Source organism: Lacerta agilis, chromosome 6, assembly GCF_009819535.1.
Source record: "Lacerta agilis isolate rLacAgi1 chromosome 6, rLacAgi1.pri, whole genome shotgun sequence".
Lineage (NCBI taxonomy): Eukaryota > Metazoa > Chordata > Lepidosauria > Squamata > Lacertidae > Lacerta > Lacerta agilis.
In genome coordinates this window covers 48863297-48981756 of record NC_046317.1, presented here as the reverse complement: position 1 = coordinate 48981756, position 118460 = coordinate 48863297, and the positions used below count along the sequence as shown (strand labels likewise).

Sequence of the window (118460 nt, the reverse complement as noted above, 5' to 3'; positions counted from 1 at the left end):
TCTTTGACTTTCTTAATCAATATTAATTCTGGAATGCAAGATATACAGACTTTAGCAAAGAAGGCAGGAATACAAAAGACTGTAGCAAACAAGGAAACTGATAAAGTGATTAATCTGCACATGTGTACTGATTTTCAAGAAAGGAGTCTATATATTTCTAACAAGAATGTTATGGACAGTTGATATACTTGTCCTGCTGCAGCTTATTCATATTCAGGAGAAGGAGGAGTGATGTGTTTACCTGCGGTCAATGATACAGCTGTAATTTGGAAGCACTACAAAGCAGCCTGCACATTTTTCTAACCACAGCCCTAAGTTTCCTAACACAGTGACTTGCTCGGTGTTCTGTACTAATTTCCCCCAGCTTCGTGGTTAGCAGCTTCCTGTGCGCCCACTCAACCACATTTGTTGCTAAAGAAGACTGACACAGGCTGGGGAAATTCCTTGCAGTGTCTAAAGAGAAAGGTGACTTCTTTCTGGTTTGCGGAGGCCAATGCACACACATCTCATTATATATATATATATATATATATATATATATATATATATATATATATATATATATTGTTTACTAACCACGGAGAAAGAGCTATTTCCTTCTTGCTTCTGCACACAGAAAGGATGATAAAACAGTAGTCAGGTGTAATTTCTGCTAATGAAGTTTCTTTCAAGTGCTTTGCATATCTTCAGGCATGCATTGCATGGAGAAAGTTTTCTTTCATTGAAATCAGTCACCTTTCCTTGCCTAGAATGCTGACTTGTTAGCACCAGGGCATTAATTTATTTATTTATTTTACTTAATGCAGCTGTGAAGTCAGTGGGCAGTCAATCTGACCAAGGAAGTGTTGTTTTGGTGCAGGTGTTTAATCCATCTGCCCCATGTTTTCCTGATTGAACTTTCCCTCCCCAAGATGTCTATTTGCTGTGTGTGTGTGTGTGTGTGTGTGTGTGTGATACAGGAACTTGTATCATGCCAGTGTTTTTCTATGAATGGAACAAATAGCAATTCTTTGTGTGTGTCCATGCAGATATACACACGTCTGTGTGAGAGCAATTTAGATCAGGAAAACAGTGCAGGGATAAGAAGTCAAAAATATTCACCTCTGTGCTTCTTCCCTAATCAAATTAGCACTCACATATTCCATGGCTGCATTTAGTTAAACATTGCAGCTCTCATGTAATAGAAGGTGGTGAACTCTCATTAGTTAAAGGTTTTTAAACAGAAGCTGGATAGTTACCTATCAGTGGTGTTGTGGCAGTGGATTTCCTGCTCTGTTTGTGAGTCCTTCCATCTCTAAGATACATTTTTTCCTAATATATGTTTCATCTTGTACAAACATCTTTATGCTCAGTGTTAACAGCTGAGCTGTACAAAGACTCTGGGATGGAAAGCTATGTCAACTACAGAGTTTGTTACATTTTTGTTAGTCCTTAGAATGCTTTTACCCAACTGTGGATTTTGGAATAGTTATTGTGAACCAACATGACTCCCTTTGCTTTTTTCACAGATCTCCAGAGTTGCCCCACATGAACCAAAAAAGGGGGAGGTTGGTTGGTGGCATCATAGCACTCAGCCAGAACAAACCCAGTGTGATTTCTCATGGTATGGCAAAGAAAACATCAGGCACATGTCCTCTTCCTGGATTACTTGGATAAATATATGAAATAAATAATTTGATTTTAGTGTAAAAAATTCCCCCACATGAGATGCACAGGCCTCTCCCCAGAGAGGACATGCAGGAGTTACACATTACCCTGGGGTGTATGGGGTGATGGGGGGGGGTTAGTATGCCATGAGGTAGGGGGACACGTAATGCTCCTTCTAGGGTAGCTTGTCCACCTTTGGTCCTCACCCTGCACTCAGCTCTTATCTGTGACTCCTAGAAGCTGTCAGCATGCAACAGTGGCCAGACACCAGGAAACGGCTTCAACTGGCCGGCTAAACCAGGTGAGGGTAGCTGATGGGTCTCAAACCCTCTGTGAGTTAGGGATTTCCCCTGCATGTGACGAAAGGCTTCAGTGGATTGAGTGGACGAAAACCAATAGTGGGTCCAACAGTCAAGAAGGCAGTTTCTGCATGTGCTGTAGGGTGAAGTGAGGTGCAGGTGGGATTCGTCAACGAGGGAAGGTAGCCCAACTGGGAGAAGGAAGACTCTGATCTTAAACCTCTGCTGCCTTGTGGGATATCTTTGGAAGAAGACAAGACTAAGGAGTAAACCCTACACAGATCTGGAGTGGAGTTCCTAAGGCGTTTGGATGGCGCCTTGTACTTTCCGAAAATTCCTGCAGCCAAGCTGGTGCCAAACATATTGCTCTGCTTTCCTTTGGACCACATAAGCAAGGTGCTGTGTGTGTGTGTGTGTGGTCTTCTGGGCATCCCAGGATCTCCATACACACTGCCCAGGCTTGCACCCCAAAGAGGTCACATTAGTGCTGCTAATGTAGTGGTTTGACCTCGCCCCTAGAGGTGCACTCCATTGTCCCTTGAGACAAACGAATACCAACCCTGGACACGCACACATACAGAGAAAGTGCATTTCACTGACACTTCCTGATTACATGCAAATGTTTGCACAGTTTGTCAGGCATGCTGCTTGTCATGGGAACCACTTTTACAAATCTCCAGTGTGTCACATGGTTATTCCCTCAAAATGAGGGGGAAGGGGAGGATTATTACATCATTCATTCCTGCCTTCCTTCCCACTTCCTCTGTGCTCCATCTTCCAGACATGAAATACACAGGGGTCTGGCAACCCAATGAGTTCCTCTCTTTCAATCATTTTCTTCTGGCAAGAGTTATGCTTTGGCTATGGTTGGGGAGGAGGATTTGAATATATAACATTGAAAAGTGCTCTGTGCTGCAAGATGTACTCAGAAGTGCGCCCAATGGTGTTTATTGCTGGGAAAGTATGCATGAGGGTACAGGCTAACCCTAGAAGCAACCCAAAAAAATAGATTTTTTTTAAAAATGCTAACTGTTACATTTCAAACGTTTGGGATTAATAAGCCTATGCTGACATCAACCAGAACTGGAAGCTTTTATTTAGACAGTGAACACAAAGAACAAACCAAGACTATAATCCCTCCCCATGTATGATTAAGGCCTCCTCATTCCCCAGTGGGAGTTATATAAGGAAGGAAACTGTCTGGGTACATTTGACTTGTAAATTATACAGGGGGGTGGGTATGGAGGGAACCAACAGTGCCAAGTATTAGTAAACAGGATATAAGCCAGGAGACTCACTATCTAAGGAAATCTTTGAGGGCTGTTTCAATGCCCTCTCCTTTCAGTCCTTGAAATTTAAAGATTAACTATCTTCTGACACTTGCAATTTGAAAGCATACGTCTCACATTTTGAACACTTGGTGATCCAGACCCCAACTGCCATGCAATAAATTTCTCTGACTGTGGGGAGAAACACCCACCAAAATTTTGAAACACATTTGTGAAACGAGCTACCTTGTTAGTGAAAACACACAATGGAAGTTACCTTAAAGACAAAGAAATATTTTACGGCATAAATTTTTGTGAAGATTTCAGTAAAGCTTTAGTTACACAGGTAGGTAGCTACAGGTAGGTAGCCGTGTTGGTCTGCCATAGTCAAAACAAAATAAAAAAATTCCTTCCAGTAGCACCTTAGAGACCAACTAAGTTTGTTATTGGTATGAGCTTTCGTGTGCATGCACAATTCTTCAGATACACTGAAACAGAAGTCACCAGAGGGTGGGGAGGGGTATTACTCAGAAGATTGGTAGGAAGGGTGATTGGCTGATAGGTGTGGCAAACCTGTTGACTGTTAACGACTGCAATTAGTCTTACAGGAAAAAGCAAGGGGTCTGAATAGAGACATTGGATCCTTATCTCATTATACACAATATAGCTATTTTTAGCCATCTCACCCCTTGTTTTCCTCAAGACTTTGAATCATGACAAACTATATGCTGCCCAGGCTTAATCAGTAACTGTCTTTGCCAGTTTGAACAGCATAGACTGTTTCCCAAGGTTTCAACTCAGGGAAATATTTGAGATACACCCAAAAAATTTCCTTGAAAGATATCTGGTTGCATTTAACGAAGTCATCCCGTTAGCGCAAGGAACTCCTGCTATGCAATAGGGTTTCTTGTCCCACTCCACTCCCTGTGCAACCCACCCCACCACTGCAAAAAAAGATCTGTTTATTGGGGTACAGGAGTTGCATAAGGAGAGAAGAGGAAGAGGTGGAAATTCTTGCACTAACTTTGTTGACTACATCCCATCCCTGGACCCCAAGATCACCATCTGAGGTCCTTCTTCATGTGCCTCCTCCACAAGGTTGCAACACAAGAACCAGCCTTTTCTGCAGTGGCTCCCTTTTTGTGGAATGCTCTCCCCAGGGAGGTTCGTCTGGCGCTTTCATTATACACCTTCAGGCGCCACGTGAAAACGTTCCTCTTCAACCAGGCCTTGGGCTGATTAACACCCGATATACTTTCAAATGTATCTTGATGTATATTGTATATTGGTTTGTTTGTTTTTTATCTTATTTTTTATATGTATCTTGCATTTTTTATATTGTGGTTTTGTGGAGTGAACTGCCCTGAGATCCACGGATGCAGGGTTGTGTATACAAATTTCATGAATCATAACAATAACATTTGACAAAATATATAAAGACTTTTTGAAAAGCACAATGCAAGCAAAATACGCTGGGTTGAAATATGTCTGTAGTTTTCTTGTATGAATGAACTTCAAGACCATTAACAATGGTGATCATATGGTGAACCTCTGAGGCCCAAACTACAGAGCTGTTAAGTCAATTAACCACATATACCACAGGGCAGGATAACCTACATGAGCAGGCTGTCCACCTGATCAGGAACCCCTAACACACTTAATTCATCTACAGGTATGCATGCTTATGCTTTTCTTTCCTACAGTCCACTGTAGGTGTAGCTATCAGGAGGCAACAACAGTCCTGCTCTCCATGCATATACCATAGGCTGAATAATATTATGATGTTATTAAATTTACCGTACTCAGATGAAGTGGAGTGACAGTAATCATATGATCATCACAGCATGCAACATTGTGCTGAAGCAAAAGCCTTGGGCAGTGCTAAGAACATCTCAGATTCCATTCCCCCACCCACCCTTGTGCCAATAGCACTGATACAGAAAAACCTGCTTTAGAGATGAAGGCAGAGATCAAGGGAGACACTCAAGAACATTAACCAATTGCACCTTGGAATTATTTATGTAATATCCTAAGCAACCAGCTGGTTCCTTAACCAATGAGGAAATGCTTGTGCCCTCAGACAGGCAAGCTCAGCATAGCTTGTTTAAAGGCTCTGCAGCACTGACAAGCATCAAGCAAGTGTAGAGGGAGGCCTGGAGATACCATTTGTGTCTATCAGATTCTGTCTCTATTCAATATACAGTGGTATCTCTGGTTACGAACTTAATTCGTTCCAGAGGTCCGTTATTAACCTGAGGTACCACTTCAGCTAATGGGGCCTCCTGCTGCTGCCACGCCGCTGGCACACGATTTCTGTTCTCATCCTGGGGCAAAGTTCTTAACTCGAGGTACTACTTCCAGGTTAGCGGAGTCAGTAACCCGAAGTGTTTGTAACCCAAGGTACCACTGTATTCCAAAGAGACTCAACTGGAGCAATAGACTGCAGCAGCAGCAGCAGCAATCTGACCTGAAAACGATCTGTTTGTCAATACTGCACACATAAGCAGGAAGACACAAAGAGCACTGCGGATATTTGCCTTCATTGTGCCTCCATCCTGCAACCGCTGTTGGATAGGACTGTCTAAAAGCCCCAGGCAACCTGTGTGTGGCTTGATTTCCAGGGCTGCCAAACACACACATTTGTTTTGAACTTCTGCGTACTAAATACCTGTGAAAGTCACACCCCTATTCCGAGATCCTTCCAAATATTTTGAAACTTCATGGTCACTCCTATGCCCCACACACCCACATCCTTGTGCTTTGCAATAACCACTCTGATGGAAAAGAACTGCCAACCCCCAGACTGCATACTCACAACCCTCTCTTCACCCACTAGCATGCACTGCACAGGGGAGGAACAAGCCCTGACACTAGACTCCTCAGCCTCTGTAGGTGTAAGTTCAATGAGAAGATTAAAGGAGTAAGTGATCCGTGCTAAGTGATCTTGAGTAATTGCTCCCAGACAGGAAGAGAGGATTGAAGCAATGACCTTCGACATCCCAAACCACTGCCTTAACCAAAGAAATAACCTATCTTTTCAAAAGCACGCAACATCATTACACACAAACAAAATCCCTTCCCCAATGCAGTGCAGGATCGAAAGAAGCTATACAGAGAAATAAACAGACTGTGCACCTCTCAACTACTACACATTTCATCAGAGAACCTGCATATCAAGAGTGATTACACAACTGGCATGATTACACACCGTTGTGTGACTCACATTTACAACCGACTTAAAAAAAACAAAAAAAACACAGCACACAACTAAGATGCAGACTGGGCTATCTTCCATTTCGGCAGCCTTACAAAAAGCTAACTTCAGTCCAGTTCGAAAGTCATTTCTCCTTTAGCCAGCCCTAACCTGCTTTTATTTTTGTGCAATTAGTGCAGAACATTGTGGGAGAGGGATAAGAGGCTGTGTACACACCATACATTTAAAGCACATTATTTCCCCCAAAGAATTCTAAGAACTTTACGCCTCACACAGCTATCAGTCCCAGTACCCATTTCAAACTACAGTTCCCAGAACACTATGGGGGGAACAATCTGCTTCAAATGCACTGGGTGAACAGAGTTTAAGATAAAAGGTTACAGAGTCTGAGGCAATACCAGTTCTGAGTACCAGTAATCAGCTTCTTTTGAACCAAGTGCTCAATTCTAGGAAGCTACGTGCCCATAGAATAGATGTCAAGAGGGTTTTTTCTGGTGAATGGATATAATGATGCCAAGGCTTATTTACAATGGAATCCTTTTGATGCTCATAAAGTATCATAAAGTGTTGAATAATCCAGAGGGCAGAGAAACATCTTTTTTTAAAAAAAAAACATTTAGCACCCATTGCTCACTCTAGGATTGCTGGTGCAACCATAGTCTAGATAGGGAACCTGTGGCCCTTGCAGAGTTGCTGGACTCCAACTTTCAGCAGCCCCAGCCAACATGGACAACATGGACAGGAGTTGTCATTCATCAACATCTGGAGGACCACAGGTTCCTCATCCCTGCTTTACGGGGGAACGCAACCCACTCTGGAGTGGGGTGAAGACCACTTTCCAGGGCAGAAGAAACCACCAACAGGACCTAGACTGAGCTTCAGTTTAGCTACCATTTCTTCACCAAACCTATCCAGAGCTTGATTTTAGTTTTGCAAAAACAAACATCCAAATCCTCCTCTCTGTTATTGCTCAAAAATTCACTACCGAAACTTGTTTACCAGCCTGCCTGAGCTTTATTCCCCATCTAGCAGATTACAAACTTGTTCTGGGACTGTATTACCAAACATTTCATTTTTAGTTGACCCACGTTACGAAGCAGCATAGATCTTGCACATTAAAAATCAGGTCCTCACTCTAATGCAGTGTTTTTCAACCACTGTTCCGTGGCACACTAGTGTGCCGCGAGATGTTGCCTGGTGTGCCGTGGGAAAAATTCCAGCCAGAATATCAGCTTTGTGTTCAGCCAAACAGGCCCTGGTTGCGCACTGAATAAAGTATTTTATAATTTTTCATATTTCTGTTTACTTACTATTTCATAATAAAGTAATTATAAAATACTTTCATTGTGTTTATTTGATTCCTATTCAAGAGAATTACTTTATATATAGTCAATATAGGCACAGAGTTAATTTTTTTAACATTTTCTAATGGTGGTGTGCCTCGTGATTTTTTTCATGAAACAAGTGTGCCTTTGCCCAAAAAAGGTTGAAAAACACTGCTCCAGAGCACATTCTCTTTGCCACTGTGCTGTATCAGCTCTCCAAAGAAAACAACAAGAGTCCTTTTAATAAAAGAACTTCAAGATCTCAATACAGTTAAGTTGGCATAGCTCAGGCCCAGAAGCCAAACGCAATCTGGTCCTCAGGATTCTCCACAGGCCAGACCCCCTCCTTAGTCACATCCCTCATGAGCCCTGCTTCCCACTCTCCTTGAGTGTTTTTGCCTGGCTGGAATGTGTCCTTGAACTCTGAAAAACACCTTTTACCTGGATGGAGCATCATGAGGGGTGTGCAAGTGTTTGCAGAAATTAGCCTTCTGTACAAAGGTAAAATGTATAGCAATTGCTCTGCCCACTTTTGCAGTGTCATGTGGCCCCCAAGAAAGTTGGTTAGAAGGGAAATTGACTCTAGGGCTAAATGGGATTGCTCATGCCTACGCTAAATCTTTAAATCAACCTACAGTGTGAATCTCAGGTCTACACTGGCAAAAAGACACATTTGTAGAAGAGCCCACAGTCATTTGCCTTATGTTCACCACCTAGACTGGTGACTGACCTGATGGACAGCTCCTAATTTCTCTGCTGCGCCCATCGCCCGTTCAACCGCTCCTTCTAAGATGGCAAGACTGCTTTGTAAATGTTCTACCAATTCCTTGTGCCTGGGGTCCAGGCAGGCCTGATCCAGCTTCTGGAGAGATAAAACACAAGATGGAAAATATTGGATTAACTGGACTATCAGCCTAACTCCTAACTTGGGTTCTTCACCATACCTGATAAAAAAGGCAATCTCAAGCAATGGATCATTACTTACACATTAGACATATTCACCAGCAGTTTAATCAGGTATGGTTTAGACAATTGCTTGGATCCACAGTTCCCATAAGCAGAACTCTGTTCAGCTGGAGGAAGCAGAGAGAGGTGATTTTTGCTGATTCCTCCTCTCCGTTGTTGCTCCCCTGGGAAAAAAAACGGCTCTGGAGGATTGGGGGACCTCCAAAATGGTGTGGAGAGGTGGCCATAAGGTCTTCAGGGAGAAGAAGGAATCTGTCAAAATCACCTCCCCCTTTTCCTCCAGCAGGACCTCATATTCTGTGAATATCTGTGATATTCTGTGAACAACTGGATCGAAATGAAGATAGTTGAAATTAGGCCCAATCATAAATCCATGGGATCAAGTTAATCATTACTCAAAGTCTCATTTATTTAAATGGCAACTAAGCACAATTAACTTAGGCTGTGTGCTTACCGACAGCTATCACCCAACCATATTCAGAAGTAACTTTGCAGTTTTCAGATTTCTCCAATTGCACCATGGTGGAATAGTGCAAGTAACATAATTTTTAAATGACACACTAAATGGGGTGCAAAAATGATGGTGAGGGACACCCACTTAAAAATGTTGAGAAAAGAGGTATATGGTGACCATGAGAATCAGTAAAGGGGAGGAGACAGCATCACTCACTGGAATATGTCTTGTGTACTGTGTAGATGCAAGACAGCACGACATATGCAACAAAAAGCACCACCCCCCTAAAGTGTTTACAGTGAACAGTGATCCTGTTTGTACCTTGCAGCAGACTAGTGGCCTCATACCCGGCATTGCTTGAGAATTCTAAGAAACAAAAATAATCAGTGCAGCTTTGAAAGGTTCAGTCCGCCATCTTGATTCAAAATGGCACCCAACTGCATCAAAACACCAAGATCTCAGGAACCTCCGCGCCAAATTTAGTTGCAATGCTTTAAGAGGAATGCAGCAAACCAATGGTCCAAATGGCCAAGGGTTCTTGCGACATGGCTTCACTGACCTGCAGCATCGTTCGGCATTCCCCAAGCTCATGCTGAATATTCTCCTCGGCTGTGTTCCTTGCTCGCTCTTCCACCTGCACTCGCCGCCTCAGCGTGAACACGTCACAGCGGAAGGCAAGAGCCAAGTGTGCAAAAGCTGCCTGCCAAGAAAGGGGGCAGGTCAAAACATAGCAAACGACTCTCAGGAACAGGTATCTGAAGAAGTGTGCATGCACATGAAGGTTCATACCAATAATAAACTTAGTTGGTCTCTAAGGTGCTACTGGAAGGATTTTTTAAAATTTTGTTTCAACTCTCAGGAAACTCAGCTGGCATTCAAATGCAAGCATGGGTTTAAAAAAGGAAAAAGGAAAGGAAACTCACCAGCACCATTGCAAAATCAAAACATTTTAGGGGAAATGTTTATGGCCTGGCTTGTGAGAAAAGGAAGGCCAGTTCCAGAAACAAGCATCTATATTTTGCTTAAATATTTTAATAATTGTATGCAAATGTATTCCTGAAGTTTTCAGGCTCTTGTCAGTTTCACCTCGACAGCCAATCGGGGGTTGGGGGGGGAGGAATGAAGGGCAAATCAGGCTGCCAGTTGTGTATACACCTCTGTGTGTGAGTTAAACTGATAAGAAGCACTTCAAGGCTGTGCCTGGAGACTGGTCAGTCAACTCCGGCTGGAGCGCCATGTTTCTAGTCTAATATGTCTACACATTCAGGCTGGGCACTGGGTGGAGATAGTAAGACTTTGGGAGGCCCATCGTTATTGGTGTCATCATGACCATCAAGCAGGTGCCTGTGGAGCCTTGCAAATCCATCTTCTAGCCACATCTCAAAGTCATAATTGTTCTAGACATGGCCTGATAGCTGAAGAAAGCATTGCACCTTCCCAGCAATAATACATTGTGATTTAACTATTGGGAAAATGTGACTTAACTATGTATTGGGAACGGTGCATTTTCCCATGCTATACTTTCGAGAAAGGCCCTTGGAATGTGCTGCAAATGGATTGGGAATGATCAGCAGTTGTGGATGTAGAGATTTGCCAACTGTGTGCAATGAGCTGCTGATCAACTTAACACTTGTTCTATGGACAACTTTAGATGAGTGTGGGATGTTCCCCGCCAAGGGCAGCAGGTGGTTAGTCAGAGCATCAGGCATACTGAAAACATTGTGCATTATATAATATTTGTATACCGCTTATTACTGAAATCAGTCTCTAAGTGATTTACAAAACAATAAATATGATATATATAGCAAACAATGAAATAGAGAAACTGCAATGCAATGCAATAAAACAATAAAGTCACTAAAACTAAAGACATTTAAAAACATCTTTAGAGTCAGGGATCCCTTCCGTCTCCAGCCTGCCTCTTACCAAGGCACACCCTGACTTGCAAAATACCACATGTGAGACTCAAATTCTACCTTACATCTGCACAGATCATAAATACCTATTACTCATTCAGTATCACTTGTCCCATTTGGCTCCCACCAATACACACAAACACATCATCCACCCAATCACTCCAATGTCTCGCATTCAGTCACCAACCGCTAAGACCAGTCACTCCTTCCACTCAACAAATATGAATAGAGAAAACCAAGGAGACAATGAAGCCATTCATGGACAGAACAATGTAAATAACAATACAAACAGCCACCCATCAGTCACACAGATGTACTGTTCCTCCAAGAAATCTGGCTCTCACCCAACTTGCTGTGCTCCACCAAGACTCTCACCCAAGGATGGGTGGAACTGCACACACACCCCTCACCTACCAACAGATTTATCTGTTGTTGTTTTATTATATATATTTATTTGATTTAAAAAATATATAAACATAAAACAAACAACAAAATTCAAGCTCTAACTATCAAAATTACTCTGAATCTCCTGATTCCCCCCCCCCCCCAATCTCTTCTATGGGTCCTAATGGTAATATTTACAACCGCATATCAACACTTATCCAAATTTTTATCCTTCCAAATTATCCATACTTTTCATTACTTTACAAGTGTGTTTACAATCCTCCTAATGTTTTAACCTGCTTACAATGGTTTCGTAAATAAATTATGAACTTTTCCCATTCTTTTTTAAAAAGTTCTTCTTGATTTCTGAGCTTCCCAGTTAATTTTGCCATTTCGGCATAGTCCATCAATTTGGTTCCAACCGATTTCTCTGTTCATTCCAGAATTGTTAAGAAGGTAAATTAAATGATTTCAAAATTAGAAGGCGTCTGACCAATGCAGACAAACTTGTTGTTTATAGTTTAGCAATATAAAACAGTGAAAATTGCCAAGGGAATTTTGAAAGCTAAATTATTTGGGTAAATTTAAAGTTTTGACAATTTGCAGTTCTACGAATGGATGTTTTAACTCACTCTCGGATTGTCTTGTTTGTTTGTTTTGCGATTTAATATTGTTATGGTCACGGGGCTACGAACAATAGCAACCCGACTTACTGAATAATCAGAGCATCACAAGGGCCGGAGCCACTGCCTAACTACCAGCTGGAAAGCAAGGCCCCCAAATCAACTGTGAGATTGAATCCGATTGCTATGATTATTTGCTGTTCTGACGATGGTCTCGCTAAGCCTCAGAATATTTCATTCCAAGTGGCACACAAAAGTGATACTAGACCTCAAGACAACAGCACTCAACTCACCTCCACATCCTGCTCTGTCAAAGCTACCCTGCGAAGGAAGAGAAAGCAGAGCCATAAGAGATTTGGCAAGGCATAGGCAGCTCAGCAGGTTGGAGGTCCTGTGGTTTCCAACCAGGATAGCCTTTGTCTAAATCTGAAACTGTACAAAAAGCTAAATGCTCACTAACTGAGGGGTGGGGAGGGGAATCCACTGTCACTTTGCATTTCTTAGTGCAGAAAGTATTGATCTGATGTGCAGAGATCTTTCCTATTCTACTTAATTCAAGAGGGTTCTGGAAGCTTCTGGAAACTCCTCTGTGTGAAAGAAACAAGCAGAAGGTTCATGATGTTTGGGTTATTCCTTCAGAGAAGCTGAGTATAGCCGGCTTAAACTGGTTCTCTTATCTCTTTCTGTCAAGGTTATGCTGACTATTAAAGTAAGGCCAGAAGGAGCCTGGGTTGCATTTTCTTTTTCTATATATTTTCCTTCTGGTGTGGTGCTCTGTACATAGTATGCTTGGTGTTAAGGTTTAGACTTATTATAAGTTAAGTCTGCTGCAACTGGATTTCTTATGGACAGTGCCAATCCTGCATGTATTGGATTTGTGAACATTATGCTCATTAGCCTTCAGTAGCAGTAAAGCTCTGCAGGATGAAATATTAATTGTCTCTGGTCTGTTTTTATTTTTTTAATCCTGCAACATGTTTAAGTTTTTACTCTGTTAACTGTACATTGGAATCTGCTCTGGATCAATATTGAGTAGAATTTCATGACATCCACAACATGTTGCATTCTTGAGCTTCTTATTTACAAAAAGTCGGAGCAAAGAGATCCAAACGGGAATACTTGTGTTCAGGAAGAAGGGCAAAGGGATTGCAGTGGCAATATTAGCCCAAGGTACAGTTTACAAGGGAACCGGTCGGGAAATAATATGGTAAGATTCCCCATGGCTTCACAATGTCCTGCGAGATTGTCTACTTGGGTTGACATGATCCCAAATGCAGCAGTTTGCTTCTGTCTGACTGCAAGATCATTTTCGTGCCGCCTTCTTGGAATAGGTGACATGCTTCCTGCTCACAAGAAACAGGTATGTGGAAGGTTCCTACCTATGCAGGCCTAGCCTTTGCAGCACAGAAAGTTCCATTGCGGAGGTAGTCAGCACATCTTCAGAGGGATCTGGGTCTAGGTAACAAAAGATCAGCCTTGAAACAGAGTCAAACCAGCGCCAGACAAGCAGGGTCGTCTTAAGCATATGCGGCACCGGGGTGCAAAGATCCGCCCCCCCCAGGTTGCCCAGTCCCAGGCGCGCAGGAGGGCGGAGCCGGCTGGCTGCCTCAGTATCTCGCTGGCTCGGTCACCCCCAAACTTGCGGTGCAGAGCCGCCCGCAGCAGAAGAGCCCGCCAAGGCACTCCGACTGAAGGGCGGGCTCTTCCCTGGACTCAACTCTCGGGCCCCAGACTCAGCCTGGCACCCCTGAGAGCCCGGCGCCCCGCACCCCTAGCACCTATGGGTAAGACGACCTTGCAGACGAGGAAAATCAAGGCACAATGGGAGCACCATGACATCATTCTGTTTCTGAGTAGAAAACACCAAGCTATGGCAAGTTAGTACGTAGTTACAGGGAACCAGGCAGAGGGCCTTCTTGGTAGTGGCACCCGCCCTGTGGAACACCTTCCCAGCAGAGGTCAAAGAGATAGGTAACTATCTGACATTCAGAAAATACCTGAAGGCAGTCCTGTTTAGGGAAGTTTTTAACCTGTGATATTTTAATGTATTTTCATATCTGTTGGAGGCTGCCCAGAGTGGCTGGGGGGACCCAGCCAGATGGGCGGGGTACAAATAATAAATTATTATTATTGCTGTTGTTGTTGTTGTTGTTGGAGGTTGGGCAAAAGCACTTGATTTACAGGTCACCCACAAATTAGATTTACAAGATACCAGCTACTGCCAGGCCTTTATAGTCAATATCTTTCTAGCCTATATCAAAGCCAGTTGCAATGTAGACTTTTGCCACTCACGATAGAGGCAAACCATCCACCCATTGCTCTTCAGCGATGAAACAAGCAAACAGAATGACATAGCTAAAATAAAGCAGAAAATAAAACAGTGGGGAATTAGGACCCGGGAGTCCACGGTTCAAATCCCCGCTTAGCTATGGTGTTCCCTGGGCTAACTTGCGCCAATCATTGCCTCTCACAGTCTAGCCTACCGTACAGGATTCTTGTGACAATAAAATTAGGAGGGAGAGCAGCAAGTACACTTTTTTATTAATGGTGCAGTTCCAAAATGCAGATTATTATTGCTCAGTTTTAAACAAAAAATAAGAATATAGGGGAAATGATGGAGAGGGCCACCTGAACCTGGAAGTCAAGCAAGATATGCTAACTTTTGCAAAACAGTGTACATTGTCTCATAACCCTGGATTCAGCACACAACAAAGGTAGGCTCTAGCTGCTTACAGCCTGTCACTTTTAGCAGGAAGCACCAAACAAGGAAGTTTAAGAATTCAAAGGCAAGCAGCTGAGGGTGAAGAAAGACAAGGGAGGGAGGAACTGTTTCACCAGGGCAGCTAGGAAGGGCAGGACAAGACCTGTGTGGAACACACCAAGGGGAGTTCCTGGTGACCTACCCCGGAAGAAACTCCTCCAGGTAATCTCCTTGGGGCTTAGAAAGGAATGTGTTGATCCTTTATGGATGGAGGCAGAAACAGAACTGAGAGGCAGTGTGGCGTAGTGGTTACAGTGTCAGACTAGGACCTGGGATACCCTTGTCCTACTTGGCCGTGAAGCTCACTGGGTGATCTTGGGCCAGTCACAGTCTCTCAGCCTAACCTACCTCACAGGGTTGTTGTGATGATAAAATGGAGGGGGCGGGGAGAACTATGTATGCCAACCTTGAGATCTCTGGAGGATGTAATAAATAAATAAATCAAGTGGAAACCCAAGGAGAGAAAGAGAGAAGCAAAACAAAAGAGAATGAATGGCGGAAAAGGAAGTGGATGGGAGAATCTGGAAAACGTAAATAAATAACATTAAAAGGAGGAAGGAAAGCTAAAGAGAGGGAGAGGGGAGAAGGGAAGGGGGCACTCCCAGAGGAGTAGAGCAAATGAGGAAAGCAATGGCACTCACCAACCTTCATCACTCTCACCACTATCTTCAAAGTGCACCGTTGGTTCCCTGCCCCTCGTGCTCTCCTTGCATCCTTGCTCTTGGAGTCTCCTAGCACAACGCTGCAAAGGGGAAAGAGCAGCAGGCAGGTGTAAAGGAGGACACACAGCCCTGCGGTGATGGATTAGGCTCTCCTAGAAGGGGAGGGAGTGACAATGGGTGGGAACCCCAGTGATGCTAAGCTCACGCAGTGGAGACAGTTGGAGTGAGGAGCAGAGGCAGAAGAAAATGTCTCCTTCCATGTAGAGCACGCTGGAACATCTTTTTAAGGGAAAGACTTGCAAGGGTGGAACAAAGCAGGTTCCAGTTGTTAAATGGATTATGAGAATGGGGACACCCCCCCCCCATAGTGCTATTTATGAAACCAAGCAGTTCTCGGGCTGATCAACACCTAAGATAGACACTACTTGGGAACTTCCTGTTAAGAATAAGTCAACTAAAAGTAAAGTGGTCCCCTTAGTGCTGCTCACCTTGTTTGTGCTATCAGAGCTATGCCTTCTCTCATCCATCACCCTTTCTGATTCACCTTCTGAACTGGCCATTGTTCCTAGAGAATGGAGGGCAAAAGGTCAGACTTGTGCTCATCTCAGCTTCTAATGTGCTGGGTCAGCGAAGTCAGCATGGAATATTTCCTGGTCAACTCCAAACCAGAAGCCAGCAGCAGAGCCAGACATAACGTACACCTCCCCGTCCCTTGAACAACAAGGGTGGAACAAGATAGCTAGCGGCTCCCGAGGACACTATACCTTTAAAGCACATTCAATACACACACACACACACACACACACACACACACACCAAATTCTGGGCACTGTAGTTTGTTAAGGGTTGTTTGGGATTGTGACTGTGAGGGGTTGGGATGGAAAGAGAGAGAACAGAAACTGGGGCCTGCAATCATAGAATTACTGAGTTGGAAAGTACACCCAAGGGTCATCTAGTCCAACCCCCTGCAATGCAGGAACCTCAGCTAAAGCATCCATGATAGCCATCCAACCTCTGCTTAAAAGCCTCCAAGGAAGGACAGTCCTACACAGTCAAACAGCTCTTACTATCATATGTTTTGTAAGAATCTCCTTTCTTGTGACTTGAAGCCATTGGTTCCAAAGCAGGAGAAAACAAACTTGCTCCATCTTCCATGTGAAAACCCTTTTAGATATCTGAAGATGGCTATCCTATCTCGTCTCAGTCTCTTTTCCATGCTAAACACACTCAGCACCTTCAACTGTTCCTCATAAGGCTTGGTTTCCAGACCCTTGATCATCTTGGTTGCCCCTCTTGGTTGCCCCTCTCTGCACACGGTCCAGCTTATTAATATCCTCCTTAAATTGTGGCACCCAGATCTGGATGCCGTTCTGTGAGTTTCCGTTGTCTTCTCAACTGGCCAATAGGAGCCAGAGGTGCTCATGGATCACTGAACCAGTACCTGACGTCAGAGATGCTGTTCAAAATCAAGTCAATAAACCATGCAAGAAGAAAGCATTGCTTTGGGGGTAGCCTGTGCAAGAGGTCGGCTGTCAGAGGGCTGCCTCCTAGAAGTGCAGCTAACCCCACCATCCTGTTGGGTTGTGAGCCTTTAAGTCAGCTGCTCAGCAATGAAGCCCCTGCCAGATTCCAGGATTTGGAGCAGTGCTTACAAACCACATCAGGCTACTGCCTTGTGAGAGTGAGTGGGGGGGGGGGGGGGGGGGGGGGGGGGGGGGGGGAGAGAGAGAGAGAGAGAGAGAGAGAGAGAGAGAGAGAGAGAGAGAGAGAGCGTCTCCTCCTACCCAGGGAAATCGATTCCTCCTTCCATCCCCAGGCTTTCTCTGTTTCCTTACCTGAATCCAAAGACAGCCTACTTCCATCCAGCTCTGCCCGATTCTGCATCAGCGGCTCTTTGCTGAAAGATAAACAGGCTTGATTAACAACCACAGAGGAAGGTGCAATCCAAGCAGGCAAGTAACTCTTCTCTCTGCCCACCCCGCCACAGGCTTTCAAGATCCTGTGAGTTTTGCCACTCCAGAAGGGAGACCCTGGGAGCAATTGCCAGTATTGTGTCAAAGGGAAAGTTTCATGGTGCTGGGTGGGTCACCTTCTGCAGTGTGATCTGGCTCAATGATGTGCTACTGCTGCTGCTGCTGCAGGCACAGCTTCCCAACCATCCCACTCTCTTCTGAGCATCCCCTACTCCACGGATCCTGGCTGGCATGGACTCAGCATCTTTACCTCTGCAGCACCGCTCCACTCGCCATCCTGGACCAGGTGGCTGGCAGCCAAGACTGCAGAATCCTCGTTGTGACCTCTCCCTCCCTGGTAAACTGGACAAAGCAGCTCCCTGTAAAGGCATTTTCGGGGGAGGGGGAGCTATGAGTCACAAACCTCTGGCAAAGGTTTTGTGTTCATCACATTTCAACTACATTGACAAATGGGCCTTGCAGTCTCCAGGCTGCTACTGTTAAGTAACTATCTACTGTAATCCAGGAGGTATGGAAATTTGTTCCAGGATGGAGAAAGCAGGCCATCTGCTGGGAAGGCTTAGTATTTCAGTCTCAAGTACAGTACCTCCGAAGAACGCTCACTCCAGGAGTTGTTCTAAGTAAAAGCCATTGTTTTCTTTTCTGGTCTTATGGACAGGCAGCAAATCTGTAGCTGTGCCAGTCCCACCCACCCAACAACAACAAAACACTGCAAAGCAGGTGGAAAACGAACAGTTTAGTTGGGCGCATTACCATGCTGTTTTGCAGTAAACAGGAGAAGTGAGGAAACACATTAGAAGAGACAAGGAAGTACACAGAAAGACAAGTTGTGATCATGAAAATTAGGTATATATGTTTGCTATACTCTTCCAAGTGGTGAAATGTAAATTGGTCAAATATTAGATCTAGCAGCACCCGTACACTGATGGTCACATGTATTCAGTGTAGCAGACACTGAAGACTAGCTGTCAGGTAAATCAAATTCAGTTCAGTGCTGATGCGTAGACAAGCTTTTAGGGCATGTTGTTGTTGTTCAGTCGTTCAGTCGTGTCCGACTCTTCGTGACCCCATGGACCAGAGCACGCCAGGCACGCCTATCCTTCACTGCCTCTCGCAGTTTGGCAAAACTCATGTTAGTAGCTTCGAGAACACTGTCCAACCATCTCATCCTCTGTTGTCCCCTTCTCCTTGTGCCCTCCATCTTTCCCAACATCAGGGTCTTTTCCAGGGAGTCTTCTCTTCTCATGAGGTGGCCAAAGTACTGGAGCTTCAACTTCAGGATCTGTCCTTCTAGTGAGCACTCAGGGCTGATTTCTTTAAGAATGGATAGGTTTGATCTTCTTGCAGTCCATGGGACTCTCAAGAGTCTCCTCCAGCACCATAATTCAAAAGCATCAATTCTTCGGCGATCAGCCTTCTTTATGGTCCAGCTCTCACTTCCGTACATTACTACTGGGAAAACCATAGCTTTAACTTTAGGGCATATACACACAAAATTGCCATCACATGGGAGGCTGCCCAAGTTGCTCACCATAATAGCTGCTGCACGCACACACTTTGGGAGGTTTGCGAATGTGAGAGAAACATTGCAACAGCCTTTAAGCTGAGGGTTTTGTGAAAAGGCTGGCCTTACAGATGAACGCAGAAGACACGTGAAAGAATGCCCAGGTAAAAAAAAGACAGACTGGAAGTTGAAAAAGGGAATGTCCAAAAGAGATGGTCAATAAGTACATATCACAGTTGAAAGGCAACAAGACTGCCTTGTGGTGGAAGTATTATCTTGGTTTGTAAAGGAGGATTCCACCCTTCATTGTTATTCTCATTTCACACTTCCTTAAAACTGCATGGTTTAATAGCTCATAAAATACAAGGCAATAGAGCCAAACAGCATCTTAATCCTCTCCCTGCCCCCAGACCAGAGAGATAATAAAGTGAATGTACAATCAGAGCTGTACCTATGACATATACAGTCAAACATGTATTCCTCCCCCCACCCCCCAGATGTACTACTAATATGTAATGGAAACCAGCAGGGCTGAATGCCTAGACAGAGCTGGGTTTCAAAAAAGCCTCTCTCAGCCATGCATTCACCAACGGAGCGGCCATATAAGAGCAATTACACACTGCAACTAATCCACCATATAAACACGCTCATGAAATATACATGCCTCAGCGTTTTGTGAGAGATTTTTGGTTGAAGCCAGTCTCCGGGATCACTACAAACAGTTTTGACTCTTTTCGAGACTCCTGTTCTAACAACAATTCTATGTGCGCAAAGAGGGAGAGCTGTTGCCTCATCTCACCTTGGGGCCCTTCTTCCTTTTGGAGATCCCAAGTTGGCTTTAAAGCAGCGGCTGTCAGCAAGGTGAGAGGGAGAGGGAGGGAGCCATGCAGGGGGTTTCACGGCCGCTGCTGCTGCCGTTGCACCAGCACCTTCACTGCCATGCCCAGTGGGACATTCTTCTCCCCTGAGAGCACCTGTCTATGATGGATCTTTTCTCGCAGCCTGTTTATCCTCCCTGTAAAACACAGGTGCTATTGGGAGCTCCCGCTGCGAAGCTTTTCCCACAGAAAGCAACTCTAATCCAGGCCAAGGGCACAGAGCCGGGAGCCCAGGACCAAAGCAGTAAGCAGGAAGGGATTGCTTGACTTAACGCTTTTAGCTCTTTTCCATCTAAGGATCCTTAGCCACATCGAACATTAAAGCTTCCAAACTCATAAGACAACAGAGAAGGGATAAGTAGGAAGTCAGATATTTGCCATTTCCACCATCAGATTGTTCGCTTCAAAACAGGTATCTCCCTGTATACTAGTAAACATGTTCAATGTGTCGGCTCCCCACCTCTAAATCAGATGGACACAGGCTGTATTGATATTGTTATTCTCCACAAACTTAACAGGTGCTTCCCCCCCTTTTTTTCTTTTGCAAAGCTGGCTGGATTTGGCCATGGGAATCTACTCTTAAGGGCCACATGCTGAGACTTCAGGAGAGCTGGGAGCAGAGGCTTATCATTTACAATAATTTGACCGCATGGTCCCCAATGTGTTGTACAACTTAAAGCAATACTACATAAGATAAACACAATAATTAAAATGAGAGGGGCGTGTAAACTATTAGAGCACATAAGAAATAGGAGGAAAATAAAGCATGAGAACAGGGCAACATATACAGGTATTTGACATTCAGTCCTGGTTTGGAGGATAAAAGAACCAGATGTCAGATATCTACAGTAAGTTAGACAAAAGTTATCCTTAGAAATTCACTCTTCTCATTGCCACAACTATAACACAGAGATCTCTTGCCCCCACCCCCACCCAGTGTTGTTGGACTCCAACTCCCATCAGCCTGTCAACATGGTCAATGGTCAGGGATGATGGGAACCAGATTCCAGCAACATCTGGAGCATCACAGGTTATCCCCAACCCTGATCCACCCAATTGTTTTTCTTGTTTAGGAATTTCTCTTCATCCAGACAGCTGGGTGTGTCTGGGCTCACTCAGCTGGCCTCCTAGATCACATCCAGGTCTACTAAAGTGTCTGAAAGCAGCCACAGTCTGGGGGATGACAGCTTTGGTCAAAACATCCAGAGGGCACCAGGTTGGGCAAGGATATTTTCATTAAAACTGCATGCATCATGCCCTTCCGACGGAGTGATGCTTTTTAAAAATTTCTTCTCTCCCACATCTCATCTCAAAGCTCACTTAAGCACATGATCTACTGTTAAATTAAGGGATCCGGGACACGGGCAGATTAAGAGTGTGTGCAGCCCTGTCATGAAATGGCCACAAGTGCTCTCTGACCCTTTCCCCCTTTGTGCTCGTTCCCTCGCCTGTGCAGCAAATATATAAGGACAATGGACCTACCTGGACACAGGGATGCAAGGACTGTCAAGTGCTGAGCCGCAAAGTCTGAGCATGAGCACCAAAGGAAATCCCTTTGAAGAGGGTGCTCCTCCCCTACGTTGATGAATGCAGTGCAAGAGCCTAAGCTGGACAGAGACAGGAACAGGCTGCCCCTAAACAAATCTGCCCACGAAGGAAGACCAGGCTGCAGTGCTTCTCCTCCTTCAAAGCAGACTTCCTCTTGCCAAGCTTGCAGTCTTTGGAATGCACTTTTGCTGCTGCTGCTGGTGGTTGGAGAAGCCCCTTGTTTATAAGCCGGATGGCTGCCGCCTTGTAAACACTGCGTGCTTGTCATGGTTTCAGCTCTTTCTAGCCATATGTTAGAGCAGCTTACAGACTGACAAGGAGACTGTCTCAGATCCAGCGTCTCAGCTTGGAAAGGGAGTAGGTCCTTCCTGGGTAAACTTACTACCAAATGTGGCCAGCCAGCCCTGCTGTGTTTGGGGCCCTCCTGTTCATTCTGCTAAGGGCGACCCTGGATTTCTGCAAAATCCTGCCCCAATGCCATACTGCAGTTGGAGAACAAATTGTACAAGAACTGCAAAAGTCTCTCAGATTCAGATACTAACCTAACTGGGAGGGCCCAGAAGTCTACTGTTGCCTCCAGAAAGGGTATCATTTCAGAAACTGCATCAGCATAATTCAAGACATTTAAACTGTAGCTGTGTCCACAGTAAGCCCAGTCAAGGTTTATCCAAGTAATGATGAAGCCTCAACAGAAGTTGCATCCAGAATTCGACATTCCATCACTGAACTGTAGAACGTGTGTGTGACTGACTAATCAATTCAATTAAGATAAAACCAGTTTAAAATGTGCCCAATTAAATGGGCAGGTTTTTAAGAGAAAAGTTTAAATTATTTTCAATACAGAATTGCTAAAAACTCAATTGCAAGCATCACATTTTAACGTAGCTAGCAAGCTAGTTTTGACCCCTGTCAACTCGTTTCCTCAGGCAACCAAGTGGCTAAGGGCAAGCCTTGCTTTCTGGCTAATTTCCACCCTCCACCTCCAGCACTGAACTACACATAGCTGCTCTTGGCCAACTAGCCTCATCCGTCCCCCAGTCATTCTCAAAGCAGCTTTGTTGCTTTTGATCAGACTTAAGCTACAGTGATGCCTGTGCATAAGGATAAGGCAGAGATTGTTTGAACTGGCCAGAAAGGAGCTTCACGGGCTCCTTGATGTCACATGCTCAAGACCATTACAAATCAGAAGCGAAGGGTGCCCTGCTGAAGCAGTTCAGCAAACAGGGCTGCTGGGTTGCCCTGAAACTTCTGCATCTTGCTCCCTTTTATGCCTGCAAAGCAAGCACACATGAATGTGTGGAGTTTTGACATTACTCGAATAAGAAATAAGATGTTTCTAATAGTCATCTCCAGATTCTGCACCTTCCCTATCGGCACAGCTCCCCAAATTTATTTCTACATGTAGGCCACAGCAAAACAAATATATAATGGAAATGTATACAACTGAGAAGGTTTTCCCTCTCTCATAGCACTAGAACTCGAGGGCATCCAATGAAGCTGAAATGTTGGAAGATTCAGAACAGATAAAAGGAAGTACCGGTACTTTTCCACACAGTGCATTGTTGAAGTATGGAACTTGCTCCTGCAGGAGGCAGTAAAGGCCAGCAACTTGGGATGACTCTAAAAGAGGATTAGACACATTGATGGAGGGCTATTGATGGCTGCTAGCCATGGTGGCTACCGGGTATATGCTCTGCCTTCACAGTTGCAGCAGTGCTTCTGAATGCCATTTGCTGAAAACCACAGGAGGGGAGAGGGCTCTTGTGCTTGAATCCTGCTTGTGGGTTTCCCACAGGCACCTGGGGGGGTGGCCTCTATGAGAACAGGATGCTGGACTAGGGTGGGCCATTGCCCTGATCCAGCAGGCTATTCTTATGTCTTTTTGTTCGCCGTAACAAGACTGTCATACAATTAGGGTCAAATTAAGAACAGATTGAACTGAACATCCTAATCACACAACTGAATATGATTTGCATTTTGGATCAATGTCAAGTACATGGATATGGGCAACTGTAATTTTTTGTTCTGACATCATTCAATGCAAAAATTGTCGTTTGTTGGTGAACTTCCTGGACGCTATTTGAAAACAGATTATTAAATTTCAGCATATTATCCCAAGCTCCATCCCCAGTTGAAGGATGAATCTGTTCTTGATGATCTGTTTCAGTACTGGAAAACAAAACATTATAAATCTTCCATTTCCCATTCTATACAGTGCCCAATTGTATGAAATATGACTACCCAGTAATTATTTAATCCAAAATGACAAAATAGTATTAACTGAAACCTCAAAAGTGTATAAGCTTTCCTCATAGGTACTCTATTTAAGGTGATGGAATAGATTTCCATGCTCTGTTGATACTTAAACTAGATTGTCCTCAGCATCAATTCTAAATGAAGCCATAGATGATAAAAAAAAACAGTGTAGGTTTCTGCCAGCCTGTTCTTGAAATCTAATTTGGCAATAGACCTCTTGACTCCATAGACATAACTTATTGAAAACCCACGAGTTGTCTCACTTATTCTTTGATGCAAAGTATCAAATTTGATCATACGGATTGCATTTTCAAAGGTAGACCTTGGGTAATCTCCCTTCTGACATAGGCACGAATCTGAACACAAACTACAAAGGTGCATTGAGCTCATATTTCTATCTGCAATGTCAGTTTGAATTCTAAGAAAAACCTGACAGCATTGTGAAATATATTCACAGTATTTTATAATAGAAATGACTAAGATTTGATAATATCATCAAATCTGTTATGTAAAAGTTAAGGATGTATTTATGACTCAATAATTTTATGAATTTGTAGAATCTGCATTCCCCAAACAACCACCAGATTTTCAGTTTCTTGCTGAGGTCTGCTAAACTCTTTTTTTTTGCAGTACTGTACAAATACATTTTCATCTGTTCCATAGTATGGAACAAAGTCGGGACTTTTGAGCAAATAACCTCAAGCCACATAAAGCAAGGCCGACTTGACACACAGGCCCAATATACACAATTTTCATGTATACACAGAACCATTGGAGCCGGAAACACCCCCCCCACTTTACTACGAATTTGATTTTTTTGTGATGTGATTGCACTGTACTACAAATTTGTGTAAAAATTTAGCAGAAAAATATCTTGCTGGGTCATTGTAACTCTGCAAAGCAGTATTTCTTTGCAGAGATCTTGTTGTTTTGTTGTGTCCGACTCTTCATGACCCCATGGACCAGAGCACGCCAGGCACTCCTGTCTTCCACTGCCTCCCGCAGTTTGGTCACTCATGTTAGTTGCTTCGAGAACATTGTCCAACCATCTTGTCCTCTGTCGTCCCCGTCTCCTTGTGCCCTCACTCTTTCCCAACATCAAGGTCTTTTCCAGGGAGTCTTCTCTTCTCATGAGGTGGCCAAAGTAGAGATCTAGCCAATTTTAAACCCTAAACTGATTCTGAAGACTATTTTTTCTTCTACAAAGTGAAAGGTGTTAAGTTGCTCCAAAGCCACAGGAGTGCTGGCACACAGCGGGACCCTTTGTGAAAGACAAGTGAGCGGGCTGCCCTAAGTGAAAAATTAGGCCGGAACTGTTGCCAAGCCCACTGGTGGCCTCATATTTGAATGTCCTGAATTTGCTTTTTACCTATTTAAAAATTATGAATTTTTTTTTGTCTTTGTAGTTTTGCTTATCTGATGACAGAAGTGTTAGTTTATTGAACCAGTCAGTATGATTTTGTAATATTTGTATATTTCAATGGGTCTACTCAGAGTATAACTCAGCCAGTTATCACCTACTGTACAGTTCACTGGTCAGGCTGCATGTCCTCTTCTGGAAAAATTTTAAGGATATTGAACAATTGGAGTGTGTCCAGATGAAAGCAACCAAGACAATTAGGAATCTGGAAACCAAATTTTAGGAGTAAGTTGTAAGTGTATCATACTGATCATGGTAAGATGAAACAAAATACTCTATGCTCCATAGAGGTGGAGATAGTGGCACACTAAGAAAAGGTTCAGCCCACAAAATTGAGTGCCTTCAGCTCAGATGAGTGGCTACTGGAAGGTAACAAACTATAGGACATCCCATCCCAATCTCTGCTCTTCTTGAAAGAACATTCTTCATCCTCTGAAATCCTGGCGCCACTGCCAATCAGTAAATACATTACTGAGCTAGATGGGCTATTGGTCTGACTCTGTATAGGGCCGCAGCTTCCTTTCCCACCCTCAGCCTCCCAATGGCTCAGGGCCTCAATACCTCAAGGACCACCTCTACCCATATAGATCGACCCACTCTGCATTCATCATCCAAGGTCCTTCTTTGTGTGCCTCCTTCACAGTAGAGGCATAGAGGGTGGCAACCCAAGAATGGGCCTTTTATGCAGCAGCTCCCTGAAACGCTATCCCCAGGGAGGTTTGTCTGGTGCCTTCATTATGTATCTTTAGGTGCCAGACAAAAATGTTCCTCTTCTATCACACATTTAGCTAATTAACATTTTACAGCCTTTTAAATGTGTTTTTTTTTTGGGGGGGGGTTCTTATTTTGTTGTTTTGGTTTTAACTATTTGCGCTTTTATATTGCATTTTTATCCTGTGAACCACCCTGAGATCTTGTAAGGGCAGAATATAAATCAAATAACAAACAATTGCTCAATGTTTTGATGGAGTCCCCAATAAAAAAGCTACAAGAGTTCAAAGTGAATTGAATTGTCATCTCAATTCACTTCTATTATTTTGTTCCTATACCTGAATTGCATAGGTCTGAACTACTAGGCACTATCAAATCCTTCTCAAGTACAGAATTACAACTCTGTGACCACTGACCTATCATTCAACAACTGTTCAAGTGGGGTACTATTAATTTTTGGTGCCTTGTTGTTTCTCTGTGCAGCCCTGCACCTCCACAAATATTTCTCATGTTTAAGGCAATTATATTTGGCCCCTTCTCCTATGCTTTTTTATAGAACAATCTGTGATGCCTCAGCCCCATTAGGCTGAAAGTTTTGTCAACCTGCTCTCTTAACTTTATCTCCAAACCCCTTGACATTTCTCATGCTGCAAAGGACCTGTGTGCTACCAGTCCTTGGCCTTTTCAAGTGTTCTGTGCATTCCCTTAACCCAACACTGTTAGCATGCAGGGGAATCTCTGCTTAACAGAAAAAGACAACTATTCAGAGATTCCAGGTACTAGGACTTTTATAAAGCCAAAATCCACACGTTAAGGTAGTCAAAAATAATTATATTTTCATTAATAAAGGCGCTGGGGTTTCCCCATGGTACTCTTGATGTACAAGGCCCGCACATTCTGCCAATTTTTCTTCAGCAAAGAGACCAAGAAGTTGATGGCCAGATGAATGTTGTACACTAACTCATCCTCAGTCATCTTCACATGCCCAACAGCCACAGCCAGACAGAGCACCTGAGGGGACACAGTAAAGTATTTACTCATTCGTCTCAATAAAAGCGGTTAGGTCTTAGGAAAACACAAGCATACAAAAAATCCATTCAAGTCGTTATCCCAAATGTCACAAGTGAGCAGAATATTGGGGGTGGGGGTCCAAATACAGTGGTACCTTGGCACTCAAACGGCTTGGCTCCCGGACGCCACAAAACCAGAAGTGAGTGCGAATGTTTTTCGGAACCTGAACATCCGACGCAGCTTCCGATTGAATGCAGGAAGCTCCTGCAGCCAATCAAGAAGCCGTGCCACGGTTTTTGAACCGTTTTGGGAGTCGAACAGACTCCCAGAATGGGTTAAGTAGAGAACCAAGGTACCACTGTACTTACCCTGTTCTGTTATACAGCAAACTACAATGGCTCACACAGGCTGAATTCCTAAATAGTTACTAGGGAATAAACTCTAGAGAACACTGTGGGCCAGTCACAAAATGGCTGCCACAGGGGCACAAACAACACAAATGGTTGCTACATCTAAAAGAGCAGAGTAAGCTCACAAAATGACAAAGGCATAACCACCACCAATCACCTGCCTCATTGAGCAGGAAAAGGAACCTGCATCAGCTACCACTGAATTTGATGACAGAGAGAAGTTATTTGACCACTTTAAGGAGGGGTGCCATTTTGTGAAGTGCTCTGAGATCTTTTGAGAGAAGGGCGGTATATAAATCTAATCAACAAGAAGAGTGAATGAGTCAGTGCAATCAGGAACTGAGCTGGAAGAAGTCTCCTTCTGTATTGTTTATTTTTGAAGGGATATTAACTGAGTGTTTTTGTGGGCCTTATAGGAGTACAATAGTACTCTAAATTCAGCCGTTCATAAGCCAGATTTGTGTATCTTGTAAATAAACCTTACCCAGGGAAATGCAACCAAATTAAGGAAAGATGACTATCAAGTTCTTTAGCTTCAGTACTACATCAGAAAATGGAAATATTTGTACAATTAAAGAAAATTACCTTTTTCATTTGAAACTTTATTGTGGATTTGACCTCATCAATCTTTGCCACCATGTTCTCATTGTGAGTGAGGAGAGAAGGAAACTTGCCAGCTTTGTTCAGTCCTGGCCCCAGTATTCGAGGAATCTGCTTGATCAGGGACTCGGAGGCCAAGAACGCATCATACTTCTTAGCTGTAAAAAACAACAGAAGGATGAACATATGGCATCAAGACCATCTGAGGCTCACCTCAAAAGTTTGCAAGCAGACATCTTCAAAAACCACCAATGAGATACTTTCCTTGTATACACCTACTTTTTAAGGGAAATTCAAACCAGAGATTAAATAAAACCTGAAACAAAGAAAACAAGAACTAACCTACTGTAACCATATCCAACAGGATCCAAAGAGAAGCAGTTTGGGTTCCATATTCTTTAGTTCATTTTCAACTGTATGGCAAAGTTTAATTTACAGATCATGAAAACAAAGCCTTTAATCCAAAGGCTTATGTAAGGAGTTTTTGTTTCTGCACAACAAGACGTCTGAGCATTCTTGCTGCACCAGTTAGATAAGATGCTCAGAAATCACAAGTTACCCCAACATAGCAGCCATATCTGCACATAATGCTAGCTGCAAACTGTAGTGAGGCAAGTTGGCATGTGTGTTAAGAGCTGTGTGCTGGTGCACAGAGCTTGAACTATCTCAGCTTTGCTCCTCCCTTTCTATTCAACGTTGCTTGGCAGACTTTTGCTTGCACAAGACTTCAGCATCCTCTCCTTACCCAGCACAATTCCAAATTCTGTTGCACAAGTTCTCCCAACCACCTACAGCAGATTATGCAGGTGTGTGGCAACAACAGCAGTAGCAGCAGCAACACTGCACAAGTGGAAATTTTTCTGTGCATTGACAGCAATGGATAAAAAAAGACACGCTTTCTGATGGTAGCCAGAATATGCAGATAGTTCTGTTGGTTAGAGCATAGCATGCCACGGTTGCAGGTTTGATCCCTGTAAGGGACAGCTGCATATTCCTGCATTGCAGAGGGTTGGACTAAATGATCCTTGGGGTACCTTCTAATTCTATGATAGGTGGGGAAGTTTTTGCCTAGGTGCAATTAAGGATTTTCTGCTTGAAAGACAAAGGATATCTTAACCCTTGTATTTAGCTACTCCTACATGCTAAGTCTTATTTGCTGATGTTGTACAATATCTTTGGTGCTTCAGAAGCCCATTTTCAATTTTGCTCACCTAGCTTCTTTACAAGCTTCTTGTTCTTATTGAGTTTCTTCAGAGCCTCTATGTCCATGTGAGGGATGTCAACAGCTTTGGCCTCATCACAGTGTTGCTGGTCCCCCAATACACAGATTGAGAATTTAGGCCGTGGAGCGGACTTGAGCCTGGTGGGAGAGGAAAGGAACATCACCATTAGCAACCTCACAACTGCCAGTGATATGAAACACTAAAGGGATGCACTGCACAATGGCTGAAAAGCCTTACCACAGCCAGCTAGAACGTCTTCGCCCACCAGCGTCTAATCTGGCTTCATAAAGTGATCGGTGGGATCAGCAGAAGAGCTTCACCACACCTTCCCTCATGTTTTAAGACCCAGGGTAGGGGTCCGTCCAGCCACACCCACTTTGCAGCAGGGGGATCTGAACTACCCGGGCAATTCAGCATTGCACCCAGCTGCCAGTACTTTCAGTCAACACGCTGCAGAGTAGGTAGGCTGAATTAAGAGCCTTGAAGTAATAGGGAGAGGGGTGCAGGGAAGCTGGGTGGTACAGGAACAGTTCCAAACCTGACAGTGCCAGAAAAACGCTTGTCCTTTGTGGGTCATAGTTTTTCAGACTGATCTGCAACTCCACAGTCTCCAGAAACCTAAAGAAAAAGGAAAAGAAACTAGTTAGGCAACCGATGAATTAAGCTGTACACCCAAGTACTATTTGATAAGTGGATGGGCAAGATACTTATGTTCTAACTTCTGCAGCTCAATCACATGTATCTATTACCAAGAAGCTGCTGTTTTTATTAGATGAAACGATGTCATTTTGATTACTCAATTATTCAGCACTGTTTATTCTTGCTCCTGGATTCACCCAGCAGTACAGACAGGGGTATGTTTTTAGCTGCATTTTCCTGCCAGGGGAAAAAGCAAAGATAGCACTTCTATTCTCTTTTGATCCCACCCAAGGAATAATCTACTGCTCTTGGAAGGTGCATGAGCCAGGAATCTTTTTAAAACTGTACACTTTAATCACGCCTGTGGAACTTTTAAAAAAACAATTTTCTAGGCATGCTATTACTGATGTTATTATTGTAACATTTTGTTTTCATGTTCTACACTGCCTTATGACAGTTCTTATGAGAGTGTAGTTTACAATTATTTACAAAAACAAAACAAACAAAAACTAACAGTGCAAACCACATAAATTTAAAGAGTGCTGTTCATAGTATGATCCACCCATACGCATGAACACATACAAAATAAACAAAAATGTTTCTAGTCCTTATAAATTCAGCAAATACAGCTGTGTAACTGATTATAGAGTCCCAAGGGATGGATGATCATCCTGTAAGATTAAACAGCTAGTCAAATGCCCCACTCCCTGCTATGCAGGTGTCTTTCCCCTTGATTCAGAGGAAAAGTGGACAACTGATGTGCTTGGACAGCTGCAAGCCTCTATTCACTCTGTCAAGAAGACACTGGGAAGCACTTTCCAGTTTTAATGCAAACAAGATTCAACAGTGCTGCCAACCAAATGCTAGCAGCTGCAGCACTGCCCAGCCACATGCTCTCGGGTCATATTTTCACTCCTCAGTTAACAGAATGGGAGGAAAGGACCATTGTACAAGCTACTGCATTGGCCTCTCTGCCAAAGGCGCAGAAAGCATCCCGCCACGTTCCCTAGTTTGGAAACATGGCTAACTTAAGCCCACGAATTTCAATGGGACTCCTCTGCATAACCATAGAAATTGTGGATTTACTGCTGAAAAGAAAAAAGGGGGGTGCGCGCGCCAGAATGCAACCTCTGCAACCTAAGTTCTATTTAAATCTCCACTTTCTTGCTTGGGCTCTCACAGACAGAAGTATTTTTGATGTGGTGCACAGAACAAGAAGGTGTGGGGAAACTTCTTACTTGCGTGTCTTCGCCTGACTCCCTTGAAGGACTTCCTTCACGGCTTCGTAGAGTGTGTCGCGGGAGACTTTGCTGCAGAGGAAAGAAAGAAAAAAAAAACCATGTTGCACACACTTATTTAGGCTAGGGCAATAGGAAACCTGGGGCCATCTAGATGTTGGACCACAACTCCCATCACCCATTCCACTTGTCACGCTGAGGGGAGTAATTTGAAAACTATTTTCCCCAGCAATTGTGAAATTTAATGATGCCCATTCTGGCATGCTCACTGTTCAATATATCTACCTATCTGCAATTAGTTCTATTCTAGATTTTGCCACTCATTTGCCTAAGGTGGGCACAGGAAATGTTGCCTGAGTCATTGAGTCTGGCAAAGCAGAAATTACTTGAAACAAGGTGTTCCCAGTTAATAAACCCACAGACTTAATCACTTGAACCACAAATAGAGGATGGCTAACACATGATGGATAAGAGGAGGGCCATTCCATTGTCACGGGTGGGACACTTTGACCATGTTTTTTGGTATTCACACATGTGTAACAATGTAAATATACATAAAAATTAACAACCAAAATTTAAACTATGTTCTTAATAAGATACTGAACATTTTACTAATGTTTTATTATTTTATGGATATTTTTGACAATTTTATTAAATGTTAAAAGTGTTGTCACGGGTGGGACAAAAAAAGGACATGGAGCTTGAGATAAGTTTGATTTATGGAAAAACTCTGTGAGTTGGGAGGTGAATCAATGATAAACTCAGCATATCTGTTTAAATCAATGTTTATTGGTTACAACTATGCAATCAGGAATTAAGTTTAAGAAATTTAATGATACAAAATTAAGGAAAAAATGCTGTCACGGGTGGGACAATCATCAGAAAACTTTTAATTTGAACACTTCTGTGAAGACTACGTGGGTGGACTTTTGAAAAGAAGGTCCATAAAATAAACTTCTTTTGTCTTTAGCTTTTAAAAAAATGGTTAGACTGCACGTTTGGAATCTTCCTCAACAAAGTCCAGTGCTCATCTAGCATTCTTATCAGGCTCATTTTTCACGGAATGGCCCAGGACTTGAATACCTAAGTATTCAAAGCTGTGCCAAGGCGAAGAACAGACTTCAATACCTTTACCATTTTCATTTAAGACATGATTCCCCCCCCCTGCCTGCCGTAAGGACAGAAATGGCAAAATATTTGGAAGTACTGTATAATTTTCTCAACCACTAGCCTGCATATTTGGGGTTCATATCAAGCTTTCGGACTGCTTTATACTGTTTTTCAAGAAAGAAATAGTTAAGTTAGTTTTGCCTTTCTGATGTAGCACTTCCTTTAATCTCACATTTCTGGGCCACGTGCAAGCCCAGCCTAATCTAGGGTATTAAACATGTGAATGGTGGTAAGGATGCATACTACTGTTACTATAATGCACCAAGTGTTCTACCAACAGTTGAAAGGGCAATGAAAAATATGTAACTCAGTATGCACTCTTGACATAGGTTTTACTTTTACAGTTAATGCTTTAAGACTAATGCAACATTTGAAGCCAGTACACATACCCCCTGGCCAGAAATGGGTGCCTGCAGCTCTTACTAAATGCAGAAGGCAACAAGTGACAAAGCAAGTTATTGGGTTTTGTATATTCAAGAGTGGATTCATAAATGGTTTCGCAAATTTGTATGCTCCTACCATTTGCTAATGATTAAGCCTCTTAAAAAATTAGTTTTGTTTGCTAAAATACAATTCAAATAAAACTGCTAAACTACATCACTCCAGAACATCACAAAATACACGAATTAGGCTAACCGGCGTCCCCCCAAGTCCACACCCTATGTTGTACATGTGTATATCCATGTATTCTATGCGTTTATGTGGTGGTGGTATTTATTATTCCCCTTCCCCTAAGTGAATGTGAACATGTGACACCACATGTGTCCCATGTTACAACACATGCTGGTATTACAATGTGTGCTATTTGTGTGTGCCTGCGTTAGCGCATCACTCAGGCCTTTTACAGGGACTCTGGCAGGGAGGCCTTTCTTTCCAACATAGAGGCCCTGGAAGGGAAGCCGGCCCTACAACCCTCAGCCTCGTCTAGGACGTTTTAAGAGGGCGAGACTCCCTGTGTTGCCCGCATTTGACAGACTATAGGAAAAGCTACGGGCCTCTAAAAACAACCCTTTCAACTTTTTGACAGGAGCCGGAACGGTGCCACGTCGAAGGCAGCCATGAATCCCTGTGACTTCGCCCTGGGAGCCTCTCCTACGCGAACGCCTCCCGTGCCCATCCTCCTCCATATTCGCCCCGCTGAAGCGCCTTCCACCTCCGCCTCATGGACACAGCCCTGAAAGCGCGGATGGCGACGGATGATACAAAGGCCAGAAACAGGACCCAGACTCACCTCATCTTGCCGTCTCGATCGAAGAGGGAAAGGACACGCCTCCTTCCGCTTCCGCCAGAACTAGCCCGGGAAATCTCGCGAGACGCGCGCCTGGTTTAACTGCGTGACTTCGCCTGCCGCGGCCATTTGGGGCGGAGGGAGGAAGGAAGGTGGTGGGCTAGGCGTGGGTGGAATTTCTGTACGGAACAGGCTGGGATTTTGCGCTCAAGGCTCCCCAGTGCTATAAATAAAGAGCCGGGTAATTAAAATACCTGCCCTCCATTCCGCCATTGGCACCGGGAAATTCAAGTAGCTGGAGAAATTTATAGTAGGGCAGGCAGAAAGTAGATCGGGATGCTCGTAGATAGATCTCTTGAGTGATCCCCCGCGTAGATTGCAGTGCGCGGCAGTCCAAAGCCTTTCCTCTTCTTCCCGCCTTAAATTAGGCAGCCGAGATTAGGAAAACCGGGTGGAAGAGGACAAACAGGAACAGGTTTTTGTGTGCGAGCTGCAGTTCTGGGACTGAAGACAGCGGCAATGTGTGCTTTGCACGAGCCCTTCGCTTCCCACTTTCTGAGCCGCTGTTTCGCACTTGGTTCCTACTGGCGAACCTAGGGGCACCTACGAGCCTAAAGTCCACGCTCCTGTTCTAGAGGAGGTGACACAGCTGAGGGTTTTGAGATACAAATCATGGTGGATCATGTAAGAATTTCCTGGCAGGTCGGCTGTAGGTTTCGCTATCTGTATTTTGTCAGTCTGCAATTTTGCATGGGCTTTGCTTCATAGTCAAAACAAAATAAAAAAATTCCTTCCAGTAGCACCTTAGAGACCAACTAAGTTTGTTCTTTGTGACTTCTGTTTCAGTGTATCTGAAGAAGTGTGCATGCACACGAAAGCTCATACCAAGAACAAACTTAGTTGGTCTCTAAGGTGCTACTGGAAGGAATTTATTTTTATTTTTATTTTATAAAATATTTTATTTTGTTTTGTTTTGACTAAGGCAGCAAACTGTTGCACTATAAATCATACTATTACATTAAGGTAAGCAATATAAACAAGTGTAGGTTGCAGAGAGAAAATGATAATTTTATATAAGCATGCTAGATACAGTGCATCACATTCCATCTCCACTTTAAGCACACATGAATAGGGTTTTCATAATATGTCTTTTCTTGGGAGGGGGACTTGAAGGTGACACAGATCTGTGTGATTTTTGACGTCAGTCTTAGATACTTTCCTTATGGTGATTTGTCAATATGCATTGAAAATAAAGGTCAAGCAAGATTTCACTATCGTACTTTGGCAATGCGGAACTTTTTTTTGTTTAACAAATGACTGGTTGTGGGGCAGGGGAAGGGCCCTGAGCCAGATGGAAGGTGGTATTGTAGGAGTGGAAGCAAGAGTTCTTAAACTTTTGCCCCTGCAGTGATCTCCCTTAAGAGTTAGGCCCCTGCTATTTGCAATAGGAAAAAAGGATGAATGTCGGTTTGTTTAGCACCAGTTTCCATTGTGATCAGACATCTTCTTTAAGCTATCTTAAAATATCATACTCCTGGCCACATCCAGTGGCGTAGCTCCATGTGTGCAACAGATTTCCCTTGTACACCTGTCCTCTTCAGCACCCCTGGGCACTGCCTCAAAATTAGCTTGGAGGGGTTGGGGGACCCTCTGGAGCAGATTTTGTGGGCATGCATGGAGAGATGAAATGGAAGTCTCACTGCATAAGTAGAACTTCACTGTGTTGGATACAGCCCCAAGCCTGATCTAATATTTATTAAATATTACATAAACTAGCAGCGATGTATCAGAGCTTCACAGTTTTTAACCCAAACCACATAGTTCTAGAACAAACAGTTTAATTCTGAGAAAAATAATCCTTTCACAAAACAACCCTGTGTATATGTAAGTAATACTGTGGAAGAACATCTAATGAAATTTTAACGCAACATTAAAAAGTTTTGTACTATGCCAAGCCCAAGTCACATTATGAATTAAGCCACTCATTAAATTTAATGAGTTGTGTCTGGTGGTGAGGGGCTGAGAGCCAGCAAAAGCTCCTGACATTGCCTTATCCTCTGCAGCTCTTAGTTCTAGTGGGCAGCAGAAATTCTTCATAAATGATTCCCTGCACTTTTTCCAGCAGGAACATCACAGTCCATTGATTTTACATTGAGAAGTGTAGTAGTGAGAAATAATGTGAAAAAGTCTTACTTTGGAATAAGGATTTTCAGTCACTGAACCTGCCACTCTGGTTATCTCAGCTACGAAACTATTCCAGCTCATCTGCAGGGGATGGGCTGCTGTGGGTTTTGTGTATATGTGTATAGTAAAACTGCTTGCTGTGGGTTTTGTGTATATGTACTTGCTGTCGCCACATCCTCCTTACAGTCCGCAGCCAGGGAAACACTCCAGCTCACCTGTAGGAGATTCTGGGAATAAGCTTCCTATTTGACTGTATAAGCCACTGGACAATTTGAATAAGAACATTGATCCTCACCTTTCTGTTCATCCTTCCCTTTGCACCACGGGTAACTCCTAAGATTGCCCCAATGAGGTTAATCTGAGGCACGGTTTTTGTCTCATTTTCAATTAGCATACAGGCAAGTAAACAGACGAAAGCAATAGCCTTTCAGTAATTTGACTCCTTGCTTCGATTTTAACACTTGCTGGATCCGGGAACTAGAAGGGTGTTCAGCCTATCCCAGCCCCCGCCAAACTCATAGCAATAACTATTCCAAGATTATAAAGTGCAGAGTTAATTCACTAAGTTTTCAAAGATAACCTGGCCCTGCCTTCTGTGTAATCCATTGGGCAACAGCTACTGCGTCTGAGTTCCTTGCACAAATCTCTACTCATTCAGGGTTGAGCTGTTCCTAAGAAGAGATTGTGAGAAAATCCAATTTAGAAAAACACTCTCAAAGAAGACCAAGAGGGGAAAAAATGGGGGTGGGGTGGGGTGGAGACTGCAAAGGAAATGCAAGACAAGCTCCGGCTACTTGATGCAAGACTCATTCTTCTAGCAGTTTGTGGGAACAACTAGAGGATGTTGTAGGATTTATTATCCTAAAGCAAGAGCTTCAGTCTGATGCAGAAAAGAAGATGACAGACATGCCCATGCTGCTCTAAAGCTACTTTGATAGCTGCACAACAGTATTTTTAGCCAGAAAAGTAGTTGAGAAATGGCTGTGGATATAAAACAAAAGCAGTCTTTAAAAAATGCGCTTTATGAGGGCTGGTACTGAGCAGGGAGACCTGTGACTCATTCTCTCCTGATTTCATTGATGACAATTAGATAAAAAGGGAGCTTTGCATAAGAAGAGATTGACAATTCTGGATATGTTCTACTGAAGATGGCTGAAGTGGATTTAAGTGTGTCTGGTGCCCCGTTTTCTTTTTCTTTTGGAGCTAGTGGTTTTCTTGCTGTTTATGAAATAGGTGTGATCCGGGGCTTCTTGGAACAAGCCCCTGGAATATTGAGGTCTGCGCCAAAAATATATGGAGCATCATCTGGCTCAATCATAGCAGCAGCTGTGGTGTGTGAACTTAATCTGGGTAAGCACTTGAATTGATTTGGTTTGTTCTAGATGTACTTATATGCATTTGTGTCTGTTAACTAGGTAATTCACTGCGAAATTTATTGGGTGGGACTTGGGGAGAAGTTGAGTCCTCAAACTTTCTTCTTTCAGTGCAGCATATAGAGGTAATGCTGTGCACTGTTATATAAAGACAGGAATAATACCTCAGATTCCCATGCAAATATATCCAACAAGAAAAAAACCCAATTTTAATAGATATAGAATGATTTATTAAACAGGTATCCCAACATGTTCTTTAACTGACTGCAGATTTCTGAATACCTACTCGGGGGATTGGATAGCCCTGAAGAATATATTGTAATCAATTTGCACCAGGGTATCTGTCCAACTGTTTGACTTAGAGCTTTTAACTTTGAGATATTGTTCTCTTAGGGGCATTCATGTATCTGAATACTTTAAGAATCTTTTTTAAAAGCTGTAATTGTGAGTGCTCAGGTATAATTTCAGATCTTGGTGTGTTTCATCTCAGTTGCCCTTATGGTAAGGAAGCTGTTTTGATAAACCAATGATAAGATATTTTATAACCTCCAACATTTATCTGATAAAAACAGGGATGTCCTATTCAATAACAAAAGTTGTTTTCATTGTTTGTTACATATTTCGCCCATCTGGCTGGGTTGCCCCAGCCACTCTTAGCAGCTTCCAACATAAATAAAAACATAACGAAACATCAAACATTTAAGAACCTTCCCTATACAGGGCTGCCTTCAGATGTCTTCAAAGGTTGTATAGTTAATTATCTCCTTGGCTCGGGGCGGGAGGTGTCACATAACTCCATGCACTCCAACATTTCTCTGATGGAAATAGGGACGTCCTAAGGAAAAGCAGGACATTTTGGGATCAAATCAGAAACCATGGCAGCTTCTGTAATTCTGTAATATTTACCCAGGGACCCAGAATATTGGCATCTGTCCTTTTAGTTTTTAAAAAGTATTTCCAACCCACTCTTCAGTTTAAAAAGGCTCCTAGTTACATTGCATTGTTTTAATGAGAATCCCTAGCTTTTTGGAGTTTACCCTTTTGCTTGTTTAATGAATCGAGGGGACATTTACCGGTATGTCTGTTAGTTCCCATGAAACAGATAAATTCCAGTCCTTGCTACATGAACAGCCGCTTCCCATGGTTCGGTTTATACAATGTGCTGCCACCCCACCAGGAATTGCCAAGGGAAGGGAAGGAGGCAGACTTAATGCTGTTATGCCAAGAATGCCCCAGGTCTCCCAGCCAGGCACATATTTTTTTTCCTTCTGGATACTTGTACTCATCAAGGGACACCAGCCATGAGTTGTACACAGGTGTTTGGACTAGATGGTAGATCAGCTTGCAGGGTTGTCAACCTCCCACTCCATCCTGGTGTTTTCCTCCATCGTAGGAAAAGCTTTCCTTGCTGAATTTCTCACATCTCCTAAATACTCTCAGAGCCATTAAAAACTACAGCTCCCAGGATTGTTGGGTGGAAGTCAAGACAGTTTAAAGTGGTATGTTACTGCTTGAATGGCAGATGGCAGCCTTAGTTTTGACTCCAGGACACAAGAAAGTCAATGTCTCCCCGAACTTAAAGTTCAGAATTTGCTTTTCTAGCTGTATTGCAGTGACTGAAGCTTAGCCAAATCACGACCCTACATGAACTTGTTATGCATTAGTCGTTAAGTCACCCTCCCTTAATATCTGCTCGAACATCTTTAACTGTTCTAATTCCTGGGGATCCCAGTATGCTTAGGACTCAGGTATTTTTGATCAATCTAATCTGTCTGGCGACATGTTCCATCTTTCTAAAGCAACTCCCAGACACAGCATGTGAGCTGAACTAGTTTGGTCACCTCAGGGGCTGTTATAGCAAAGAAATGCAGAAGTTCCTATGTTCATGCATGTAAGCTGATTGATAACAATATCAAAAACGTGTATAGTTGAGTCCATTTAGTTTTGGGACACCACGCCAGACACTTTGTGCCAGAGCTTTCCAAACTGTGCGTTGTGACACGTTAGTGTGTTGGCTGCAGTGTGTCTCGCACAAACGCACCCTGGGGCTGGAAAGGGTTTGTTTAATCTGCAGTTTGCTAGTAAAACTGAATTACCATGTTACGAAGTGATGCAAAACTGAATTACTGTGTTGCAAAATGATGCATGTTCAAAAAGTGTGTCACCAACTTGAAAAGTTTGGAAAGCTCTGCTCTATGCCTTTTGTTTGGCCAAACTGCGAGAGGCAGTTTGAAATGAAATGAAAACTGCGAGAGGCAGTGAAGGATAGGCGTGCCTGGTGTGCTCTGGTCCATGGGGTCACGAAGAGTCGGACACGACTGAACGACTGAACAACAACAACATGCCTTTACCAGTCACAAGACAAACATTAGCATTGCAAGTGGCATTTTCCCTCTCAGCCAAATGCAAGAATGGTCATGCTAATGATTTACAACTGTTGATTTATAAAAAGCGTTCTTTTATTTCTTTATGTATCTAAAAGCATTTATAAACTGCTTAATATTTTAAAAAGTACCGGTATCTCAAAGATCCAAACAATATATTCTTCAAATGAGAACAAAAAACCCTAAAACCAGTGTAATAGCAATATAAAAGCACAGGAAAGCAAATAAAACGGAAATCCAGAGGATTTGAACATGTAAAACAGGGTCCATTCTTATGGGGCAGGGAAAGTTATCACGAGATGTCTGTGGCAACTAATGATTGCTTCATCACGTATGGCAGAGGGAAGGGCATTCCACAGCACAGGGGAAAACAGAAAAGGCCTGTTTTCAGATCACCACCCTATGATTAGACAAATTCAGGGAGGCTATGGCTACCAGTGGTGATGTTGCCTATATATTATTACACGCCACTTCAATCTCCAAGCAGTGTGAGATTTCAGGGGTTCCAGGCGCTTACTCAGGGCTGGTGTTTCGTTTGGGAATGAGGCACAGCTGAGACTGTTGTGTCTTTATGATATATGGTTTTTTATGCATATATACAACCTTAGCCTATGATGGAGGGGCTCCCAGCTTTACACCCCAAGTGAGTCCTGTTTCTCCCATTGCTTTAGCCTCAGAGTCAACTGCTAGCCCCCTGCTCTTCAACTTTCTTCGTTTAACAACCTGACACCTTTTCCCCTCGTTGATGTCACAGCCCACTCAAATCCAAAATCCAATGCTCTCCTTTTGTCTCTGTTCACTATCTCAGAGTTCAGGGAAGAGCTCTCCTCATTAGCTGGCAAGCACAGAGTCTTGGCTTTGCTGACAGTCCATCTCCCTGTCTTTGTTCCCTGCTAATGGCTCATCTTCTCCCAGGCAATTTCTTGCGCATGGAAAAACCTTTTTTTGATACTGCTTAATACTCCAAGCGACGCGGGTGGCGCTGTGGTCTAAGCCACAGAGCCTAGGGCTTGCTGATCAGGCAAGAAGGTAAACGGCGTTTCTGTGTGCTGCTCTGGTTCGCCAGAAGCAGCTTAGTCGTGCTGGCCACATGACCTCAGCCAATAAAATGAGATGAGCGCCGCAACCCCAGACTCGTTCGCAACTGGACCTAATGGTCAGGGGTCCCTTTACCTTTACCTAAAACAATTAACAGGTAGCTGGAAGGGACAATTACTCATGCACATGCCACAGATGCTAATTTGTGTTGCATGTGGGGAAATGAACAGAAATAATACAGAGTTCATTCACAAACCATTATAATGTTCCTTCGTGTTCTCCCACAACCAGTATTCAGACATACCGGTATACTCTCTGATACTGGAGGTAACATCTCACTATGAGTTTGTGGGTGCCTTGACTCCCCTAAATTGGTTTAATGGGTGTTGGAGTTTAATCAGTGCTTGGAGTATTAAAGGTACCCCTGACCGTTAGGTCCAGTCGTGGATGACTCTGGGGTTGCGACGCTCATCTCGCTCTATAGCCGAGGGAGCTGCCATTTGTCCGCAGACAGCTTCCAGGTCATGCAGCCAGCATGACTAAGCCGCTTCTGGCAAACCACAGCAGCGCACGGAAACGCCATTTACCTTCCCACTGGAGCAGTACCTATTTATCTAATTTCACTTTGACGTGCTTTCGAACTGCTAGGTGGGCAGGAGCTGGGACTGAACAACGGGAGCTCACCCCGTCGCGGGATTCGAACCACCAACCTTCTGATCTGCAAGCCCTAGGCTCAGTGGTTTAGACCACAGCGCCACCTGCGTCCCTTTGTTAATTGTTTTAGCATGCTTTAAATAACATGGATTTTCATATGTAGGCTTCAGTCAGCAGTTCATATCTAATTGCGACCCATCTCTCCCATCATGGTGTTAAGTTCAACAGTTCAGAAGAAGGGCAGAACTGGAAGTGATATCTGCAGATGCCTGGTCCCAGCTCTGCATTTGTCAAGACAGCAAGAATGGGAGGGAATGTGGGGATAACTATTCTTATAAACAACCGAGAGCATAATTTAATAACAGGTGATTCTAATAATCCTGTCTGCCATTTTCTAATAAATGCTTTTCCCCCTCCTCTGCCAGATGATGTAAAAAAGTTTTTCTATAGGGCTGCACAAGATACCAGGAAACCCATAATTGGCCCTCTTGCCCCTGGTTGCAGTGTGGTCCGTATCCTGCAGAAAAGACTGCACCAAATTCTGCCAGAGAACTCTCACCAGATGGCCACAGGGCGGCTTTATGTTTCTCTCACCCGTTTGGTAGATGGCCAGAATGTTGTGGTTTCTGAGTACAGTTCCAAAGAGGAGCTTATCCAGGTGACAAAAAGTTCATTTTTTGTTTTTTGTTTGTTTTTCAAAGCTCTTTATAGTATTTTTAGCTGCAATTTCAGGTAATTACACAGTTCCTCTTGTATGGGATGAAGTTAAGCTTAAAATAATACTTAAATTAACATCAAAGTAATGAAATGGATTTTAAAAAATAATAATTTCATGAAATTTATATACTGCTTGATTGTGTGTGTGTGTGTGTGTGTGTGTGTAACCCTCAATAAATATCCTGTAATGAATAAAGTGCTTTAATTGTTAAAGTGTTTTAATTGTTGTGATCCACCCTGGGACCATGGAGTGAGGGGTAGGTAATAATAAGAATACTTTGTGAGTTCATAGCAGAATCAAGGTTTGAATTTCAAGGACTTTCTGGCTTAGCCACCAAAGTTCACCAGCTTAAATGAAGAATATGATAGAATTGCATCCATCCATCTAATGCCTCCACAACACACAGATATTCTTTCTCTTCCCGCAGGCATTGGTTTGCAGCTGCTTTATCCCAATCTATGCTGGCTTCATCCCTCCCTCCTTCCGAGGTGTGGTGAGTTTATTTTAGTTCCATCCCAGGGGAGGCTGGTTGTTCTGTCTTTTCATGCTGTCTAATACGCTCACAAACTCATACTGCTCTCTACCGTCCCGATTTAAGCGGGACATCCTAGAATTACAGAAGCCATCCCAGCTTCTGATTAGATCCCAGAATGTCCCGTTTTTTGGTCCAGTTCTCTGGCGTGAATCAGCTGGCTCCTGTGAGAGCTCCGGGCCAAAAAAAAAAAAATGAGTGTCCCAATTTGGATCCCCTGGGTGTTGGAGAGTATGCAAACTATGTTTGCTATACTAACAGCAGAATGTCCTTATGCCATGAAGCTTCACTGACTGAGAACTAGGTAGACCTTCCAGCAGTGCTTTTTAGTGTTCTGGTACCCCCTGGTATGAAGCACTGTTACTTCTGTTCTTTTGCGTTGTAATGGCAGTCATTTTGTGTTGGAACCCACAGCAAGATGTGAGTGCCAGCCAGTACCTAATTTTTACCCCCAAAAAGCCTTGCCTTCAAGTATACCACAGATATATGAATTCTATAAATAGCTATTTCCTTTCAGTTTACATACGTTTATGCAAGGAGCTTAGAAAGTGGATGTGAATCTTAACTTGTTTTATTATTTTAACTTTTTCCACGCTTTAAACTAATGCTGTAAATTTATCTTCATTTTCTTCTTTTGTCGTTTTGTTAACTGCTTTTAGGTTTTCTTTTTTTAACCATCAGGCGGTCTATAAATTTCAAACCAATTTTTATCCACGCAAGTAAAAACACAAGCAATTTTTTTTTAAAAAAGGAAAACCTTTATTGAGTCGTCAGAAAACATTTCACAACAAAAGAAAGAGTCCGATGGTGACTTGTTATTAGAGATCCAAGGAATTTAATCAACAATAGCAGTATTAGAATGCAGCTTTTTTTCTGTTACCTTTCAAAGTACTAGCTCTGCTTCAGCTGTGCTGCATTCGCCTAACACAATTATCTTGAAACATCCCTGTTGCTTTCTTGCAGCGGTACGTTGACGGAGGTTTCACTAACTTGCAGCCTTGTTCCGACTTGGAGACTGCCATCACGGTGTCTCCTTTCACAGGAGAGACTGACATCTGCCCTCGGAACTGCCCAGCAATGTTCTATGGCTTTCATATCGCAAACTGCACCATTCAGATATCCATAGAGAACTTGTGCAGAGTTAGCTATGCCATATTTCCACCTAACTGCCGGGTAGGTTTCCTCAATCGTCTAGTTATTATGCTGTCCATCAGCCTGTCAAGAAAGATGAGGGAGTAGAATTAAGAAATGGCTTACAAATATTGGGTGGGGAAGAGCACCGGAAGGGAGAGGGGATGCCAGCAAAGGGTCACTGGAGTACAAGCATTTATTTTATACAATCTGAAAAGTTTTGTGTTCAAATCGCCAGACTTTGATCTAATTGCCATATTTGGATGCAATGCTTTTTAAAGGGGTTTTTCACTGGCAGGGAATGAACTCACTCAAAAGGGCACTTTTAACCATGCCAAGAGGCACATTCAAAGAATACAACTTACATACGATAAAGATTTCTTAACATTTACATATAATTTAAATACATTTAGTGCTTACATTTAACATCAGTCTTCTCTTACACCACTGACAATCGGAGGAGCAGTTCAATTTGTCCAATATTTGACGCATTGCATGCCTTTTCCTAGGTTTTGAATGACTTTTATTCACAAGGATACCTGGATGCCATTCTCTTCTTGGACAGAAACAGTAAGTGCTGCTTGGCTCATAAAGTCTCACATGACTCCTCCTGACAATGCGCCTCCTCCTGATGATGCGTGTGTGATGTCACAGGCACGACACATTACGCATGTGCTGCATCGCTGCCCCCCCCAATCTTCTGCCCAAAGTGGTGCCTCTGAACACAAGTAAACAGCTTTATATATTTCTGGAGAGACTTCTATACGCCAAACACAGGTTTAATGTGAGGAGAACATTATTCTGTTTTCACAGGCACAGTGAATTAAGAGTATACTGTCCAGACTCCAGACACCCACCTTCCTTTCTTCACTTGGGCTAGGCTAGGAGAAACCCACATTGAAGCTGGTGTGTGATTTAGACTCCAGATTTAAGGGTATTATTCTTCTGTACATAGGAGATTGTTCTGCTTATCCTGGACTGTAACTTTTTATTCAGTGTGAACTATACAAGTGTGAAAGATGATTATGGACTTAACAGCATTTAACACTTTGGGTGCTTCCAGATGGGGGCTTAATATTGCAAACAGGTTGTTCAGCTATAGCAGACAGCTGCTTGGCTGGAGAGGGTTTTGGTGTTGCTGTTGCTGTTGCTGTTTTTTTTTTAAAAGATATCACATTTTCTCCATAAATTCTTATTAAATTGGGGGGTGGGGGTGGGGTGGATCCAGGGGGCAGATGCTACCAAAAACAAAAAAACAAAAAAAACCAGCCATTGCTTGCACCAGTAGCAGGCAAATAAATGCCTGTCTGGAAGCCCCTTTGTCAATGGAAGTAACATTTACATGAGAATGGCCAAACTGGATTTGATTGAGGCATAATAGCCACCTATGAGTAACTATCTGTGCCTTAAAATCTCAACCAACCAACTCTGCGCACCCCACCCCAAAATCAGCAGATTTTGCTCATTATGCAACATCTATTTCCCCCTCCTTTTGAAGACTTACATCTGGAGAAGAGTTCTGTGTAACTCTGGAGTTTGCTTCTAGCATTTTAAGAAGAGTTGGTCTCATAAGCAATGTGCTCTCACTTTTACCTGGTCTGTGGGAAGGGCATAGCCAATAAAGCTTGTAAACCCCTTAGATATTTTTCTGTTCTTAAAAATGCCATTTGTATGACTCTGCGTATTTGATTGTTTCTTGTTAGGTATTTGATTGTTTCTTTGGTTATTTCTTGTCAGATATTTTTGAAATCTGCTCTCGTGCCAAAACAGTTGAACTTCTTGGTGTCTTCAGTAAAAAAGAGTTGCTCCATGCTGGTGAAGCGGCTTCCTGCCAACAACCAAGGGCGAACGTCCTCAGCACGCCTATCAGGAAAGTTTCTAAAGACTTCTCCAAGCCCTCTAATTGTAAGAATGGTACAGTCCATAGAGCAGGCAGCAGACTATTGCCACAACTGTCTCTGCATTATCCAAAAGGTAAGAAACCCAGATGCAGACTGCAATAGTACAATTGTTCAACTATAAAAGCAAGTAAAACAATTTACACAATCATCAAAACAAGTAAAACTCTTCCAAACCAAAATAGAAGAGTACAGATTGAACATATTGTACCACTAGGTCCTATCCACTGTCTCCACACATTGTATCATTTTAAATATTTCTGCCATGTCCCCCTTACTTGGATAATTGGATTTCCCAGTCCTTTAATAGCTGCTGCTAGGGAAATATATTGTGGAGATTTGTGTGTGTAATCTGATTTTTCTTTTCCATAAATCATTAATTTCATTACTATTACTATTTTCATACCCCATTGGTTGTAGCTTCAGCTATCTTACAAATGCAGAAAACACCCGGGTTGCTAAGTATGGTAACAAAATTCATATTGCAACAAATTACATCCATTAAACCTTCTACAAGAGTGGCATGGTCTTTCTGTAAAAGGTAAGGATTTCCTAGATGAGATTCTTGAATGGGATTGTTTTGTTTTTTTAATTGTTTCAGCAATGACTTAGCAAGAAGAGTGAATTTTGTGTTGATTGGATCAGAAATATACTTGGGTATTTCTTTGTCTAGGGTATGGTTTATTTAAAAAAAAAACAACCAACCCAACCAAGCAGACAGCCTCTGATTGGCTAGAGGAAATGGTGGTTCTTAATTGTTGATATTTGGCTGCAATTCTGTATAAGATTTAGAACAATGCCAATCTATGTGTGGAGAAGGGGTGGGAGGGTCAGGCATGTGCTTGACCCTTTCCCCACCTGCTCTTTCTCTACTTCCCAGTCACCCTCTCCCAAATTGGTTTTCCTGTTTAAAAGGTGTCATTGAGTTACTGTCCCATGCATTTGTATGCAGAATGTAGTCTGGCCCAAACTGATAGATATAGGTGGGATCAAGGCCTTTTAGTATAGGACCCCAAGAATGGAAATCCTTAGTGAGTACAGAACTTCTTGATCTTTGGTCTTTAGAACTTCAGCTTTTTTATCTTGTCTTGAATCCTAGGTACAGGTGTGTACCTCAAATGAAGGTGTTTTCAAATGTTATATTATACATAGACAGACTCTGGCTCCAGTCTCAAAGCTTGCAATGTGTTAGCTCCCAATTTCCCCTTGATTTATCCTGTATCTTTTCTTCTAAAGGCTGTGGCGTGTTTTGGAAGAGATCAGCTGGCTGGGAAGACAGTTCAAAAGGTCTAAGTGATGGTTTGTCAGATGCAACCGGAACAAAGTATTAACAAAGTATATTGCTCTCTAAAGCATGAAAGACGATTCTCCGAAGGCAGAAAGGATCTGAAACTGCTGCAGAGAGCATCCAGTTCTTTTGCCTTCAGGCATGGAAAGTGTGCTGCCTGTCAAAATTCTGCGGGTGATAGTTTTCCCCTCCCCAAATTATTACAAACTGCATAAAATAGTCCATGACATCACAAAGCTCAGCAATGAATGGGCTCAGAGGCAAGAGAATGACAGGCCACCCCCCCCCCCTTCCCCATGTTGTATTGGTTCTAAATCATTCAAATTTGAGGTGCTGCTATGAAGAAATAAATAAATAAATATTTTCATTTCTGTAGGCAACTGCTAGAATAACCCATAAAATCTTGAGTGAGTCTACAGGCCAGATCTTTTTGTGTGTGCGCGTGTAACATCTTTATTGAAAGTTCAAAAATTACATAACTATATGTGCACCAAACATGGTGAGACACAAACAAAAAAGAGAAAGAGAAACAGAACCTGTGCAGAAGAGAAAACAAAGGGGGGGGGAGGTAACCCAAACTGTATATTTTTCAAGGTTGTTATTGCACCAGGTTAGGGGAGGCTGCTTTAAACTATAATCTGTGCTATAGTAACTCATGCAGTAGTGACATAGAATGTAAAAGTGATGGACAAGACCTTGGTCTATTGCCCACATGTGTTCTAAATATTCATTAAAATGTTCCTGTATCTCAGATGTTTCTCTTGCAACTTCTTTGAGGAACCAGCTGCTGTGCTACCCAGTTTCACAACAGCTGGGCTATTCTGGAAAGCGTAAACATGGCAGTGCATTTTGGGTGTAGTAATTTCAAGACTGCAAGACACAAGGTGGTTTTGCAGTACATTCAAACTGGTCCATTGGCTGACTGTAATGGGCTGTTCTGGTGGAGAACTATAAAGAGGGCGTCCTCTGCAATTGGTATCCACATGCGGCTCAAACTCCTCTCCCTCCAAATTTGTTGGTGATCCCCAGTATCTGCCACTAGGTCCAAGGGTCTCAGACTTGTGGGTGGGAGCCCAAACAATGCTATCACAGTGGCAGTCCCTACAACATTGTCCTTATATTTTGAATTTTTGCAATGGGTGTGCTGCCACTGGAATAAAGCTGCCAACAGTTGCACCCTGCATCTTTCCTACCCTAGAGCAGGCGTAACCAACATGGTGGCCTCTAGATGCTGTTGGACTACAACTTCCATCAGCCCCAGTCACAAAGACCCAATGGCCAGGGATGATGGGACCAGCAGTCCAGCAACATATGGAGGCCTGCAAATATCCTATCCCAGAGGCCACTTCACTCCAGCAGCACCTGGAACCTTCTCCTTCCATAGCACATCTGCTGCTGCTGAGCTATAGTCTGGTTTGACATGGCAGCATCTTCCAGATCCCAGCAGCCCAGCCCACGGGCCTTGCCTGGAGCAATACCCAGATCCAATCTCTCTCTGGTTCAGAAAGCATCACAGTTGGAGGGGCTTGAAAGAAAGACCCACCTCTGCGTCTCGATCCATCGTCAGATATGTGACTCTGAAGGAGACAGCCCCAGCCTGGGTGCCCAACGGCCTGACCAGGCATAAGGGCTCTAGCTCAATGGGACTGGCCCTGTAGCTCAGTGGTTAGACCACTTGCTTTGCATGCAGAAAGTCTCGGCTTCAACCCACAGTGGCACCTGCAGATAGGACTGTCAGGGAGCTGCTGCCAGTCTGTGCAGACGGCACTGAACTGGATGAACTTATAGGTCTGACTCCAACTTGCAGAGAATTTATGCAGACTACTCATCCTATGACTCAAAGGATTTACAACCTTGGTTAGGATAACAGATTTATGCATGCTATTGATACGCTGCATTCAAATGGGACTTAAGCTTAATGAACCATGATAAAGCTAGTACCAACGCTAATGATGCAACAGAGCCTAACCTGTTCTTCAAAACCTGCTTGGTGTGATGAGCAGGTTTAAGAAAGAACATTCTCCTTTTCCTTTCGCTCTCCAAACAAGGGAGCAAACACAAACTCTGCATCCCATCCCCCACTTCCCACAGGTCACAAAGATCTTTCCACTATCGCCTTAACTGAAGTTACAGGGAACCAGGCAGAGGGACTTCTCGGTAGTGGCACCCACCCTGTGGAATGCCCTCCCACCAGATGTCAAAGAGAACAACAACTACCAGACTTTTAGAAGACATCGGAAGGCAGCCCTGTTTAGGGAAGCTTTTAATGTTTGTTTGATTATTGTATTTTAATATTTTGTTGGAAGCTGCCCAGTGAGGCTGGGGAGACCCAGCCAGATGGGCGGGGTAAATAAATATATTATTATTATATTATTATATTATTATTATTATTATTATTATTAAATTAATTACTACTACTACTACTAAAGAGAAAGCAAACAGCAGCAGCCTGCCTAGCAGCCAAGCAATGGTGGATTACCGGTAGGTCTGGATTTTGCTTTCCTTTTGGTGTTTCCCAGCATAGTGAAATCCAAATAAAACTACAAAAAGGTGGGTGGGTTTTGGTTGAGGGCAACATCATGTGAACAGTGCCTGGAAATGTTGGACTCAAGGCAGCCTCACATTCACAATAAAGCCAGTGGTGATGGTAGACACAGAGCAGATTGTGGTGTTTTTTTTCCTTAACTGATTTTTCACAAAATAAAATAAAAAATTCCTTCCAGTAGCACCTTAGAGACCAATTAAGTTTGTTCTTGGTATGAGCTTTCGTGTGCATGCACACTTCTTCAGTGTGTATCTGAAGAAGTGTGCATGCACACGAAAGCTCATACCAAGAACAAACTTAATTGGTCTCTAAGGTGCTACTGGAAGGAATTTTTTATTTTATTTTGTTTTGACTATGGCAGACCAACACGGCTATCTACCTGTAACTGATTTTTCACAGTAAGGGGGCATCCAGATTAGATTTTCAAAAATGCAGCCTGGAATTTTGATAATGTCATGTGGGTGCTTGAAAAAAAAAATCACAACATTGCATGCACGAGCAGCACCAATTGCATAATAAACTCCCATCTGGAATCAGCTTGTAAAACCTAAATTCCTAACGAAATAATAAGTCAGTTGAGAAAATGTTCCATTATGGGGGAGAGGGCATGTGTCACATAAAGCATGATGCTATGGGCTTATCCACACAGAAGCATAATGGGCATTGGAACCTGCCTGCACCCCTATTAAAGTAAGGGTATCCATATGGTGTTCTCATTTTCCAAGTGCCATTTCACACCTTAAAATTCATACTTTGATGATATGGAAATCTGGAAAGGGTCGCAAAACTGAAATGAAGCTGCTTCCTGCATGTGTGTTCGTGATTTAGACTCCAGATTCAAGGTTATTATCTTTCTGTACAGAGGAGATTGCAAAATCTGTTGAGAGGAAACAGAACAAAGGTATTGGAAAGGGGGGTGTTTTGCTTGGGAAAACAGGCAATTTGGTATCCAATTTGGACCCAAAATTGCCAATTGCTCCCCGTAAATGCTCCAGTCCCTGTAATGTATTCATGTTATGAGGAAATAATGAGTTCAGAAACTTAATTGTTTCCCTCAAAATGTCTAATTTGGCCCTAAACCACCAACAAACAGCAATTATATCGTGTTTGGCATCAAACTAGTGAGCACCAGCAGGGTTACTGAAGCTATTTTGGTACGGTAAGTGAAATTTAATTTTGTGCCTCTGGCATCTTGCTGTATGCTCAGCAATATAATACAGTATTGACAATATTGGCAGTTGATGGTCAATGTTCACCAGAACACAGGTTTCAATTTCATTTTAAATATTGGTAACATTACAGTAAGGTAAGTAAGGAGTGGGAACATACCATAGGCCTAAATTATTATTATTTACATTTTAAAAATCTTAAGTCACCATCACTACCACAATTTATCATGACAATTGCTATGTTCCATTAATCCAGCAGATGTCTCCAGAGACTATGGTTTAAATTTCCAGTCCCCTATTCCACCCCAGTTAATCCTGCCATAGCTTGCTGGGGCTGATGGGAGTTTTAGTCCAGAAGGCACCAGGTTGGCAAAGGTTGGTTGAGAGATCATTCCTCCATCCTATTAGTTTAAGCTCTTACAAGAACTGTGCCATTGTTAATGCCCACTTGCCCATACTCTCAGCGAAGTGTGGTCTGCATTTTCTACATTATTTCTCACGTGGAAAAAAACGGAGGGCCCTCTAATGGATTTGCAGTATTATTCAATCATACAGTAAAGGAGAAAGCAGCAAAACCACGAACCTATCCTGATAGAAAATGGCCCCGGGGAAGGCACCAGAAGTACCCGACTGCTTCTGAAGATTGAGTCATTTGAGGGCAGGTTGTCTGCTGGCAGTGTTCCATGTTCCCTCTCTTTTCTTGTGGCACATTGTGGTCTGGATTGGATGCCTTTTATTTGTAGGGAGATTTCAACTGGGCGCTCTAGTCTTGTGGAAGAATTTGAAGAGCCATTTGGTCCCCTTTGACTCTTATCAGTTCTATAAATTGGAGAAAGTCTTCGTTTTCTTCAAATTATTAGCTCGTAGATTTTACAGTGCAGGTCCGGTGGCAGTGAGGTGTGCTTCAAATTGACACCAGTCCTAAAAACACAATCCTGCTCCCAGTTCCCTAGAAAACAAGTTCAAGTGAGATCCATGCCTATTGCTTAATATAAAATGCAAGGTGTCTGAAGGGCAGGATCCAACGTCATGTTCTACAGGATACCCTATTCCGTAGTGTGAATTCACGTAAGAAAAGTCTGTTTTTTTTTTAAACATTCGTTTGATCCCTCTACAATAGAGCTTTGGCCTCCAATCACATTGAAGACTGACAGAACGGAACAGCTGCAGTTTCTTCCATCCTGTCCCTCACGCAGTTGGCAGCTTCTCAAGATGCCTGAAGCCCTTCCCTTCTCCTTAGGACTGCGTGGCAGAGGGCAGGCGGCTCTTTGCTGGGAAGCTGCCCACATGGTCAGTTCAGCAATGTCGAAATGGATCCCAACAACACATACCACTTTGTGGTACAGTGTGGTAACTTCAGGCACCCCTGTGAGAGAAAGCATGGCTTCCTGGTTCTGTTCCAAGATCTTCTGCTGGCAGAGGGGCCAAGTATGCTACTTCCCTTTAGACTTTGCAAGGAAGGGGGGTGGGGAAATCCCAGAACCAGGGATATCTGGGGGGAAAATCACAGGAAGGACAGACAGCATACAGGCTACCATCAGGATCCAGGAGCAAATGAGGCTCCCTGCATAAAAGATCATAGAGAGCAAGGTGGGGAAAGGTTTTGGTCTGCTGGGCCAGAACTTTATTTCTCCACACCTCATGGCCATCTTTGATAGGTGGGTGGGGCTACCCACCTGCTCTCCATCTGACAATATTTGTGACATAAGGTAACTAGTAAGTAAGTGAGGAGTCCTGGCAGGATTCGACTCTGCGCTCCTCTGCTGATCAGCAGAGGGTTCAGTCTTGCTCTCTGTGGTGGGCTGCTTCTTCACCAGCAGAATTCAACTCATAACCCCACCCACCAGCTGACATACCCACAGATGTCAGCTGAGGAAGGCTGGCATGGCTTAGGGAAAATGGTATCATGGCTATCATCATCATCATCAATTACCCACCCTTCACCCTAAAGTCCCAAGTGAGGTTAAAACAACTAAAACACAATATTGACAACAGTTGAAACAATTTAGATGGACTTTTTGGTGGGCCAGACTTGGCCCATGAGCTGGAGGTTCCCCACCTAAGAGACCGATCATTGAGACTAGAGTGCTGGTTTGCATGTTGTTTGGCTTAGCACAAATGCATGAGCTGCAAGAGATATTGGCTGCTGTGCTCCTCTCCTACTCTTCCCACTGGATTGCTGGTGTGAGCTAAGCCATGGTTTGACTTAGTGTGTAATCCAAACCAGACTTCTGGTGTGCCTCATTCCAGAGAAACAATAAGCCGTTGGGTTTAGTGCTTGTGCGTTGTTTGGAGGAGGGAGGCAGCTCCAAGGGATGCTGTTTCTTTTCTGGAGACCTGCACCCTTATGTGATTGTGTTAAGCTTTGGTTGAAGTGTGAACCAGCTCAGTCACAAGATCACTAGCTGGCCTTTGCCATGTCAGCATTTGCTCAGCCCCCACAAGCAACGTTCATATAATAGGACTCACCCCTTTTTTTTTTAGGATAGGTTGTGAAGATGAATGAGCTAATTCGCATAAAGTGCTCCAAACATTCCAAAGAGCTATATATAAATGTTTATGTCATCATCGGTGAGGTCAGAAGACAGCACAGCCTAGATTTACTTAGAAGGAGACCGGATACACATGCCAAATGTGAGGCATCACAACAAAAACGGCAAAATTTAATAGATGATAACAAAAGGTCCAGTCTGTAATATGTACACACCACATTTCTTCTTACACATGTATTACTAATCATTATGTAAGAATGCAAGAATGGCTTCCATTGAAAGTGAGATTATGTAAGGCGGTGGTTTTCAACCAGTGTGCCGTGGTACCCTGGGGTGCCTTCAATGATGGTCGGGAGTGCCGTAGGCAACACTGGCCTCTGTCCCTCTTTCTTCCCTCCCTCTTCTGATGCCCTCTCGTGTCCCTGCCTCCCAAAGGTTTGCACAGCTGTTTTTTGCAGCAGCCCTGGCTACAAGCTCCCCAGGTGAATGGTGCCTCTGGGGGTAGCCAAGGGGTGCTACTGTGCTGGAGTAACTAAGCAAGTGGGTGAGGGAGGCCAACCAGCCCATCCGTCAGCCCTTGCTGTTGGGAATGGTCAGACAAGGGGGAGACTGGGCAGGCAGGCTTCTGGGGCTCAGAGTGCATTTTCCCACAGGGGAGCTGCAGAAAGAAGGAATTGGTCAAAGGAGCCGTGGATCAAAAAGGTTTTTAAACCTCTGATGTAAGGGGTGGAGAACCTGGGCCTTCCAGATTTTTGTTGGACAGAACTCCTATCAGCTCAAGCCAGCATTTGCCAATGGTCAGGGGTGATGGGAGAGGTGATGCTACAGCATCTGGAGCGCTACAAGTTTAAGATCTTGGGCCTGTGAGGTTTGATTTGTGTGATGACACGCGCATTAAGACCTGTTGTGCGCACAGCCCTTGACCCTATTAACACAGTGTTATAATTGTTACTATTATTTGGCTGTGTCTATCAGGCGCTAAAGAGCTCCCTATTGCTATTGGTCCAAAGGGAATACGATCCTGGTGCATTTTAAATAAACTGTAATCTATAACCCATACACGCATTGGGAGTTTTTGCCAAGCGCTTCAAAGCTGTCCCTAAGGTCCTCAGCGAAAACAATAGAACCTTTTGAAAGAAGAGAGGATATGAATGAGAGGCTCCAAGCTAGGACGTATTTTGTCTTCCTTAAAAGCAAGAGGATATTTGGCTTTTGATCAGAGGAAACTTTTATTTAGGTTTTTTTATTTTGTATGCTTTTTGCATTATTTGTTCAGATGTACTTATTTAGTTATTTGCTGAGAAGCCACATACACACTATTTCAAAAGGGCCCCCAGCTATGTTAGTGTTTGGATTCAGATGAAAATATATAATGTAGAGAGACTCCCAAACTAACCAATGGCAAATGCTGACGAGCTGCTGCATTTCATGGATGCTTGACATGTTGGAGAGGGAGATATGTGGATTAGGTCTCTCAACTGAAAATAATGGAAGAGCTGTCATAGGCTGAGGGATCTGCATGGATTAAGGATTCCTATACCTGTAAGCAATTGTTGCGTTGGGCAAGAGATAAGCAGAGCTTGTTTACACCAGCCCTGCAGTGCCCAAAGGAGCTAGGTTTCATTGGAATCTGACAAGGTGGTCTGATGTTGAATTTAAGTCTCCTTCGCTTAGTCTTAGTCATTTCTAAGGAGCTCAGAGTCTTATCCTCTCAATCACCCCATGAAGCAGGATAGGCCAGGAAAGCCACTGGTCCAAAATCACCTCATGAAATCATTCGTAAGGTCATTCCACAGGGTTGAAGGTCAGGCCCAAATGCGTCATTAATGCTAAGTATGGCAAAAAAATGGGTTTGTTTCCTAGACAGTGTTGGACCTAAGCCTTGGAGTTATGAGGAGCAGCCATCAAGATCCAAACAATAAGTCTGGGCAAGAGGAGGCATGCTCTGCAGGCTTTTACAAATAACTCAGCACAAGATTTGACATTTTCTTTAAAAGTGAAGCACTTCTACTCATATCCAAGCCACCAAAACAGTTCGGCACTGTGGAATGGTAGGGCAGGGGTTCCCCTGGTAGAGATATACATTTCTAGAAATGCCCCTTATTTGGGGTTGATAGAGGAAGGACACCAGCAGGAGGCCAGGCTCAGGGCTGCTTCACATATTACACCTGTAGGTTTCTCAGTGTACATCTTTGTGACAACCCTATCATTGTAGGGATGAAAATTCATCTGGTACACATTATAATGTGAATCTACTTATCTGGCGCTTTCTGAACCGTACCAAACCTTCCAAACAGAGCTTCTATTAGAATTAGCATTTCCCTGAATTTTGCAATGCAATTCCCCGAAAGGTGCATATTAGTGGAATGTGTGCACAAATTGCATCATATTATGGGAAATTACTTGCCAAAATGTGTAAATGGGCTGAATTGTGTACAAAAAATATTTTTTTTTAAGAGACATGAGCGCAAATATGCATACAACTTTTCATGACAACTTATCAAGAGGTGGTGTGTGGCAGCAGGAGTGTTGGTTTGGCTCCGTTGCCACATACTTGCCATGCCTCTCTAAGCAGATAGGACCCACTATGTTGGGAAGCCGTGAGAGCAGTAGAGCCGCACCTGTACTACCTCACCAGCCGCTACTACTCCTTAAATGGTTTTCAGACAGTTTGGGGACTCCTGGATATTATTAGAAGGCAAAGGTCCACTTTACTCAAATATGAAGTGGCATGCAGGCTGCCTGAAACTGAATCAGCACAGTGAATCTTCATGAAGCACCATGTTGTTCTCGTGTGGCACTTTGCCAAACTGGCTGCCAGCCATCACATGACTTCCCCCATGCTGACATGAACACCAACATGAGTAACTTCTGACTTTTTTGGGGGGTGGGGTGGAGAATGTGTTTGCCATGACTCCCCTTGGCAAGATCCATCTGCAGCCATTGTGGAGATGCCAAAGGGAATATTTGCTGCTGCTGCTGCTGCTTGCGCACAGAGAACATGGGGACGCTGTTGGAAAGGGAGGTGAATCGGAGTGAATTAGAACTTCCCTTCTCTAGTGTTGATGTTCGAGGCCTATCTGCTTCGCCCCCTCCCCACACATCCTTTCCCCTGACCTGGATTGGGCAGCTCAAAAATGGCCATGAGCTGAGTATGAAGAAGGAACAGCTGCTGGGACACTTTTGCTGCCTCAGGAAATCTGACAGCCCTGGGAGCCAGGCTGGTGGCTAATTTTAAACTCGTGCTCGGTGTATTTGTGTCTGTGGGAGTGCAATTTCCAGCCCCGCCAGAGCCCACACCGCACCGAGCTGAAAAGGGACCCAGAGGGGGCTTCAGCCTCCCTTGGACTAAGGAAGGGGGCTTGGCTGTGGGACGAAGAAGAGGGAGCTCAGTAAGCCAAGCCTGGCTGGAGTAGGCAACTAGCAGGGGGGAAAGTCACCATGGAGCCCACTTCTGGTCAGGACGACAGCCAGAAGAAAAAGCAACAGAAGGAAAAGGCCAAGAAAGCAGTTCTGGAGCTTCCCCCCAGGCCTCTCCGCTCTCTATTCTGCCTCACCCTCCAGAACCCAGTGCGCAAGGCCTGCATCGCCATTGTGGAATGGAAGTATCCTTTGAGGAAAGCGGTGGGGTTGTCTCTAAACTGGAGCCCAGCAGCAGCCATGCATAGAGAGCGATTGCTGATACCTGGAGGAAGGGCTGGGAGATATTTGCTAGCGCTGAAACCCTCTTGTAAACCTCTAAGCTCTACCTAGCAGCTGTTACTTTTTATGTCCGCCTTAAGAAGAGCTCGAAAGCAACTGATCTTGGCATTTATCTCTGTCACAGAGAGGCTCTCGGTGGGGGAGGTGCAGGGAAGAACTCAAGGGGGAAAGCACTGGTTCTGGTCTGTATTGCCAAGTGGATGTGTGTCTGTGAGTGTAAACCAGGAGCTTTTCTACTAACACAGTCCTGGTCCCTGACAATTAGAAATATACCGTCCTGGAATCATTTATCTAACACAGTCATGGATGCAAATAATTGTATGGGTTTCAAAACGGAACTGGGGAGGCTTATGGGGGTTCTTTCATCTGGATCCTCAACTGGAGTACAATGAGTTCAGGAACAGCCTCCTCTCCCCATCATGTATTGTACGTTTTTGGCAGCTGAAGTCTATGATTGTTAAGCAGGAAAGTCCTCTGCTCAAAGACCACTGATAATGTCTCCGACATTTCTGGACAGGCTAGTTTTGCTTCAGGCTCAGGATCTAACAGCTCCACATATTTGATGTTAGGAAAGAATTTCCCCCCCAAGTCAGACTGGCTATTAACCTTGTGAGGATTCCTTCCCTTCCCTTTCCTTCCCTTTCCTTCCCTACCCTTCCCTACCCTACCTTGATAATGGCATAGACACCTCTGCTTTGTGGTTGCTTATTCTCTCCTGCTCTTTATAACTTGGAATGATGAAGATTAGCTTTAAGGAACAAATCACTAACCTGGTGGCAGCAAGCACTTGAGAAGTGCATTCTCAGCATAAAGCAGATTTGAGCCATTCCTGCAAGAATGTGTTTTAGATCAGTAGTGTGGGCAAGAATGACATGAGGACAGTGTTGTGTGAACAGCACCCGCATCCAGCACTGAATGTGCATTAGCACATAGTGTGTACATGCCCAATGTGTAATGCTAGGTAATAGTTTTAGTAGCAAGAAAAGCATGAAGTTAATAGGACACTGATTTGGACACTTTTACAAGGGGGTGGGCATTTGCAGGGGCTTGATTAAGGTAGTAGGAATGCCAGTGCAGGAAGATGCTCTGAAATGCCTAGAATGAATCAGTGAGTATGTTCTAACATGCCAGAGTATGCACAACACTCAAATCTCCATCTCTTCCATCACCACAGCTGCTCTTTGCTTTCCACCCACCAGTTGTTACACCCCATCTCCATTGCTAATCTCATCTTGAAATGTGTTTGAGTATTGTGCACATTGTACTGAATTTGTACATAATATTTAAAGTTCAGTTGCTATCTTTACCTATTTGGTTGGTACATCATCACCTCTCTGAAACTTAAATCCTTCTCCTATGTACATTCCTTGGTCCTGGCAAATGAAATTCTGAGCATATTAAAATTTGGGACTGGAAGTGTGTTGAAATCAAATTGAGCACTTATACAGTGGAAGTATGCTTTCTGGTTGCATGGAAATGTTTATTTTGGTGTTTCATATTTCATTGTTGCTTTGCCAAGGAATAGAAGTCTCTCTCTCTCTCTCTCTCTCTCTCTCTCTCTCTCTCTCTCTCTCTCTCTCTCTCTCTCTGCATTCCCTCCTACAAACCATTTGTTCACTTAGCACAACAGAAGTTTATATTTCTTCTTGCGTTAAAGTGTATGCTGTTGCATAATGGGGATGGGACATAGCTCCATAGGAGAACATCTCATTTGCATGCAGAACATCCCTGGCTCTGGCATCTGCGTGTAAGCCTGGGAGAGAGCTTGGTTGACGTACAGAATGAGTTCCGGGAGTTCATTTGACTCCCAGAACAGTTCGAAAACCAAGGTGCAGCTTCTAATTGGCTGCAGGAGCTTCCTGAAGCCAATTGGAAGCCGCGGAAGCCATGCTGGACGCTCGGCTTCCGAAAATCATTCAAAACCCGGAACACTCACTTCCGGTTTTCAATCGTTCAGGAGCCGAACTGTTTGGCAACTAAGTCATTCAGCAACCAAGGTACGACTGTACTGGAGAGCCACTGCCAGTCAGTGTTGGTATACTGAGCTAGGTGAAGCAATAGTCTGTATAAGGCCGCTTCCTGTGCTCTCCCCATCTTTCTCACTCTCGCTTTCTTACTTTTCCTTTCTCTAAGCTCCATTTTGTGTGGTGCTGAACCTAATAATAATAATAATAATAATAATAATAATATGTTGTTGTTGTTGTTGTTGTTGTTATTTATACCCCACCCATCTGGCTGGGTTTCCCCAGCCACTCTGGGCGGCTTCCAACAGAATGTTAAAATACAATAATATATTAAACATTAAAAGAGGGCTGCTTTCAGCTGTGTCCTAAAAGTCTGGTAGTTGGTTTCCTCTTTGACATCTGGTGGGAGGGTGTTCCACAGGGCGGGTGCCACTACTGAGAAGGCCCTCTGCCTGGCTCCCTGTAACTTGGCTTCTCGTAGCGAGGGAACCACCAAAAGGCCCTCAGCACTGGACCTCATAGCCACAAAACATCCAAACCCAAGAACGTAGGAGCAGACTAACCTCTACTGCATATGATGAACTCTACTAATAATTTATGGTAATACATCGTGGACCCTTCTTTTTAGTTTTCAGGGATTCTCCAGGTAGTACCATTGTTTCTTTCCTTGCATGGATGGTTGCTTCTATTTCCCGCTCATCCTTATGTAATAACAGCTTCAGTGGCTATGAAAACATGGTGTCCACTGTGATCATTACCGCATGCTTTACCTTATAACACAATTCATACTCCTAGTGCTAAAGATCCTTTGATTCTTCAGAATCAAAATAGCAGCTGCAGTAGAAGAGTCTTATAAAATACTATGCCCCATTGCTGCATATGGAGAGTCTCCCCACCCCCATCCTTATTATTGCCCATTCTCGAGCATTTATTGTGCTCACAATGGTACCGTGTGTGTGTGTGTGTGTGTGTGTGCTGGGGTATACACAATTCCGCTTTCAATACTGTTTATACCTACAAATGTTTTAGAGTGCCATACTGCTTCATTTCCAAGGTCCCATAATTTCCTGCAGAAATCATGTAGCTTTTATACCACAAATATTCCACGTTTGTTGTTGTTTTTCAGTCCCTTCGTTGCTCCATAGTGCAAGAGTACCCCTCCTGATAGCAATGATGTGATAACAGCGGGGAAGCACAGTGGAACAACTAATAAAGCAGAATTATGTGTAGATAGTCCCGTATAAACCCACTACTAATGCGCCATTATTGCATCAATGACAAGTTGCATGATACACCCATGAAACATTTTAAATATGCTTATCTAAAGTGTACTTATCAACTAAAGCATCTCCCTGCTCCTCATCTCTGCTGAAGCCAGAATGCAAGGTTGTTGTTGTTGTTGACGCCCAAATACTTAGGGTATAATCCTATGCACATGTAAGGGTGTCCCAGGGCCCATTGGATAGATTGGGCCTGCTCCTCTAATGTAGGAGGCAGAATTCTGATGTTGGATCCTCTCTCTCTGCTGCTTCCAGATATTGCAATGACCTGGGCCCAGTTTATATCAGAGCTCAATGTCTGTTGGGCCCCAAAGGCTGTGTGCCAATCAGCAGTTTGGATGTAGAGGACCCAGAGCCACCCCAGTTCCCAAACGTGCCTTCAAACTGGGGAGAAATATAGTCACAATCCTGAACATAAGTTAATCTCTACTTCCATTTTCCCTCCTAGTGTTTCCAGTAAAGTTTGAAGTTTTGTTTTTGTTTTTAAATTAAATCCCACAAATGGATGGAGGAATACAGAGTATTCCCCACCCATGCTTCCACTCTGCTGGCAGAGCATAAGATAAAGTGGTTAATTGCCTTCATATTTCATCACCACCGCATGATTGCAGCCTTAACAGCTGATGCACGGCAGTTTCTTATCATCATAGCCACCATAATTGTCTCCTCTCAGTGGTGTAGCTAGGTAATTTCAGTTCCTGGGCATAATGGTCTTGGGAGTGGGGAGGGGCTTTAGGTGGTACTACATATTGCTCCAGATGTGAAGCACATAGTTAAAATTCACCTTCTATTCCACACCCTCCAGCATTTGTCAGATGAAAATATGGATGTCCCATTCCGTAATGATAATTTCGCTTTTTATACCCCACACATCTTATTGGGTTGCTCCAACCACTCAGGACAGTTTCCAACATATATATATATATATATATATATATATATATATATATATATATATATATATATAAACACCATGAAACATTACAAAAACATCCCCATGCAGGATTGCCTTCAGACGGCTCAGGGGTCAGATAACTCCATACCCTCCAACATTTCTCCAGTGAAAATAGGGACATCCTAAGGAAAAGTGGGACATTCTGGGATCAAATCAGAAACCAGGACAGCTTCTTTAAATCAGGGTTGTCCCTGGAAAATTGGGACACTTGGAGGGGCTGCTATTCCCACACCACCATTCCATCTTTATGACTGCTTCTATGTTTCTGATATGTTAAAGCCACTATAAACAACAGTTTTCCTGACCTGGCAAGGAGGGGAAAGGATAAATGCTCTGAGTGTGTACAGTTTTGCATTAAAAAAACTAATTTAAAACACACTACCATTGTGACTATGGGAATAAAATTGTGTTTGCTTCTGCTCCTCTGATGCTAAAACACATTTACTTGGGAATAAGGACCATTTTGTAGTAGAAAAGGATAGTCATATAGATGCAGCATCTGTACATGCCTTGCCAACTGCCCCCATGTTAGCCTAGGTGCTGACATCCTGTTTCCTGTTGACTGCATCCTTTGCTACTTTTTGGGTGGTCACTTGGAGGTCACCTGACCTGCGGGGGCCTAGATAGCAACTCCAAAGTCCAGCTGCCTCACTGTTTCCACCCTCCTCCTCCCACCCTTGTAAAGCTCAATAAATTTGAACATGTGACATGTATGCATGTTGTTTCTCTTCCCCACATGTGGCAGCACAGTCAATGGGGAGCTCACAAAGTGCAGGGACCTTGTTACATAACATTGTATACCACATATACAGTAGTTTGTCCCATGGTCACACTGCATCATGTTGTTTACAGTTTATATAGGACTGTAGTGATGTAGTCAATCTGTAAGGCAGTGATTCAGTCCCATTGTGGTTCGTGCCATGGTGACAGAAGCTGAATGAAACCAAAAGTCAGCACTCGAGAACCCATAATGCAATGTGCATTATGCACAAAGGCTTCTATGGCCTGTTTGTTCTTAAAGAGGGAAAGATATAGCAGCACAGATGGGAGCAGATAAAATCTGATTGTCTGGGCAGTGTGGGTGTTTTGGTTTTTTTTTAAGAAATCCATGGCCCTTTTCCAAGAACACCTTGTTGTTTCCAAGAACACCTTGTTCTACTTCAACCACCAAGCCTCACCTTACCAAGCTCTCTCATGGCATTGAAGTCTGGGTTTGTTCCATTAGCTGCCTTTTGTACCTACCCTATTGTACACATACAAAGTGCAGCATGCTGGGACTAGTATACCGGTAACTTTGAAGGTGAGAGGATTGAGTGGGTTCTTATGCCTCTGGGGTATAGGGGAGGGAGAAGCAACATTTCCTCATTGGGAAGGTCAAGGGATTGATCACCGCAAACAGGGAAGAACACACACACACACAAACACACACACACACACACACACACAGAGAGAGAGAGAGAGAGAGAGAGAGAGAGGGAGAGCTTGCATCAAGTGACATTTAATACACATCTCCAACAACCTTACATGCCCTCAGAACTACTCTGGGCACCTTGTAAACTGTACTGCAACCAGAAAATAATCAATCATGGCTAGATATGGATGATTCTGTCCATTTTGCTTTCTCTCAGTTTCTCATTTTTTCAGTTCTCCACATTTATCCTAATATGCACATTTTTGTACGCCATTTTGCATACCAAATACACATTTTGTTATTTTCACTAATATATGCATTTTTGAGCCTATTTTAGCCTAGTACATGGATTTTTGTACACATTACTTGGCTGTAGAATTGCATGGCTAATTTCAAAGAAGTGTGAATTTCAAAGGATGGTTGTGGTTAATTTCACATATTATTTAAGAGAGTGTCTATTAGGTAGGTTCAAATTTAAATGTTGACTGAATTGAATTCCCCCTCCCCCCATCCCTTATCTTGTGATGTTGCTGTTTTTTGGCAGAACTGGGAAAATATTTTTGTAAAACATTGCCTTACTAGTACCTAAGATTCCAGCAACCTGTGATTTCATTCTATGATATCTGACATGCTTGGTGTTCTAAGGCACTTGGAACTTAGTGGGACAATGTGATGTGTAATTTTAAAGGGTATATATTTAAGCACCAGAAAGAGAGGAGATTTGACATAAAATAATTATTAAGACCAGCACCATAAGGATCATTCTTTCTTACCATCTTCTGCCTCAGTCTTCTCATCTGCGATGGCCTTTCTCAGTCCTCATTAATTAATATTTGTTATTAACACGAATGCCTTCTAAATAGTTTTTAACTTTTCTGGTTCATGCTGCAATATCATGTGACCAGATTTTCTTTAACAAGCACCCACAGGCCCTTCGAGACCATAATCCTGCTGACCATTTTTGCCAACTGCATTGCACTGGCGATCTACGTGCCCATGCCTGAAGATGACACCAACAAAGCGAATACTAGACTGGTAAGAAATTCCTCTTATTATTTCTGGTCGCCATCATTCTGTCTGGAGTGCTTCACTCCCTGTCTCCAGCCATTACTTATTTGCAGTGTCTGATGCTCCAAGTTACCTTCATAGGAATTGCTCAGACAGGCAGCATTAGAAAGATCACCCCCCGTCCCTAATATTTAATGCACAAAATCTCAAACCTCAAGCTACTGTATGACACTGAATCGCTTGTTTTGTGCACAGATATATTTGGTCAACTGCATCGTGGGACAATAGCTAGGGGAAAGGAAGTGTACCACATTCATGCTATTTTTCTGTCCTCTGGAAGTTTCACCTGGTCATTTCTGATTACAGCAGGGGTCAGCAACCTTTTTCAGCCGTGGGCCGGTCCACCATCCCTCAGACCATGTGGTGGGCTGGACTATATTTTGAAGGGGGGGGAAAGAACGAATTCCTATGCCCCACAAATAACCCAGAGATGCATTTTAAATAAAAGGACACATTCTACTCATGTAAAAACATGCTGATTCCCGGACCATCCATGGGCCAGATTGAGAAGGCAATTGGGCCGCATCTGGCCCCCGGGCTTTAGGTTGCCTACCCCCGGATTAGAGTATGGGGATACAATTTTTTTCTCTGTCAAATCATTTTCAAAAAATTTGTCTACAAGCATAAAAATAGTTTCACCTTACTGTTCAAGAATGGGATGCTTTGGAATTCCTCTTCTTCCATATCAATGTCGCATCCAAAATATATTATTTGTATTTCCCCTGCATTTCTACAAAATGCATTTTGGAGCGGTGACCTCCATGGCTTCATTGATAAGAAGGAAAAATTCCCTTTATGCACTGTTCAAGGATGGATTATACAAAGTTCGGGGCATATGGGATACAACTGTATATGGCTGAAGACTTTTATCCCTTTACTATGTGAATGCCAAATCCCCATATTTTCAGGAGCATCTCTGAAAGAGAAATTTGATCCGTAGCAAGCCCAGTCCATTATACTCTTAGCTTGCCTCTTCTGTAGTGTTGAATAATGTGATAGTTGAAAATCATCAAGCAGAACATGGGAACAGGGAAAGAGAAAGAATGAGAATGAAAGAATGTATTAGTTGCACACACTGATGCATAATTTAGTTGCACAAAGGACAGTGTGCCTAGGGAGGGCAGGATTCACAGTCAGATTCAAAGGCCTATTCTTTTTGGGTAAGGGGGTGACATTTTAAAGGACATTTGTTGTTTTTACTTTTTTTACTTTGTAATTACTAGAGATATAGGTACTACAGAGGAATAATTTTATGTGGCCTGCAACATTTGTGTGTGAAAGACTGCTTGCACCCCTCCTAAATGCTGTCTCTAGTTGCATAAGGAAAATATGAATTTTCTGTTAATATTTAACAATTTTGTGTACTGATTCTGTACAGTAAACCCCCCCCCCCATAAAATATCAAAAAGAGAATAATAGTTCAGGCTCTTCAGGGCATGTTCTGTAGGAATTTGCTGCAGTATTCTGGCTAACATTTGCTTCCCAGCTGTGGAATGTCTTCCTAAATAACTGGAATTGCTAAACGACATCAAACACAGAGCTGCTGTTTCATAGAAAGATATGAGGCAAGGAAGTGCTGAGCAGACTGTCCCAGTGACCAGCCCTGCTGCATCTGTCAAACTTCCCCATGCTCTTCAAGCTATTAAAGGCAAAGGAGACCTGTCCAAGTTACATGCTGACATGCCCCTCAGTCACTCAGACAGGAGGATCCAGTTAGGACCCACTGAGTTACTAAACAGGGACCGTGTGCTAGTTGGAATTTAGTTGTTCTATCGTAAGAAGCTGTTTCAAATGGTGAACTGTGCGTTAGCAGAACTGCCAACTAGTATGGAGGATAAGTGAGGGGGGGCCTTCAGGAATGGCCCTACTATTGGGCAGAGTGAGTAACCTGCCTCAGGTGGCACATTTGCAGCCCCCAGCTATTCCTTCTGGGCCACTTACCCTTACTAATTTCAGCCTGTTGTCTCATGGGTGTCTTGAACTTGCCTAACAGCTCAAGTGCTGTCCCATCACCAGTGTTTATTTAGCTTCTGTATGTGGAGTGGGGAGCAGATGTCATTCAGGAAGCAAAATGTCTAGGACTGGCCTTGGGGGCCTTTAACGGACTCCACAAATCCTACCCTTGCCTCTCCCCGATTTTACCCAGATTATGCCCACCCATCATCCATAGCCTTCTAAAACCAATCACCAAGAGGACCATTGAAAAACGCAAGGGACTTCTCCACCCACTTGTCGTTCAAACCCTGGAACCAGCCTTGACTGCATGTTAAGAGACACTTGAAAGGGTCTTGTCTTGGGAATGAGTGCAAAATATATAAAGAAAGAATAACTTCTGGTAACTTCAGTCTGCTTCATTCTGAAACATGCAAAGCCTGACAGGGAAGGGGCCCTGGCAACCCTGAGGGGAGTTTAGGGTGACGGACAGTTGCAGCTGTGAGGGAGAAGAAGGCAACAGCAGCCTGTGGTATGAATGCTGTGAGAAGGAAAGTACAACCACAGTAACTATTCTAGGCTGTGACAGGCGAAGGTAACCATGCCGACAATCAGGTCAAGAAGGATGGAGCAGACTTTAAAGCTAGTCTGCAGCTTCTTTGTCCTAGTTTCCTTCTGTCTTTCCCTTTGCTGGGAAACATCTCCCATGCCATAAAGTGCTGGCAGGAGTGCAGAGTTGTTCAGTGGAGTGCTGGTCCAGGGACACTCCAGATGGTGAGAGAATCTATTGGTTCCCCTATAAAAACACAAAACCAGATTAATACTGCTTCCATTTGAGAGCCAAAGTGAAAGGGATGCTGAGGAATGGAGCCAAGTCATATTATCTCCAAGGCTTAGCATAGGAAAGGCAACGGCCATTTGTGTTTTCCTGTATCAGTGGTGGGGAACCATTTTCTACATTGTCTTCTGCGCACCCTTCTGAGGGCTGCATGCCAATGACAGGGGTCAGAGGTGAAAGCAGGCAGAACAATGAATGTAAAGTTTACCTTTGTATAGTAGGCTGCTTTCTGCACACTGTTATACACCCCTCTCAATCCTCCATCCAGACAAGCAAGAGGCGCTAACAGACTTTAAGGACATAACACTATGGAGGCAAAAATACTTGGGGTGCAAAGCAAGGCCAGTGAGAGGTGTGGCTGGGGAGAGTCCTGAGGGCCAAATAGAGTGACCTGGTGGCTGCATGTGGCCCTCAGGTCTGAGCTTCCTAATCCCAGGTGTTCTTTTTAAGGGAACAGGAGCCAAAGTAGGCCTATACTTGATAGTGTGGAAGGTTGTATAAAAGGAAGAAGAAATGCCACTGTGACCCAATCAATACAGTGGTACCTCGAATTACAAACGCCTCAGGTTACAAACACTTCAGGTTACAAACTCCACTAACCTGGAAGAGTTACCTTGAATTGAGAATTTTGCCCCAGGATGAGAATGGAAATCGTGTGCCAGCGGTGCAGCAGCAGCAAGAGGCCCCATTAGCGAAAGGACGCATCTAGTTAAGAACAGGTTCAGGTTAAGAACGGACCACCGGAATGAATTTGTAACATGAAGTACCACTGTACCTGGAAAATTATGGATTTAAGATGGAACTGCTCTGATGAATTTTGAGATAGCACAGAGCTGTTGTGGCCAAAATGTGTTGGCTGATGGGAGTTTTGGTCCAAAGTATTGCAGGGAAGGGAACTAGAGTGTGGAGATCTGATTGTAATCTATATCACTAATCTTGCCCATCTTCCCTCTCCCATTCTCTGTCTTGCAGGAGAAGCTAGAATACTTTTTTCTCACAGTATTTGCCGTTGAGGCACTGCTAAAGATAATTGCCTATGGATTTTTATTCCATGCAGACGCCTACCTCCGAAATGGCTGGAATGTGCTGGATTTCACAATAGTATTTTTGGGGTAAAGGAGCTCAGTTTTATTTCTCTCTGTGTATATGTCTAGATTTCGCCAGTGCTTTTTTCCTAAAAAACAACAACATGTTTAGGGGTACTCTCATTTTGACTCAAGAAAATCACCATTTTATTGTTCAAATCGGGAAAATAAATACAGTAAATGGACAAAAGTACAAAGATTCACAAAATGTTTAGGGGTATGCGTACCCCTGCGTACCCCCAGAAAAAAGCACTGCTCTCTGGTAAGCATTTATAGGTTTGCAATATAATGGGGCTTGCTTCTGGATAGGTATTTTGAGGATTGCACAGTAAGTTGTAGCTTTTTTCTTTTTAGAGTTTTAAACATTGTACAAAATGCATTAAAATAAATACACGTTTACAAATAACAGTAGCAAAGTATGGTATGAGGCATATGAGGCTACCACTTGCTGAACATAAGGATTCAGCTGTGAGACCAACCAGTCACTCCAACTTAGAGCAGAGCCGGACTTTTAACCCAGAATATACAGTTTTGTCTGCTCAATTACAAATCAGTGTGCTGCAGAGAAGCGAGGTGATGCAGTTAGTATTTTTCTGCATCACCCAGTTAATATAGCACAGAAATGCGGTGAGGTTCAACCATGACACATATTGGCCTATGCTGCCCTTGCTTCGTGCAGTTGCCGATGTGGTGAGCTGTTTTTGTGTAGCACCCCAAAGTGTGCAAACCAGGCTATATTTATTTATATTTTATTTTTGGTCATTCTGCCACAAAGCTTTCCCACTGGACTCAATCTGTGTGGAGTGATTTAAAAGTAGCCTCCGTGCAACAGCTACAACATGCACACTGTGGCTGCAGAAGCCATAGGAACCAAGCTTCCTTTCCTTCTGGGAACACAGTGGGAAGAGAGCCAGTGTGGTGTAGTGGTTAAGAGCGCTAGGCTCGTAATCTGGTGAACCAGGTTCGCTTCCCCGTTCCTCCACAGGCAGCTGCTGGGTGACCTTGGGCTAGTCACACTTCTCTGAAGTCTCTCAGCCCCACTCACCTCACAGAGTGTTTGTTGTGGGGGAGGAAGGGAGAGGAGAATGTTAGCCGCTTTGAGACTCCTTCGGGTAGTGATAAAGCGGGATATCAAATCCAAACTCTTCTTCTCTTCTCTTCTAAACACTTTCCCTTTAATTCGTTGTTTGCCTCTTGCTGCATCTGCATAGTTCCCACCATACTCCTGTCCCTTGGTGACCATTTTCTTTGTCCATTGTCTTGTAGAGTCTTCACAGTGATCCTGGAGAGAGTCAGCGTAATCGACAACGCTCTTCTCAGTGGGCAGGGTGGTTTTGATGTCAAAGCACTGAGAGCCTTTCGGGTGCTGCGGCCCCTACGCCTGGTGTCAGGAGTACCAAGTGGGTAAAATGTCCTTCGGGTTAGATGAGTGGGTGTAGGCAGAAGGCTAGAACAATGATGACTGGACACAACTCCCTTAAGCCAGGGGTAGCCAGATATCTTCCAGATATCATTGGACTGCAGCCATCACTGAGGCTGACTGGAGTTGGAATCTAACAACATCCAGAGAGCACCGCATTGACTACCCATGACTCCACTGAAAATCAGAGAAATGAGAAATAAAAATAGATTATGTTCTTATGTTAAATTGTTTGGGGTGAGGAGCAGGAAACTGTAGCAGGCTATGCCAAGTAGATTGTAACTAGAACAGGTGACACCTGCAGGTTGGCCTTTCAAAGAGTTTGAAAAGAATTTAATCACATCCAAACACTCATGTGGGCTACTGCCTTTGGCCAACCAAAACAGTAATTGAGTCTAGGTAACTGACAAACACTAAAGATTGAGTTTGTTAATTCATGGAGAACATTGACTACGATGGCAAGAACTTCTGTGTTACTGGTATTTGCTTCACTGAAAGGAGGGCTGTGGCTCAGTGGTAAAATACATGCTTTGAATGCTGAGGTTCAATCTCTAGTACCTCCTTGAAGGGCTAGGAAAGACTCCTCTCTGAAAAACCTGAAGAGCTGCTGCCACCCAGTGTTGATAATACTGTTTAACCAATTAACAGATGAACCAATAGCCTGATTAATAATAAGGCAGTTTACCTGTGACACTTTGTGCACATTATTTGACTTCAGCTAAAAGTGAATGGGAGGCTGAAGGTGTTGTAGCATTCTGTTCTCTCTTCCTCATCTTCAAGAGCAGCAGCAGCACCATGACCTGAGTCAGACTTTAGTCTCTGCTTCCTCCTGAAAGAAAACAGCAGCCATGTTGCTACAGAAAGGGTATAGCAGTAAGAAACTTCTCCCAGGTAGGGCCAGTCCTACCATGAGGCAAAGCGAGGATTCTGCCTCAGATGGCAAGTGCTGATGGGGCAGTGGCAGTGAGGTGTTGAAGGATACAGCTGTTTATGCCATAGCCTGTGCCCAGTGCTGTCAGCAGCTCCTGGCTGGTTGCCCAGGAAAGTATAAAGACAAAGGAAAAGTTTCTTACTGTCTTTATTTATTTCAATCTTTACAGAGAAAGGCTATAGAACCCAGCCTATTGGATAATGGTGTTGTCCCTAGTGAATCTCCACCCCACCGTCTCTCCCACTTCCTCATTCGTCATTCTCACCATCTCCTCCATGGGTGCTGCTACGTGCCCTCTGTCTTTGAGCTCTTTGCTCTCCTACTTTTAAGACTTGCTGAGTTCTGGGAGGTGGAGGCTCTGGAATGCTTTCTAATGACAACGTGTCAGCTGGGTGTTCTGGCTCTCCCATGATGAAATATACTCGGAGTCAAGTGTGAATTTCATGCTCTTTATTCAGCTCATAGTAGCAATGAATGGATCTTTCCCCAAAACGTCTGCTATATATACATTATTTACACAATGGCCCCCATGTGATTGGCTAATTCCGGGCTACTCCTGTAGGCCAATCAGGTTGCGGATTCACTTCCTCCAGGAGCCTGATTGGCTGCTCTTGCAGGCCAATCAGGTCGCTGATTCACTTCCACCTGGAGCTGGATTGGGTGGCTCCTGAGGACCAATCAGACTACTGCATTCTGGATCCTATTGTTCTAGGATTCAGTTCAGTACATAACACATGATTTCCCTGCTTTCCTCCTCATCTGTCTCTGAGCTGTGACCTCCCTTGAACCCCTGTTGTAAATCTATACTGTCTTCCTCTTCCTCCTCCCTGGAAGGGTCAGGATGGGGAGGCAGTCTCCACCATTCCTCCTCTGCCCAGTCCCTGACAAGTGCATACTAATAAAACCCCAAGTGTGGTGGAAGTTTCTGTCCCATGACCAGTGCAGATTCAACTACCCATCCAGCTGTAAAACCGGGGAAAACTGAAAAATAGCACAAGCCCTGCCCCCAGATGTGCTTGTTGCTATGTTCATAGCACCACTACTTTACTTGTTGCACAGTCTTGTAGAAGTCCCTTATGAAATGCAGGTCAGTGCTCATGAGGTTCAAAGGTTAAATTGTAGATGGGATCATATGGCAGCAATTGGAAAGGAGAAGGATGTAGTGCAAGGGTGGGAAACTTGTGGCTCTTCGGATGCTGTTGGACTCCAGCTCCCATCATTCCCCACCATCGACCATGCTAGTTTAGCTGATGGGAGCTGGAGTCTAACAGCATCTGGAGGGCCACAGGTTCCCGATTTCCAATGCAGTCAAAAGAATAAAGATGGTGTGAACAGCCGGCTCTCTTCCTTCCTGTTACAGGTCTGCAAGTGGTACTGAACTCAATCGTCAAGGCTACGTTGCCCCTGATCCACATTGCTGTGCTTGTTGTCTTCATGCTTGTCATCTATGCCATTATGGGGCAGGAGCTCTTCAAGGGCAAAATGCACAAGACCTGCTACTACAATGGAACAGGTAGGGGATGCAGTTGATCTGCTCATAATTTATAAAGCTGCAAGGAGGGGTCTGGGGCATCACCTGGAGCTACCAGTACATCTATGAGGTAAAATATCTGCCTTTTGTGCTCTTGCATAAACAGAAAGTAGATGCAAACGAGAAGCCTGTTTACACCCTCTGACACTGTTTCCATTTGAACTGGGGAAAGGGGTACATGCTAAAATAGACAGGTAATAGTGAGCACAAGCTACCCTGACAGAGCCTCACATTTGTCCCTTTGTTTTCTTCCTTAGATATCATTGCCACCGTGGAAAATGAAAAACCATCTCCATGTACAAATTCAGGCCATGGGCGCCGCTGCACTATTCCTGGTTCAGAGTGCAGGGGCTATTGGCCGGGACCCAACAATGGCATCACCCACTTTGATAACTTTGGGTTTTCTATGCTGACTGTCTACCAGTGTATCTCCATGGAAAGCTGGACTGACGTCCTCTACTGGGTAGGCTAAGCTTTGGGTGGGAAGGGAGGAAGATAACGTAGGGCTCTTTTGCAAAATGTAAGGGATGAGGAGCTATGGGCATGTAGTCATGTCATTTCCTGGGTAGTGGACTCACTCACTACAGTGACACTGTTGTTTCAGTGAATCGGTCACCCCACATGCAGAGCATTCCCCTAGTTAGGGCACCTGTCTGCACAGGCTAGACATCAAGTTCTAGAAGATCCTTAAAGTGTGGGCTCCTGTTCGAAGAGTCCCCAAAAGTATAAGATATTTGGAACCTCATAAACATTCACTTAGAGTGAGCAACATATCTACCTTTGAAATTAGACAAGAAATAATTTGTCAAAACAGATACTGCAGGAAATCTAGGGGGGTCCACATCCTCACCTTTTATTTCCCCACCAGGTCTCCCAGGTTTTTGTTTTTGTTTTGTTTTGTTTTTGTATAGTGGAAAAGAAGGTATGATGGATGAGTCATGGTCTACTCCCAGATTTGTCATGGTTGTTTCTCCACCCCTTTCCCCAGAGAGTAGAAGATTTCCAGAGTGTCATGTATATGGACCACCTTACAAATCATTATCATCACATTTCTGTTCTGCCTTAGATAAATGATGCCATTGGGAATGAATGGCCCTGGATCTACTTTGTCAGCCTCATCTTACTTGGGTCGTTTTTTATCCTTAATCTGATCCTGGGTGTGCTCAGTGGGTAAGCAGCTAATAGCATGTGTTATGCCATCTACCGGTACTCTCAGCAGCATCAACATGACAGTCTGTCCTGAATGTGACTTAAAACAGTTTAAGTCCTATGAGGAAATGATGATCTTTGGAGCCTTTTTATGTTGCTGAAAAAAAGCATGAAAGCTTCCTTTCCTTTGCCCCATATTCCAATAGCTCAATTTCCCATTGCTAGACCTGATGCATCAATAGAATGCTAGGGCCAGAAAGGGACATCATAGACATATGAGCACATATTGTGGTGCAGCATGGATAGAGTACACTCAAGCAGTTGCATGTTGCTCTGCTTGCAACATATTGGATTGGCTGGGGACACTTGGCAAACATGGCACTGCCAGGAGCATGGGTGGAGCAAAGCAGGGACATTTCAGCAATATGAATCAGCACACTGCTCTTTCATGTTGAACCACAGTAAAACATTAAGTATGGCTTAACACGATGTGCAAACCAGGCCATTCTTTTAGTAATCCTTCTAACCCTCACCTTGTAATGTAGGACATTTTAATTAGATTCTAGCAGGGACGTGTGTGTATTTTTAAAGCACAGAGCTAGTGGCTTGACTGAAACCACCAAGTCACTACTGAGCGAGACTTGAACTCAGGACCGACTCCCTGACCCATCACTATGCCATACAAGTTCTCATCTGAGGTTTTTTTCCAGGGAATTTACCAAAGAGCGTGAGAAAGCCAAATCACGGGGTACCTTCCAGAAACTGAGGGAGAAGCAGCAATTGGAGGAAGACATGAAAGGCTACATGGACTGGATCATCCATGCAGAAGTCATGGATAGCGACCGGACACGTGGGGAAGGTACTAAGCTTTTTATTATTGTCGTTTTGGTTTTGTTCATTCTTGCCTTTTGATGATACTGCTTAGTATCAATAGGGCCGAGAACAGTGCTTGCTGGGAAATGTAGTCTGAGAGAAAAGGAGATTAGGAAGCAGGAAGGAAAATCGAAGGCCTGGGCAAAGTTGCAGAGCTATGTAGCATTTGATGTTAATGGTTTTGTAAATAACACAACAGGTTTCTTACCTTTCTTCATCTTTCACAGGAATGATGCCATCAGACGAAGGTGGCTCAGAGACAGAAAGCCTGTATGAGATTGAGGGCATGAATAAATGGATTTTGTTCTTGTAAGTAGCATGCATATCATGCATGGCAATCCAAACATGCTCATGTCCTGCTGTAGTGCAAGAACCCCAAAGCTCTCAAATCTTGATGTGAGCATCACTTTTACATCTTTTTTCAAATATTCCCCCCCCCCATATCTTTGGAAATGTAGTAAGAGTGATGCTTTTCAAAAGTCCTGTGAAATTTTGAACATGGGCACTAGAGAAAGTGGAAACTAAGAATAGGTAGGGTTCTGAAGCCGTCTTCAGGGGTTCATCTGCCACCATTCTGGTTTTAACTGTCTCCTTTTTCTCTAGTCGACACTGGCGGCGATCGAACCGTCTTCTCCGCAGGAAATGCCGTGAACTGGTTAAGTCCAGGTTTTTCTATTGGTTTGTCCTCTTGATTATCGCGTTGAACACCATCTCAATAGCTACTGAGCATCACCAACAACCTGATTGGCTGACCAAGGCTCAAGGTGAGTTGGGCACCTGGTTTAAGGGAACTTTGAAGGTTCTGATTAACAAGGGGTGGTGTTGTGATGCTCTCAATCCTAAACTTCCTTGCCTGACCCTCTTATGAGTTTCTTTCTGCTTCTCAGTGCCCTAGTCCCACTTTAACCCCATGCCAAACACGTTCCCATACCAATATAGTTCCTTCTTGCCTCAAAAAGCAACTGCATTTCATATAGTTTAGCCCTAAGCATAACGTAAGAGGTTGATTCTAAGGTGTGATAGGCAAAAGTCAAAAGGAAAACTGAATAGACTGCAGGGGAACATGGGGCAGGAAGTATATTGCTATGTATATTTAAATTGGAAATTGGAAAATGTTATTCAAAATGCAAGAGCAGCAAGAACTTTGCTCAGTTATTTCCTTACCTGCTACCTTAACAACCCATATTTAGAGGGCCGTTATCAAGAAGTTTCAACCCTACCCTAGATTTTCAACACTTGTCGTGTTTAGGAATTAGAAGTGTCTCAGCATACAGACTACCCCCATCCCCCACAAACCCCTCACATTATACACCCGCTACATGTAACGGGTAGCTTGGTTCTTGCATGCACTCTTAACAACTTCTGTTAGCTGGCTTCTGCAAGTGGAAGCACTATTTCCCGGCAGAGGAGAGCTGAGTAGAGTGAAGGAAGTAATTCTGGACTTCCCAACTCCACTCTCCCCCCCCCCCCAACTCTCATGCTCTCTCTCTGAAGAGGAATTGGGCTCCTCGTGGTCAGGGGAGATCTGGTCCATTCATCATTCTGCTTACAGATATTGCCAACCGGGTGCTTCTGGCCCTCTTCACGATAGAGATGATTCTTAAGATGTATGCTCTGGGCTTCCGCCAGTACTTCATGTCAATTTTCAACCGCTTTGATTGCCTTGTGGTGTGCATTGGCATCCTAGAGATCGTGCTGGTGGAAATTACCTCCATGACACCCCTGGGCATCTCTGTTTTGCGGTGCATTCGCCTGCTGAGGCTCTTCAAAATAACTAAGTGAGTATGCCAACCATTTCTCATAGGACTTGGCTTCCAGAACCTTTGCCATCCTGGTGAGATGCAGTAGGCTTGGAAGCTGAACAGAAGCATCCAGCTAGTTTTGGAAATGTAATGCTGGACTAGATGCATCTCTCGTACTATCTGGCAGAACTCCTGTGTATTCATTTGGTGGCTGTAGTGTTGGTCACATTCGCACCATACATTTAAAGCATTCTCATAGCACTTTAACAGTCATGGCTTCCCCCACCCCCCACCCCAAAATCCTGGGAGCTGTAGTTTGTTAAGGGTGCTGGGAACTAGTTCTGCAAGGGTCTCCTAACAACTCTCAGCACCTTTAACAAACTGCAGTTCCCAGGATTCTTTGGGGGGGGGGAGCCATGACTGTTAAAGTGGTATCAGTGTGCTTGAAATGTTTGGTGTGCATGTGACCACCATGTGGCTGCCTGCTTCAAGTCCATCTCTACAAAGTAAAAGAGGATGTGAGATTTCATCTCCTGCTGTCTCTGAGTGAGGCTGAACAAATTGATTAAATCTGCCACCTGTTCTCTGCCTACGTATCTGTAGTGGAGAGCAGTGATTTGTCAAACTTTCCCTTGGATGTTTGAAAATAGCTTCTCTAGTCCTGGGAACTAGTCATGTGCCCATAGAAGACTCTGGTTAAGGTACCAAGCTAGGTTAGATGGCAGAACAGAAAATGGAGTCATCCAGGCATAGCAATCTCCCTGCCGAATGCAACTGAGCACGCTGAGCAGCTGTACAGCCAACAGTATGTCTCATATACAGATCGATGCTATGTTGTTTTAATGCCTTTATTTGAGCTGCTGTAGTCTTTGTTTGGTCTTTGGCATACCCCCACCTTGGCATCACTTCTTGGATGAAGAGCGGGTGAAAACAGCAAATAAATAAATAAATTGAGTTTGTTGCCCTGTTGGGTGTGGCTGCACATGCTCAACTGCATTCAAGATGGTAGCCATGAGATTATAACTAATTTTAGTGGCACCCATAGTTAGTTAGTCATTAGGATGATTCATATTCTCTGTCTTTAGCTAGAAAGCTGCACTTCAAAGCTTGGCTCCTGGATCTGCAAGTATCCCAGCATCTTCACATAGGTGTGCACATAATGTTGCTGTCCCTCTCTAGGTATTGGACCTCTCTGAACAACTTAGTGGCATCTCTGCTGAACTCGGTGCGCTCCATCATCTCCCTCCTCACTCTCCTCTTCCTCTACATGGTCATCTTTGCGCTATTAGGGATGCAACTTTTTGGAGGGAGGTTTGACTTTGATGATACAGTGATACGGCGCAGCACCTTTGATAACTTCCCTCAGGCTCTCATCACCGTCTTCCAGGTACAGCTTGTGGGGTTTAATAAGCCAGTTTAAGGGCAGGGTTTTGTAGGTGACAATTGTGGTCTTCTGCACTAAGTTCTGGCAGAAAATGGGTGACCAATGGGGGAAATAGGAATCTGTGAATTGTGGGATATTGTCTGAGCTTTGGGAATGCATAAACCTTTTGGACAATGGGGCCTGAGAAAAGGGTATTTAATGAAGAGGTCTTCAAACTCAGATGAGAACCTAATGCAGTCTTCCCCAACCTGTTGTCCTCCAGATGTTGTTGGACAACAACTCCCATCACCCCTGACCATTGGCCATACTGGCTGGGATTGATGGGACCAGATATCCAACAACATTTGGAGGGCACCAGGTTGGGGAAGCTAGGCCTCATGCAATGACTGTGCTCAGGATACCCTGTTGCTGCTAAAATCTCTTGTCTACTTCTAGGTCCTGACCGGGGAAGACTGGACTTCTGTTATGTACAATGGCATAATGGCATATGGAGGGCCAGTCTACCCTGGTGTGCTGGTCTGCATTTACTTCATTGTTCTCTTTGTCTGTGGGAATTGTATCCTTTCTTTGCCCCATTAAGGGGATGGAGTCCTCTGTTAACAGAGTCAGATAAAAGCTCTTCTTCACTGAATTCTCATGCATTCATTTTGCAACATCACCATAAGATGCAATGTAAGTATTTCTCACAGCATTTCATGGTGACAGCATTTCACGTTGGTCCATTTTCTATCCACGCAGTAGATGGGTGTGTGCATGTGGCTATGAGGACCAGTACACAATCTGCACACCAGGACCCTCATTTTTGAAATGAGGTTCCCATTTCTTTTGACTGCTTCCTGCACTTCTATTCTGCTCTACCTGCCAAACTGAATGGTGTGGGAAGCTGTACCCCATTATTAGGATTATTAGCTTATTAAGAATGTGCTCTTAAGTCATATTTATTTATAAATATAGAGACCACCCCTCATGTCAAATATCAGGGCAGTATACAACCACATGTACAAAAGAGATAAAACAATATGTAATGATCATAAAAATGACTAGCTCACCGTAAACAATTAAAACATTGAATAGGCCTGTTGACATAGTCTTCAAGAGCCATCTGAAGGTCAGAATTGAGGGTGCCTGCCAAATCTCTGCTGGAAGAGTATTTCATAGCATGGGATACTAAATGCCCAACTTCTTGCTGAAGCCAGTCAAGCTTCTGAAACGTGGGGGACAACCAACAGCATTTCTTGATCTCAGTGTTCAAGCTTGGGATAGAAAGGCTCAGGGAGTCCTTTGGAAATCCTGGATGCAAATTGCTCAGAGCTTCAGGTTTATATTACCTAAACTCACACTGTATAATTCCTTAGCCTTGCTCCCCACAACCTAGATATCTTGCTCAACGTTTTCTTGGCTATTGCCGTGGACAACCTTGCTGAAGCTGAAACTTTGACCTCTGCCCAGAAAGCCAAAGATGAAGAGAGGAAGAAAAAGAAAATGGGCCGGTCAGTTGTGCCTCCTGGTGGCCATGACAATATCTACCGCTGGGTTCTCATCTGGGACCTGACAGGGGGCTTGGCTGAACTGTAAGGTGTTTCCTGCTCCCCCCCCCCCAATAGCTTCCCCTTGGCTTCACTTCCCTCTCCTCTTGCTTTCTTGGTTCTTCACTCTAGAGGTTACCCGGAGAAGTCAGAAGAGGAAAAGCAGTTGCTGGCTAAGAAGCTGGAACAGAAAGCCAGGGGAGAAGGAATGCCCACCACAGCCAAGGTCAGCCACGGGTGACTAGGAGCGGGTGAATCAGTCAATATTGCTTTCTCTCCGTTTGTCACTTTTCCAGTCCAGAGTTCAGTTCCCTACATTTCCACATCAGTCTGCAAATTTATATTTAAAAAGTCCTCATGAAAATTCATCAGCATTGTGGTACGAATTTATCCTGTGAATTTTCTATGCAGGTTTATGTAAAAAACACATTCTTGCAAATCCATTTTCCCCAATATAATTCATTTTTCAATGTTATTTTAATTAATATATGCATTTTTATGCACACTTCATGCTAGTGTGTGCATTTCTGTACACATTTCTTGGCTGGAGAACTGTGTTGCGAAATTTGGAAAGATTTCAAAGGATCACTGCATTTCTCTCCACTTTCAGAGAGTGTGAATTAGGTAGATTCACCTTTCAATGCAGACTGAATGGAATGTCTCCCCCAAAGGTGACAGCAACAAGTGCCTTCTTTTGTTTTATTTTTTTGTTTGGTTCTTTAAAAAAGAAAGCCCCCACAAAACACTGTACGATAGAGACAGTATAAACAGAAATTTTAAAAATGGTTAAGAACCCCTTAAGAATAAACAATACAATAAAAGCAATGTCATTTTAAATAGACACCCAGCAGAAATCAGTCTTCTGAAACAGGAAGGTTTTCAGAGCATGCCTAGAAGCTGTATCCGTCTCATGAGGACTTTTTAGATAAACCTGCATAGAAAATTCACAGGATAAATTCGTACCACAATGCTGAGGAATTTTCATGCTGCTGAGCTTCCTTTTATTTTTATTTCTTCTGTTCAGTTGAAGGTGGATGAGTTTGAATCTAATGTCAATGAGATCAAGGACCCTTATCCCTCCGCTGACTTCCCAGGTAAGGAAGGTTTGTCTCTTTCATTCCTACCACAGGAATGAAGAGAATTCTGGTCTGAACTGACTTAATGCTGTGTTGGGATGTTGAGATACTCTGATGCTTATATTTCGGCTTAATAGCAAGCCTAGAAATGAGCGAACCTTTTGGTTGTGCATGTAGCACCTCTGCATGAAGCTTTTCAGTGACCGACTGTGTGCCCTGCAGGTGACGATGAAGAAGATGAGCCTGAAATTCCACTGAGTCCTCGGCCACGTCCCCTGGCAGAGCTGCAGTTGAAGGAGAAGGCAGTGCCCATGCCTGAAGCCAGCTCATTCTTCATCTTTAGCCCAACCAACAAGTAGGCCTTACTCCTTCCTCTCTCTCTCTTACCTAGACACATGACAGAAACTGAATAGGTTTCTGAACTGGCTAGGAATTCAGATACGAAGACGATCTAAACGGGAATATTTGCTACCAGGCACAAATTCCTTCCTGGCCAGGGTTGCTTAACCTCGGCAAAGACATTAGTATAGGCAGATGCCTTCAATTCAGACTATCCTCTTGGTCTTCACACTTTCCTTGAATGGTTATTAAACTATCACCACAGCTGTAAAAGCGCTGCAGTTTGGCAGTGAAAGGACCATAAAGTAGTAATTCCTTTAGTACTGTTATGGACTGGGTTGTCCAAGAACCCACATAAACACAGGCTCAACAATTCTGCTCTACAAATTGGTAGAGTGCCCATATTCCAAATGTACTCTGAGGGGGATAGAAACGTCACATGTGCACTTTCTACCAGCACATTGATGAACAGTGTAATTCCCCTTTAGGTGCCCTTTGTACTATGAACTCTTTTGCTTAAGCAGAATATGACCTTCCCTTTCTTTCCCCAAATTGTCCTCTTCAGGATCCGTGTACTGTGCCACCGGATTGTGAATGCCACCTGGTTCACCAACTTCATCCTCCTCTTCATTCTGCTCAGCAGCGTCTCACTGGCAGCTGAGGATCCATTACGGGCCGAGTCCTTCAGGAATAAGGTGGCTAGATAGGCTTGCTTGCGCTACTGGCAAGGTACCAGTGGGTGGTCCAGAGTGACTTACGAAAGCACTGTATCCATAATAACTGCCTCTCGGTGAAAACTACTTGGTATGAAATTGAAACAACATGCAAAAGGCAACAACAGGAAGCTGTAGATGAAAATAAGTGACTGGTTTTCATGCATAAATCGCAGAAAGCCAAAGAGTGTCGTTCTGACCCAAAGTCTTTATTTAAAAGTCATCTCTTCATGAAACTCAATAAGGATGGAGCCAATCATATCATGCAACCAATAAGAAGCAATTATTTTAAAAGCAGAAGATAATGGGCAACTAGTAAAAAAGTTAAAAGTATTCACCCCTATGAAATGCCTGAGTAACTAAAAAGGTTTAGAGAGTAAGCCTAAAGTCTAGCAAGAAGGTTTCCTGACAGACCAAGGCACTACTAGATCTCTTATTACCTTGGGGAAGGGCCATAGCTCAAATTTATTTCATTACATATTCAGTTTCACTGTTAAAATACCTTTGCTGTACCCAGTTGCCTTAGCTGATTTACTTCATGTTATCCTTGAGTACAGCTCCAGTTCAGGTATGCTCCTTTTCCTTCCTCTCCCATTCCCCTTTCCCCATCCTATCTTTTGATAGGTTGCCAGCATTTCTTACATTTCTCTTAAACTAGTAAAAGAGAGAATTATGGCACATGGTGAAGTGAGTTAGAATGGTAAGGAATTGGTAAAGTTAGTGTAACAATCCCTGGCATCTCTCAAGGTAGAAGGTCCCCTGTCTGAAACCCTGGAGAGCTGCCACCAATCAGCAAACTCAGTACTAAGGTAGATGGGCCAATGGTCTGACTTTGTATAAGGCAACTTCCTGTGTTTCTATGCTTCCTATGAAGAGAAGGCACCCAGAGTAATGTTTGAAATGGACAGTGCAAATGTATGGCAATAATAATGGATACATGGCTAAATGTATTTGCAAACTGAAATAATATGTAGAGGAAAAATAGGTTTGCTTTTACATGACAGCTGCCTGCATCTTAATATATTGGGGATAACCAAAAACATTTTTTTGCAATCATTTGTTTTTAGAAATCAGAGTACTGTTCATGCTGGTTTAGCTGGGACTACCTGGAGATTGCAAAATGAGCGTGAAGAAATAGGAGATTCTGTTAATCAATATTCAGATAATATTTCTCCTATAGTTCTCATTCCAGAACCCACCAAATTTGCTAAAAGACGTGTTTGTATATATAGCAATTGAGTTGCACTGACAAAAATAACATCCTGTTTCTTTGCTGGTTTTATCTCCAGATTCTAGGATATTTTGACTATGGCTTCACTTCTGTGTTCACAGTAGAAATCGTTCTAAAGGTGAGTCACACTTAGAGATGTTGTGGAATTCCAATGGAATCATAAAACGGGACTGGAATTCACCAATGTTTACTTATTCATCTTTTTTTCCATTGTGCTGAGTTGGCAATCTGAACAGTTAACCACCTGTACAGATAGTGGGCATCAAATTCAAGCTTGCCAACTCTCTGTGCTGATGATGAAGTGCTCGTTCTCAGACAACTGCTTCATCCTGAACACAGCAGTCAACACCCACAGGCCCAATGATCTACAGAATTAGGCTGCTGAGAGAAGTATCCTCAAAGTAACACAAAACTGGGCCTAACTGAGTCTTCCTGCTCCCCACAGATGACTGCTTATGGTGCTATCCTACACAAGGGATCCTTCTGCCGCAACTATTTCAACATCCTGGACTTGGTCGTTGTGGCTGTCTCTCTTATCTCCGTGGGATTTGAGTAAGCATTGTGATGGAGGAACAGCCCTGGGTTTCGTCGATCTGTGGTAGGGCCAACTCTGAGGGAAGTAGGATAGGGGTGGGTCTGTGTAAGCATAGAGTAGTAAGAAATACCCTGAAATATAAAGGAAAACATTGTAATGAGAAGCTGACCGTCTCTCAGACCCTGAAAACTAGGAGCTGCATGAAGAGTGAGGAGCTCGGCTCCCAAAGCAACAAATATTCACAGCCATCATTATCAGTCAACATACTGAGGCCTCATCCACACTATACATTTGCATCAATTTTATACCACTTTAAATGTTTTCTCCAAAAGAATCCTGCAGACTGCAGTTTCTTGAGAGTACCGGGAATTGTTAAGATATTTCTATCCCCCTCACAGAGCTACAATCCCCAGAGTTCCCTGGAAAAAGGGATGGGCTGTTAAATCAGTTTAGGTCTGTGGTGTGGGTGTGCCCTGAGAGTGAAACAGTTATCCCTCACCCCACTGCATCGGTATGAGAAGTGGAGGTAATAATAATATAATAATAATTTATTATTTATACCCTGCCCATCTGGCTGGGTTTCCCCAGCCACTCTGGGTGGCTTCCAACAGAACATTAAAATGCAATAATCTATTTAACATTAAAAGCCTCCCTAAACAATCAGGTACAATCAGCTCCTGTAGTTTGATCCTACTGACTAGGTTGTGAAAGTCTTAGTTGCTGTAAAGGTCTGCCTTTTTCCTCCAATGGTCCCCTCACCCTCTTTCAAAGGCTCTTTGGTTCTGTAATTTACTAGATTAGGGAGTAGAATTTAGAGACCAGTTTTCGTTCAGACTTCATGCTCTCTGGGATTATGGTTAGGCTGATGGCACAAGGGTTGCCATTTGTACTTTGCCGCTGTGCCACCTTTGATACAAATTCTGTGCTCTGAAAAAAAAACCACACTTGCTGTTTGAGCCTGAGGAATGGGAGGTTTATTCAGTGTCAAACTGAAAGCGCCAGGGCAGTGATAGACTGCATTCACACAGCAATTTATTTCAGTTCTCTATTTCCCTAACTGTTAATTTCCACATTATATTTGAAGCTTTTGCATGACGTAAAAGTCATTCACAGACAACAAATGGAATTTAGTGCATGCTTAGTGCTAATTCCATGCTATTTCATTCCAGAAAGAATCCATTTGCAGCCTTAACTTGGAAAGTTGTGGGAGTAAAGTGAGGAAATTTGGGACAGTGTACAGGCATACAGTTATTTCCTGCTGTTTTCATGGGGGAATCATGGGAGAACAGAAGCACACATGTGCGGAAGGGGTGGGGGAGAAGTGACATCGCCCAGTGATGTTTTTTTGTTGTGTCACTCCACACTTACAGATGTGAATGAAATTTAGCTTACATCTATCAAAAAGCCATCGTTCCATAACACAAGATGTACTGCATTGTGAAAGTAATGTTAGAAAATGGTTCAGAAGTGCTAGCATTATAATCAGGAAAACTAGGGCTGTAGGGAAACTGGCCGTTTGGGCGTATATGACACAGACCACTAACTGCCCTTATCAGAAAGACCATGCACCAACGTGCACCACACCTAACTGGGTGTAGTGAGAATCACATACACACAGGCCCATTTACTTACGTTAACATGGCATGTTGTAAGTATGAAGCCCACCCTACCCATATATGGCACTTCCATATCCTATGGCTGATGCAATGTAGTCCAAATATGATGCAATGTCACTTCCGGCGGCTGGCGCCATTGCGGATGGTCCTGGGTTGCTTCGGTGGCGAGGCACCCAGTTCATCCCGGGGGTTAGGAGCCCTGCAGCCGCATGCAGGGCTCTGGTTGGGGAGCGGGAAGAGCGTCCCGCGCCCTGGGCTCCCCGGCTATGCCCGTTGTGCTCCGAACCCTTCCCCCGCGCCCCCTGTAAGGGGGGAGTGGGGGTGAAGGGACCACGGAGTCGGGCTTCAGGGGACATGCCCCAACCGGGATGTTTACATGCGGCGGCAAAGTCCGTGAGGAGCGTCTCTGTTCTACCTGTCATTAAGAAGTTGCTAAGAAACCAGAAGCTGTGAGTAATTGACTGACTCTTTGTACTTCGGGAAAAGCTCTGGGATCAAAAGAAAAGGCAGCCCGCCTCTCTCCCTTCGGGGGTTGGAAGGAATTAACTCTTTAAGTGACTGCTGCTACACTAATCACTTGAAAGTGCTTGGAATTTGAAAACTGACTCTGTAGAGATTCCCTCTCAGGGGTTAATTGAGGAAAAATATCTCCATTTGAAGTTTTGGTCTTTATGCTCTGGCTTCGGAAGAAATGGCGGCGATTTGGAATTGCGCAGGAGAAAATTGAGACAAAGGAGGAAAAAGACAGGAAATGTAATTTGATACCCACCTCCCTTCCCCGAAGATGTTGGACTTTGCGCTCATGCTGGCACAGAAGGACTGGGAGGTAGAGGAAAAGCTCACTGTCTTTCAATTGGAGCTGGCTAATCGAAAATTAAGAGTCTTGTGTGGGATTATAAATGGAAATAATCTGTATTCCACAGAGGAGGCTTTCCAAAAAATCTACTCAATGGAAACAGACTTTTGCAAAGAGCTGGAAGATGTGCTGGAAGGATGGTCTGAGATGGCAGAGCAAATCCGATTGGAACAGGGACTGTTTTCAGGGGGTGGCAGAAACCCTGAAACGGAAAGTTTTTTAATATCTAGATTCCGAGGTGGCAGCTCGGGGTCGAGGGACAGAGAATTAAGATTTCTACAAGAAGAAGAATTTTGGTACAAAGCTACGGAGAAGCTCAGAATGCAGAGGATGAACATCTTGGAGCTCGATGCAGGGTTTGTTGTGGTTGTAACCTGGATCTGTGGACATTCAGAAGCATACAATAGGGGATTCGGTTCTGGTGAAAGACAGGAGAAGACAATGGACAAAAGGGGAGTGGGTTGAATTAATCATTGTATAACATAGATGGTCTGCCATGGTATCCGAAATCGGAGTGTGAAGTTTGTTAAATAAGTTTATTTTAAATAAGTAAGGAGATATTGAATTTAAGTTAAAAGCAGCATGCTAAATGATAGAAGAAATAAGTTTAGCTCTAAGAATATTTGGTTAAGTTTTAGGTTATAATGCAAAAGATAAGACAAAGGTGTTTTTTCTTTCTATATCAAGATAAGTTAAACTTCTATGGAGAAAAGATGTTAAGGAGAAAGTGTATTGTATTAAAACCGAAGGTGTATAGGCGGGGGAAGTCAAGTGTCAAGATTCGGAACTAGAATTTTTTTTTTTTTTTTCTATAGTAAGATATACAGATAAGAAGAAGAATCCTGACATTATGTGTATGTGTATTTGTATTTGTGTTTGTTTTGATATTTGTAGGTGTGGGGGTTGGGTTTATGTTGTTTTGTGAAAATGCCAATAAATTCTGTTAAAAAAAAAAAAACAAATATGATGCAATGTTCCTGTATGCTTTTGTATAAATAAGGCTCTTGCAGCCCAAATAATCATCAGATTCTTTCAACCTACACTGTTGTGAGACTGGTCATTTCGCACAGGACGGGCTGGCTCCCGTCATAGGGCAATACAGTATTCTGCATGTCTGAATACACCCTGCAGTGGTTTTGCCTTCTGAAGAATTCTCTGAAGCTGCCCCGGTAGCAAGGCTGTCCTACAGCATTCTCTGGTTCACAGTCCCAACAATGGAATGCCCCATTCAATCACTAGATATAATCAAAAGGCCATAGTCATTCTTTGTATGACAGGGCAGAATCCGTGTAACATAAGCACAAAAAGGGTTCCCGCTGTAATATTTTCCTCATTTTCTGCAACAGGTCCAGTGCCATCTCAGTAGTGAAAATCCTCAGGGTGCTCAGAGTACTGCGACCACTGAGAGCCATTAACAGAGCAAAGGGGCTGAAGGTGAGTGGGGTTGTAGGAATGTTTTCCTCTTCTGGATAACCCAGAAATCAGGGATAGTAAGGGAAGTGTGGTGACCTCTCTAAGCCAGCAGCATGCATTGAAATGTATGCATGAACCAGGCAAAGCAATCTCTACTTATATTTTGCTGGACTGCAGTTATTTAGAACAATCACAGTGAGCAATGGACAAATAAAATCTAACCAACCTCTCTCTCTTTCTCTCTCTAGCACGTAGTACAGTGTGTTTTTGTGGCTATCAAGACCATCGGCAACATTGTGCTTGTCACTGCCTTGCTACAGTTCATGTTTGCTTGCATTGGGGTGCAGCTCTTCAAGGTGACAGTCTTCCCTAGATAGAATGAACTTCCACACTGTTTGAGTCCATGAGTTTGTAAAAGCTTGTTTATATAAACAGGGATAGCTTGCTGCCAGAGATAATCAATTCAGGGCCACTATACTGAATTAACCATTCTCATTTGTCTCAGTTGGCCCAATATTTTTGGTTTGGTCTGGTCACCCTCAGGTCCTTCTGTGATGTGTAACTTTCCTTTAAAAAAGCATATTCAATTCTCCAAACCTACCCAGATGATGGTCTAAGTGTGTGACGTCACACACACACACACATGACACACAACGGGCCCTCTAAATCTTGGGTGCAACCCATAGCTGTCAACTTTTCCCTTTTCTTGCGAGGAATCCTATTCGGAATAAGGGAATTTCCCTTAAAAAAGGGAAAAGTTGACAGCTATGAACATGGCGCCACTGCAGCCTGTCAATACATACTTCAAGGAAGCTAATAACATCACTGCAGTTCCCTCACACTTGCAAACTCTTATTCCCTTTCAATACAACTCCCACATGGTTTGCCAGTCAGCAATGGGAAACTGTCATGAATTACTGTCTCCTCTCCTTCAACAGTAAAAACTGGGCCTGGGCTTTTGTGTAGCTAGAAACATTCACTTTTCAGTACTCTCAGGACTGTTGAGGCCTGTAAGGTTATTCAGTGATTGCTCATGAGTAACCAGCCTGATGCCGAGGTTTCTGAAACTAGGTTTCTTTATTGTGCAGATATGTACAGTGCAGCCATAAAAAATATGTCTAGCTCATCCTTCGGCAGAGTCCGGGAATGCCCCCTTCCGGTTCTTTGCCCAGCATAAAAGCCACGGGATGCGGAACCCCCACCTATCCCCTCTGCGCCCTCCCCCCCTGCGCAAGTGGGGAGACGGAAGAGGTGTCTCACCTCCAGCCTCTGCTTGGTGCGAGGGCTCTCCTTCCCTGTCAGAGCCCTGACTCCTACTTCCCGGTCCCATCTCTCCCTCCCCACTAGAGGGATCACTGCCTTCCTCACTGGAGGAAGATGAATTGCTAAGCAGTTGGGGTGGGGGCTCGCGATACTGAAACAGCCCTGGCAACTCTTTGCCTTGAGGTGAGGGCAGCACCCTGACGAGGCCATAATTGGGAAACAGCCAAATACCAACAACCCTATAACTTTTGATCTCTGTTTTAAATGTAGGGGAAGTTCTTTAGCTGTACAGATTCAACCAAGATCACTGCAGAAGAATGCAAGTAAGCCTTGGTTATGCGTCATACTCTTCTGCAGCCTGGGACACTATAATTGCAGTATGACGGGAAGCTGTGGGCCAGAGTAGTGTTTGCGTTAACAGAGCAATAAAAGGGGGGGGAAGCCCTATTGTGCCAGGCTGGGGTAGGTGGGTGGGTGGTGTCCCTCCATCCAGCCCTGCCAGCCTCTGCCAGTGTCCCTCTGCAGAGTGACTCCTGTGTTACTCTGCTGGTGCAGTATTCCATCTTCCACTCACCAAATGTGTGAGCAGACAGAAGTGCCACCAGTGGGTTCCCCAGCAGTGGCAGCCAGTGGCAAGCCCCAGACAGGATGTTCTAGGGCCAAGGAGGGGATGAGCCAGCCTGGGATTCATTGGATCAGTCTTATGCAACTTGAGCAAGTTCCCTTTTTGCTGTAGTGACTGCCGTTGAGTGACTATCTCAGCATTGGCGAAATGTTAGGCTACAAGTTGAACTTGCTTCCAAGTAGACCTGCATAGAACTGCACAGTACTGTAATCTAATACGAATTAACAAAAGATGCAGGCTCCTTGTCTGTAACTAATATAAAGTTTCTTGTCCCAGCGGATACTTCATCACATACGTCGATGCCGATCCAACACAGGTTGTGAAGCACGAGCGAATGTGGACACGCAATGAATTCCACTTTGATAATGTATTGTCAGCCATGATGTCTCTCTTCACAGTTTCCACCTTTGAAGGATGGCCTAAGTGAGTGCAGAACCCAACATGGGGGCAAGGTGCAAGGTGGGAATTGTCAGAGGGATTGGCTGGTATGCTGCTACTGTTGCTAATTAGCTATACTGTGCAAGCAAATTAACAATGAAAGGGGAAGCTTTAATGCACATCGCTAACGATGTTCTAGACACTATACGCAGATAGCTACACCAGAAATTCATGTAACCATGGCAATTGATGCAGTTGTTGGTTTGTTTTTTTTAAAAAAACAACACATGTTTTCTCAGCAACAAAATATTGTGCTTTGAGAATCAGAAAGCATCATACACCCACAGTGCAATTTAAGGAAAAGGTGCCTGGAACCCACTCTGTAAAAGAGTTATAGCTCTACATTTATTTAGCTATACTGATTTTTTGAAAAACCCTTTGAGAGTGGGCTGCCCCTGTCAAAGGAGGCATGGATACCTGAGCTGATAACCCATTGAGCAAAGTCCTTTCATAGCCCACTTCTTCAAAGGTCTTTTGCCCAGGCCCATTTATCTCGACTGCTGTTCTAACTCTTCCAGGTTATTGTACAAAGCAATTGACACAAACGCTGAGGACGTGGGCCCCATCTACAACTATCGCATGAGCGTTGCCATCTTCTTCATCATCTATCTCATCCTCATAGCCTTTTTCATGATGAACATCTTTGTAGGTTTTATCATCGTAACCTTCCAGGAGCAGGGTGAAACAGAGTACAAAAACTGTGAGCTGGACAAGAACCAGGTATGGCACATAATGCTGAGATAATGAACAAGAGAACTTAAAGTATGGAAGGCACTGCCTAGCCTTTTTTGGCCCCATTCCCACCTTGCATTTCTTCTCGCTCCAGCGCCAGTGTGTGCAATATGCACTCAAAGCACGCCCTCTGAGATGCTACATTCCCAAGAACCCCTACCAGTACCAGATATGGTATATTGTGACCTGCTCCTACTTTGAGTACCTTATGTTCTTCCTGATCACATTGAACACCATCTGCTTGGGCATGCAGGTATGGATGAGTGGGACAACTGCCCAGCTGTAGAATGGCAGCAGTAGTGATAATTGTGGGATCCTGAGTTCTGCCTGGAGAAGAAGAATTACAAAACAGTGCCCCTATAATGATCACTTGCTGATCTGGTATTTAGAAATATGGGTGGGTCTTATTATCCATCGGTTGTACACTACACACAATGTAACTGAACTGGGCTGTTATTCCAGGGATTCCAAGATAGAAATACAGTGGTACCTCGGTTTATGAACTAAATCCGTTCTGGAAGTCCATTCTTAAACCAAAACCGTTCTTAAACTGAGGCACGCTTTCTCTAATGAGGCCTACTGCCGCCGGTGCCCTTCCACTGTTTGGGTTCTGTTCTTAGACCGAGGTAAAGTTCGCAAACCAGGACACTACTTCCGGTTTTGCAGAGTTCGTAAACCGAATTGTTCGTAAACAGGGCTGTTCTTAAACCGAGGTACCACTGTACAAGTGAACAATGAGAGGCATTGTTAGTACAGGTATGTTGGATAAGTGGGGCTTTACATCCATACAGCTCACTCATCATGACGAGCTTGTTCTCTGCATGTGTATCTCTTTTACTTGTTATCTAGCAATCAATATAATTTCTCCCTTTGGCATAATATAGACTTCCTTTGGGTCTAGGTTACGGGCTTTGTTTCTAACTCAAACCAACACTCTATTAATAATCTACTTTTAATCATCTTTACAGCATTATAATCAATCAGAGACAATGGACCACCTCTCAGATATCCTTAATGTGGTCTTCACCCTTCTCTTTACTGTGGAGATGATCCTTAAACTTATAGCCTTCAAGGCTAAGGTAAGTTTGGGATATGGACCTATAAGGCTCCTTGAGCTAAGTGGGTCTATCATTTTGCTTAGAGCAGTGGTGGAAAGCTATGGCCCTCCATACATTGTTGGACTACAACTCCCATGAGCCTGAGCCAGCATAGTCATAGCCAGGGATGGTGGGAGTAGTAGTCCAACTACATTTGGAGAGCCACAGGTTCCCCATATCTGGGTTAGAGTTACATGCCACACTTTAAGGGGGTTACTGCTGGGGAGAAGGGAATGGTTGCATGTAAGTTTTTTTTAGTCCTAACCAAGTCACACAAGTTTCAACATCGGTCCTTAGGTTGGGAAGGTGCCAGAAAGGTCCTGTCTTACTTCTTTGGAACCTACTTTCTTATTCCTTTTCCCCCAGGGCTACTTTGGGGACCCTTGGAATGTCTTTGATTTCCTTATAGTCGTTGGCAGCATCATTGATGTCATCCTGAGTCAGATTGATGTAAGTGAAAGGCTCCCAGCACTGGATGAGTGTGGGGGCTGGGAACATTTCAAACTGGGTAGCCATGAAAGTGAAGAAGAGTAGAAAACTGTTCCTCATGCTATGTAGCAGCATCAGTCTCCCAACTTTTCCACAGTTGTGATTATTGCATGTCTAAACAGAATATCTGATTCGCAGAAGCTGTTGTTTGACTTCAGTTTCCTTCCGGAGATAAGAGGGTTTATTGCCTTTAAGCTAAGGGAATGGTAGGCATCTCACACACAAATGTGGATAACCTCAGTGGATACTGTGAGTTTCAGGCATCACGAAGTATTGTGAGGTGACCTTTCCTTGATCATAACTAATGGACTGATGTGGCCCCATGCCCAGGAAACTTCACCTGCCCAGTAATCTCTGTGTTCTCTCTAAGCATATGTTCTTGGCAAGTAATATGTAGCTGGCAAATTTAGTATAAAGTCAACTTTGAGATGGTTTGCCTCATGGTACCTGCAGATCATTTCTGTTTTGCTGTCCATGGCAACCATGCTTCAAGTATTTGCTTATTATGTCTGCTTATAGTGTGACTATCTTCATGGCAACACTTGCATATATAAATTGTGCCTTCTATATATATGTGCATGGATGCTATAAAATACACCAGAGTATATTGAAAATATACCATGGGTGGAATAACACATGTGTACTCTGCATTGCGTATGAATTTAAAGAAAAGACAAGAGTAGATATTGCTGGGTTAAAAATGCATTTATGTGCCTTCATGTTCTCAGTGCACTGCTAATGCTTCTATTTTCAGTTATCTATGGCTATAGAAACAGCTTTAGAAGGAGGTAGATCTAGAACAGCTTTCATCAATAGTGTACGTGCCTGATTCAGTATTACTAAGACCAAAACCATCATCTCTTTATATTGAACATTGTCTTCCTTTAAATACTCCAATCCCTGGAAAAACCTGCTGTGTTTCTTTATAGCTCCTGCTTGCCTCTAGCCAGTGCTAGAATTTAGGAAATGTCAGTGCAAATATCTACCTTGCTTGATGAGTTGTTTCCAAGCCCAAGTACAAAGAGTCACTCCAAGGATTTAGCTTTAAGATACAGCTGAACTTTTTGTTGTTCTCTTATTAGGCGAGCAGGGGATGGAAGGTATCTTTGGGGACATGCAAGACTTTATCTACTAGATTTACATCCACCTCAATACTTGCTGAATATGCCCTGATTCATTAAATGGCCAAAAAACTCTGGTGAGAGATCTATATGCTAAGTAGTTAAGGTGAAAGGGGATCAAGTTCAATGGTATTTAGGAATTTAGCCTGAGGACTTGGGAACTGGTAAGTATTCTGCTTCCCTTGCCTTTGCACCTGATTTTTGGTTCAGTACCAGAGGCAGAATGGCCCTGAGTTCATTCTTCCTAGAGTTCTTTGTCTGTCCCACTGGAATACTGCTTCCCATTGAACAGCTGGGAACTGCAAGAAAGTGAGAGGGATAATGCTTGGAGCCCTGATTCTCCTAAAATACTCTCTGTACACCCTGTGGTGCTGGCTGGATCACATAGTCTGATTTTGATTCCACAGAAAGCAACACCACCATTAGTGCTGCTGTTTTTCCCTTCCAGCACACTGTATCTTTGACTTACGAACCTAGCCTAGTCCTTTTCTGTGTTTCCTGTCTTTTCTTCCTCCCTCCTCCCTCCTAGTCCATTTGTTTCATTTATTTGTGTATTGATGTTTAATAAACTCCCTGCTAGGTGAGCTGTTTTATGGTCTTCTATCCAAGAACAAATGGCAGCAAGTATAATAAAGTGCCTCTAACATAATCTGTGGGCATTCCATAGGGATCGTATGTTGCTTTGTGCAAGAGACAGCACTTTGCTCAGAGTTTCTGGCCAAGAAAATGCAAATAACCAATCAGAGCACAAATCCAACAAAGGCACACAACCATTTATTTGCTGCTGAAGTCAATATAACCATCTGCAGCAGGTACAGCACACAAGTCAGCCAGGATTTTAAAATGTCTGGCTATTAATCAGTTCTGTCTGAATACATTTAAAAATTAATTGTAACAAGCATTTGTGGATAAAATACTTCTCTTGGAAAGAGCCATCTTGTTTAATTCCATAAAAATCCATCTTCCCTTGGGTTCTGCCCAGTCTTTAGATTATTTCAATGTGTGAAAGAAAGGGTCAATGTTTTCAGAATAACTCAGCATGGTGGGAGGCACTCCAGGAGCCACATTCTTCAAAGAGCTGACCATGAAATATCACTGTAGGAGCTCCTTGCGGGGAAAATACATGTTAAGAACCCTAATCACTTAGGGAGGGGTCTAATAGCACTTGACACCTCCCATTTGAATTCTGGCTCATGAGTGGTCTCTTGACGGTGGGTGGATCTGAGTGTAGCTGGCCATGTGTCATAGACTTCTGTAGGCTTCTAATCTAGGAATATCTGTGCCTTCAATGATGCTCCAGTGGGTTTCTTTATCCAAGGCTTATTGCAGCATATTGTTAGCTGGGATTTTCTTATTTATTCTGCTTTTTAAAATCTATTTCCAGTAGAAGACTCTAGGCTCTGTTCAAGACCTTTTGTAGTCCTCATTCCATGCATCAGTCTCTGCATCCTTTATTCCTTTATCCTTTATCCCTTATTCCTTTCTGCCTGTCTTCTTTTTTGTTGGTCTCATAGGATCTCCCATCATGCCCTTCTATTGTTGTGGACCACCTTCTCTTCCTCCTTGAAAATGGCTCCTCTTTCTTCTCCTCTTCCAATCCATCCCTTGTCCCTCTTTCTCTCTGTCTTTCACTTCTCTGCTTTCCCACTACATTTGTAGGATTCCTCGGCTTATTCTTTTATTCTCTTAACAGATAATTCTTGCTTCCAGAGGTGGATTGTACTGCCTAAGCGGTGGCTGTAATGGCATTGTAAATATCAGCTGCATGAGCTTGTTGTGGAGAACCTTTTCTTTCATATATCCCTTTGTCCCTTCCTAGACCATTCCATATTGCTGTGCCCTGCTGTGTTAGTGTGGACTGCATGAGTCTTCAGAGATTCTGCCATCGAGGAGGAAAAGGGAGAGAAAGTTGTGAGCCTCAAGAGAAGACGATGCTGGTGGTGGGAGGGTGCTGGTTTTTATCTGCTTCCCTTTCACGTGTTCAGCAAATAGAGAAGCCTTTCTTTTGGCTTGTCACAAGATGTTGGGGTAATACACATACAAGATTAGCAGTAATATATCACATTCTTTTTACATTCTGTAGGTGCTGTACAGGCATTGTTGCATAGAACTAACAGCTTGTAGCTTCTAACACTGCTTTAGTGGCATTTTTATGGTTGCACTAAAATAGCAGTCCTGCAAAGCGCTGGCAGTGCAATTATCAGCTTTTGTTTCTGATGCACAGCAAGTGCATCACTGCGCATCTAGATTACACTATAGCTGCCTTCCATTCCTGGTCCAGCTTGCCGACGTGTTCTGTGCAGCTTCATTATAGAAGATACATCAAGATCTGAAGATTCTGTAGCCAACAGCCAGAAAACTGAAGTTTGAATGCAATAGTTACTTTTCTCAAAATGATGCTTTTACTACTCTGCAGAAGCACAAATCCACAGACAAGTTTTGCATTGGCTGTGTGCTGTTGCACAACTGACCCAGGCGATCTGCTCTGCAAATACGCCTTGGGACTGATTGTGCATTAAATATGCACTGCGTGCTCGCTACTAGAATCACTGTGCCAACATTTGCACAGTGTTAGGATACGTCTGCACTACAAATCTAAACCAGTTTCCTGCCACGGCTTCTCCCAAAATGAGCCTTTTATCGTAACTGTAGATCTGTGAAGGTTATTTTTTTTATATCCACACATAGTTACAGTTCCTAAGATTCCTTGGGAGAGACCATTGCAGTTATGGCAGCTTTGACCCAGTTTGCCCTTGTAGCATAGGCATGACAATAAAATATATGATGGCACCAAATCATCCAACTCCCAACTCTGATTAAAGAGATACAAACTGTGTCCTTTGGCTGTTCCTCTCACTTCCTTCTTGTCATGCTGGACTCATGATTTTTGATGGTGCAGACTCATCCTTAGTTTCAGTAAACCCAGCAGTCCAACAGTTCTACAGGTAACATGAAGTTAGCCCAGGGAGGGGTGGCTAGGCTTAGAACCAAGAGATCCATTAGAAGGTTGAGGAACCTTTTAATGGCGGTGGCATGAAACTCCTTCCTGTATTCCAAACCTGAGTCGGCATGCAATGACCCCTGCAGTATTATCCAATCCCTTATCTTAGCATGCTGTTGGCCCTCAGGTCCTTGTTTTACCTGCACTGAAATTATTGCTGTACTTATAACTTGGGATATATTTACAGACGAATCCGGTGATCCAGGGAGACAACACAATACAAGTAAGTGTTGTTTGTTTACCCCTTTCAAATTATATATATATATATATATATATATATATATATATATATATGCCATCCTTCAGAGTCGTTTACAAAAACAAGAGAAACACAGAGAAATAGAACATAACATGTTAAGAAAGAAAAATGCATTAAGGTATATTACGAAGCCTGGGAGAATAAAAATGGTTTTGTCAGGCAGCAAAAACAAAAATTCTGCCTAGTGCCAACATTATTTTCTGGGGAGGGAATTCCATAAACTCCTGCCTTATCTCAGATGGCAGGGACAACTATAAAACAGCCTCAGGTTGCTTTGGGAGCAGGAAGTCCTTCAGGAATCTAACCTGTGTAGGCATTTAAAGGAAAACACAAGCACTTTGAAGAGTGATCAGAAATTGACTGGAAGAAGAAGAAGAGTTTGGATTTGATATCTCGCTTTATCACTACCCGAAGGAGTCTCAAAGCAGCTAACATTCTCCTTTCCCTTCCTCCCCCACAACAAACACTCTGTGAGGTGAGTGGGGCTGAGATACTTCAAAGAAGTGTGACTAGCCCAAGGTCACCCAGCAGCTGCATATGGAGGAGCGGAGACGTGAACCCGGTTCACCAGATTACAAGACTACTGCTCTTAACCACTACACCACACTGGCTCTCTCTGGAAGCCAGTGTGAATTTATTTCAATATCATTGAGATATATCACCCCCACCAACTGACTGGTCCCAGTCAACAGTCTGGAGACTGTGTTTTGAGCTAGCTGAAGTTTCCAAATAGTATTCAAAGGCAAAGCCGGGCACAACACATTACAGTAGTCAATCAGTCTGGGGGTTGTCAGTAGCCATGCTGAGACCACTTCTGTCAGCTCAGATGTGGAGACTGCTGGGCAGCAGTCGGTACCACAGCAGAATTCTCCATCTGTCCCTGGTGCCCAAACTGGTGTACACAGGAATTCAGCAGGGGGAAGTGGAGTAAAAGAAGACTGAATCTTTACACACCAAAGTGATACTACCCACCATCTCCAGCCCTCGTCTATGTTGGTGGTGCACTGAGAACCCAGACAGACATTGCTGATGAAAGTCAACACCTTGCAGCCTGACGTCCCAGGTCTCAGTAGTGCATACCAGGTTGGCCCCCTAACCCACAATTAAATTGTGGGTGGTTGCTGTCTTATTATGGGCATGCCTGCTGAACACACCAGATCTACTCTTGAATGAAGTTTGTCTTCTTCTACCTGCATTCATGCTTGTTCACTGCCCAAGGGATGTGCTCCTTCCACAGCATGCCACAGATCCTGATGAGGGCGGCCGAATCTCTATCACTTTCTTCCGGCTTTTCCGTGTCCTACGGCTGGTAAAACTGCTGAGCCGATCAGAAGGCATTAGAAATCTACTATGGACCTTCATCAAGTCCTTCCAGGCAAGTGCATCACATTGGTTGAAAGGGCATGAGCCCAGCTCCTAGAGCTTGAAGAGTTTTAGAGGTTGGGTGAAGTTGGAGACAATCATTGTGATTCAACGCTTCCCATCTCATTTGATGCTCATGACCTTGCATTGCAGTTTTGTGACCCTTGGGTTCTTCTCTCTTTTGTTCTGCAGGCACTGCCCCATGTGGCCTTGCTGATTGTGATGTTGTTCTTTATCTATGCTGTGATTGGGATGCAGGTGAGGATACACACGCACAAAAGCTCTCTCAGTGGCAGTGTAAGCCAAGATCCCAGTTATAAACCATCCATGGTAATAAGGCCAGATATCATAGTGTCATTCCATTCTATTCCTTGGAAGCTTTCCTCAGTCTCAGCTCCCCATTCTCCTCATCTCAATTGCTTGGGACACCATGCATCCTGCAAAGGTTTTGAAACAAGGTGTTATCTCTCTTGACATGGTGCCCAGGCCCGTCTTAGAGGGATCTGCCGCCCTGGCGCAGCGATCCCTCGGCGCCCCCAGCCTGCCGCCTCTCCGCCCGCCTCCCTCCCGCGCTGGCCGCCCCTCGGGAGGGGGGTGGGCGAGCGGGGGATGAGAGGCGTGGCGTTGGAGCGGGCGCCCGCGCTCCGGCGGGCGGAGGGTGAGGGGCGGGCGGACGGGCGCTCGCGCACCGGCGGGAGGGCGGGCTGCAAGCCGGCGGGGGGGGGGGCGGGCTGCAAGCCGGTCGCCCTCGCCTCCCAGAGCCCCAGCTGGAGTGCTGGAAGGTCGCGTAAAGCCCCGCGCCGCTTCAGCGCTCCAGCTGGTGCTCCGGGAGGCGAGGGCGGGCGGCTTACAGCCCGCCCGCCCGCCGGCGCGCGAGTGCCTGCCTGCCCATGGGGGTGGGGGCGGGTTGGGGAGGGGGAGCCCAGTATGCCGGCGGGCTCACGGGGGCGCCCCTGGGGTGCCCTGCGCCCTGGCGCGCCGCGCCACCGGCCTCTATGGATGAGACGGCTCTGATGGTGCCTGATCTGGCCCATTAAATAATTATACCTTGCAGGTCTCATGTCCTTCTCCATTGACCTGCAAACAGAGATGTCACTCCAAAGGATGCCACAAGAATTTATACTTAGTTCCCGTGGGCTTTCAGTCTGGAGTTTTACAACCCAATCCTATGCATATTTGCTCAGTAATAAGTCCCATGAGTTCTGTGGGACTGACCACTGGTGTAAATGGCTTTAAACAGGGATTAGTCAAATTAATGGAGAACAGATCTGTCCTCAGCTAATAGCTAAATGGAACCTCCAGAGTTAAAGGCAACTGACCTTTAAATACCAGTTGCTGTGGGGGAAATGGCACAGAGAAGGGCAGTTCCCTTCATGTTGTCCTTGTAGGCTTCCCAGAAACATCTTGTTAGCCATTGCATAAAGCAGTGTTGGATTAAATGTTCCCTGGGCCTGATTCAGGAGAGCTCTTGCTATGTTTGTATGAGTTCACTGTGACTTAATCTCTAGTAAGATTGAGGTTTGCAACTGCAGTCACTTCACTTCCTTGGTGGTAGGGTAGGGTGGGGGGTGTCAGCAGTCAGAAAGACAGTAAACAACTGAAGTAGAAAGCAGCAATTGGTTAGATTCAGACTTAGATTGCACTCTTACACCACTTAAAGAGTCATGACTTCTCCCAAAGAATCCTTGGAAATGTAGTTTACTAAGAGTCTCCTAACAACTTTCAGGATCCTTAACAAACTTCAGTTCCCATGATTCTTTGGGGAAGGGGGGAGAGAGAGCCATGAATTTTAGAGTTGTATGAGATTGCTTTAGACTGTATAGTGTGGATGTGAGCCGAGTCATGAGGAGACCCACTGAAATTGAGGGGACTTACGTTAGTCATGCCTAACTTGTTCAAATAATTTCAGTGAGTCTACTCTAAACTTGGCTAAGACTATATCCAACCAAGTAGCAAGAAACAAGAGGAAACTAGTACAAAGAGAACAGGTTTTGGTACAAAAAGTGCAGGTTTATCACAGTGGCACTTTCTGATTTACAGATGTTTGGGAAAATTGCTCTGGTGGATGGAACCTATATAAATCGGAACAACAACTTCCAGACGTTCCCACAAGCAGTGCTGTTGCTATTCAGGTCAGTATCACTGTGCATTTAAAGTACGTTCAATGCACACTTAAAGCACATGACTTTCCCTCAAAGAATCATGGGAACTGTAGTTCCCCCTCACACAGCTGCCATTCCCAGGACCCTTAACAAACTACAGTTCCCAGGATTTTTTTTTTGGGGGGGGGGAAGCCATTCCCTGAGTTATGACCCTGACACTTCCAAAATACCCCCTCAGTCTTCATATGCTGATGGTCACTATTTTATTTATAAGCCACCTTGAGCCCCAGTTTTGGGAAAAGCCGGGCTATAAACAACAGCAACAACATGCCAGAATAGACCCTTAGTGTTGGGTTCACTCCTCATTTTAATTCTGGCAACTCAGAAATGAAAGTCCCACAAATGGAAACGAAGTAATGGTTGCAATTTTGCAGTACCCAGGATTGGAGTCCTAGAATGCTGGTCATTCCATATCCTCTAATCTAGAGAATACTTTCTGGAAAGGGGCCCCTGCCTCACTTTATGACTTTCTCTAGGTGTGCAACTGGTGAGGCCTGGCAGGAGATCTTACTGGCTTCCAGCTATGGCAAGCAATGTGACCCTGAGGCTGACTTTGCTCCTGGGGAAGAATTTACATGTGGCACAGACTTTTCTTATTTCTACTTAGTCAGCTTCTACATGCTATGCGCATTCCTGGTAAGCTATTTCTGTTCTCTGATCTTGTGCTTATTTCCTAGTCAGTTAGCATATACTTGTAGCATATGGATAAATATGGTACAGTAGCAATCATCATTAAGGGACGAACTAGACATGATCATGGGGGGGGGGGGCGTTGAAGGTGGTTTGATGGAGGGAGTTGCTGCATGTGATGCATAACATCATCCTACTTTCACCTTTGGCCAAACAGGTTTTGCAGAACTGTGGGTCAAATCAGAAATTTATGTGTATGTTGCAGGAGGCAATGATGTCTCCCAAATCACTTTCAACTCACTTTTTTAAAACTCCCCTCTCTCCTTCAAAGACCTTGTAGCATTTCTTCAGCAGTAGTCTTGGCTTTGCACATACTGTAGTTCAATTCATTCTTGCTGATGGAAGGGGACTCCAGAAATGGGGTTTAGGAGCTGCTGATCACCAGTCATAGCTCAGGGGCCAGTCTGTGACCATCAAATCCACTCAAAGGCTGCAAATTCGGGAATAATCTGAAAGCAGGTATCATTGTGTTTGCTATTGAAAGGCAATCAAAGAGGGAAAGAGGGAATTTTGCCTGTGATTGAAATGCATTTAGCTAGGCTGTTGCTCTTCCTTTTTCCACCTGAGTTGCCAATGTGAAGGAGTCTTTAACCTGCTTTATTTACCCCTATACCAAATTTCATCTGCTATAATTATTTAGTAAGATTAAGGGAAGATTAGATTAACATTACTTATTATTACTATATTTATTAAATGTATTTAATAAATACTAAACACTAAACAATAAATACTAATAAATAAATAATAAACGTATAAAGCTGCCCATCAATAAACATTCCTTAGTCAGCTTGCAGCAAATAAGCTACTGACATTTCTCATGCCGAGGAAACAGAAATTACTCTTCTCAAAGCCCTGGGCACTCATTAGATATTCAGTCTCATTTTAGTTTTCTCAGGTGGCCACAGTTCATATTAACACATAGCTATACATGTGTAACGTAGCCCTGGAATTCTCTGCTTCCTTCTCTCATCAATTTTGCCTCTTAGGCACTGTGGCAGTGACAGGTCAGTTCTGTTACATCCAAGGCTGAGAGCGGTGATCAATGTGGCAAGGGAATCATACGAATGATTTGTCACAATCACAAACAGCAAGTCGATGTGTCACCACAAGCAGCCCAGCACAGTGGTGTGCTCAGTCATTGCTTATACTTCTGAGGGCATGCTTGTATAAGGACCACTTTTTTCCTAGCACACTTGAACCTGGTTGGCTGCCTGATAGACTTGCATATATGAACTGACCACTTAGGCTGTTTCTACACATGCACTTAAATCACATCTCTTCCTCACCGCCCCAAAAAAGGATCCTAGGAACAGTAGTTTCTTAAGGGTGCTGGGAATTGTAGCTCTGTGGGGGGTTGAACAACTGTTCCGAGGATTCTGGGTGGAAGGGTAGAATCATAGAATCATAGAGTTGGAAGAGACCACAAGGGCCATCCAGTCCAACCCCCTGCCAAGCAGGAAATACCATCAAAGCATTCCTGACAGATGGCTGTCAAGCCTCTGCTTAAAGACCTCCAAAGAAGGAGACTCCACCACACTCATTGGCAGCAAATTCCGCTGCCAAACAGCTCTCACTGTCAGGAAGTTCTTCCTAATGTTTAGGTGGAATCTTCTTTCTTGTAGTTTGAATCCATTGCTCCGTGTCCGCTTCTCTGGAGCAGCAGAAAACAACCTTTCACCCTCCTTAGGTATTCACATGCCTAAGAATTGAACTAACCAATGTTGCAGAATGCCTGTGACATGCATTGCCTTCCCAGACAAACTACCCCTTTGATTATACTTTATTTAGTTTTATGTGGGTTAGTATACGGGTCTTCAGCTGACTTCATTCCAGTGGGCAGCTCAGAGGACCGTTATCCTCTGCTATCTTTCACCTAAGCTGTGCCAATGTATATCTCCTTAGATTATCAACCTCTTTGTTGCTGTTATCATGGACAACTTTGACTACCTCACACGGGATTGGTCCATATTGGGTCCTCATCACCTGGATGAATTCAAAAAAATCTGGGCAGAATACGATCCTGAAGCCAAGTGAGAACCCATCAGTTATTACATTTGTAATCACTGGATCTGTGGGCCAACTAGACATGAAGTCTATATGTAGTTTGACCTATTGTCAATTTTTTTGTTTATGTTAAAATAATAATTAGCCGGTACATGCCTATGCCATGGCCTTGATCAGAATCACACCCCATTTCTGATATTCACAGTGAAAGGAAACCTTCCACTGATGCCCTACACCAGCTTTTTCTTTTTTTAATCAGCTGTACGAAAACAGATTACCTGGCAAATGTCTTGTCTAATTTGGCTCTGAGTCTCTACTGGCACTGGAAAGAGAGCTCAATGTAAATTCCTAGAAATGTTGTGGGACGCCAATGCTTGGAAGGCATATGAGTATAAAGTCAGATGTGTGATAATAGAATGAGAAATGTTGGTATGAGCTCTCTTTTCATTTTATCAGACTGTTTCAGCCTTAATATAAAACCTTGATTTATTATACTGACTTGGAATACCCATGAATTTATTAGAGGGTATGTTTCAATTTATTAGATGGTATGTGGCACTGTGGGTTAAACCACAGAGCCTAGGGCTTGCCGATCAGAAGGTTGGTGGTTCAAATCCCCGTGATGGGGTGAGCTCCCGTTGCTCAGTCCTTGCTTCTGCCAACCTAGCAGTTTGAAAGCACATCAAAAGTGCAAGTAGATAAATAGGTACCGCTCTGGTACTGCACTGCTCTGGTTCGCGGTGTTTCTGTGAACTGCTCTGGTTTGCCAGAAGTGGCTTAGTCATGCTGGCCACATGACCTGGAAGCTGTACGCTGGTTCCCTCAGCCAATAAAGCAAGATGAGCGCTGCAACCCCAGAGTCGTCCGTGACTGGACCTAATGGTCAGGGGTCTCTTTACCTTTATGTTTCAAATAGGGATATCAGAGGGCTCTAGCTGTGGTCATTCTTGCCCAGGTAAAAGGGATGGGGAGCCATATGGCGTGTATATAGTATTTTGTTCCCAAATTATGGCAGGATAGATTTAGAATGGCTGATGCCTCTTGAGACACAGCAGGCTAGATCAGGTGCGAGAAAGGACTTTCCAAGTACTCAGAACGATTTATTTGCCTGGGCACGTGACTAACACCCATTGGTGAAATCTGGAATTGCTCTTTGCAGTGTAGGACAGAAATCCTTTAAATAAATAAAATGTGGTCAATATCACTTTTAAAAAATACAGTTGTCTCTTGTGAGAGCTGATCTTTTTATAAACCAGGAGACCCACTTTACAGATTGTGCTCACATAACAATAACGCATAAACTGGTATCTGTGTTTGCATTTCTTTATCATGGAGGTGTGCATACAGGAGGGAATTGGGATTAGTTATGGCTTCCCATTGCATCGCCTGTACATGTCATGGCAAACGTGTTTTATCACAGGGGGACTGGCTCATCAGACTACATTGTTTCATATAGCACATTTGTATATCGTATGTGCAAAAGATTTCAGCCCATGTGGGTCCTCACCTATCCACTAAGCTGGAGGGAGTTGAGACCTTGCCCACCCACTCAACATTCCACATGGCGGGCTTCCTACTTTTTAGTGTGCTCTAAGGCAGAAAGTACCTGCCTCTTTCAAGGATACTTCAAAACATATACCTTTAATTGTATCACCATGTCAAGAAAATAAGCAGGCGCTGTTTGTGCTTTCACTGGGATTAGAGAATGGTCCAAATAGACCATTGAATCATGGTCTCTTCAGCTCCCTGAGCTAGAAACTTGTGTGCCATTTTCTGCAACATCGCTGTCTCTTCCTCTTCCTCAGGGGCCGCATCAAACATCTAGATGTGGTGACTCTGTTGAGACGAATCCAGCCTCCCCTGGGCTTTGGGAAGTTTTGTCCACACCGTGTAGCATGCAAGGTAGGAGTCTTGGGGAAATGTTTCTTTACCAGTCCTAACTAGGTCTGAGTTCGTGTCCTAGTCTCCACCCCCTGGCCCCTGTACAAAATTCAGTCCTCATTGCACTAGATTATTTTTTTAAGCTGAAGGAATGAAGAACTGGTGTTTTTAATGCTATCTGTCAAATGGAGGGTAGGACACTGACTCCATGGGTACGGCCTGAAGGGCACACAAGACCTTCGTCTCACTGAAGTGAAGCAGGTCTAGGTCTGCTCTGTGTCTGGATGTCTTGGGTTCCAGGACTTGAGAAAGGTGGAATATAAATTTAAGAAAATGAATAATGGTAATCTATGGTATAATAATAATATTATACCATAGGGTTGCCTTCAGATGTCTTCTAAAAGTCAGATAGTTGTTTATTTCCTTGACATCTGATGGGAGGGTGTTCCACAGGGTGGGCACCACCACCAAGAAGGCCCTCTGCCTGGTTCCCTGTAACCTCACGTCTCGCAGTGATGGAACCGCCAGAAGGCCCTCGGAGCTGGACCTCAGTGTCCGGGCTGAACGATGTGGGTGGAGACGCTCCTTCAGGTATGGGACATATGGGTGTGTTCCAAGTGTGTTTGTGAATGTAAATGATACATTCAGTGCTATTTTTCTGGAAATTGGTGCCAGAACTCACCATGAACCCTTGTTCTCATATAATGACAATGGCACCCACCTGAGAGGTGCTGGAAGTGAGTTTCAGCACGCTCTGCCTGAAAGAAACCTGGGATATATTGTCTCTGACATTGTGTGTGTTTTGCAGCGCTTGGTGAGCATGAATATGCCCCTGAATAGTGACGGCACAGTCACTTTCAATGCAACACTCTTTGCTCTGGTGAGAACAGCTCTCAAGATCAAGACAGAAGGTGAGAGATGAAATGTATCAATAGCTACATCCATTCCTGAATAACTCCTCTGCACTCTCTCACAGCTGCCATTACTCATCTCACAAGTTCTGAAGAACATTAGTCACCTTATATGTCAGCAGAAGCTCTGCCGACCTCAAAATCCATTACTGCGTGATTACATAGGCCCAGCAGATGATGCCATAAATCAACAGTAACTAATGCCTTTCTGGTGCATTTAATCACAAGACCTCCAAGAGTCAGGTCTTCATCTGTTTTAAATTAGCATAAGTAGTTTCAGCATGGCGCCATGCCAACTCCATGCCGCTTCTGGAGTTTTAAGGAGCCTAAGCTTTATCAAAGGCAAATATTAAGGATTTTGTCCACCTGAGGGTTGATAAAAATGAAAGCACTTACCTGTGTTAGCACAATAATATTGACAACAGCAACATCTGCTATTGTTGTTGTTCTTGTAGCCAGCCTTATCTGGTCTGGAGAAACCTCAAAGCAGCTAAAAAAAATTAGTACAATGCAATGCAACAGCAGCCCCCCTGCCCAAAAAAGAACAGCAGATACAAAAGAAGAAAAGCAGGACTTTTCTTTAGCAAATCCGGACAGCAATACAACAATAAAACCAATGTTTGATTTAAAAGGTTCTCACCCCAAGTACCAGGCTGTACAGTGGTATAATACAGGAAGTGAGTGAGATGTAAGGGATGCTAATGAATTAATTAAGAGAGCATTGATTAATTGGGCATGAGTACTTGTTGTCTGAGGGCAGACAATGAGGAGGATAGGATAAACCATTGTGGCTGACTTATTGGCAATGTGTTGTTCAGTGCCATGAATGGATGCTTTACATGAAGAAAACACCTGGTTCAATCAGTTGACACCTTCAATTAAAAAGAGTCTCATGTAGCAGGCTGGGAAAGATATCTGCCTGAGATGTAGGAATATCATAGATTCTACTGGATAAGACAGACCAGTGATCCGATGCAGTAAGTTTCATATAAGCGGTTGGTGCTTTTGCAGGTAACTTTGAACAAGCTAATGAAGAGTTAAGGATGATTATTAAAAAAATATGGAAGAGAACCAGCATGAAGCTCCTGGATCAAGTCATTCCACCAATTGGAGGCAAGTCCTTAATTTCTTTATTTAAATGCCATTTGACCTTAACAAAAGCTCTAAGCAGTTTACAAGAAATATCAAAATTATCAATAGAAACTGTTTAAAACAAAATAAAAAATAAAAAAATCCTTCTAGTAGCACCTTAGAGACCAACTAAGTTTGTTATTGGTATGAGCTTTCAGGTGCAGAAATGTGCATGCACACGAAAGCTCATGTCATACCAATAACAAACTGAGTTGGTCTCTAAGGTGCTACTGGAAGGAATTTTTTTTATTTTTTATTTTGTTTCAACTACGGCAGACCAACACGGCTACCTACCTGTATAAAACAAGAAATTAAAAACATTTTTAAAAAATAATTAAAATCTAAAAAGATATTAAAACATGTCAACTTCTGTGTGCCTGGACAGGCTTACCGAAACAAATATGTTTAAAGGAGGCACTGAACAGAATGCAACCATTTCATATATATTTTTATCTCCAACCCTCTTTCTACAACTTGCATTTCACAAATCTCCTTTGTGTGTTCCTAAGCAGCCTGGCACATGCATACAAGTTGGCTGGGTTCTTTTGCTGAGCAAACTTAATGTCTACTTGTGCCTCCTCCTCCTCCAGATGATGAAGTGACCGTGGGCAAGTTCTACGCTACCTTCCTCATCCAGGAGCACTTCAGAAAATTCATGAAGCGCCAGGAAGAGTATTACGGATACCGGCCCAAGAAGAATGCTGTTGAAATTCAGGTAAGTGAGAAACGGAACACACTTGACCCAGCAGAGTAGAAAGATTCCCAGCCCATAATGGAGTGAAAGAAGAGAGGGAAACGGAGGTGCTTTGGGTTCTCTCATCTGCAACAGATTCCAGGTACTGTGATGCAGTTGTTTGCAGTTTTCATGGCCCTGTTTTGGGATTCTCTAAAGAGCTGGCATTTTAAACAAAATAATCTCTTTGCAAATATTCCCATGAAATTATTACCCCCTTTTCCCCATCTTCTCCCACAAAATGCTTATGGACAAATCTTTCTGGAAGTTTTCATGCTTTGTGTTTCCTCTGGAATTGCCGCTCTTGATTCATTCACTTTACATGGGGCATTTGAATGACATTTGGTGCTGACAGGCAAGGGCTTGATATTGCAAATGGGCTATCCACATCCCTTGTAACTGGCCTTTGTAATTTATTAGTTTTTCCCTGGAAAAAGGAAATCCAGATTCAATGGTGGGTGGAGGAAAGACAATATGGTCTGGCATGTTGATGCCAACAACATTGTGTGGACCCAGTTAAAAAAAAAAGAGCCGTGCATGAGGGGCTGTCCTACAATAAACCCCCATCTGGAAGCACCCAGTAAAGTCCATCCTATAATCAACGTCCATCTGGACACATCCATTGCCATCAAATGTTTCTTTGTGCTCTCCCCATGCTTCTTTTCAATTTCAGGAAATCCATTTTTGTTTTTGTTTTTGGAAAGAATTGGACAATAGCACAGTATCTTGCATATGTAGATTGCCTTAGTTTTAGAGTTCCTCTGGGCAACTTGTTTATTGAGCATCCATTCTGTTTTTCTTGCACAAAGCTTACTCAGAGGTTAGATGATATCTCGCCTTTATTGTGCATTTGTTCTGATTTGTTTATGGGGTGGTTGTATGGCAATGAGCTTTCTAGCTTTTGAAGAAGCACGATTTTGATGTGTGTGGAAATTAATTGGGTGTCTAACCCTGTCACCATACCTGGCCATGCTTTCTATTAGCACTTTTCCAGTCAATGCCATTTAGCAGCATGCATTTCTCTCTCTCTCTCTCTGATCATTTAAATTTGCCCTATTTAGTCTAGTATTTTTTTTGGGGGGGGAGGGGAATTCTCCCCCAGTAAAATTTTAAGGGTGTTATAGCACATTTTAAAAGAACTTTTTAAAAAGATCAACATGCCACTATAATGCTGTGCTCAGGTGAATTTTCACACACACACACCCCGCCAGCTATGTCACACCCACTTGTGTGGTGCAGCAAAACTGAACGTTCCCCCTGTCAACATAAGCACTGATTTATATACAGTACTTTGTGAAGCTGGCAAGTTCATAGCTGTGCATGACTAGGGATATATACTGTAACAGCCTGACCTCCAAGTTAATTTCATGGGAAGGAAAGACATCATGACTTAGGAGAAGGTGGTTTGGGTCACACCCTAACTTCCTGTTCTCCGGCATGAATAGTCCCTGCCAATGATAATCATTTCTGTGTTGTTTCAATGAGGCTGGCCTGAGGACCATTGAAGAGGAAGCAGCTCCTGAGATCAAAAGAGCAATCTCTGGGGATCTGACAGCAGAGGAGGAACTTGAGAGAGCCATGGTTGAGGCAGCAATGGAGGAAGGCATCTATAGGGTGAGTATGAGCACAGATATAATGTTTGCTTAATGGGCATCCAAGGTATCCTTTAACTCTCAGCTGAAAACTTCAGCAATGGCACACTTGCTGTGCTCCCCTCACAGAATGAGTCCATTCCTCACCCCTTTGGTCTCCCCATGAAGTTATCGTTCATCATTCAGTTTTGTTTCCTTGGTTGAATGTTAAAGAGCAGAAGCACCTGTGCTATTCTCTTTTCTGTTTGTTTGTTTGATTGACTAAACTTGTGTTGGTGGTCTTTTATATTCTTACAGAATACTCTTTGTAATGGTGGGTGGAGGAGATAAAGCAGAAGCGGAACTCTAACCTAAGAGGAAGTTGGGACCCCCACAGATTATGTGACACACCCAACACATTTACCTCAAATTGTGGCTCCTTGTCAGCCATCATTCAATGTTAAGCACCTGAAGTTGAGTTAAAGAAACATACACCAAATAAAGCTGAGGCATCCTGAAGCTCTCTGTGGTGTGTGTGTTTATATACAAAATATTTTGAGCAAAATAAAATGTGCACAAACTGAAATTTGATTTTCTTAAAATTTCTACTATTTTCGGTTAACACAAGTAAAATATTAAATATGGAGAACACCAAGATAATAATCACTTGGTAGGTTGAGTCCACCCTTTAAAATAATTAGGTCAGGCTTCCTCAGCCTCAGCCCTCCAGATGTTTTTAGCCTACAACTCCCATGATCCCTAGCTAGCAGGATCAGTGGTCAGGGATGATGGGGATCGTAGTCTCAATACAACAGGAGGGCCGAGGTTGAGGAAGCCTGAGTTAGGTAGTTGTAAACATGGTAGTTTAAAACACTTTTAATGTAATGTTTGGTTTGCCCCTAAATATAATTTGTGCTTTCTCACTAACTAGATCTTATTCCCTCCATCCCCTAGCTGGAACACAAAGGGCTTAATAATGACCAAAATAACAACCTCCTCTCTTTTCTCCCCTGCCCTTGAATGCAGAGGACAGGGGGGTTGTTTGGCCACGTTGACACCTTCATGGAACCAAGCAGCCCACTACCACCTCATATGGCTAGCCAGAGACCTCTACAATTCACCGAGATGGGAAGCGAAGATTTGGATTCCCCTGTATTCCTTGATGACTTCCCACCAGGAGGGGGTGGCAATGTGAACCACAGCAACAGCAACGCCAACAACAACGTGACAACGGGGTAAAGCTCAAGAAACGGAGAGCATAACAAAGCTGGGAGAGTAGCATTCCTTTCAGAGGGCTGATTCTGGCATGAGATTGGACCACTAAAGATTGGATTTTGCACAGTTTCTGAGCCGTGATATAACATGATAGGGCTAGAATTGTCCTAAATCTTTTCTTTAAAAGTTTTCCATTGATTGCTGAGTGGGGGAATTGGGGTGGGCAAGTTGGGGAAGAAAATGAATTAGTATTCAGGAGTTATAAAAAATTTGGAAGAAGGTTGACTTACCAGTAAAGGCTGGGGTGGCAACCCTAAAAAAAAACAAAAACACTTTCCTTCATTTTAAAGAAATTTTCCCAGCTGATTGAAGCAGCCAAGAACTGCTGCAATCAGTAGCTAGCTAGGCTACCACGTTCTCTCACAATGTTCCTGATGCATTTTGGGGGGGGAAGATGGCAGCAGTAGGGGATACCATCACTCCCTCGCCCCAAGTTATAATACATATGGAACAACACTAAGTTATGGCGTAACATCATTCGAAATGAAGCATTTTGGGAGAACATGCTGGCCTGGCTTGCTGTGGCCAGGCAAATTTATGCAAAAGGAAATGGGAGGTGGTATGCTTCCGAATACTGTACCAGTTTCTGGAAACCACAGGAGGGGAAAGTGCTGTTGCATTCAAGTCCTACTTGCATGCTTCCCATAGGCATCTGGTTGGCCACTGTGAGAACAGGATGCTGGACAACATGCTGGACAACATGGGCCATTGTCCTGATCCAGCAGGCTGTTCTTATATTCTTGTGACAGAAGGGTTCTTTAAAAAAAAAAAAACATCATCACCTCTGCCTTTACTGGTAACCCCACCTTTGTTTTTTGTTTTTTAAAAAAACTTTCTCTACCCTGGGAATATTATCAAAGTGCCTTCCACTAACCTCCCAACACCTTCTCGTCACCAAAATCCCACCTAGAATCATAGAATCATAGAGTTGGAAGAGACCACAAGGGCCATCCAGTCCAACCCCCTGCCAAGCAGGAAACACCATCAAAGCATTCCTGACAGATGGCCTAAAAAAGAGAAGTCATATCGATCACTTCTGAAAGGTGCTGAGCTTTAGCTTTCTAGGCAAGAGCATTCCAGAAGAGATGGGCACCCATGGGAATGCCCTTCTGTATGCCCTCGCAGTGGTAACTTAGCGCATGGATGTTAGAAATGCTTTGGGATATACAGGTGGCAATAGGTTGCGCCCAACTTTTTGGAAGCTTGAACTGATGGATAGGGGATCCAGAGCAGACTCTGGAGCAGCATGCATGGTATGTTTTCAATTCTTTTTGCGAAGAGAAAGTAGCATTCTGTACCGGGTAAAACTTTTAAACCATCATAAAGAGAAGCCACTTTGAGGATTGAATCACACATATATATTTAGCTGTGCTACACACACACACACAGAGAGAGGCTGGATCTAGACACATCAAAGAAGCGTTTCAGTTAAATGTGTTGTAAATTTAAACAGAGAAAACAGGTAGAGAAAAACAGGACTCCACAGCACAATGTTATATCGCATATATAATGCATATATAATGCATATACGTAAATCGCTTTTGCTGAGTCTAGCTGAGTCCAGAGAGAGAAGGAGAAGATTGGAAAATGGAAAAGAAAGTGCTGGAGAGCTATGGTCTGGTCAATAACTCTGGGTTTTTGTTTTTAATGTAAAATCATGGTCTTCTGGGTCACCCTAAAGAGTACTAATAGTTGTTTGGGACAGGGTATTTTCTTGGAACTTTCTAACTGTGCTTTGCTCCATAGGGTGATGTATGAGAATGAACTAGTGAGAGAGAGGATGATACCATCATCTCATCAGCTACCTGATCTAGGTGAGTTCTTGCTAACAGCCCAAGGGATTTCCTGGGCCACTCTAATGTCATATTCCCTATATGCCTATATTCAAGTTGGTGTGGGAGGAGGTAAACTGGAGAAGGGGACTGTGTAATGAAAACATTTGCAACTGGCATATGTCTAGTAAAAATATCACCTTCTAAGGCTTGGAAAATGTAATTATCTCTGATTCCTTTTGTCTCTTTCCCCTCTCCCCTCTAGCCCACAAATGCTCTATTCGGCCTAAAAACTGTAAAGGAAAAATGAGCAAGGTGCCAGCTCATGGTGTCCAGAGCCAATCAGAACTACAGTTTTCCATCCAGCAGGTAAATGCCGCATTGCTTCACTTTAGGCATGCTAAAGAGACCACAAACCAAGCTGTGCTTTCAGTCTTCCCCATACAACTCCATCAGATACAAAAGACAGGATGTGTACATATATGGGCTGCGGTCCCATTAGAACGATTTAGCATTGTTGAAGCTTTGCTTTTCCACAATCAGCTGAAAGCATAATTAATATGATGATTCCACACGACACTTAATATAGTGGCATATTATCCAGCAGTGACCTTCCCCATAGCCAAAACCCTTCTGTAAAGTGTGTTTGCATTTAAGCCTCGATCAGCAAAAGTCATTTTCAGCATCTGAAATAACCACCCTCAGTTGCTCATTAAGTTTCAGTTCCCTTATTTTTGATATAATAATAATAAGGTGCTAATACTCAAGCCTTGATAAAAGTGGTACAAAATGGCTGCCATGGGGAGCAGAAATAGAGGAGACTGTACTCCATACAATAAGTACCATCTCTCTCTCTCTCTCTCTCTCTCTCTCTCTCTCACACACACACACACACACACATACACACAGAGTTAGTTCATTACATGAACATGAAAAAAGTAAAACAATGGGAGGAAATCAGTAATTTAAGCCCTCTCACATGAGAAAAGAAACTGACAATAAAGGGAAATTCAGAGGCACTGTTCTGTGGATTGATGAATATCAGTCACACTCAACAGGAAGCAATAAAAGGATAGAACCACTGAGGAAGAAACTTAATTGAAGGACATTAGCTTTGAAAACATTCAGTAGCGGTTTGCCTATTCACAGTGGACAGGCTGACTCTGCAAATGCACTTGCAGTTTTTTAAAAAATTGCCACAGATCAGTTCTGACAAAATGCCGGAGGGCAACACAGGGAAAATGGAACTCAGTATATCAGCAATGTCATCTGGACTACTCAAGGAAATTGGGTCTTGCATCCCCTCTTAAACATCCACACAGGTGAATAGTGCCTGACGGATGCACCCACTTGCAGTAAACACACTTCATTTGATGTTGAGGTTGTGCCAGACCATCTCCATTAGAGGATAAGCACTTCTGTCTGTCTCCTCTTCCAATATCAGATGAAACTCAAAGGGGGGGAAGAGCATCATGGCATATCCAACTATCCAAGCCTTATTTTATGCATATGCCTGGCAACCTTATATGAACAGTATTTTAATTCTTAAAATATGGGCAAGAATCACTTTATCCTCACTGTAGATATGTCCATCTGCAAATTGTGCCTCAGGATCAATGGGGATAACAGTCTTAATAAGGAAGGTCACCGGAGTGGGGTCAGGAAGGGCACATAGCCTGCCGTTGGCGGGGCCTGCTGCACTCTGGGTAATAAAGAGGCTGGTGGTTGGTGCCACTCAGATCTATCTGGTCTTGTTTCCATGCAATTTCCCCCAAAGAAGTCCATTGGCTCACAATGGACCGATGATGGCGAAGGGTCACCATCTACAAGCAGCAATGAGGGAAATGCACTAAGGAGTACGGAAACCTCTACCCCTGCCTCCATTCAGCTCATCCAAGAGGTACAGCTGTTGTTGTTGTTTTTAAAATATTTTATTTATGATTTTCAGTTTTATACATTTCAATAACCTTACAATCCTTTTAACATTTCAAAACTTGACTTCCTTCCTCCTCTTTCTGGAGTTCCTTAAATTTATTTTTAATATTTTCTGCATATCCAAATTAATTTAATTTGCTCATTTATTCATCTACTTTTAAATATAAAGTAGATCTTATAAAACTGCAGGTTATTACAATAATCCTGCGAATGTTCTTATCTGTTTACAGTTTGTCTGTAAATATTCAATAAACCATTTCCATTCTTTTATTAAAAGTTTGTTATCTTGATTTCTTATTCTTCCGGTAAGTTTCGCCATTTCTGCATATTCCATAAGTTTTGCTGTCCATTCTTCTTTTGCTGGGACTTCTTCTTTCCATTTTTGGGCAAGTAACATTCTTGCTGTTGTAGGCACATACATGAATAAATTTATATACAGTTTGGGTAGTTCTGTCCCTATAATTCCCAAAAGGAAAGCTTCTGGGTTTTTTGTTTGTTTGCTTTTTAACAAATGTTATTTTAAACATCTTTTTCAATTCATTATATATCATTTCCCAGTAAGCTTTAACCTTACTACAAGACCACCAAATATGATAAAAATAACCTTCTTTCTCTTGACATTTCCAATACTTATTTGATTTGGATTTATACATTTTTGCCAATTTCTTGGTGTTAGGTAACATCGATAAATCATTTTCATATAATTTTCTCTTAGACCATAACATGCTGTAAATTCTATAACCATGTTCCACAATCGTTCCCATGGTTCCATATCTATATTATGATCAATATCTATTGCCCAATGTATTATTGCAGGAGGTACAGTTGTGGGCATCACACACAAGTTCATTGGAAGTGGTTGGGGTTTGAGACAGGGTCAAAGGACAGGACAAAATGGGATGTTGTAGAAGGGAAATAGGAATGTCAGAGAATTCAGTCCTAAATGGGAAATGGGAGTGCAAATTCACCACAATTAGCATGGATCCGTACAGAACAGAACTGACACATTTTTTTTAGTCTGGGAATAACTGTGTTATTTTCTGCATTGTTTTTGGTGTTTCTCTTCCACTGAAATGCATTGACATTAATTGCATGGGCTTCCATTTCTTCTCTCGCAGGCTCTGAGTTCTGGAGGACTTGAATCCCTGGCTAAAGACTATTCGTTCCTGAAACTGGCAAGAAATGAGATGGCTGCTGCCTTCCAGGTGGAGGTGACTGAGGTGGAGGAGACTGCAGCTGCTTTGTTGAAGAGAAGGGAAACCGACTCAACTACATCTTTGTAAAAGGCTCATTGCACGGCCATTCCAAATTCTAGACTGTGAGATCTTGCCCCCAGCCTTATCTCTTTTCCCCCCAGCAGGGCTGCTATACAGTGCTACCCGTTTGTCTGCTTCCGGGTGGTTACAATGAAAACACTGCATTACCTGCTCACAGCAATCCCTGACTGGTTGCCATCGGCAGCATAACAGGCTAATGGAAAAGATGGCAGAGGGAAAACTATTTTCCTTGGCTGTCAAAAGAGGAGATTTTTTAAGAAATGGGACTCCCCGGGTGTTTCTCCCAGCAGAGTTTCCTTGCTCTCATGATATCGACAGCATACAAGCTAAAATGATAGATCACCAAATATTCCCAATATTTAATATCAAATGTCCCTCCTACCTAGTGAATTTATTTCCTCTGGGAGACATCTTGAAAAGTGCCCTTCGATTACATTGTTTTCAACAGAAAGTAAAAATGATGAAATGCTAGCACTTTTAATAAACCAGGAATGATTATTTTATTTGTTTATTTGAAATATTTACACCTCACTTTAAAAAAAACAAAAAATTTCTAGGCTGACTTACAAACAGGTAAAAGCAATAAAAACACAGCAATAGAATGAAAGCATTAAAATCTAAACACTGTTATGCACTCTCACATACCTCAAAAATAGGAATTAAGAGTTCTGTTGGTGAATTTTGTAGAGTCTATGAATTATCTAGCTGGCTGCTAACAAATATTAGAAGATTTGAGAGTGTATTCATTTAGAATTCTAGCCCACATTATTCCTAGATTCATAATGCTTTACACTAATAATTGCACATCAGCATGTTTAATTATATCACACAAACAATCCCTAGTTTGGGCTAGGGATTTGGCAAGTCAAGAATGCTCTGAAAGTCTGGCTCTTAGAAAAGTTGTAGAGTTATGATTCACACTGTCTTTAAACATACATTGCTCTCAAACTTACCAGTTGTCCTGGTCTTTGAATTAGAATTCTATAATTATACATATATAAGGAATTTTGTTGTTGGGTTCAGCCCCCAAGATTGCGTCCCTGTGTGTTTCTGGAGTTGATTAATGGATGAAATAACGAAGAGGGACCAGCAACGTTCAAAAGGGGAAGAAGCAACCCTTCAGGGCGCAATGAGTTCCAGAAATTTTCATCTGCAAAATGTTGACTTAGTCATGCCTCTACTGCCGCAAGGACTAAATTCCTAGAACCACAGTGACAGCCATACAAAGATGTAAATCTGAAGAGCTGGACAACAAATCTTAACAAATCTGAAAGTGTATGATGCAATCCTGAGCTACAAAGTATCACTGACTATGGTTCTATCTTCAAAGACAGTATGAGTCAGAACCAGGCAGCTTCTCTAGAGCCTGATGCTACCGGATATAAATGGGCCTCATTGAAATAACAGAAGTAAACAAAACCCACAGCCTGAAATGTGACCATCTCAGGGTCATCCAGTGATCTTCAAGGCTATGGGAGGATTTGAACATGGTTCTTCTTGAGTTATAGTCTACCTCAGTGTTTTTCAACCTTTTTTGGGCAAAGGCACACTTGTTTCATGAAAAAAAATCACGAGGCACACCACCATTAGAAAATGTTAAAAAAATTAACTCTGTGCCTATATTGACTATATATAAAGTAATTCTCTTGAATAGGAATCAAATAAACACAAAGAAAATATTTTATAATTACTTTATTATGAAATAGTAAGTAAACAGAAATATGAAAAATTATAAAATACTTTATTCAGTGCGCAACCTGGGTCTGTTTGGCTGTTTTTTTAAAATCTTTCAAATTTTTCAATTTTTCCCACGGCACACCAGGCAACATTTCGCGGCACACTAGTGTGCCGCGGAACAGTGGTTGGAAAACACTGGTCTACCTACTGCACTTAGCTTAGTTCTTCAGTACACATGGGGTGTGTGAAAACTTTGAGGAAGGGTATCTTACCCAGTGCTCTTTTCTATGACTTTATAATACAGCCATAACCTCTTTTTTGCCTGCTATCCTGTGCCTTTAACAGCAGCTTGATCTGCAGACATTAGTAGGGGATAATGCTTATCTCTATGATATGAAAAGTCTTGCTTGCCGATTGCTGCAGATTGAGCTATAAAAGTCAGAGAAGCAGGCTCCCCCCCCCCCCGGTCAGTTGGTGCTACTGCTATAAAAGCTCTTGGGGTGGAGTGGAGAGAGAAGCAGCTAAATTCTGTTACCACTTTTGCAGACAACAAAGGCTGCCGTAGCTCCACATTGCTGCTCCTGCCTGGTGTGCCTCTTGTGCCACGACGTCCCACCTCCTAATATACCCTGCGTTTTAAAGCCCTTATGTCAGCCCAACACAATCTCAGCAGCCAGCTCCTTCCACACAACTGGCTTCATCTCAACGCTAATAGATATTAAAATACGGAGGAATTATGCATCCCCGGGGAGGTGCTGAATCAATAGAGCCTGGCCGCTCTTGGGGCTTTTATTTGTTAAGTCAAAAAAATGGGGGAATGGATAAAGGGCTGCTGGGAAGCAGAATGCACAGCCAAGCCATTGTGAATATTGAGCTGGGGAGGGTTCTCTCTAGGGCGCTTAAAGAAAATCCTCTTCCCTCTGGAGGCCAAACTCTGGTATAGCCAACCAGGGATCCTGGAGCAGTGAGTACTAGTTACATGCCCAGCTGTCCAATAAATTGTTTCCATTTCAAAGCATTTAATTACAAATTACAGTTAGGAAGAGAAGCAAATGGCAAGAGGAGTCTAGTAAGAGTGCTGTTTTCCTACAAAAAAGACGTGCCGGAACTCACCATGAATGCCCCCCTTTAGAACGGCAATGGCACCCACCAGAGAGGTGCTGGGACTCCCCTGAGACGTTCCGGAACCCACATGAAAGGTGCCAGAACTGAGTTCCCTCTGAAAAAAAGCTCTGCGTATCATCATCATTCCAGAAATCTGCCACAGTCTCTGTTGCCACTATTCCTCCCTTTGCTCTGACTCCACCATTAACAGTTTTTTAATATTAGAGAGCAAAGGTGGATGTGAGATGCGAAGAAGCCAGTTTATCAATCCTCATTTGTATACAGCAGCTTTTGATAATTACCACCAAATAAACAGCAAAGTTTTTTTTTGTTTGGGTTGGGGGTAAATTTGGAATTGAATGGACTCTTCAGTATCCGCCGTTTAAGCAAAGTATCTGTTGTTTAAGCAAGGAAATCAATCAATTGTGCTCTTTATGTCGAGGCAAATTATGATCAACTTTCCTCCTTTGACTTGTCAAAGTCATTCCTTCCCCAAAGGCTGTCTAGAGTTTTTCTCTCAACTGATTAAAACACTTTGCTGAGAAGACTTTGCAGCACATTGGCGCAGAATCAACGCTGTGATAGAAGCTAGAGATGTCCAGAGATGTCCACTTAGCCTTCATTGAGAAGATGCATGTTGACAACCAGTTATCATTAAACAGAGATGGAAATGCTCCATCATTTGTGCCATCAATCGAGGCAAGTATTTTTGCCAGCTGGCATTAGGCATTCAAAATTAAGCATCCCATAAAAAAGCATCCTTAAGCAATCAGAAAGGGGTTAGTGTGTCATGCAGTACAATAAAGATGATGAATCCAACCATCATACAGTTAGTGCTTCATCATATATATTATACACACGCAGTGCGATAACAATAAAATACATCCGCTGGATACTGACAAAGGATAAACGTCTTGAAGCTCTGGATTTGCAGTTGGGGGCTACAAAAGTATAAACGTTCAGAGAAAATCACAAGATTTATACAGCTTCGTTGTACTAAAACCTCAAAACAGTTCACAAAAAGAATAAAACAGTAGAATTATCAGTAAAAGACTGTTAGAAATAACTATCTAAAAGTTTTAAAAAAGTAAAACCAACAACAAGCTAATTAATAGTTAATACCAACCACATGACATTTATGTAAGTGCATTCATTTTATTTAAAACATTTTAAACTGCCCTTCATCAGAAGATTTCAGGGCGCTGACGTTATATTTAAACAAAGAAACAAACAAACAAACAGCCACCACCAACCTATAGATCAGACTAAAGACATAAAACTAAAGAACTCCTAAAATACCATCTAAAATGTTTGGGTAATGGGAAAGTCTAAAGCTGTGCCTCATTTGGCCAGTGGTCCTGCCCAATGAGAGCTATAACCCAACAACATCTGGAGGGCCACAGGTTTCCTATCCCTGTCCTGGGTCCAGCTTTTCAGGGCAGCTATAAGCAGTGACCCTTCTGGGGCCCTGGCAGCTGCCCAAGGATGCCAGGAACTGATACTGGCCCCATTACCACATATCTGTCTTCTCAGCAGGACTTTCTGTGATCCATCAATACAAAGGCTCAATATTTAAATGTGAAAGGGAGCTATTAATTACTCCCCAGGAAGGAAGATAACCAGCTTAGCCAGCTGGCTATAATGGTCGTCATCAACAAGGATTTCAACATTGCTTGCCTTACAAGAAGACAAGCTAAGGAAGCAGAAGGAGATATATATATATATCTCCAGCCAATATGACTTCTTAAATAGAAACACACTACCCAGAGCCTCTGGCTTTTAATTAACCTACAAAGAACTCATCAATCACACTCATTTATCCTATTGTGAGATGAAGAAGACACATGGTAGGTAGAGATACACTAAAATAATTGCCAGTACCCAATCCGGAGAACATGCATGTGTGTTTCTTGTTCAGCCTTGGCTTCCCTCATCTATTATCTCCCTAGTTGTGTTGCCTGCCCACTTCCCCCACCCACTGCAACTAGTGGGACACCAAGTGATCAATAAATAAGACAAATAAAAAGCAGAAAAGTGTGCAGGCACAGGTAGGTTTCCAGTCCCAGTTACTGTACAAACTACTGGGCACTCCTGTTTACTATACATGCATTCCCTCTCTCCGGACGGGCAAACAAGCATCCCTCCCATGCTCACAGAAATGGAGAAAGACCACTTGCATCAGAGATGGGGGAATCTGTGTTCCTGCACATGTTGTTGGACTCCAGCTCCCATCAGCCCCACGCAGCATCTGGAGGGCACCAGGTGGCTGACCAATGCTGGTTTAGAGCAGGCATCCCCAAACTGCGGCCCTCCAGATGTTTTGGCCTAAAACTCCCATGATCCCTAGCTAACAGGACCAGTGATCAGGGATGATGGGAATTGTAGTCCAAAACATCTGGAGGGCCGAAGTTTGGGGGTGCCTGGTTTAGAGTGTCATTTACAAGAGTGGACTTTTGTTTAGTTATTTAGGATACAAGGCGGGCAGCTTGGCCATCTGTGGCCAGTAGGGGGCAGAAGAGGCTCTTTCTCAAGCTCCTACTGCCCTAAACTTAAGTGTCTCTCCCCCGCCCCCTTATTAGGATTTAACACAGTTTACATCTCTTACTCAGCAGTAAGAGAAAAGGCAGCTGGGCATCTCCACACTGC

The 118460-nt window shown here is 43.4% G+C and overlaps 4 protein-coding genes across 6 annotated transcripts; 2 read left to right on the top strand and 2 right to left on the bottom strand.

Annotated features, from left to right (window-relative positions):
• Positions 1-5699: 5699 nt before the first annotated feature.
• LOC117047895 (lymphoid-restricted membrane protein-like) lies at positions 5700-17853 on the bottom strand. Its single transcript, XM_033151124.1, has 9 exons — positions 17743-17853; positions 17355-17416; positions 16008-16084; positions 15503-15599; positions 13476-13551; positions 12390-12417; positions 9733-9873; positions 8484-8615; positions 5700-5705 (listed from the first exon to the last, which is right to left on the bottom strand). Exons 1-9 carry the CDS (start codon positions 17766-17768, stop codon positions 5700-5702), a joined length of 645 nt encoding a protein of 214 aa, XP_033007015.1. The 5' UTR covers positions 17769-17853.
• Positions 17854-26583: 8730 nt separating this feature from the next.
• On the bottom strand, positions 26584-33422 carry RPL10A (ribosomal protein L10a). Its single transcript, XM_033152517.1, is given in 7 exon segments — positions 26584-26820; positions 27816-27988; positions 29042-29190; positions 29592-29622; positions 29625-29671; positions 30931-31002; positions 33332-33422. Coding segments are annotated over 7 exon segments (648 nt in total). The 5' UTR covers positions 33337-33422; the 3' UTR covers positions 26584-26649.
• A 2928-nt stretch (positions 33423-36350) lies between these two features.
• On the top strand, positions 36351-47071 carry LOC117048551 (patatin-like phospholipase domain-containing protein 1). Its single transcript, XM_033152516.1, has 8 exons — positions 36351-36862; positions 41387-41619; positions 42107-42172; positions 43175-43384; positions 43852-43912; positions 45080-45316; positions 45661-45781; positions 46477-47071. The coding sequence occupies exons 1-8, from the start codon at positions 36661-36663 to the stop codon at positions 46535-46537; spliced, it is 1191 nt and encodes a 396-aa protein (XP_033008407.1). The 5' UTR covers positions 36351-36660; the 3' UTR covers positions 46538-47071.
• Positions 47072-56017: 8946 nt separating this feature from the next.
• CACNA1S (calcium voltage-gated channel subunit alpha1 S) lies at positions 56018-113536 on the top strand. 3 transcript variants are annotated; one of them, XM_033152513.1, is made up of 45 exons: positions 56018-56339; positions 62976-63081; positions 66857-66996; positions 68236-68369; positions 70681-70833; positions 71109-71314; positions 71918-72021; positions 72711-72859; positions 73101-73182; positions 73477-73637; positions 74426-74651; positions 75795-76002; positions 76435-76555; positions 77375-77489; positions 77658-77751; positions 78550-78619; positions 78824-78956; positions 79506-79635; positions 80943-81002; positions 81330-81436; positions 85238-85325; positions 85553-85660; positions 86838-86890; positions 87469-87615; positions 88149-88350; positions 88457-88615; positions 89331-89441; positions 89826-89909; positions 92763-92819; positions 94258-94293; positions 95567-95704; positions 95884-95949; positions 97732-97823; positions 98330-98489; positions 100446-100573; positions 102353-102449; positions 103237-103339; positions 104351-104452; positions 105061-105185; positions 106689-106817; positions 107801-108009; positions 109796-109863; positions 110123-110190; positions 111599-111721; positions 112875-113536. In XM_033152513.1, exons 1-45 carry the CDS (start codon positions 56176-56178, stop codon positions 113037-113039), a joined length of 5481 nt encoding a protein of 1826 aa, XP_033008404.1. In that variant the 5' UTR covers positions 56018-56175; the 3' UTR covers positions 113040-113536. The 3 variants fall into 3 exon arrangements, with proteins under 3 accessions (XP_033008404.1, XP_033008406.1, XP_033008405.1); XM_033152515.1 differs by having other exon boundaries at positions 110087-110190; XM_033152514.1 differs by lacking the exon at positions 92763-92819.
• The last annotated feature ends 4924 nt before the right edge of the window (positions 113537-118460 follow it).

Excerpts from the sequence above, each read along its gene's own strand:
- LOC117048551 (XM_033152516.1), top strand. The coding sequence starts at position 36,661 with ATGGCTGAAGTGGATTTAAGTGTGTCTGGTGCCCCGTTTTCTTTTTCT. Across the intron at positions 41,620-42,106 it reads CCAAAGAGGAGCTTATCCAG|GCATTGGTTTGCAGCTGCTT; the intron begins GTGACAAAAAGT and ends CTCTTCCCGCAG. Across the intron at positions 43,913-45,079 it reads TCTCTTCTTGGACAGAAACA|ATATTTTTGAAATCTGCTCT; the intron begins GTAAGTGCTGCT and ends ATTTCTTGTCAG.
- CACNA1S (XM_033152515.1), top strand. The coding sequence starts at position 56,176 with ATGGAGCCCACTTCTGGTCAGGACGACAGCCAGAAGAAAAAGCAACAG. Across the intron at positions 74,652-75,794 it reads AGGCTCTTCAAAATAACTAA|GTATTGGACCTCTCTGAACA; the intron begins GTGAGTATGCCA and ends GTCCCTCTCTAG. Across the intron at positions 76,556-77,374 it reads TCTCTTTGTCTGTGGGAATT|ATATCTTGCTCAACGTTTTC; the intron begins GTATCCTTTCTT and ends CCCACAACCTAG.
- LOC117047895 (XM_033151124.1), bottom strand. The coding sequence starts at position 17,768 with ATGGCGAGTGGAGCGGTGCTGCAGAG. Across the intron at positions 15,600-16,007 it reads GCTCTGATAGCACAAACAAG|CGTTGTGCTAGGAGACTCCA; the intron begins GTGAGCAGCACT and ends TCCCCTTTGCAG. Across the intron at positions 8,616-9,732 it reads AATGCCGAACGATGCTGCAG|AAGCTGGATCAGGCCTGCCT; the intron begins GTCAGTGAAGCC and ends TTATCTCTCCAG.